General features: G+C 36.0%; 11 protein-coding genes and 3 long non-coding RNA genes across 44 annotated transcripts in view; 3 read left to right on the top strand and 11 right to left on the bottom strand.

The window, feature by feature from the left end:
* The window catches only part of LOC130994526 (uncharacterized), a 963-nt gene extending 40 nt beyond the window's left edge, over window positions 1-923 (bottom strand). The window contains exon 1 of the mRNA XM_057919570.1: window positions 1-923. This exon is cut by the window's left edge and continues 40 nt beyond it. Within this exon, the coding sequence (XP_057775553.1) occupies window positions 1-923 (923 nt within the window).
* A 936-nt stretch (window positions 924-1,859) lies between these two features.
* LOC130995191 (mechanosensitive ion channel protein 10-like) lies at window positions 1,860-6,709 on the bottom strand. Of its 5 annotated transcripts, XR_009092089.1 has the most exons (8): window positions 6,366-6,696; window positions 4,660-6,123; window positions 4,455-4,575; window positions 3,433-3,726; window positions 3,133-3,335; window positions 2,429-2,710; window positions 2,167-2,248; window positions 1,860-2,135 (listed from the first exon to the last, which is right to left on the bottom strand). XR_009092089.1 is itself a non-coding variant. In XM_057920342.1 (7 exons), the coding sequence occupies exons 2-6, from the start codon at window positions 6,096-6,098 to the stop codon at window positions 2,449-2,451; spliced, it is 2,319 nt and encodes a 772-aa protein (XP_057776325.1). In that variant the 5' UTR covers window positions 6,099-6,123; window positions 6,366-6,709; the 3' UTR covers window positions 1,860-2,289; window positions 2,429-2,448. The 5 variants fall into 5 exon arrangements, 4 of the variants coding, with proteins under 4 accessions (XP_057776325.1, XP_057776326.1, XP_057776327.1 ...); XM_057920342.1 differs by having other exon boundaries at window positions 1,860-2,289; window positions 6,366-6,709; XM_057920343.1 differs by having other exon boundaries at window positions 1,860-2,289; window positions 4,660-6,113; window positions 6,366-6,709.
* A 10,948-nt stretch (window positions 6,710-17,657) lies between these two features.
* On the bottom strand, window positions 17,658-18,937 carry LOC130995210 (protein BIG GRAIN 1-like B). The gene has a single exon (XM_057920367.1). The coding sequence runs from the start codon at window positions 18,815-18,817 to the stop codon at window positions 17,813-17,815; it is 1,005 nt and encodes a 334-aa protein (XP_057776350.1). The 5' UTR covers window positions 18,818-18,937; the 3' UTR covers window positions 17,658-17,812.
* A 6,286-nt stretch (window positions 18,938-25,223) lies between these two features.
* LOC130995207 (omega-amidase, chloroplastic-like) lies at window positions 25,224-32,038 on the bottom strand. Its single transcript, XM_057920363.1, has 10 exons — window positions 31,679-32,038; window positions 30,749-30,865; window positions 28,029-28,253; window positions 27,380-27,473; window positions 26,771-26,845; window positions 26,558-26,636; window positions 26,399-26,414; window positions 25,844-25,924; window positions 25,633-25,715; window positions 25,224-25,518 (listed from the first exon to the last, which is right to left on the bottom strand). The coding sequence occupies exons 1-10, from the start codon at window positions 31,937-31,939 to the stop codon at window positions 25,440-25,442; spliced, it is 1,110 nt and encodes a 369-aa protein (XP_057776346.1). The 5' UTR covers window positions 31,940-32,038; the 3' UTR covers window positions 25,224-25,439.
* Window positions 32,039-36,247: 4,209 nt separating this feature from the next.
* On the top strand, window positions 36,248-40,360 carry LOC130995212 (nuclear transcription factor Y subunit A-7-like). Of its 25 annotated transcripts, XM_057920387.1 has the most exons (9): window positions 36,248-36,420; window positions 36,496-36,585; window positions 37,460-37,539; window positions 37,617-37,852; window positions 38,108-38,154; window positions 38,279-38,359; window positions 38,571-38,738; window positions 39,250-39,570; window positions 39,844-40,360. In XM_057920387.1, the coding sequence occupies exons 4-8, from the start codon at window positions 37,621-37,623 to the stop codon at window positions 39,547-39,549; spliced, it is 828 nt and encodes a 275-aa protein (XP_057776370.1). In that variant the 5' UTR covers window positions 36,248-36,420; window positions 36,496-36,585; window positions 37,460-37,539; window positions 37,617-37,620; the 3' UTR covers window positions 39,550-39,570; window positions 39,844-40,360. The 25 variants fall into 25 exon arrangements, with proteins under 25 accessions (XP_057776370.1, XP_057776371.1, XP_057776359.1 ...); XM_057920388.1 differs by having other exon boundaries at window positions 36,248-36,585; window positions 39,927-40,360; XM_057920379.1 differs by having other exon boundaries at window positions 36,326-36,420; window positions 37,460-37,852.
* A 6,607-nt stretch (window positions 40,361-46,967) lies between these two features.
* On the bottom strand, window positions 46,968-48,909 carry LOC130995208 (uncharacterized). Its single transcript, XM_057920365.1, has one exon. The coding sequence runs from the start codon at window positions 48,290-48,292 to the stop codon at window positions 47,222-47,224; it is 1,071 nt and encodes a 356-aa protein (XP_057776348.1). The 5' UTR covers window positions 48,293-48,909; the 3' UTR covers window positions 46,968-47,221.
* A 25,292-nt stretch (window positions 48,910-74,201) lies between these two features.
* On the bottom strand, window positions 74,202-77,355 carry LOC130995217 (ankyrin repeat-containing protein At2g01680-like). Of its 3 annotated transcripts, none has more exons than XM_057920417.1 (2): window positions 77,197-77,355; window positions 74,202-76,951 (listed from the first exon to the last, which is right to left on the bottom strand). In XM_057920417.1, exon 2 carries the CDS (start codon window positions 74,852-74,854, stop codon window positions 74,231-74,233), a length of 624 nt encoding a protein of 207 aa, XP_057776400.1. In that variant the 5' UTR covers window positions 74,855-76,951; window positions 77,197-77,355; the 3' UTR covers window positions 74,202-74,230. The 3 variants fall into 3 exon arrangements, with proteins under 3 accessions (XP_057776400.1, XP_057776398.1, XP_057776399.1); XM_057920415.1 differs by having other exon boundaries at window positions 74,202-76,940; XM_057920416.1 differs by having other exon boundaries at window positions 74,206-74,904; window positions 77,197-77,354.
* A 5,702-nt stretch (window positions 77,356-83,057) lies between these two features.
* Window positions 83,058-87,498, bottom strand: LOC130995196 (ankyrin repeat-containing protein ITN1-like). Its single transcript, XM_057920351.1, has 2 exons — window positions 86,418-87,498; window positions 83,058-84,103 (listed from the first exon to the last, which is right to left on the bottom strand). Exons 1-2 carry the CDS (start codon window positions 86,976-86,978, stop codon window positions 83,435-83,437), a joined length of 1,230 nt encoding a protein of 409 aa, XP_057776334.1. The 5' UTR covers window positions 86,979-87,498; the 3' UTR covers window positions 83,058-83,434.
* Window positions 87,499-88,821: 1,323 nt separating this feature from the next.
* Window positions 88,822-89,900, bottom strand: LOC130995226 (uncharacterized). Its single transcript, XR_009092105.1, has 2 exons — window positions 89,682-89,900; window positions 88,822-89,145 (listed from the first exon to the last, which is right to left on the bottom strand). It is a non-coding gene; the product is annotated as an uncharacterized LOC130995226 (long non-coding RNA).
* A 3,549-nt stretch (window positions 89,901-93,449) lies between these two features.
* Window positions 93,450-98,112, bottom strand: LOC130995202 (ankyrin repeat-containing protein NPR4-like). Its single transcript, XM_057920359.1, has 2 exons — window positions 97,479-98,112; window positions 93,450-94,386 (listed from the first exon to the last, which is right to left on the bottom strand). The coding sequence occupies exons 1-2, from the start codon at window positions 98,049-98,051 to the stop codon at window positions 93,742-93,744; spliced, it is 1,218 nt and encodes a 405-aa protein (XP_057776342.1). The 5' UTR covers window positions 98,052-98,112; the 3' UTR covers window positions 93,450-93,741.
* Window positions 98,113-100,932: 2,820 nt separating this feature from the next.
* Window positions 100,933-101,963, top strand: LOC130995223 (uncharacterized). Its single transcript, XR_009092103.1, has 2 exons — window positions 100,933-101,235; window positions 101,740-101,963. It is a non-coding gene; the product is annotated as an uncharacterized LOC130995223 (long non-coding RNA).
* Window positions 101,964-111,386: 9,423 nt separating this feature from the next.
* On the top strand, window positions 111,387-112,417 carry LOC130995186 (uncharacterized). The gene is made up of 2 exons (XR_009092087.1): window positions 111,387-111,689; window positions 112,194-112,417. It is a non-coding gene; the product is annotated as an uncharacterized LOC130995186 (long non-coding RNA).
* A 3,705-nt stretch (window positions 112,418-116,122) lies between these two features.
* LOC130995185 (ankyrin repeat-containing protein At2g01680-like) lies at window positions 116,123-120,053 on the bottom strand. Its single transcript, XM_057920338.1, has 2 exons — window positions 119,431-120,053; window positions 116,123-117,012 (listed from the first exon to the last, which is right to left on the bottom strand). The coding sequence occupies exons 1-2, from the start codon at window positions 120,004-120,006 to the stop codon at window positions 116,365-116,367; spliced, it is 1,224 nt and encodes a 407-aa protein (XP_057776321.1). The 5' UTR covers window positions 120,007-120,053; the 3' UTR covers window positions 116,123-116,364.
* A 6,832-nt stretch (window positions 120,054-126,885) lies between these two features.
* Window positions 126,886-129,211, bottom strand: LOC130995184 (ankyrin repeat-containing protein ITN1-like). The gene is made up of 2 exons (XM_057920337.1): window positions 128,519-129,211; window positions 126,886-127,664 (listed from the first exon to the last, which is right to left on the bottom strand). The coding sequence occupies exons 1-2, from the start codon at window positions 128,942-128,944 to the stop codon at window positions 126,966-126,968; spliced, it is 1,125 nt and encodes a 374-aa protein (XP_057776320.1). The 5' UTR covers window positions 128,945-129,211; the 3' UTR covers window positions 126,886-126,965.
* Between the last annotated feature and the right edge of the window lie 14,968 nt (window positions 129,212-144,179).

Below are 144,179 nucleotides of genomic sequence, written 5' to 3'. Positions count from 1 at the left end.
CCGGCAAAAGGCTTAAACTTCTTCTCCTCCTCCTTCTCTCTCTTCTTCTCCGCTCCCGCGGCGGCGGCTTCTTTCGCCGGAGCCCCCTCCACCGCGACGGAGCCTCCCCCGCCCCCGTCCAGCCGCCTCGCCACCCCCTCAAACGGCCGAAACTCCCTCACCCCTTCCCTCTCCTCTTTCCCGCCATATTCCTCCACCGCGGCGGCGCCACCGCCGCCCTCCGCCGCCACCACCTCCCCGCCATCGAGCCGCCTTGCCATCCCGGTAAACGGCCGAAACTCCTCTTCTCCCTCCTCCTCGCCCTCGACCTCCTCCATCTCCACCGCCGGCGGCGGCGGCGGCTCCACATAATCCAACGGCGGCGCGAACTCGACCTCGCAATCCGTGTCGATCAGCGACACCACCTCGCCGCCGGGCCCGACGTCGAGAACATCGATCTTAAACTCCTCCCCATTATACCCGATCGCGAGGGTGTCTCCTTTGCTCAAGCACGAGAACCCCCGCAGCGCCGTCTCGAGCACGGCCCTCACGTTCGACACCTCGATGAACGCCGTCGCGTGCGGCCGCAGCAGCATCCACGTCGCCCTCAACGGCCGGGCGTCGCGGAGGAGCACCCTGTCGCCGTCTCCGACGCTCAGGTTGTCCATCATCCACCGCGGCACGTAGACGGAGCCCTCCTCGGCGCAGAACTCGAGCACGCCGCAGTGGGAGGCCTTGTCGGAGCCGAAGCTCTCGATCTTGAAGAACCAAGGGCATCGCATGCCGAGGGCGGCGATGAGAGAGAGAGACGACGGCGGCATCACGATCTTGTTGCCGGTTTCGAGCTCGGGATTCTTGTACCGGTCGAAGGGGAGGCAGACGAACTCTTGTTGGAAGAGAGGAGCTTCGTAGAGATGATCGTCGGAATCCCACCCCGTCGACATGCTTCGATTCAAGAGTATTCCGAGTTGTGAATTAAGTCGAAGAAGATTTGAAGGTTTTTTTTTTTTTTGGAGTTGTGAGTTTTTGTGAGGGTTTTGTGTGTTTTTTATAGGAGGGTAGTTTGAATTTGAGTAGGATAGGCCGATAGGGAATCGGAAATGGATTCGTAATAGGAGAAGGAAATAAAATAGTTGGCATGTAGATTAATTAATGAAGGGAGGGTGTTGGTAAATTTGGAAAATATTTTGTTTCTAAAAAGTTAATATATTCCCAATTTTTTACTAAATATTATCAAGTGCACGACGGTAAGTAGAGTTCTGCTCCAATTGTAACGTTATATTTCCATACGAATTACAATAAATAATTTTATATGTCCATAATTATACCCCAATGTGAGAATCACCCAATTTTTATATTTTCGATATACATCCCACTTCCCAGAGATATTACTTTGATCATACCTTAAATTATTGTAGACGTACTTTGAAATATTATTGTCTTTTAATTTATGAAACAATTGTAAAAATATTAAAAAATTACTCTCTCCCTTCCACTATCAGTATTCTTCTTTCCACTTCGAGCTATTCCATTAAAATAGCTCATTTCATAAATGACAACTATTAATTTAATATATTAGTTTTAATCGTAACGAGTGAGACGGAAAGAATATAAATCACTTTTAATTTATTATAAGACTTTGAAGATTATTGAGAAAGAGAATGAGAAACATAAACTAATATTTTTAATTAATATATTTATTTTCAAAGTTTAAGGGTGAGGAATTGGATATTTATCCTTATGAAGTGACGAAATTGGATATCCTGAACTAAATTGGTAGTGGTTTATTTCAACTTAACTAGAAAAACATAACAAACAACATTGAACTTTAGTCTTCTTCACTTCGATTGCAAATTGGAGTAATACAAAAAAACACAATATTTAACTCAAATAATAAGAAAAACACATGCAACCTAAATCTGCTTGACAATAGAAATAGTTACGGTCTCCAATCAGTAGAATAATTTTTTTCCTAATCATAATGGAATAAGAAATTTCAATTCAGACCCTCAAGTTTTCGATTCCTTCAGGCATAACCCCAAAAACATCTAGAACTATCACCCCAAAAACATCTAGAACTATCATAAGGACTAAAGGGCTTCAAATATATGAACCTTGCAACTTAACCCTTTCAGTGCAAAATTATATCCAAACCTTCTGAGTGGTTTGAATTGATTTGAAAAGTATAGTGTTCGACTCGACTCGTTTACAACCTAGTATATAGATATGGCAAAAATGGTGCTTCTTGCTCTCCCGGGATTCCACGTCGCTGCATGAACTTGAATCTTTCAGCAATCAAATCATCATATTCTGATAAGAGCAGAGTCAATTCTTTCATCTTAGTCCATAAAAATAAGTATCGAGTTTTCGGACAGTGAATGCAGGTGGAAAGTAAGTGAAGGGCAGTGCCATATGAAGTTGTGTCAGTGTGAGGAAAGAGAAATCTTACTTGCAGTGAACTCGAGAAGCTCACTTGCTGGTTTCTGTCGATGATCTTGAGTCGTTGAGATGAACATCTTGAGGAAGGAGATCGTAGCTGATATGCAGCTCTTCGAAAATCCTCTTCATTTCCAGAACCAGCTCGGTTCTGCGTCTGCTCTTTTCCGCAAAGTTTTGGAAGTTCATCGTGTGATTGAAAAAGAGGGCCATCTTAATCTTGTTCACATTTTCAATCTCCTTAACGACGAGATTGTGATTTGCGTGCCAGAGCTGAGGGTTTTTCTCCAAATACCTGAAGTTTAATTGTACAACAAGAACACAATCTTAAGGAGTACTAAATTTGCTATAAATAACCAATCATCTTTAAAATCTTCGGAGATCTCAAACAATTTGCGAGGATAAACATGAGTTGTTAATGATGAAATGATTTATCTAGAACTGAAGCACATAAATTTGGCATACAAGTCTGAATCTTAGAGCAGAAAGCTTTAGTCTAATTAGATGCATAGGCAAAATGCAACACTCATAGACACAAGAAACAAGAAACAAATACGGTTAGTTGATCCCGCAGCTATTTTACACAGAATCTAGAATATGTTCCTCTGCCACTAGTTTATTTCCCAACTCTGTCTCCAAAGATTTCAAAAGTAAGGAACTTCATCAATGACTAAGGATACCTTGATGAAAATTTCATAAACGTAAAATATAACTTACTTCTTGATTTTCTCTCTCAAAGCGCCAATTTTCTCCATTGAAGTCTTGAAATCAATGCTGAACTCGAGCGAATCTCCCATATCTGGGCTTCTGTAGAAATTGCTTATGGGTTTCGTAGACAGAACAGAATTTGGGTAATACACTTTCTCATTATCGGCCTTCAGAAAGACAGTTGTAAAGATATTCATCTCTTCCACGATCATCTGCAGTTTTCCCCCAGATGGAAGGAGGAGAGAAAGAAGCATGATTAATGAAAAGAAATCAATACTAGCGAAGCACAAACAACTTCAGAAAAGTCACCTGAACACCATCAATAACACAGCGATCACCAACATCAAAGGGATGCATTACAAATACAAAGATGATAGCTTCAAATATAGTCTTGCAAGTGTTTCCAAACATAAAAACAGCCACAACAAGCTGAGATGACATAACAACAAGCACTTTGGTGGTTGCTATTCCCGTCAAGAGAAGCCAAATAACTACAATGATAATCATCAAAATCCCTGTAATAAGCTTGTTAAGTTGCTTTACAGCAGTTTTTGTGTCTGTAAGAGCATGGGCAAGCGCTCTCCGATCTTTGTAAACCTTCACCTGCAAAATCATGTAAAATGGATAAGCAGAGATGCTTAAGAAGAATTTCGACATTTTATACAAGCAAGAAGTGTAACATAACTCTAGAAACATTTCAAATTAGTTATCAAAAGCTGATTTACTGACAATATATATATATATATATGCATATGAATGCAGAGTGTGTTGTTAAGATCTATATAGAAATAAAAAAGTCATACGGTGCCATCAATATGTTAAATAAACTCCTCTATCCTCATCGGTATCTTGCAATCACAATTACGCTTTTTCACAGTTTTGGTTTGCAATGAATCTTTAATTCTCGTTCAATTTTGTTTTAGTGGATTACTGATTATACTAATGTAACACTTTCTTAAACTTAATGCGTGCCACATTGCATGATAAGATTGAATATGCAACTAAAAGAAAAGGTAAATATGAAGTTACAACTTAGCTGTTGGCTACTTTCAATTTTATCCATTTGTAGATGACCTTCTAATTTGCAAAGAGACTATAAACATAAGCAAATTAGGTGCTATATTTCCTGGATATCTAATGATGAATATTTTTGTCATTTGATAAAAATATATAACTTTATTATAATATCGTTACTATTTTAACTTTGCATTCTTAATGTTGGTCCACCCTTTGCTTTAATCTTGGTTCCACCCCTGAACATAGTATTCCACTTAAGGAATGTAGCACTTATTCCAATTTAATCAAAGCCAGAATGAGAAAATGGGACATACCACCCATTCAGTCAAAGCTTTTCTGTCAATCTTCCCGGTCTCGCCCACATCAATCATTGGAAATACAATGTCAACCTCTTCCTTAAGCATGAATCTCCTCATATCATATTCGTCAATGTACCTGTACAAATAAAATTATAATGAGAAAGTGAAGATAGATAAGCACTGACGATGCAGACACAACTCTAAAACATGATTTTCTCACGTGCAACCAGGCTGAGCAACATTTCTGAAAATGTGATATGCAGCAGCAATTGCCTCCTCCTCGTTTGTTATTTCCTTGTCGGTTTGTTCATTACCCCCATTATAGACACTTTCATCAAGAGCATTAGAAATTGTGGTGAGCCCTGAATTAGATATAACGTCAACTAACATCTTCATGGTCCAGGCAGAGACCTTTTCTTGCTTCATCTGATGCAGCTTATTGATATCAATCACCTCTTTCTCCTTCTTTTCCTTGCCTTCTTTATCCTTCTTTGTGACACGGAAACTAAATTGACTTACATTACTGCTTGCTCTCCCCAACAATTGTTCCGCCTCCATGACTGGCTTGCCAGAAAGTGAAAATAGTATGTACTGATGAAAGATTGATTCCTGAATCCTATCGAAGAATGTGTTCACATGGAATGAAGATGCCAAAATCTTCAGCAACAAATTCTTTAATAGCCACAAGCACGCACCAATAAGCAATGAAGCAATAGTCCAAGTTATAAGATCCAAAATTTTGGTGGTAGCACGTGACGACCTGTCCACCCCTTCCCGGAACAGCAAAGCCCAAGTGATAAGCACCAAAGCCAACCAAATGCAAACTTGAACAATCTTCTTCAGGCCAAAAACGAAATACAATACCTTCTTTTTCAGCAAATAGTTTAGCTCAATCAACAAAACAACAAAATTCATCAGCCACTCAGTAACCAGCAAGCCACTGAAGGTTACCAAAACAAGCGCAAACCACTTCCAAAGATGCAATCCCCAGAGCTTCAAATGGTGCAACCTATGAACAGTGAAACTCGTAATCAAACAGCCAAGAATACAAAGAAATATCAACCACTCAACCAAAACCTTGGCTCTCACTTTTCTATACTTTAGCTTCTTCCTGCTGCTAACCTTCTTATATATCTCTTCATCTTCATCCAATCCCCTAAAAGAATTCATAAGAGGGGTTTTTGGAGTTATTGGCACAGTCCTATCCTTTATGCTAGCACTACCAGTATCCGCCTTTACATGATTAGGCGAAGCACCCCGACTAGGTACCACATTCACTTCAGGCCCATCTTCATCAAACATCTTACCATCAATGTGCACAGACTGCTCACCAAATCGAGCTTTCGGTTTAGAATAAACCGACCTGGATAAAGTTTTTCGCCTAGTGAGACCCTCACCTGTGGGGATCTTGGGAGGCTTACTAGCAATAGGAGCAATCCTCACAGTTTCAGGTGAGGCGTAGCTCATCGGTGGCGACTTTTGTGCATTAAGTGCCGAATCATTCGATTCTCTAAGAGGTGATGCTGCTGAAAAGCCAGATTTTGAATCTTTTGCATCTTCAGAAACATTAATTATCATATCACCCCTTCTATTCTGATTCCCAATCATGCTAATCTCTCCGGTACTTTTTCGAGCTTTATCATTTCCATTTCCATCCATAGTTTAATTTAAAACCTGCCAAAATCTAACATAATAACTACTAAAAAATCATACACATCTTCAACATTAAATCTGGAAAAATGTAGGGGAAAACATACAACAGAGCAGACACAGCAAAGGAGCAAATAAACACTTTCTATCTGCTTTACAAGTAAATTCTACCTGCGTTAATCGACGAGAGCTGCTAAACCCTACTTGATTAAAACAATCTCATTTTGTTTTATTTTTAGTTTTGCTTTCAACATAAAGAGTAGCAGGAAGCCTTACCACGGCAGTAAATCTGCGAACGAGATCGGATGGTATCTCCACCACTGCTTCAGTTCGTATTATGTAGTAAATTGAATAAACAACAGCGCGCCATCGAAATTCGTAATCTTTGATATGGCAGCTTTTGTTAAACACAAATTTCTCCTTGTCTCACATGCGGGCGAGTATCTGTTTGCGAGAGAGGGAGAGGGCGTTCAGCAATAGAAGCAGACAAAGAGTGAGTCCGAGTGTGTCAGTGTGTGTGTGTGAAAGAGAAGAAAAAGCGCAGGTGGTGACTGGTGCGAGAGGGAAAAGCATGAAGGAGAAGAAGAAATATTTGAATATCGAAATTTGTGCAATAAATACTTTCAACTTTATTTTAGTATGCTCTTTATTTTATGTACTCCCTCCGTCCATCAATTAAAGGCCTATATAAAAAAATACGGGTTTTAAGAAAAAAATATATTTTTATTAGTTGAGTGGAGAAAGGGTCCCACTTTTTAAGAAAAAGTGTATTTTTATTAATTAAGTGGAGAAAGGGTCCCACTTTTTTGTAAAGAATCTTTGACTTTTTTGATTAAATAATGAATAAAAACTTATCAAAAATAGGTAGGCCTTGTTTTTATGGACGGACCAAAAAGGCAAGTAGGGCTTGAATTGGTGGACGGAGAGAGTATTTATTACAAATATCTAATCTTATAAAAATAGATCGACATCCCTAATAGTAATAAATAAATAAATAAATAAATAAGACAAAACAAGTCGACATTCGTCGTTTTTTTTCTTTTTTTTTCCTTCTCTTCTTTTTTTTATTATGACGGAGATCTCTAATGTTTGTAAGTAGTGATGATTTGTTAAGAAGAATAGCGGAATGTTACATGCTATGTACGTAAGTAGTATTTTTATCATCATTTTGAAGAATTTTAGATATACAATAATTTTATATTGTATAAAAAATATAGTAATATTTATATAAACATAATTATTGAGGAACGATATGCTAGTTATTTTTCACGAACATCATTCACGTTTACGTTTAGTTCATATTATTGTTATTATTTTTATGTTATTATACATTTATTTTTATTAAATACCTCAAAAATTTATATTAACATCAAATAACAAGTTATGTAAAATCAAAGCTCGGACTATTCCTTTTTCATTGAACTTCAGATAAATGAATAAAATGAACAAATCAAGCTTTAATTATTATATAATTTATAGGGTAAATTGTTTGTAAATCCATAACGTTTACACTAAATTGGTTTTTGTTCTTATTTTAAAAAATCTGCCTCTAAATACATAACCTTTCATTTTTGTCTCGTTTTTGTCCGGTGCCAATTTTTTCTTACGCCGGCGCCGGAAATGACACGGTGGCTATCAAAATTGATGCGGTGGCAGTCGAAAATTGACACCTAGACATATTATTGACATGTGAAAAAAAAAATAATAATAATAAAACAAAAAACCAATCCACCTCACAATCTTCCTCAATCTCCCACACTCCCAAACCCTAATCTCCCCTCCCCTCACCCGCCGCCGCCACCCTCTGCCGCCGACGACGGCGCCCGCCACCCCCCTCTCCCACCCCACCTCGGCGCCGGCGGCGACAAGCCACGCCCCCTTCTCCTCGATCAGTTGTTCATCTCTCTCTCTCTCACCCTTTGAATTTCTTAACCTTAATTTAGGCTGCACCTTCTTAAATAAACTGAGCCCTAATTTCCCCTCAATCAATTCGCCGTCGTCGCTGCCGCTAGAGGGCCGGCGAGGCGGACGCCATTTCCACCCTTCTTCTTCTCTCCAGTCAAAAGCATTAACACAAGATCCCTAAGATTTTTTCTCTCCAGTCAAATTTACAATTTTACTATACATGATCCACTATAAATCTCTTATTTTTTATTTTCACTATAGTATTATAATAAAAGTTGATATATTTCTTCATTTATAACACACTCATTTAATATTTATTAAAATTTATATCATTAAAATTGATGCACTTAAGCTTAAGTAGGGTTGTAAACAAACCAAGCCGCTCGCGAACTATTCGGAGCTCGGCTCGAAAAAAGCTCGTTCAAGTTCGTTTAGAGAAGCTCGGAAAATAAACAAACCAAACTTGAGCTTAGTAGTATTCGGCTCGTTAGCTCGTAAACATGTTCGTCAAGTGATTCAGCTTGAAAAATATAAATTATTAGTAGACATAACTTATATTTATCCACTAAAATTAATAATAATTGTATTAAATCTCTAATTAATTTTGATTGTTATAAGAAAATAATTAATATATTTATTATTTAAAATAAAATAATTTATTTTTAAAATAAAATAATCAATATTTTGAATATAAATATAAATTTAGAAAGTTCGTATAGGCTCGATTAGGCTCGTGAGCCTCAAAGTATTCGGTAAGTAAAGTTCGGGATTCGATTCGATACTTAACAAACCAAACTTGAGCACACCACTATTCGGTTCGGCTCGATTCGATTACACCCTTAAGCTTAAGGGACAAGAGAAAGTAAATAGTACTATTGTAAATTTGCTTACATTGGGGGGTCACACTAACTTTATTGGGATCACCTTAACTTTTCCTTAAGGAATTAATCAATGCAATTAAACACAAAAGTATAAAAAGTTACTTTGACTATTCAAGACAATAGATGAAGAAGTTAATCACTTTTTCTTTAAATACAATACACGTATAAAAGAACTTTCTACTTTTTTTTCTTCTAAAACATTCACATTTTTTTTATATTTATTTTAGGTTATATCCTACTACCTATAACATTGTATTACCCTCATTTTTCACCTTTATAACTAATTTTAACAAATTTGATAAAAAAAATTCCATTTTTAATACATTCAATAATTTTTTCTTAAAATACGTGTCATTTTCTAAGAAGTTCTTTCATTGACAGAAAAAATATATTTTAATGAATTAATCGAGATAATCAATAACAATCAAGCTAGTATAAAATAAATCTAATAAATAAAAATTGTAATGCATTAATGAGACTTAAACCAATTATCTTTTGAAGGGAAAAACTTTGGTATTCAGTTTTACGATTTGTGCTAAGCCTTGTTTACGAATAAGTTAATCATTATTGGTCATTAATAAAAGGAGTTAATCTATACTATCTTTGGTAGAGGTTGACGCTGCACATATTGAATAGTAATATTCACACTATGTAGTATTGCAATTGGCATTTTATTTTAAATTAAAATAGCTTAGCATATTTATTAAATCAGCTTAAATTCTAACAATAAAAGCAGTGAGAGCTAGATTCAAATGAAAATTATTCATGACCATTTAATTATTGGTGATAAAGCTGTCAGTGTTATCCCGAATCGTTGTTTGTTTTGGATTTATTAATGTATTATTATCAAGTGGATATATAAACGGATAAACATGTATTTATTTTGTTTTAATTTTGTTAATGTATTATTACCAAGTGGATATGCAAACGGATAAACATTTATTTATTTTCATTTACTCGTGATGGTAACTTTGATGACAATTAATTTCCTGCAATTTTAAACATCATAATATATAAATAGTGTAAAATAGAGTAAGTTCTTCTTTTTTTTTTTTTTTTTTTTTAGAGAGTGGAATATATAAGTATTTTTAACCTCACACTTTTTAAGTTCGAATTCCATTAATACCTTACACTAATAGAGAGAAATTGTAATATTTTAATTTTTTAAGTGTAATTGTAATAAATTACTCCCTCCGTCCACGAAAGAACTTCTCATCTTTCCTTTTTGGGACGTCCATAAAAGAACTTCCTACCTATTTTTGGACTATACTCCACCACTTATAATCCTCTTACTTTTCACTTTTCACAACTCTCAATATTAATTATAACACATTTTCATCACTCCCAATACACTCAACTACATTTTATCCACTCTCAATACACTCGAATATCAGTTGTAACAAAATTTATATTATAACATAAAGTCATACATTAATTATTTACAATGCTTTATCCCATATATAGGCTTATGCTAGTTGTAACAAAATTTACCAACATAAATTATTTACAGTGCTTCAACCAATAGGCCATTGTTGTATAAATGTTGAAGCATAGCTTTTGTTGGCATGTTTGACCATTTAATACCATTCCATTTATGCATTGTACCTGATGTGACACATAATTTTGTGCAGCCCTAAAATTCATGTAAAACACGTTCGTGATATTAATTTATATGATAAATAAATAGGCCATGTACGTATTACAATATGATTAAGTGAGCAAATATTAGGGGGTGTATTTGTTCAAAGATTTTAATAGATTTTTAAAATTTAGAAATTTTAAAATAATTTGTATTTTCGGTATGAATATACTAAAAAATAGGAGTGGGCGAGAAATTTTTTATTATGAGGGCTATATTTTCTTAAGTTTGAGATTGAGATTTCGAAAAGATAATTCACATAAAATACTGATAATTTAACTATTTTAAAAAGAATAATGATAAAAGAAATTGTTCGACAAAAAGTAAAAAATGCATGCTAGCTCAATGATAGGATGATTAATATCTAAAATCAAAGATACGTTATGTTTTAAAATATAGGAAAAAGTATCAAATAAGCTCCTGTCGTGGTAGCCCTTTCACGTCTGGCCCCCTATAGTCGAAGGGGTATCAACTAAACCCCTGAACTAATTAAAATCGAATAATTTCCCCCCTCTGACCTAACGCCGTTAAGTGTCCGTTAACGTTTGGGTTTAATTGCACCCTCTACTTCAGGGGTGGATCTGCACCTTTTTTTTTTTTTTTTATAATTTCAGCAACCCACCTCCGACATCAACTTAACCGCCCCCCGTACTCATCGGCTCAAACTTACACTTTGTCAGCTCGCACGCGCTCAATCTCTTAATCGTCGATTGCTTACCGCCGACATGCAGCAGCATCACCAACTCCAGATGTGGACCTGGATCGAATCCTGCTTGGTCCAAATCCATATCCGTATTTTTTTACTTAGGACAGGATCCGGTCCAAATCCATTAGGTCCAAAAAAATGAGATTCATGTCCAGATCCATTAGATTCACAGGTTCTCGAGTCCTGACCCGGATCCATTCTTTTTTCTATTTTTCGAGTCAAGACTCGAGAACCTGTGAATCTAAGGGATCTGGACATGAATCTCATTTTTTTGGACCTAATGGATTTGGACCGGATCCTGACCTAAGTAAAAAAATACGGATATAGATTTGGACCAAGCAGGATTCGATTCAGGTCCACATCTGGAGTTGGTGATGCTGCTGCATGTCGGTGGTAAGCACTCGACGATTAAGAGATTGAGCGCGTGCGAGTTGACAAAGTGTAAGTTGGAGTCGATGAGTACGGGGGCGGTTAAGTTGATGCCGGGGGTGGGTTGCTGAAATTATAAAAAAAATAAAAAAATAAAATAAGGTACAGATCCACCCCTGAAGTAGAGGGTGCAATTAAACCCAAACGTTAACGGACACTTAACGGCGTTAGGTCAGAGGGGGAAATTATTCGATTTTAATTAGTTTAGGGGTTTAGTTGATACCCCTTCGACTATAGGGGGCCAGACGTGAAAAGGGCCACCACGACGGGGGCTTATTTGATACTTTTCCCTAAAATATATGACGAAATAGTTGTTGGTTGTATTTTGATTTTTTTGTGTGTTTTGACATTTCAAGCAACACGATTTTAATATGAAACGCATTATAAGACTATAACGGCCCTTGATTTTGACATCATAACCTTTTTTTGATATAGTGGTGTGTGTGTGTGTGTTCGATGTTTACATAATTTTAATTTTAATTTATTTATCTATTTTTATAACAAGATGTCTAGGGAAATTGGATTAGGTAGCTCTAACTTGTTATGCATAATATTTTTTGGCAACTATTAGTATAGATGTGACTTTAGTCTGAAATTGACGGATCAATCGGAATAGATCAAGAAAAATGGAAGATTAGAATTGAATTTTTTTTAATAAAAAATAAAATAAAATAAATTGAATGACTCAAATTGAAAATAGTTCTAGGCCAATAAAACTAGCCGAAATAAAATATTTTCTTGATTGTCGGTGTTGAAATTTTATTGAGCCTCAAATCCTTACTCATAAATTTTTTCATTAGTTATTATGTAAATTGGTGTTGAAATAACACTTATTTTTTATATTTAATAGTACAATATGTGTGTGTGTGTGCGCTATATTCTTTTTCGTAAGCTTTCAAATTCGATGGGCTAGCTAGCTTGAAAATCGAAAGTTTCAAGTTAGAGTTAATTAAATTTTATAATTTAAATTGGAAAAACCGAAAAAGCTTGAACATTCTAAATTAAAAATTATTTAAAATTGAATGAACTCATTCGAAATTAAGTGGACTGGCCCGATAGACATTCGACCTATTACATAAACTTTAAGTGTCACTATTAATTAAATAAAAATTAACGGCCTGCGGTTTTGGAATTCGACATGTGATGATGTATGGCTAAAAAACTTATTTATTTTTCTTTTATTATCCAAAATGACTAATAAAAACATATAGTTTTTTTTCCATACATTGAGGCCACCATGTAGTCTACTTCACAACATTCAACTTTATTAATTTTTAATGATCAAATATGTATTTTTACTGACCACCAATAATTTAAAAGCTAAAGTACAAAATTGTTATGAAGAAAAAGAGACGATGATAAAAGAAAAACGCCAATTTCTCATAAAGAAAGGCATTTCCATAATAAAGTGGGATATTCTAGATCATCTACTTTTTCCAAAAAAAGCGAAAAAATAATATTCAAAAGTTGCTATGATTTGAAAGTGACTACATTTCAATGAAAATAGTGTTTTTTTTAAGGAAATAAAAATACTGATTTTGTTTTTGCTATTTCTGAACAAATGCATCACCCTTCCAAATCTATACATAGTAATGACATTTGTTCCTTTCTTTTCTCTTCATTTTGTAATTTATTTGGGTTTGCTTCATTGGGCTCATTAAGCCTTTTACTAAAAGCCCAATATTAATTCTTTCTTGGCAAAAACATAGGATAAGAGGCTTAGCATTGGGCCTACAATACTATCTATTGGGCTTTAATTTAGAGTGTTGGAGATATTTTTTTATACTAGATTAAGCATTATGATATTTCTAAGAAAAATGATGATATTCCCTCAAAAAAGAAAAAGAAAATTGATGACATTAGTAAGTTGTAGAAAATTTTCCATGAATCATTATATACTTGTCCAGCTAAAAAATAAGAAAGATAATTGATATATTTGCATAGGTTTATTAAACCTAAACTCATATAGGTTTATTATTATTGGAGATGTCTTCCTCTTCACTCAATATTCAATAATAAGGAAGCTCAATGGAGAGTGATCATAATTAATGATCTTCCAACTAATTAATAATTATTTTATTAATTAAACCAGTTTGAAGGCAGGCAGAACCTTCACATAATTAATTTTAAATTCATCAAACTGTATTAATTAATCTCTTTGGCCATCCACGTACATGGACACAGGATCAGTTACAAATCCACCACTAACAATCAATAAATAATTACATTTTATTGATTATTTATTTTGCTAATCATTTGATCATGTCTGGTTTTTTGACTAAAAAGATTCCTTTTTCCAGTTAATATTAATATAGCTCGTTGTAACTTGCATGTTCTCGTGTACTTTAATCAATGTATTAATTATTATTATTTTATTCTTATTAATAATCTTAATCATATATTCCTCTATATATTATGATTTTTTACTAAACCACTTCTGCAGTTTTACCCTTCACTTTGGAGTAATTATAGATAATATAATGTTTTATCTTTTCTACTTTAGGCATAGTGGCAGCTCATGCATGCTTCATTCGGCTCGAGGGAATATATAGCTTATTGACAGAGTTCCAATTTTATACTTGCAGATAAATATTTAATTGTTCAAATGAATGATGATGTTTTGTACTTGAATTAATTGAGTATCTAGTTACCCCTATGTGCTTATCGAGAAAAGTTTGCAAAAACAACTTCAAATAATACTTCCTTCTATTCATAATAACTCATTACTATTTGATACAATTATTAATAAAAAAAATGATTAAAAGATAAAAGTGATAAAAAGTGGTGGAACCCATAATTTTTGTGAGAGATTTGTTTTTTTTTTTTTTAAATAAGTCATTATCAATGGAACAGACGAAAAAAGAAAATAAACAGTATTATTAATGAAACGGACGGAGTGGATTATTGGAGAATAAATACCTAAATTTTGGATCAATTTTCATTTGCAATACAAATTTTAAAAAGTGTTACAAAAAAATACACCAACTTACTAATTATAGTCATTTTAATACAAATTCGATCTTTATTCAAAATGAATTGATGTTTCTTCAAAAAAAAAAATGAATTGATGTGGCACGTTAGAATGCCGATTGTAGACAAAATAGATGTTTAGAAAAAATGACATTGTGAATACATCATCTCAATATCGTTGTTTCTTTAAAAACAAAAAAAATCTCTTTTCAAATTGGACATATAACAAATTGAAATATCGATATTGAAGTCAATTTCGTTCTATTTGATGCTAAGGTCATTCGAAATATTAAAATTTTAGACTTATGTTTGGTTATATTCATATCATTAGTTTCGAAGTTAATTTCATAGTTAATTCATTCAAATTTCAGAGTTTATTCATCCAAGCCAGCTTTAATTTGGCTAGAAATAGAATTCATTTTAAAATTACTCAGATGAATAAGTTAATACTACATTTTTTTGAGTTTTTTAAGGATCATGTTAAAAATCAAAATTGGTCCAAAATTGATGTGCGTAAATATACAGATACTTATAGCCCTTATTCATATACTATATTTCTACTAGATATTAATTAAACACATAATTTCAGCCATAAATTCGTCACACACACACACACACATATATGAAAATTATTAATTCACGAAACACTACATTATTACATTGTGTTCAAGAACGAATATATTTATCTTCACATATGGATTTTATTAGTTTAGTGACGACCTCGTGACTAAGGATCGAGATTACACATTTCGAATCATTCCAACACTTTTTTAGATGTATAATGTTTTACGTGTAATTGTAATTGAGGTTATTAATTTCAAGATATTTAATTTATTTTATAACTTGATATATATATATATATATATATATATATATATTCACAATCTATTTTTTTAATATGAAACTATTTTAATTTTTGTAAAATATGGTCCTATTTCTCACTACAACATCTATGTTTTTTTTTTTTTTAGGGAAAAAAGAAATTTATATTAAATCACGTTGAACAATATCTATAAGCCTTGGCGGAAAATCGGACTTCCAGATCATAACATCAACAAAGGAAATAACAACATTTGTCAAAAAATAGGCCGTTTTATTAGCTTCCCGACGTGCACGACGAACATCTATGTTTGAACTCACACATTTATTCAATTAGGTCTACAAATTATATCCACTGTAATTGGTTGTACTTTTATAAAGATTTTCTTCATTCCCACTCTCAATCCTTTTCAAGTTTTTGAGTTCTGACGATTCTCATTCAATGAAATTGTGTTATGCATTTATTTAATGGATATCCTTTTTTTTAGTTGATCGATGTATCTAATATTTTAAATACTAGTCCAGATTTCAAAAAATAAAAAGAGTTTTTGATAGTCCGTGTAATAATTGAGACAATACAAGTGATAGACGATAATTCGTACCTTGATTTGAACTTTTTTGCAATCTATGAATATATTATTTCACTCTAATTTAAACATTTGAATTTTTGAAGTCCACTAGTTAAAGAAAAGGAATAACGGACTCGTTATGTTCTAATCTAATTAAACATTATACTTATAGGAAGCATATAAATATTTTTATTTTGAAAGAAACGCATGTAATATAAGAAAAGAAGATTTTCGAATAACAAAATGTATTTTATGAAGTATTGCGTAAAACTGTATTTTCCACTTCTATATAATGTTATAGTGCACGAATTGTTTGACATGGGAAAAAGTCATTGATGATGTGCTATGATATTTTTAAAATTTCAATAGAACCTAACAAATTTGCATACATGCATGATTATTTATGTAATGAAACTACATTTCGAAAAAGAAAATAATCGCACCCAAACGAGACTACTACATCACACAAAGATTGGCACACAGACAGAACCATTACCCACACAAAGACGGGAAAATAGCCGCACGCAGACAGGATTTGCCAAAGACCTCTTACAAAAAAAACTTTGAATGTCTCCACTTTATTTGTTGAGCTAGGCCTTATTGGCAATCTCGTGCCTCTTGTAGTCTTCAAATATAAGAGCAACAAGAGTAATTAAAATAATTTTTGTGACTGATAATATTTTAAAAGCTGCATTAATATCAATTCATTATTAATTATAAAAAAAAATTCATTCTCAATATAAATAATTAGACAATAATTCTCACGACTTCTCATCTGATTCAGAAGCGTGTTTTCACAATCAACATGACATAAAAATCTATTTCCAAATATGAGTTTAATTATATTCTTTGTCTTTACGCGTTCAGAATAAACAAGCTCAAGGAAAATATCTTTTTTATGTTATTTTATATTAGTATTAAGAGGGTGTTTGGCTAAGCTTATTTTAAGATGTTTCAAGAGCTTATAAGATGTAATTTCTAAGAGCTTATAAGTTTTTAAAGTATTTGGATAATTGAGCTTATAAGTTAGAGAGAGAAAATCGAAGAAAAATGAACTTAAATCATGATATATGATGAAAATAATAAATTATAGTTAAAAAATATTTGTAAAATGATTGCATATGAGATTATAAAAAAATAAGTTGGGGTAGATAAATTTATTTTTTGGGGAGCTTATAAGCTCTTGGAGCTTATTTTTGGAGCTTATAAATTGTTTAAGAACTTATTTTGCCAAACACTTTGAATGAGCTTATAAGCTCCTAAACAGCTTATAAGCTATTTTGAGGAGCTTATAAGTACGAATGTGAAAATAAGTTGAAACCTTTTAATTATTTGGGGGCCTCGTTTGCTATGCATGATAAATATATATAACACCCTAATATGTTATTTGCTTTCAAAATTCAAAGCCTTTTTATAAATTAATGGCTCATTTTGGAAGCACTGAATCCTTCACCTTTTTCCATAAATTGTGTTAAAGCTTCTATTTTGTGCATAAGTATAATTTAATATTAGGTATAGTACATATAGTAAAATGGATGCGATTATATTTAAAAATTCACAAATTCGAATCATCAATTTCCACATGTGGTGCTTACCTTTTTCTTTTCCTAACTAAATCCACACTTAGTTCAATCATCAATTTCCACAAACTGGAAAAGCTACAAAAAGTAGCACAATATTAGTGATCAAAAAGCACTCCAAATAGGAAAAACTACATTTCACAATTTTTATATACTATATACATATCTACACATTTATATATCAAACGCAAAATTAGCGTTGATTAGACACAAATTACTCTGCCATTAACGAAATAAACGGCGATTCTTATCAAAATAAGTCGTTTCATACACCGGTAGCTCTTCACAAAACCTATCCTTAATCCCGAAGTCGAGCTCGAACAAATCCGAGCTCGACTCACTAATCGCGTCCCCTTCCTCCCCGTCGCTCTCGTAACAACAACGGAGTTTATTTAGATCGCACTTTTTAAAATTTCGAAACACATTTGGCGGCAACGGGAGTCTCTCATCGTCCTCGTCGCTCTCGTAACAACGGAGTTTATTCGAATCGCATTTTTTAAAATTCCGAAACACATTGGGCGGCAACGGGGGCCGCCCGTCGCCACCCAGACTCTCCTGCCCGCGTGGCATTGTGCCCCGATCTGCGACCGCACGTGCGAGGTCGGACCGCGCATTTCTAATTTCGATCCCATCGCGACGCGTGTTGTCCGACGATTTCGTCGAGCACCTGGCGAGCATCTTCGCCGGGGACTCCGCCGCCGCATTATTCCGATTCGACTTCTTCCGATTGAGGCCGGCGAAGATGGAGCTGAAGAAGGTGGTGAGGCGGGCTCCGGGGGAGACGGGCTGCTTCATCTTCTTCAAATTCGCGTAGATTCTCATCGCCCGCGATTTCGACTTGATGAGGTCGTCTCTTCCCCCCGCCGCCGCCGCCGCCGCCGCAATTTTCCGCTCGTGCTCCTCGTACTCGTCGAAGAGATAGCAGTCCTTGTCCCGGGCGGTTCGGACCGGTTTGGGGCGGTTGGCGGAGGAGGCTGAGGTGGAGAGGAAGGGGGGGTCGTTGTCGGGGAAGACGGCGTTGTCGAATCTCGGGCGGCGGCGGGATACGGTTTTGTCGCTTTCCATCCATTTCTCGACCCTCGAAAACGGCGCCGTTTGGGGCTCTGGCTTCTCGTCGATGGAGCGGCAGATTTCGTCGAGGAGGGAGGAGGAGAATGAGGGGGTGTTGCGGTGGGATTTCTTGGGTTTCGGATTTTCTTGTCTCCATTGTTTCTCTCTCGATGAAGACATTCTGTGAGTTTTTAGAGAGGGAGAGAGAAATACTAATATGGAGTTGAATGGGGAGAGAGAGAGAGAGAGGGAAGGATATAAAAGGAATGAAAAAGGGGCTGGATTTAAGGCGACACTAAAATGTGCAATTTAGTAATTGAAAATGTTGGAAATTTAAAGCAATATTATCAGCATGCCCACTCTCCAATAAAATGTTGGTGTAGATATAATGCGTCATTCATTATTTCGTTATTCTTCGAAAAAAAAAATAGTGGTATTTGGATATAATATGTTTAAATATGAAACGATTAAATACATACAAAAATAAATTTGTTTAAAATTTTCGATTCAAAATAAAAGAAGATTTAATAAATTTTTATTGTTTTATCCACATTATAGCTATTTTTGTAATTTTCTGTACCTTTTAAAAAAATGATTTTTTTTTGGGTAATGTTTGTACATAAAAAAATACTAATAAAATTTAAAAAATATATAAAAATAACACATTGTGGACAAAACAATATAACTAACTAAATTCTTTTATTTTGAATAAAATCTTTTAAGCAAATAAACATTTTTTTATGTATTTGATCATTTTATGTTTGGATATATGGGGTGGCTAGAATAAAAACACTCTTAAGTGTATAAAATATAAATGATTTTCAGCCCTTAAATCATCAAGATCTACGGTTGATTCGTAACCCTGTTGGATGAATTCGAGGTCCTGAGTTCGAATCTCAAAGGTAACAAAAATTTATTTTTCGCAATTCGTAATTCTGTTGGATAAATTCATACGTGTTATACATAAAATTCGTACATTAAGAAACGTTTATATTTTATACACTTAAGAGTGTTTTTATTCTAGCCCACCCCTGGATATATTATGTTCAAATAGTATTATTAAAAAAAATACATGGTGTGGACGTCTACATAGAAGATCTCCTCATGAAATAGGTCGAACTTTAATTTCATGGTGATTTTTAATTCGATCCTGTAAATTATTACAAATATAACCCATAGTTATCTCTGATGTTAGTGTATAGATCGAATCAAGAATTTTGGCAAACTAAGGCTAATTATTCGAACGAGCTTTGTACACCTAGACATCTAACTATTTGAGTTATGATCATTCAATTAAATTTTGGTCATGTGAGAATTGTACACTTTTACATTTGATTCCATATCTGATATTTTTTTTTAACTTGAGCTATAATTTGAACAATCAAAATAATGTAATAAGTAAATACCTTATCTGTATCAAAATTATAAATTCGAACTAAAAATTCATAATAAGGTCAAAGTTTGAGCTATTTTTTTAAGAATAACCTTGTTGTTTCAATTTTTTTGATGGTTCAATTCAATTGAAATTTTGAAAATTTGATGAAATTGACAATATAGATGGACAATTAGATTTCAAAAGTTTTTAATCATTTGAATTTCAACATCGAATAAATGTCTAAATCCCAATTCCAAACTCGCGAAATAAAATTGGAGGGTCAATTATGTAACGAATCGAAAATTTGGAACTTTATTCGAATACTTTTGAGGATGGATCTCATTTGCAAAATATCCAAAATTTGTGTTTTAAATTACAAATATCTCTTTATTTATTTTATGTTTTGATACGTACAACACGTATGTAGTAGCAATATATCGAGCATTTGTAATTTGATGGATTCATGAATATAATGTTAGGTATGTTGAACTGAATAAATTTTATCGTATAGGGCAAAATAGCGCCAAAATTCATCAACTTTGGGTGAATTCTCATTTTCTTATGACTTTCAAATGTTAGTGTAAAATACATAAACTTTCAATTGGGTATGATTTTTCCCATAAATTGTACATCTATCCTAGACAACAAGCAAGATTCACCATCAATAAATAAAGATTTTTTACAAAATTCCAACAGCTCCACAAGAAAGGGATGAGACAGTGACTTCTCAGTATCTGCGCGTGAGTGAGAGTAAATTAAATAAGAAACAAATCTAAAAATTAGGATAGTTAATTAAATTGATGTTGTTTTATCTATTTTATCAAACGTTTTCAAGTTAGCATTAGCAAGCCACGTTACTTAAAAGTAAGCACCGGAAGACTTCATCGTGAGAAAAATCAGACTCAATTAAAAATTCTTGTATTTTATACTAACATTTAAAAATCATGGGAAAAATAAGAATTCGCTTAAAATTGGTGGATTTTGACGCTATTTACCTTTATCATATATATGTGAATTTAGACGTATAAAGAAGATTAGAGTTTGACCAATTTTTACAATAAAATCACATTATTTGAGTTAAAGTCATCTATAAAAGAAAATTGAAAATTTGCCAAAAGCAAAAGGTTAATTTTATCAATGTTAATTCGTTTCAAAATCTTTTAAAAAAAGGAACAAGTTCAGTCTTTTTGCTGATAAACTCATTAAATATTCTGCCAACTTTCAATATTTTATCAATGTTAAGGCTTTTCAAATATATATACCTGTACTATACAACATGGACGTTACACAAAATTTAGATAGCAAAATCGTACGGGCCATCATAACGCATAAGCATAAAAGTTTGAACCAATATATCGGATTTAATACATTAATATTTATTGTAAATATTAGGGGTATCGAGTTGTAAATAATCGAACTTTTTCTATTTTTCTAGTTTAGCACCTAATTTTAAAATCTGCTTACAAATACTTAAACTTTGTATTCTTTTCAATTTTTCACGCGATGAATTTTTATCCATAAATCGTTGTTAACATGATAATCGAATTGAGAGGGAAGTTTGAAATGCATAATGAAGCAGATAAGTTTGTTGTCAATGTAAGATCTAGAATATGTAATGTAGAGTTTGACATGTCAATTCGACTGCCATGTCAACAATGATTTAGGAATAAAAATTCACCAAATACAAAATAAATAAATAAAATACAAAATTCAAATATTTAAAAGCAGATTTTAAAGTTGAATTGCAAAAATCAGAAAATAGAAAAAAATCGATTATTTACATACCTACCCCTAAATATTATACTCATAAAATACTCTAAACTATTGGCGTGTTTCTAATAATAACTAATAAAAAATAATTCAAATTTATGTATATATTTCTCTGGTTGTAGAATAGCTCATGCTCAAAGTTAAAAGTCTTGATTTTGAATTCATCGTAACAAAACATTTAAATTTAATTATTTATTGATTTAAAAAAAAAACTCAATCTTTTAATATTATATCCTAGTTTGATATTCGTTATCATCAAAATAAATAGCAACCGTACAAAATACATTTATAATCTTTATTTAGTGAAACTCATACACACTTGAAAATTATTAATATAAAGAGTCAAGCATTAATTAAGAAACTTACTTCTTTATTAGCCTTCAAACTACTATAGATTATGGTTTTGGAAGTGGCAATTTAGTGGGAGGCAATTACCTAATCATTAGCTATTGCGTATTAATAATTGTTTTAAGCTAGTTTTAAAAAATCCCTTTTGAAACTAATATTGACTATATATAGGAACCCCAGAAATGTGAAATTATCTTCTTTAAAATTCCAAAAAGTAAAATAGTGTTAATAACTCGAACTTGTAGGTTGTAAGCTTTGCAAATAATTGCAAAACTCTCTCTCTCTCTCTCTCTCTCTCTCTCTCTCTCTCTCTCTCTCTCAATTATTCAAATTGGATAGCTTAATATTTAAATGATTATGTTTTGGAAGTTTGAAACAATCAATATTGTTGGCATGTGAAACGAATGTACGTGTTGTCGGTTCTTTTCAGAATTTAATATTTCAATGTTCGGTAAATCAAATAAACAAAGTTTTATCTAACAATTAATGTATTATTTGAACTCTTCAAATTTGGGTAATCTTTTATATTGAACGTTGAATTGCTCACCACCGAAGTACTAATTTTAATTTTTAAGAGCTGAGCACATGCACGTACCAACTTATGCACTATTTTTTTCTTGCAATGTTAATTTATTTTAGTTGCACTTTCATATTTATATCAAACTACCACATCAAACTGAAAACAGGCTGCAATTTTTTCAATTTTTTTTAAGAGTAAAAAAATAGTTTAATTATCATTTAATTATATACGAGGTTGGATAAGTCGGTTTGACATCAAGAGAATTGGTTGATTTAGACTTTTAGGATTAGGTTAAGATAAGTATAATTAATAGGAATATATATATATATATATATATATATATATATATATATATATATTTAGGTGAGTGTATTTCCAATTTTGTATATATATAATTAGGTTCGTGCACTTCTGTATGAAAAGTAAGAATTTCTATACTTTAATCTCTTTAGAAGTAGGCACCTCTATTATCTCCTTTTCTTTTTATTTAATATGGATTCCGAGCTTTAGTAGTTTGCGTGCTTTCGTTCATGTAAAAATTATGTCTTTACTTCTATGAACTAATTAAAATGATCTAACTTTAAAATAAATTAAAAGTATAAAAAGCTAATTGTAACAAACTAAACAAAGATACAAATGGGCGACGAGAGTATGTGTGTGTTGGTCTAGCTTAGAAAGTTATGCCCAAGACCTAAAGTTTTGGGTTCGAGTACTCCGTCGCGCGGTCTTTAAAAATTCTTTATTTACTTACGTAATTTATAAAAAAAAAGGGCGACGAGATTCACCGTTCCGTAATTTTGTATTCACCACTATATATATTCAATTATTATATTTATTATTTTAATAATAATTTAATAAAAATAAAATCTATTATAATATTATAAATTATAGTACTTAATTTTTATTTCAAAAAAATAAAATTAAAAAATTATATACCATAACTTTGAATTTATCAACTTATTATTAGCTAATAAAAAGAAAATTAAATAATAAAAAATAATTATATACTCTAATTAGATTGAATAAACTCAAATTAATAATCATAAAATTAAACTAAAATATACAAAATTGAAATCGGAGGAAAAAATTGTATAAGAAAATAAGCAAAATTAGAAGTGAGATACAAAGTGAGACATCTAATGTAGTACTCCCTCCGTCCCACTCCAAATGTCCCATTTTCTATTTTGGGTTGTCCCCCACTTCAAATATCTCATTTTTTTTGGCAGTACACACTCTCTCAATACTTAATATTTAAACAATTTTCACCAACCTACTTTATCTACTTTATACACATTTTTAATCTCTGTGCCCAAAAGAAATGAGACATTTGGAGCGGGACGGATGAAGTATATTGGATCTCAATCCACACAAAGTGGGGCCGACCAGAAGGGGGTCGAGGATAGGCGATGACCTAGGATCCAAAAATACATATTTATATATTGAGACAATGAGCTACTCTAGTCCATTTCATATAGTAAAAAGATTTTTTATTTCATAAAGTTAAAGAATTAGAAATATTAGCATTTTTTGGTCTAAAATATACCAATATATCCTTAATGTTTTTTTAAAACAATCATTCAAGAAAAAAAAATCATGATTGTTTCACACTTTTGCAAAAATAGTGTAACAATGTAAAAATACGCTGTTACACAATTTTCACAAAATCGTGTAATAGTCTAAAAAATTGTATAATACTAATGTATTTTACATTGTTATATATTCTTTTTCTAAAAGTATGTAATCGTGTAAAAAAGTGTAAAAAGCGTGTAATTGTAAAAAATGTGTAACATTTTTCGCTACTATATACAATTTTGTAAAATCGTGTAAAATGTATACCCTAACTTTTACATAAACTCAAGGTATAAAGGAACTAATTTAACATAGATCAAGGTATAAATGCAAATATGACACAAGAACCTAATTGTAACACAAATTAAATTTACAATCGTACTAGTCAAAATATTTATTTTCTGTTAGGTCCTTTACTACATCTCCAATGCAGGCGAGCCAATTACCTCTCTCTCTCTCTCTCTCTCTCTCTCTCTCTCTCTCTCTCTACTTGTTATTAATTTTCATCTTATAATTTGTTCTCTTTATTGTTTTCAATATTTCCTTTGCCTAATTCAGAGTAATTATTGTTGTAATGAAAAGTAATAAATTGTTATTTCGCGCCCTGCACTTCACGACTGCGCCCTGGGCCGCCGTCGCGGCTTCACCAAAGCCACCCTCGCACCCTCGCTAGCGTTGTCAGGCATGGCCGCGTCATGGGCCGCCATCGCACCCTCTCCTAGTGAGAACCGATCTCATCCATGAAATCGGTTCCAAAAATAGTAAAATACTTAAATAAATGAGAGTAATTAGTGAAGTCCATAAATAGTTCATTCCAAAAAATTAGATTGGAGATGAAATTTGATTCGAGGAATTAGTTAATGTCGCAGTGATATATGACATATATTTCTTGATACTTAAAAGTCAAAATCTTCTTCCAACCCCTCACTATCACTTGCAACACCAACTTCAGAGAGAGAGAGAGAGAGAGAGAGAGAGAGAGGTATTCCGACAACATTGGCCCATCAAAACAAGAAACAGCCAACATAAACATTTATCACAGAGAAGAAAATGCTACAGCATTTCAACGCCTCACTGTCACTGATTCATCTCCTTTTTCTCATAATAACGAAACGAATCGCTTTCTAAATGATCCTTCTCCAAGAACACGACAACCTTCGTCATTCATTTCAAACTTCCTCTCAAACTTTAGCAACACAAAGACAAAAACAACACACTCTTCATTCAGAACTCAACCTCTCAACATCCACCAGCTGGTAGAGGTCGCCTCGTCGTTGCTGCTCCAGCGGGAGGTTCGTTCTGGACATAGTTAAAAAAAAAGAGAGCTCATTTGGTCGTGTAATAATTTAAATACTTAATCCTATGTATTGTCAATCTAATCTATCACCGAAGATAAAGAAATGCTCGTTTCACCTCCGAAGCTCAATCTGGGAATAGTCGACTTCTGAGATGATTATCGCCTCATCATGTTCCGTTGTGGCCAGTACTTCCCCAAACTGTCGAAACCACACAAACAAACAAATCTAAATCAGTTGTCACCTTGGAAAAAAAAAAGAAACATGTTTCTCCTAAGTTGTAATCAAATATTTTCTTATTATTGCTGTCTCTCCATGCATTAACTTACCGGGCCGATAAGTGTAGAGTGACCCCACGCGACGTATCCAGCAGCAGCATCTCGAGCAGGTGAGCATGTTGCTACGTATAACTGTCAAGTATTGTTCAAAATCTTGGCTATGAATTAGCTATAGAGATTTGCTTAACCACAGAAAAGGAAAGAAATTTTTGTCATATTTAGCTGCCCTTCTATTATTGCCAACCAACCAATAATAGATGATAACTAACTCATTCTTATTCAGAGCATTTAAGGGCGACTCGATTGATTAGAGTAATGATCCATAGGGTCAACAGCCATAATGTGTCTGTGTACGAGACATTAAGAAACACTGACACTCGCCTTGTCTTGATGTGTAACGACCAAAAAATATTCATGATGTGAAGTGGTTATGGAGGTGTTCCTAGAGTGTCTGACAGTACTAGGATTAATCAAACGCCTTTTCAGTTAATGTTCGATTCATTTATAAAACGATGGTACCATCTCATAGCATTCAATCCTCATACACGCACACGAACGAGAATTAAAGGAAAATGAAAGGGAAGTGATTGGGATGGTTGGGAGTACCTGGTTGTCGACAGCCCTGCATCAGAGTAACATTGATAGTGAGTGGTAACATCAAGAATTAATTCCAACTAATATGTGGTTGGCATTGTTATTTCATTGTATGTCAAATATAGAGAGCTCGGAGGGAATAAGATATCTCGTGATGTTCGTCAATCTCACCTTGCCCGTTGCAGTAACTCCCAATGCAGAGGTCCAGTAGTCATATTGAATGCTCCCGGGTAGCAAATCAATTGAGCGCCTACATGTTATTTGACGCATCATAAGCAATAACCAAGAACGAATAACACTTATATGTAGTCAGAATAATAGAGAGATATTCGATAGATGAATTTTGACAGATTTGTGAGAGATTTAATAGCAGATGTACAAAACCTCTTGCGCAATAGAGCATCGCCAGTTCTTGAAATCTAATGTCGTAGCAGATACCGATTCCGATTCGACCAACCTCTGCACATCCACAAATACCATAACATGTTAGAAAAGGAGTGGCACAGAAAATAATGGAGAACGTAATGAGCAATAAACGACCACTTCAAGAGCCCCTCAACCAACAATACTCACATTTATATGACTTAAAGTTCTGGTGTTTGAAACATAGGACAATCGAATGCTCGTTAACTACTACATGTGCACAACTGAACTCGGTCTTTCTTTATCAGAAACCAGATTAATCTTTGGTCTCAAAATCTTTCTACTTAAATACATCATCAGGCAAACTGAAAGAACTCGATGATGAAAAATGCCACATGATGATAGTTAACAAAAATGATGATTTTACCCACTGTTTGTATTTTTGATGAGTCCAATAGCTTTGCTTCATTCATTAGAGATGGAATAAAAACCATTTTTTTGTGACTCTGAAACACAATAACATGTATCCAATATTCATGTACTTGACTCCTAATCAAGTTGATCGAGAAGGGAAAAAAGATGCACAAAAGCAGTATTTTACGAGTATCAAGTCAATCAGTAATGTATTACCTGTGTCCACTACGGTCGGAGTCTCCCCAGCAGTAAGAGTTTGAGACTCTTTGAAGGTAATCTTCCCCGGAATATCAATATCGAAAAGGTGTATCTGGTCAAATGTAGATATACATTGGAGCACTAGTTTTTTTTTAAAAAAACAAGAAAACAAAATAGACTGTCGTCGTCGTATTTCAATTAAATCCACAGAGCTGTATAATAGGAAAATAATGTACAATTTTTTAAATTCACAGAGCTGTATAATAGGAAATAATAGTACAAATTATTTTCACATCAGTTGAGAATGGCAGCAAACGTATGATCATCGGGTGTTAGTTATCTCCTCATTTTCAGATGATTTTCAAATCAATGGTAAAGCATGATAAATATCGCAAAACAACATGACATCCTGAAACCATTCACAAGCTATAACAGATTGCAAAATATGCTCATATTATCCAATGATCTTTCGGAATACGAAGCACGGGAACATGCTTTGAGATGATTTTCCAGTTAATCTCTGGATCGAAGGTTATAAATTCTACAAAAAGAACAACAAACAAAGCATTTATCCGACCAATTTGAAACACTACACTCAACGAAATATAAACCACTGTTCAAAAGATGACTCATGTAACTGATAGAAACAAGAACATCCGAGAATCACCTTACGGTGCTTAGCTTTCAGCTTCCCATCAGGGCCATAAACACAACAGGTGTTGTACAGCTTATCTCCACTACGTTCAGGTATTGAACCTCCAATTAGTGTGATGTTAAGACGGCGAGCAGTTTCAGCTAACATTGCTGTTGATGGAGACGCATCAAAACCGGCATCAATATCCTCAGCATACACTGGAAAGCTATCGTTTGAATATGGACTGTTCCATATTTCCTGATGAAAGAATGCACATTAAACCTTACACTGTAGTTTAGGAAATAAAACACTCAACATGAACAAATGGCATTCACTATGGTGTCACTTCATGATTATACGTTAAAAAGATTGAACATTTCTACGGTGCAACACATTAGTATCAACTTCTTTTATGAAGATCAGACACCATTTCCATATTATTACGTTGTTTGATTCTGATAGCGTTAGATCAGCTGCAGTCTGCAGATTTAGGATTATCTTTATTATATTAGTTTTTGTTAGTTTCATAGTTATCTTTTATTTTTCGCAGTAGTTCAATTATTTAGGGTTAAGTTATTTAGGTCAGACTCATGGGCTCCAAGTTATTTAATTGGGCCTCAAGTCATTAGGTCTATATATAGTTCTTTACGACTTAGGGTTAATTATCTTGGGATCATTGTTTAGGGACAGCAATAGCTGTAGGGCAGAGATATTTTTCTCTGAGGGCCTCGCAGGAGGAGTTTTATATATCGTATTTTTATTTTCTTTCTTATTTCTTCATCTTCATACGCCTTTACTCTATCAAATTGGTCCGACCTGCCGGATTGTAGCAACTACCAGGAGTACCGAACAGCGACTGGACGGATTAGAGAAGGCGGTTGAAGAACTGATTACCGCTGTGGATGGGTTTCGTGCGTATCAAGTTTCAACAGACTCGAAACTTGACGCGCTGTTGAAGAAGTTTAATATTTCACCTACTGGCACCGGCGATGAATCAGAGGGAAGCCGTGACTCCGAATCAGAGACCGAAACACCCACTCCTTTTCAGGTTTTTCAAAAGATGGATCTTCCCAATTTTGACGGGACAGATGCACTTGCATGGCTCGCACGTGCTGACCAATATTTTCTCGTGCATGAGACACCAAGGGACAAGAGATTGAAGACAGCCCTAATCGCTATGTCAGGCCCGGCCATGGCGTGGGTGCAACTGTTGCTGCGACGCTGTCCGACGCTAACCTGGACTCGATTCAGCCGTGAACTTCTGAATCGGTTTGGACATAATGCTGCAATTAATGGGTACGAGGCGCTGGGGGCGACAAAACAGGAAGGGTCTTTGGAGGATTACATCGCTGCATTCGAAGGGCGTGCGGCGCAACTTCCTGATTTCACGGATGAGCAGTACCTTGGTTTCTTCTTGAGTGGGCTCAAACCACACATTCGCAAACAAATCCAAGACCCTACGGTCACGGATTACTCGGCAGCAGTTTTGATGGCTCGAAAGGTTGAGCAGGAACCACCGCCAGTTACCACAGCAAATTACTCTACCAGGCCAGTGTTCATTCGACATTCTTCCCCGGTCAGACCTCACAGCGCCCCACCAGCGACGAACACATCGTCGGTTGTCTCCCACACGTCGTCCGCTTCCCCGGCTGCCTCCCTCACTTCGTCTGCCCCTCCCCGCAATTTTCGCAACATCTCCAATGAGGAGTACATGAAACACCGTGCAGCTGGCACTTGTTTTCGCTGCGGCCTGAAATATGGGCCATTGCATCGCTGCCCACCTAAAACACTACAGGTTTTAATCGGTGACATGGAAGATGACCCGGGCAGGGACCTAGAGAATTATGAGGATACCGGGCTGAAGGAGGAAGTCCCATGGGACCATGTGAATCAGCAACCGCCTTGAGGACAAGGCTGTTTCGACAGGCGGGCAATTGATAGCGTTAGATCAGCTGCAGTCTGCAGATTTAGGATTATCTTTATTATATTAGTTTTTGTTAGTTTCATAGTTATCTTTTATTTTTCGCAGTAGTTCAATTATTTAGGGTTAAGTTATTTAGGTCAGACTCATGGGCTCCAAGTTATTTAATTGGGCCTCAAGTCATTAGGTCTATATATAGTTCTTTACGACTTAGGGTTAATTATCTTGGGATCATTGTTTAGGGACAACAATAGCTGTAGGGCAGAGATATTTTTCTCTGAGGGCCTCGCAGGAGGAGTTCTATATATCGTATTTTTATTTTCTTTCTTATTTCTTCATCTTCATACGCCTTTACTCTATCAGATTCCCCTTAAACCACAGCAAAACCTTGGAATCATAAAGTGAAGATAGCTCTAGCGGATAGCATGATTTCACAAAGTCGAAATTACATGTCATCTCTATTATCATACTCATCATTGCACACTCGTTTCCCACAAGCTATCTACTAAAAACTCAGTACCAGACAGGTTTCCTTCATATGTATATTGCAAACATTGCACCAAATCTTTAGATTATTGTGGATATCCTTTTCAACTACCGCAATCGCTACTCGGGGTAGCTCATGAGTGCGTTTTAGATAGCTTAATCTAGAAGGGTTGGCAAAAAGACAAAACACATAACCTTTTCAATCACGAACCTCCCACTCCACCAACTAAGCTACTGTAAAGGACCATCATGGACATAATATGCAATGGCTACTTTAATGTAACAAATCAGTGAAATCGACATTACCAAAACAGATTAACCCGAGTAACGAATGAAATGAGCTTACAGGCAACAGAACAAGCTTTGCTCCTTTCTCAGCAGCCTCCTCTACCGCAGTCCGCGCATGCAGAATGTTTCTCTCTTTATCAGCAGTCACTTTCAACTGGCATATACCAATCTTAAACTGCACACACAACAATTCACAATAATCACACACAAAGTTATCAACTTTAAGGGGGCATTTACTTTTTATGATTGATAAGATACATAGGAGCGTTTACTTTTGAGGGTTAGCCTTGATAGATAAAATATTAAAGTTAATCCCTTATTTACTAAGATGTATTAGAACTTTGGAATATCCCAAGGCCCTTGACAATTTCTATCATTTGAGCTAATTTTGCTTGATTCATATCTCATTCAAAGAATAGGATTAAAAATATCCTAGTAATGGTGATAAAAATACTCAATTATGCATCTATCAATCATGAAAAGTAAACTGATCAATGGCTTTGGGATATTCCAAAATCCAATTCATCAATTAAATAATGGATTAGTCTATACTATTTTTATCTATCCAAATGATGTTTACTTTGCATGAGACTAGGATTTATCCAATACCATCCTTTTAATGGGATATGAAATAAAACAAAACTAGCTCAAATGATAGAAATAATAAGAGTTTTGAGATACCTCAAAGTTCCAATCAATCTAAATAAACAAGGGATTATCCTTAAAAGTAAACTTCTCCATAAGCTAATCCTCAAAAGTAACAACAAAATCCCACTTTCCCAGCCAAATTAGAAAAAAGATTTAATTTTTACCACCAATTAAGCTCTCTACCATGAAATCCTCACATAAATTACAAGGAGAAGAAAAACCCACCTCCCAAAAAGCCAAAACAAGACAACAATCCAGCTCTAAATTCAGCAAGAATATGCAAATACTCACTCTCTCTCTCTCTCTCTCTCTCTCTCTCTCATGAAGGAGGGAGTAGTACCTTGGTGATGGGAGGAGCGGGCGCCGGCAGGGCTGGGGGCACTCGGGCCTTCTCCGGGGAGAAAGAGGCGGCCATGGATGAGAGTGAGGCGGACGCTGCAAGTGTTGTACGGGTTGACTTAGTGTGGAGACTTGTGCTTTGAGTGGGAGTACGCTGGAATAGACGGTGGAGGATGTGGGAGGTGGCAGGGCCCACGGTGGAGCGAGCTGCAGAGGATTGAAGAGTGAGAGTTGAAGATAACGCCACTACTAATCCCCTCATTTCTCTCTCTTTCCCTTTCGACCTCACTACTCACATTACTACTAATTTTTGTCACTTTTTTTTTTTTTTTTCATTGAGATAAATATATTAATTATTTCTTACTAGATTTTAAAAATTAATCAGCAGTCGGAAATTCACTTGATTTCAGTTCGCAGCAGCTCTGGATAATTTCCGAAACATAAAATATTTAAATTTGTGTGATATCGTTTCATCATAAAGTTTGAATTGGGATTGATTCATGTGAGATATTCACATTCAAAACTCCTCATTTTCAAAATTATGATAATAAAAAGGGATAAATTAAAAGCATGTAAATTGTCGATCTTTGATCAAATTTTAATTTTGCACGCTAATTTAAAAATCTACCAAAACATTATTGAATTTTAATTTTAATTTATTTTTTTGCTAACTAGATTGAATTCCGACTTAACTTACTTACTAAAATATTGTCGTTTTTATTGAAATTGCACATAATTAATTGAAAAAGGATTTGAATATAAGTGCCAACTTCCAGAAGACTATGTGAACATAATTACATAATCCAACTCGTTAAATTGGATTGAAATTCAACTAGACACCAAAATCAAATGAATTTAAAAGTACAATAATTATTTAGCAAAATTTGTAAGTTAATGTGCAAAATTAGGATTTTATCAAAATTCTGCAAGTATACTTGATATATAAAATTTCAGATGAATAGCCTCAAATTGGAAATTATTTCAAATACTCAACTGTATATATAAATAAATATTAATATCCCCTTAAATTTAAGTAGTGGGAACTACAAGTAGGGATGTCAAAAAAGCCCGAAACCGACGGGTCGACCCGAATAGACCGATAAAAAAAGTGGGTTAGGGCTGAAAATTTTTAGCCCGAAAAAAATTTAGCCCGAATGGCCCGAACCGAAAATAGCCCGAGCCCGATAGGGTTGGCCCGAAAACCGAGTGGGTTGGCCCGATTAACCGAACACTTTCTTAATAATTGATTTCTAAACTTTAATACTTTACTTTTTAATTTGATAATAACATTTTGATGCTTGTATAATATGTTTTGATTTTTTCTAACGATTAATAATAAATATTTATGATATAAAAGTCAAAGAAAGATAGTAATTTATGTTATAGCTATATACAATTTTTATCGGAAACAAAGTTAAAATTAGATATTATGTAAATTTACATTAAAATAACACTAATTTTTGTATCTAAAATAAGGCGAAATATTTTGATTTAAAAAGCACGACATATTTTAATTACAATAATATGATTATCCATATAAAAAATTATACATATAAAAAAATCGTAAATTTGTGGGCCCGAACGGGCTAGCCCGAAACTGAGTGGGTTAGGGTTAGGGTCGAAAAATTTTAGCCCGAAAAATAAAAAAACCGACTAGCCCGAACCGAAAATAACCCGAAACCGAATGAGTTAGCCCGAAACCGAGTGGGTTGGCCCGATTGACATCCCTAACTACAAGGAGAAAAAAACATATAGTAGGTATTTGTAAAAATAGGAAGATTATGGAACGGAAAAAAATGATACTATTATTGGATAATTTCAAGAATAAATATATTTAAAAAAAAATTATTCCCGAAATATGTGAACTCTGGATTAAAATTTTAAAATATAGACACATTCAAATTTTAGAAATTATATCGAGTGTTTACCTACAATCATGCACCAACTCTTTATTAAAGCTTGGTACAAGGCTGATGTCTAAAAAATTAATTGTTAAATCACATGCTTTAGTCCTAATTCAATTCCTAAATATTCATAACCACAAAATAGTCAGCGTTTATTAATTCAAGCACACACTTAACATATTCATTTAAATATAAAACTCCTATTTAATTTGCACCCATATCATTCTTGGTATACATATGTTCAATTATGTGTCACTACACATAATTGAATGATTAATACATATAATTTCGATATAGTATCTACAAAATCATTACGTATAACGTCATTGGTATCTGCTACATAGTATTAAGCTCAAACAACATTAAATAAATAGGTTTAAGTCATCATATAGTGATAGCACTAAAAAACATGTATAGAGATGAGCTGGAGTATTGCATGCTTATTTTAATACATCTAATTAAACTAAAAGTGTGACATTTTAAACCATACTTTGTCTTTAATCGCACGTCAGGCAGCAATAATTAGAGCATCTTGTAATTAAAAAATGCCTCCACAGTTAACAATTAAGCCCACTAATTAATTAATGAACTAATCAAACTTACTTTATCTCTTAGCAAGTTCACCTAGAGAATTGAAATGGTCCTTCAACATCTAGAGTAGTAATGCAATATATTTTTGAATGCAACATATAATAACAATAAATTTATGCAGCCATATTAATGTGACCACCCACAAACTAGTTTAATAAGATTTTTTTTATTTATTTAATTATTATTTTTTAATAGAAAATACTACTCCCTCCGTCCGCCAAAAGTAGACTACTTTGGTTGGGCACGGGATTTAATAAAATTGGTGATGATTTTGATGTAGTGGAGAAAGGGTCCCACCACTTTATGGGATGTGTGGTTGAGATTGAATTTGGGGTGGGTTTTATTGTAAATAAAGAGTGTTTGTAAGGATAAAAGATTAAAGTGGGTGGTGGGACCATTTCCATAAAAGGAAAGTGGTATACTCTTTGCGGACGCCCAATATAGTAAAAGTGGTATACTTTTGGCGGACAGAGGGAGTAGAATTTAATTATTTTATTGTAGTGTCTATATTGTACTTATTTTTTTTAATTTTTTTTTGTAAAAATAAAAATAAAAAAGTTACAAAGAATTACAAAAAAGTAACTATAATGTAGATAATACAATAAAATAACTAAATTTTATTTTTATTTTAAAAAATAAGTTAATAAATTAATTATTTAATTAATTTGTGGGTTGGCACAATGTAGTTGTTTAGCATCACTCGTCATGCCGTTTGTTCCACAACCTTTTCTACAACTCCCTGGTGCGCTATGGTTTGGGGCAATTGGATCTCTTCGCTTTCTCATTGGTTTTGCTCTCGCCATTTGGTTCTTTTACAAAGTTATGGTGCGTTAGATTCTGGACTATTGGCTCTTTCTTTGCTTGTCGTTTATTTCGGTTTCAGGGGGCGCATGTTCGGTTGTGGGTGATGGTCAGTTCGAAGCTCGGAGCTAGGCCTACCCCTTTTAAGTTATTGGTGCTTTTTTTCGCTTCCTGTCTAGACGAGTATTTTTTTTTTCCTCTTTCAGGATTTTCCCTCTCGGATTTGCCTGAAAGAGGTTTTAACAAGGCTCGGTCATTTGCTGCGTGTCTGTGCTTGCAAGGGTTTCTTTAAGTTTTATATATATAATAATAAAGCTGGGATGCATTTGCTATCCAAACAAAATTTTATATTGGCTCGATTTGGTAAAATAGTGATTTTTTTTTCTTAAACAGTAGACCCCATGATATATTTTAACGTCTATTTTTTTTTTGTTATAAAGATAAAAAGGTTGTATCAAAAGTAAATAAAAAGATTGAAAGAGCAATGAATAATTCTTACGTACTAAGAAAATATTATGGTTGGGCAATCTTTTAAAAGGTTGGTAAAGTGTGATTATTAGAAAGAGATTGTTCATTCACTCACTAAAGGAGTCTCTTTTGATCATTACCTAGTCTTGTTTTATGTTGTGTCATCACATAATAATTACATAAGTAAAAAAAGAAAATAGTGAAGCAATGAACAATCTAGAAGCATACTTAATGGAATATATTCACAATTAGACTAGACTATATTGTTATGTTTAATTACGTCATATATGATGCAAATGTCACTGTGGATCATGTTATTTTTACTTCCCCAAAGAGAGCAGACAAAATGGTCTTATTCAATACTACATCTATTTTGCATTTTTTAGTCTTTCAATGTAGTAAAGTTGAAATAGGCATTTGAGTCAATAATTCCAAAAGGGAAAATTTATTTCGCACGAAGACTTTTAAGTGTTAAATCCGTACACGTAAAATTTTCTTAAAAATTCATCAATTTTTTTTTTCTTAAAAATTAAAATATGTAAGATGAAACATTTTTGCTAAAAGTATTGGCTGATAAAAATTCGAACAAAATTTATTCCAAATTAACCATATTCTCCATTAATCCTCTAGACAATCCCACTTAGAAATTAAAAGAGGCTGAATAAAATAAAAACATAATTTTCAGATAAGATACGAAATAGGGAAATCCATGTGTTACAAAGTGTTCATGTCACTTTTAGTCCTATGATCTGTCCCAAAAGGAATAGTTTTAAATTCATCACAATAATAGCAGTTTGGAATGGCATCAATAAAAAAATATTAAACTTCTGTGAAGTCTTTTCCCCTAAATATAAAGATTGCCCCTTTCAAGAATCTTAGAGTGAAAAAAGAATGTGGTGGTGGTGGTGAGGTGTTGCATATGAAGATTAAACAAAGTTAAAAATTGAATCTTGGCTGGTGGTTGATTTTTATTTTGTGGGTTAGTACTATTTAAAAATAATCAGTGGGTTTGGTTTTTTCTTTTAATTTTTTTTGGTGGAATACTATTTTTCAGTTTGTTAGCATCGGAACTAAATATGGGCATTTGTCAAAGACAAACGAGGATGTCTGTATTCTTCTTAGCGACTATAACCTCTCTCTGCAGGTCTCTCTCTCTCTCCTCTCTCATCTCTCTCTGTGAGACGTGTGTACAAAGGGGCAGTTTTTTTGATTTTGTCTTTACCTCTGTGTGTGTGTGTTTTTTTCTTTTATTTTCTCTGTTTCTCTCCTTGTAATGGATCAATTGTCTAGTTTTGGGCAATATGATTTCGTAGAGTTGAGGTTTCCATGTTTGGTTTTAGTATGTTTGAGTAAAGTTCTAATTTTTTCTTCTGAATTTCTATTTGGTGTTTGCAGTTGAAATTTTGTTGAGAAGCAATGCGGTTTTTTCTTTTATTTGATGAATTTTCTTGCATTTTGAGCTGCTGTAAACTCAAGATTTTGGGGATTTCTCTTGTTGATGAAGTGGTGAAAGAGTAAACACTAATAAAATAAATTGAAATTAGGCTAGATTTTATCAAGATTTGAGTGCTTTGCTTTTGGAACTAGAAATTCTTGAAGTTCACTAGTTAATTATTCACTAAATCACACTTGAAAACCTAAGGGCTGTCTCCCTCAATTAGGATTCTTGAATTGCTGTATTTTTAGTGTGTTTTTGAGGCAGTCTGCATTCATGTTTTTTGATAGAATCAATGGCTTTCTTCTCTTTAAACCAGGTAAAGATTTAACTTATCATTTATCACTTAGGCTAGATTTTGTCAAGATTTGAGTGCTTTGCTTTTGGAGCTAGAAATTCTTGAAGTTCACTAGTTAATTATTCACTAAATCACACTTGAAAACCTGTTTGCTGCAGTGTGTTAGCTGAAGGGCTTTCTCCCTCAATTGGGACTCATGAATTGCTATATTTTAGTGTGTTTTTTGAGGCAATCTGCATTCATCTTTTTCTGATGGAATCAATGGCTTTCTTCTCTTTAAACCAGGTAAAGATTTAACCAGTTTGTGTAGCTGTTGATCAAATCTTTCGTCTTATCACTTAGCAGCAAGAAAAGAGCAGAAAAAGGTTTGTGGGATGCGAAGCTTATCCATGAAAGATTCTGACCGAACCTCTGCTGACTCGTTTCCAACGTTGTTTGGCAGCCGTATGCCTATGTGGTTCTCTGCCAAGCAGCCCGAGATACCCGTCTCCAAGAGCGTGGCCACGGAGCTGGAAGCCACAAAAGAGCACGATTTTTACCATCTCAAGCTGTCCGACTCTCACTACCAAGAACAAGATTCTTCCTCAACTCTGTCCACGGATCAGTCTCATTCTCATCATGAAGGATCCACCTCAGCTGGAAGCGACGTTCAGATGAAGAACGTGTCGTTCCAGCCCGGTAATAACTGGTCCATAGCTTGAATGCTTGATATCATATGCCTTTGTGTTCTTGATAATTGAAGCAATGTGTTAAAATGTGGTGCATCAAACAGCATTTCAGTTCCTTTTTCATACCTTGCAGAACTCTACATGTATCTATGAGATCGAGCATGGAATTATGATTACTTGCATCATGAGAGATAGAGCATTTTAATGTAGAAATTTACGTTACACGACCTCATTGAGCTTACCCGTTGTTCTGTTAAATATGCAGAGTATCCGAGCCATCATCAAGTTCAGATGGAACACAATCAATCATCGGTTGGTTTCAAGTCTTTTTCTTGCAGTTCATGTTCGTATAACATCCCTCCCAAATCCACCAATACAAAAAACGTTATATGGTCGCCTTGAAGCATCATAACTGCAGTTGTTGCTGTCTTTGCAGGATTGGGCGTCTTACTCCATGGCTGCGGCTGCACCTTATTTTGGAGGCAGGATGACAGCTGCATATGATCCAAATGCTGCTGTAAGTAACCATACCATCTCGTTGCTTCTCTTGACACGGGAGCAAAACTAGTATAATCTGTGTCGATATCAGTGAAGAGCTAACCAGTAGACGCGTTGTATGAGTAAACTTTACTTCACATTGCATTTCTGCTCCAAGATTGTGTTTCAAGTAGTTGTTCTTGTTTTGTAGTTCATACTGAAAACATGTCTCTCTCTCTCTCTCTCTCTAGATTTATCCTCAAATGGCGGGGGTCGGACAGGCAAGGGCCGTGCTACCTCTGGATCACAATCAAGGCATCCCCATGTTCGTCAACGCAAAGCAATACCATGCCATTCTCAGGCGTCGTCAAACCAGAGCTAAGCTCGAGGCTCAGAATAAGGTGGCAAGAACAAGAAAGGTACTTAAACACATCCCAATAATACCTTCAAAGGGGGTTTACTTCAGAGACTTAACCTAGATAGATTAGAATAGTATAGAATAATCTATTGTTTAATAAGATGAATTGAAACTCAGAGATATCCCAAGACCCTTGATAATTTTTATCGTTCATATCCCATTAAAATTGTAAGATTGGAAAAATCCTAGTAACGAGAATAAAAATATTCAATCATGTAAGGTCAACGCCCCCTCAGAGGGCAGTTACTTCGGAGAATTAACCTAGATAGGTAAAAATAATACGGACTAACAATCCATTGTTTACTAAGATGAATCGAAACTTTGAGATATCCTAAAGCCCTTGATAATTTTCTATCGTTTGAGGTAATTTTGCGTAATTCATATATCTCATTGAAATGATAAGACTGAAACAATCCTAGTAACGAGAATAAAATTTCTCAATCATGAAAAATAAATGTCCTCTTAGTTTTCCCAAATCCCCTTTTAATCACCGCATATATTCAAACATACAGCCATATCTCCACGAGTCTCGCCACCACCACGCTCTGAGGAGAGCTCGGGGTTCGGGAGGGCGTTTCTTGAACACGAAGAAGTCGGACCCCACGGCTCAAGAATCCGAGGTCCAGCACTCCGAGGGCAGCAGCAGCTGGGACACGTCCACCACATCTGGATCTGATGTCTCCTACATATTCAACAACGGCGACTTCTTCCAACAACCGCGCATGGGGACACAATCGCATATGGCGGCACGCAACGACATGCTCCTGTTATCCATGGACAGATGCGGGGCGCAAATCCGCTCTACGACGTGATTGCGCCGCTCCCTTTGTAAGGTTAACCGGCAGTTCATCCTTGGCTATCTTTCACTACTTTTTGCAGTGCCTCATTCTGGTCAGATATCAATCTTAGTTTTTGTTTATTTAGCTGTGGAGATTGCAGATGAACTCATCTTTGTGTAAGATATTGAAAATATGCTTTTGCTTGTTTTTTAGTTCCATATGTTAAACTACATTTGAGATTTGTCTAATTTGTGAAACTCTACAATTCATGTCTTCACACATTAATTTTGAGGTGTCTTATATATGCTACACTTTAAATTATTGCAGGTATTGAACCACACAAGTCGTATTGAATTGCTGCAATTGCTTATATTTACGTGGATAATTATCGGAAATTAATATTTTGGCAGTGATAAACCTGCCTAAAATCACAATGTAACCCAAGACTCCCGACCCTTTTGAAAAATGATATTAAGGAGAAGCTGAGAAGGGAAACTCGATCCAATGCAGTATTAAGAGCATCCACAGTGGGTCACGTTGAGTAGGCCTGCTTATTTGGATATCGAATATCGGTTATTTCCGAACCGAACCGAAATCCGCCGGTTATCAGGTAATCGATATCCGATATTTGGTTAAATGATACGGTTATGGGTATGACTTTTGAGATTTTTTGGTTATTGGGCATACTCGATAACCGATAGGGTATACCCGATTAACCGATTTATTTAGTTTTAGAATTATAAAATATAATTTTATATTTAATTTGATATCTCTATTATATAATTGTAGAAACATTACCCGAAAGGAAAGCTATCACCTATCAACTTATTTTTTATTGTTATCACCTATCAACTTAAAAGTTAATAATTAAATTACTTGTAATTAATCATATCAATGTGCTATATGCCAGCTGCTGGATTCAGTATTATTTATTTATTTGTCGCATGGATTTTAGTTGAAGGCTAAATGGCAGCCAGCTTGGTTGCTTTCTTGCATAGTTCATTTTCCTTTATTGCTTTGTTGAAGATAACATTTTGATGCGTTTTCACTAATACTGAAAATGAAATGTTGTACTAGTGTGTTTGATTTAGCAACGGCTACCCTCTCTGACATTGTTATAATTTTTTTTAATGGTATTTTGGTTACCCGTATAATCGATCCGTAATAACCATCTCATTTAATCGGTAACCGAATACCGTTCGGGTTCGGGTACAGGTCATATAAACGCTTTATTTTAGGTACGGGTATCCGAATTTTGAGTATGATTATCCGGTACCCTACCCGTTCATCACCCCTAACGTTGAGCGGGCACGCGCCCGGCTTGCCGAGCCCTTTGCCGATGTCGCGCCTTCAAGGCTCGCTTCGGGCTTTCGGCCATGCTCCAGATTCACGACGGATGCACAGCCCAATAGGAAAATTGCAAGCATAAAAAAAATGATAATTCTAGAACGGTCGAATTTGATTACATAGCCGTTGCAACGGGCCAACGGCTCTTTTTTTTATTATTTTTATTTTTTATTTTTTTAAGGGAAAATTGCACATAAATACACAAACTTTGCCGAAAATTCATTTTTGACGCGAAGTTAGGATTTTACATTTTAATACACCAATTTAAGAACTTGTTCAATTTTGACACAATTTTGAATTCCGACGACCGGGATATTGACGTGGCAGCTGGAATCGCCACGTCACACACTCCACCCTCTCTCTCTCACACCCCACTCTCTCTCTCTCTCTACACGTCAGCTTCCCCACCCCCCCCACCCTCCCGATCGGACCCTCCCCCTCCCCAGAACTGCGTCGATTCCAGCTGCCACGTCAATATCCCGGTCACCGGAATTCAAAATTGTGTCAAAATTGAACAACTTCTTAAATTGGTGTATTAAAATGTAAAATCCTAACTTCGCGTCAAAAATGGATTTTCGGCAAAGTTTGTGTATTTAGGTACAATTTTCCCTTTTTTTAACTACTCTTTCACCAATCACTTCATTCTTCTCTTCTCCATTATTCCATACTCTACAAAAATGTATTCTTCTCGTAATTCTTCCTCCAATTCTTCTTGGAAATTTTTTCACGAACAAGTTCCGAATCAGGATTATCTTCTACTTCCTAATCTGAATATTAATCCTGGATTTTTTTAATACATCTCATCAACAATTTCATGCAAGTGGCAAGTACTATGAGTATTTAATTTAGCATTATAAAAGTAGTATAGACTAATACTCCCTCCGTCCCATAAATAATGGCACGTTTCTTTTCGGCACGGAGATTAAGGAGTGTTGAATTAGGATGAAAAAGTTGTTGGCCCACCTACTTAAGCATTGAATTAGTAAAAGTAATGGCAAGCATTAAAAAGAGGGGACCACTTTTATTTTTATTATAAATTCAATATTCTTTTAATTTTATTTTAATTTCAATATCCCTTTTACATTTAATATATTCTGCCAACAGTAAGTTCAATTTTTTTTTAACTTTTCGGTTCCAACACCTAAACAAATCTGCCGCCAATATTAAAAAGTGAAATAATCAATGCTTTTTCCCAATTCAGCCGCCAAAACATTAAAACAATACTTAAACAATTTTGCAACACAAATTTTCATTGAAATTTTCAATAAATTCGAAATTCCCTCTCAATACAACCAAAAGCATCTATAAATACTACACCATGGCAGAATTCATTTTCACCATTCACTACTTCTAAATTTACAACAAAATAGAAAGTGAAAAATGAGGAGAAACGATCTAACTACTGGTGAAAGGAACACTATTGTTCAATTCCTTCTCCAAGAGAGCAAAAACGGCAAGCCGAAAAGAGGGAAGATCCAAGAAGCCATCGTGAAGTTCGGGAGCTCTAGAAGGACCGTGAGTCGACTTTGGGTTGCGGCAAAAAAACAACAAGAAAGAGGTGAGCATATTCATTCGGCAAGCATGAAAATACATCGGCCACATCGAAAAAGAGTGCAAATTGACCTAGAGCTAATTTCCAGCCTGGAATTGAGCAAAAGATCAACTATCCGAAGGCTTGCAAGTGGCATAAATTGCAGTAAAAGTACAATGGGTCGATGGATAAACAAAGGATTGATCAAAGCTCACACAAGTGCAATTAGACCCGACCTAACTGCTCCTAACAAACTTCTACGTCTGCGATTCAACCTTGAAGCCATAGAATACGACCGTATTATGAAGGTACTTCAGTTCAAAGATATGCACAACACTGTGCATATCGACGAGAAATGGTTTTACATCACAAAGGTAAATCACAGGTTCTACTTAACCCCTGGTGAGGCAGAACCGCACAGAACATGCAAGTCAAAGAGTTTCATCAAGAAAGTGATGTTCATCTGTGTAGTGTGTAGGCCATTATTTGCACAAGATGGCAGTGTGTTATTCGATGGAAAAATAGGAATTTTTCCGTTTACAGAAATGATGCCTGCTAAAAGGAACAGCAAGAACAGGGAAGCTGGAACTATGGAACAAAAACCAATTGACAGCATAACAAGATAAGTCATGAAGGATTGCTTTATCACTAAGGTATGGAGTAGTGATGATTATTGTGCCAAATGTAACAATACAACAGTAGGGGTTGAATGCATTTCTATTTTAGATTAATTTTTGTATTTCTAGTTAGTTTCTGATGAATGAAGTGGTTTATGCACAGATGATACCAGCCATAAAGCACAAATGGCCACCCTTTGCAAGCAAATTGATTTTTATCCAACAAGACAATGCAAGGCCTCACATCAAGGATGATGATCCAGATTTTAGGCAGGCTGCAAGTTCTGATGGTTTTGACATCAGGCTTGTGCAACAACCCCCCAACAGTCCAGACACAAACATCAATGATTTGGGGTGGTTTAGAGCAATCCAAAGCTTGCAAACAGAAAATGTGTGTAACAATGTGGACTCACTAGTGGCTGCAGTTGAGAAATCATATGAAGAGTTATCACTAGGGCTGTCGATCGGTTCGGGTTCGGTTACCCGTACCCGAATTTTCGGTTACCCGAACCCGAAATTGCCAAATTTCAATAACCGTTCCCGAACCGTTTTAGAAGTTCGGTTACCCAATACCCGCTTCGGTTAACCAATTGGGTTATTTGGGTATCCGAAATATCCATTTAAAAAATAAAATTCAAATAATTTTTGCTCTATCTACTCTAAAAGAAATTACAAATATATAATATATATTTACAATTATAATATATATATATATATATATATTAAATAATTTACAAATATATAATATATATGTAAATTTACAAATATATAATATATATTTACAAATATATAATATATTTGTAAATATATTATAATATATATGTAAATTATTTGTAAATTTACCAATATATATTATAAATTTACAAATTTATAATATATTTGTAAATATATAATATATATGTAAATTTACAAATATATAATATATATGTAAATTTACAAATATATTATATAATATATATATATATATATATATATATAATAATATATTATATTGATAATATATATATTAAATAATTAATAAAATAATTTTCGGTTATTCGGTTAACCCGAACCCGATCGGTTTTTCGGGTTAACCGATAACCGAAAATTTTAAAAAAACAATAACCGAAACCGATCCATTACCCGAAATTTTCGGTTATTGGATACCCAAACCCGGGAATTTCGGTTCGGTTACTTGGATACCCAAAACCCGATAACCATTTAGACAGCCCTACTTATCACCTACTACTCTAAATAATGTATTTTTGAGTCTTCAAGGATGCATGATGGAAATGATGAAGGTAAAAGGACACAATGCGTACAAAATACCACACATGAAAAAAAGGTGCACTCATTAGGCAAAATCAACTTCCAATTAATTTGCAAGTGTCTAGTGAGTTGGTGAAGGAATGTCTACAATATCTTGTAGATAATGGCTGTGAAGAGGGCATGGACCATCTAATGAATGATCTAGGCATAGGATCAATTTCATTAGATGGAATTGAATACCTAATGACAAACTTAGGTATTCAAGAACCATGACTTAGTGAAGGAAAGATGAATGATTACTTTTTGAAAGCCAAACTGATTTTTGTAAAAAAAATGCAGATGTTTTTGTATGCATTTTTCAGTTGTAAAGAATGCCTTTTGTATATGAATTCAATATGTAAAGAATGCCTTTTGTATGCAATTTTTATGCAATGAAAATATGTTGTTTGGTTCAATAGATGGCTAAGGCAAAGACCAATAGAGCCACAGGCATCAAGAGCAACAGCCACACAGGGCAACAGCACACAAAGCCACACAGGGCTAAAGCACATAAAGCCACAGGCAGCCAAACAAGGCAGAGCAACACAGAGCCACACAGGGCAACAGCAACACAGAGCCACACAGGGCTAAAGCACACAGAGCCACAGGCAGCAAGAGCAACAGTCACACAGGGCAACAGCACACAAAGCCACACAGGGCTAACGCACATAAAGCCACAGGCAGCAAGAGCAACAGCCACACAGGGCAAAAGCACACAAGCCACAGGCAGCCAAGCAGCAACAACCGCACATAGGCAGTAAACTAGGAGCAATTCAACACCTCATTCAAATATACTTGAATCATTGATGTTTTAGGCAAAAAAAATAGTGAGCAACATTTTTTATCATTTCAATACCCAATTATATCCATCACCCAGTGTACAAGAACATGCAATTATCGACAAACACACCAGCAGCACAATAATTAGGTAAAAAGGTAGATCTCACCCAAAATAGAACCGGCAGATAGATCTTAAGCATGGAAAGGGCCGCCGGTGTGTAATCGAGCATCCATTCAGTGTCCAGAACGTCGGACCATGATTCCTCACAAAGTAATGAACATGGTTCATTGTTAGAGGAAACGCACATCGATTGAGGGAGAGTAACCCTAACATTTTCGGCCAATTTCTTATGCATTTTTGAAGGCCGGCGATAGATCGTTCGCCTGGGCACAGGAGAAACTGTGGCCAAGGGTGAGTCCGGAGCAAATCCGTCTCCACTCGTCCATTCCGTAGAAGGCAGCGCGACAGAGGCTTCTCCAGACACCGGTGAAGGACACGAAGATCGGAAATCTGACGGCGGCAACTAGCAGGGGAATTCAATCTCCGGCGGCGAGCCCCAATCGCACGGATCTTCATTGTCAGGGACGAAATCACCGCTCAGGTAACCCTCCCACTGGGATTTCGTCATCGCGGCGCAACCACAAACGGAGAATCGGTGGAAAGGTCCGGCGGACGGTGGAGATAGGTGGAAAGGGCCGGCGGACGGTGGAGATCGGTGCTAAGCTCAGCGGCGCCCCTTGAAGGAGGCGGAACTAGGGTTTCAAGTGAGAGTCTCCCCAATTTCAGAAGAGAGAGGAATAGAAACAGATGCCCGTTTTTTTTCTTTTCTTAGGCTTAATTAAAACTTAATTAAGTGAGCTAATTAAGCAGCCTTGAAGCCCTAATTATTTCTATAAAAGGACAACCCAAAGAGGAAAACAGACCATTATTTATGGGACGGAGGGAGTAACTAAAATGGATTGAAATTTTGGAATATGTCAATTTCCAAGACTCTTGTATTTTCTAGTATCAGGCGATCCTAACATTTCGAAGGCTCTAGGTGAAAACGAAAAAATAAACCCCTTAAAAAATGGATTTTTGATTTTTTTTTTTGTTGTCAGTTAGAGATAACACATACTCTTCCACACTTGTGCAGCTACATAACTTTAATCTATAAAGTGCAATAAACCAAAAGCAATGATCAATAGTTATTGAAATAGTAATTTAGATTTTTTAGCATTTTGAGAAGATAAATCATCAATAACATCAAGTATTTTAAATGTATAAAATTATTATGTTGAAGCTACAATAATCGATATAGGTACCAATATCTTATACTCCGTAATAAAAACGTTAGAAAAACAAAATGAAGTTTTAACAAACTCTATTCTAAAGATACCATATTTACAGAACTTGCAATTCAGAAAATAAAATTTTCAGGATTAATGTCAAATATAAATTTAAGATTAATAATTATAAAATTATAATTAATAGATTTGGGGCCCTATGTCTTCGCCCCTCCACTTATGAAAAAAGATCGACCTGTTTATCATTTAAGTTAATTTTATTTGATGCACATTTCATTAAAAAAGATAAGATTAAAGAAATACTAATACTAATATGAAAAAAAATATCCAATCACATGCGCCCCCTCAAAGAGGAGGTTGTTTGCATAATGGGTCCAATGCAATAAAACGACGAAGTGTGGTCCTAATCCTGGGAATCAGAAAACTGGCATTAAATGGATAATGTCTTAATCCCTTTAGCTCCTAGTTTTCATCAAATCCTCCTTTTCCCACTACATCCAGCTATGTCACAATTTTACAACAAAACAAGATTTCATAACTGCCACCATCAACTTGGAAAAGTGAGTTCAATCAAGATTTTTAGATATGAAGAAGAAAAGATATCAAGAAAGCCATTGACAATCATCTCATTTTGACATCCCAAAACACAAATCTCATCATGATTGGCAGCTGATTCTCTGCTCAAGATAATGTAAGAACTTAGACAGCAACATGATCTGAGAGGGGAAAAGTTAAACTTGCAATTTCTACATATTTACAAGATTTACAATGGTATCATAATAGGCCAGATAATATAAACTTAAAAAAACACTTCTTTCACCCCTTGGATTCTTCATCTCCTAAACTCCAACTCAAGTCACAAAGCAAAGCTCTCTTGATTCTTAGTAGAGAGCCGCTTGAGAAACTCATAGGTAGTGATCATGGTCGTCGCAGACATCGACATTGAAGCCCATCTCGGCCCCAACCCGCGATAGCAAGCACCCAACCCGCCCTCCTTCACCAAGTTCCTCACGGTCTGCATAACCGTGGGCGTTCTACCACTACCACGCCCGCCCCCTTCACCTCCCCCTCCATCCAAAACCTGCAGCCTCGTCTTAATAGTGTCGAGAGGCATTGTCACCAGCGCAGACGCCCCACTAGCCATCGCAGCACTCAATGCCTGAACCGCCATCACAGACTTCCCATCCGGCCTATAACCATTCCCACCATTCCCACCATTGCTATTCTCACTCTTCTTGCAGAAGTAGCACCCGATGCAGCCCCAAATCCCCCTATGCGCCATCGAGTAAGAAGCCCACCACACAGCATTCGAAGGGGCGTAAGTCAGTATAGATATCCCAAACCCTCTGTACAAACCCCTCACCCCATCAGCGCGCACAATCTTCCTAAACGCGTCTATCCCACCATTATACCTCTTCAATCCAACCGTGCAAGAACCCCCATCACCAACCCCTCCCTGCACCATCAGCCTCTGGCTCACTACATCAATTGGAGTCCAAACCAACTGAGCAGCCATGGCAGCGCTCAGCCCAGCAGCTGCATTCGCTATGGCCGAGGCAGAGGCCTCGGATAACCCTAGCTGGCCACTAGCAACATTGCCTACATTGCTCTTGGTAACCTCAAGAGCACCCATGTACAGGGCACGGGCCGGTATGGTCCCCATCAGGGAAGTCCCAAAACCGCGGTAGAAACCCCTCCACCCCTCGTTCCTAAAGATCGAGGCCGCCATTTTGAAGCACGGGCAGTCATTCAGCATCACCTGCTGCCGCGTTTTCAGCACCACAATCGGGTAGAGAGTGCCCGAAACGCCTGAAAACAGAGCAGCACCGAGGAAGAAGAACTTGGATTTATCAAGCATCTCCCAATCTATATCTGCAGGCAGATGGATTTCAGTCGCTGAATCATCCTCTGCGGTGCTCAAACTCATCTTCGCCACTTTCGGATTTCTATAAACACAACAAACAAACTTTTTCTATCCAACAAAATCCCCAAATAAGATAAACCCTATTTTCAGCTCTAAGTGTAACAGAATCCCCAAATTCAGCTGGCCGTATACTTAAAAACGGAAAAAGGATTAAAAAACGGATTGCGCAAATGGTCCAGCTCAAATCGAAACCCTAACAGTTCCAGTATCAAAAAACGGGTAATTTCTTTTTCCGCTTGCGCAAACAGATTAAAGAACGGAAATGACTGAGCACGAAAAGATCCAGCATCTCCTCACTACAAGCTCCGAGCCGATCATTTGGAAATACTTCCCATTTTCGGATTAGAGGATTTGCAACTGTTATAAATAGGATTGAGGCGAAGGAATTCAACGACGCTAAAATGGATTAGTAAATAAGTAAAGAAAAGTTGCGACAGTGTGTGTGTGTGTGTGTGAGGGTTAATGGATTTGGGATTTGGGAGGTGAGGGTTTTGGAGTATGGGAGAAGCGGACACGTGTCGGTTACTGTTTCGAGAAGATGGTGTTCTTCACGTCTCGGGATTCAGTGTGGCGCAGGCCTACAGAATGTGGTGGGCTGCGGGCTGATTGATTTGCTGCAAAACTGTGGGTTTTTTTTGATAGGGTGTGGGCGCTATTAATATATGTGCGCGAGCGCGTGTGTTTTTTCAGATTTAAGCAGATTAAATTCATTCAAATTAACATTTTCAATCTAAAAATCTAACATCTTATTCAAATTCAAATTCCAAAATTATATTAATTAAAATAAATATAATAATAAAAAATTACAATAATAAAAAATTCAAAATTTTAACCAAAAATAGTCAATTTTCAATTTTTTCAATATTATTTTTACACGCACCATATATCAACACTTTCAAGATGAGCACAAAGAGGGAGAAGGGGGGCATATCGAGCCGGGTGCGAACAACGGGGCTCGAGTAGGGTGCAAGAGTCTCGTTGTGGATGCTCTTAGAGCTTGTCGGCTTAATAATGTGCACCTCTCAATTGGTTCTAATTAATAGTAAGAATTATGGTTTAATTAGGATTTATTAATTTATAATTTGAGTTTATAAAGTAAAAGTTTAAATTTATCAATTATTCATAATCATTACTTGAACTAAATTAAATAATTCATGATTATTTAAATTACTAAATTAAATTTCATTAAAGATTACTTAACATAAGCAAATTAAAGAAATGCATTATTGTAAAACGAACCACGTGAGAGTTCGGATTTTGGGCTTTTTGGTTGGGCTTCGTGTCTCAAGCGAAAATAAATATAGGAACAAAAATTATATTTTGTATAGATTGGAATATGGGCCGTGGTGTTAGCACGAACAAAGTGTTAAGTGTATATTTTTGCCTCACAAAAAAAAGAAAAAAAAAAGAGAAGAAAGCGAGAAAAAAGTGTGTATAGTTTTAGGCGATTACTATGATAAAATTTTCTAATAATGATAGGGGGGTGTATTAGTTCAAGACTTTAATAGATTTATGCAGACTTTTAAAGTATGGGTGTATTAGTTCAAGACTTTTAAAAGTCTATAAAAATCTGGGTGTATTCGTTCAAGACTTTTAAAAGTCTATGTAAATTTGGGTGTATTCGTTAATCTATGGACTTTAAAGTTGGAATGACTTTCATTGATTTCGTTGAAAAAATAGGCATGAACAAATCCGAACACAGACCACGAGAATTCACAAATCTTGCGCTCGCTGGGTGCCAGCGTTCGTGGCCAAGAAGCCGGCTGCTGTTGGACCCTAGCGATCATTGCCAACGATTCCAGCAACATGACATGAAAGATATAGCACCCACACTTGGTTCTAAATGCAGTTTTTCTTAATAAAGTTGGGTGTTGGCATGCCCCACAGATTTCATTGCCGATGTTTTGGAGCTCTCCAGTAGTTTTTTTTTATCATTTATTATCATTTGTTGCTGGCAGGCATAGCCTGAGCACTTTATTGTGTTTCCATTCAGTTTCACTCAAATATTCTACTGGTGCAAGCATTTCTTTATTTTTGTATTCACCCTTCACTCTATCAGATGGCAGTCATATGAAAACATTTTCACAAAGGTGCCCGAATACCACTTATGTTGTGCATCATGTTGAGAAGATGAAATAAGAAATAAGAAAATTAGGGCTGGGCTGCTGTATATATATATATACAACAAAGTCAGCGGCCACTGGACCCTAGCGGTCGCTGGGTCTCCAGCGGTCGCTGGGTATCCAGCGCTCGTAGGCTCCTAGCGGCCTTTGGAAGTGGGTCTAGCGCTCGTTCATTTCCCGCGCTCGCTGGGTTTGTGGATTTTAAGTCCGAAAATATCACGCCAAATTCTTGCTAATTCATTAAAAATCCGACTAAGAATTCATTCAAAATCATGAAGAATCCGTGAGAATTCTATAGACTTTTAAAATCCACGGACTTTTAAAATCTACATAAATCTTGAACTAATACACCCTGACATTAAGAAATGTATCATACAAATTTATTATATTTTTAGGTATAATAAAGTTTAAATATATTCATATATCAGTTGTTATTACATGCGGTCGGCCGCATAGTAGGCGGCCAGGTCCGCCCGACCCAAATAGACACCCAGGCCGTTAACCCTGACCCGAAGTATAAAGTACTAAAATTTACTGTTCACAAACCCTGCAACAGGTTGCCTCCCAAACTCTCATCTCCCAAACTCCGCACCCTTTCTCCTCAACCACGATTCCACCGGATTTTGCATCCGTTGAAGCACGATTCCACCGGATTCTGCAATATCGGCGGCGAGTTTCCACCGAATTCTGTTGAAGAATTTGCTTCGATCTTGTCGAGTTTGTTGACTTTTTTTCAATTTTGTCGACTGATTTTGTCAACTTTACTTCTATTTTGTTGATTTTCTTGAAGAACGCAAGTAGATCTTCTCTTGTCGCCGTGAAATCTATCTTTGTCTCAGGCGACAAGATCCTCAGTGGCCAAAGCGACCGCAAAATCTGTGTCTGGAAGATCCACGTTTTCTTCAATTATCCTCAATGTAAACATTATTTTTCTTTACAATAAATTATACTTTCTTTTAATGTATTATATGATTTCTTCATTAAAGTTTTATTATTATTTTATAATAAATGTTTATTCTTTTGTGAAAGAAGTATAAGTTACACCAAATATAAAATCATAATCGAAGTTAAAAATGTATAAAAATCGCATCGATACATATAATAACCATTCTTTTAAGCCGACGAGACCTAGCTAGCTCAAGTGGTAAAGCTGAGGCACCCAAAGACTCTCCTTTGTAAGAGGTCTTGGGTCCAATCCTGCCTGCATGCGGGTAGTTTTTCCACTTTTGTGTGGGTAGTATTCCCACCTTTGTGTGAGTAGTGTTCCGCAAAGGTAGTTGTTGATTTGATTATATATTCACAAAGGTAGTGTTCCGCTTGCGTGCGACTATTTTTCCACATTTGTGTAGTGTAGAGATTTCGTCTGCGTTGATTTGATTATATATTAGATGCCTCTTGTAATCCTAAAAAATAACCTTTTTTTTTATGTTTATGAAAATCGGCAGCCACCTCACACAGTATGCATTAATTAGATAAACTCATGTCATATGCAGTTACTCGAAAACCACACAAGAGAAACAAACTAGTGAAACCACACTTAAACATGTACAACGGTTAAATAAATTAATTTTGTTTAAGTATATACTTACAATAATATATTTTACCGATCGAGAGATTATATTTTTGTGGAATTTAGGTGCAGTTATTATTAAACACACCAAATATCATGAAGTATATTTATTTATTTTACTCACCTTGGGTAATTCTAGTATCTTTGGGTAGTTGTAAATATAACAAGATGTCATCGATTAAGTCAGTGTGTGAGCCTTTTCAGTTATTTTGGAGTCCTTATAACTATGTATAAGAGGGGTACTGTTGCGTGATCAGACCATCTTAGTCAAGTCATTGTTTATCACTAAATAATTTTTATAATTTATATCTATTCTAATAGAAAAAGAGCCTAAGAGCACATCCACAATGCCCTACTCGATCTTGCCCTTACTCGATCTCCCCTACTCGAGTAAGGGCAAGATCGAGTAGGGCGATGCAGTCCCCCCCCCTAATCGAGTGCTACCCGATATAATATATTTTACCGATCAAGAGATTATATTTTTGCGGAATTTGGGTGCAGTTATTATTAAACACACCAAATATCATGAAGTATATTTATTTATTTTACTCGCCTTGGGTAATTCTAGTATCTTTGGGTAGTTGTAAATATAACAAGATGTTATTGATTAAGTCAGTGTGAGCCTTTTCAGTTATTTTGGAGTCCTTATAATTAGGGATGGCAGTGGATCTTGGACCCGGTCCAGATCCGATTTTACGGATCGGATCTGGATCTCAATTTTTTGGATCCGCGGATCTGGATCTCATTTTCTAAAACGGATTTGGATCTGGATATTGAGATTTGAGATCCGGATCCGACCCAGATCCAACCCGTGGATCCGATTTTATTTAAAATATATTATTTATTTTTTATATTTATTTTATTAATAGTATTAGATATATTAAAAATTAAAAATAATAGAAAAAATAGATAACTTTGAAAATTGAAACTCTAGTTTTCTAATTCTCCTCTAACCTCTCCTCTCTCGGTTCCTCTCCAAATCTCCCTCACTCACCCGCCGCCTCAGTCACTCTTCCTCACTCCCTCGCCCGGCCGCCGCCCGCCGCCTTACCAGTTCGCTGCCCGCCGCCCCACCAATTCGCCCGCCCGCCGCCGGCGAAGGCGGGGACAACAGCAGCTGCAGCACACGCCCTTCTTCCTCTAGTTCGCCCGCTGCCTCTCTTTCCCTTCTTGGACCATTCAGCTCCATGGATCTACTCTTCAAGATATGCTGCCAAGACAAAGCTCGCGTTCCCCTTCGCCGCCGCCAAATGAAGCGCCGACGAGCCGTTCGAGTCCAGCGACTTCGACAGCTCGGGGTTCGCGCTGAGCAGCTTCCTCACGAATTCGAGGTGGCCTAGGAGCGCCACCGCGTGGAGAGGGTTAATTTTCGACGCGGAAGAGATCTCCGGCGATCGGAGGATTTGGGGATTTTCCTTTAGAATTTGCGATAGGAGCTGCACCGATCCGTTTATTGTACTTCTCCAATTCTTTCATGCACACTGAAGGAATGTCTTCGGCTTCAAGATGATCATCTGTGTATACGATATTCAACACATCCCTCCAACAAGCAGGGTCGTTTTGCTGTGCAGGAAGATTGCTGTTCCATGGATCCATGGATCTTGACCCGCGGATCCGCGGATCTTGATCTGGATCTAAAATTTTTAGATCCGAGGATTTGGATCTGATAGATGAAAATGGATCTGGATCTGGTATTGATGAGATCCGGTTTAGATCCGGCCCGTTGCCATCCCTACTTATAACTATGTATAAAAGGAGTACTGTTGCGTGATCAGACCATCTTAGTCAAGTCATCGTTTATCACTAAATAATTTTTATAATCTATATCTATACTAATAGAAAAAGAGCCTAAGAGCATCCACAACGCCTTACTCGATCTCCCATACTCGAATAAGGGCGAGATCGAGTAGGGCGATGCAGCCCCTCCTCCCCCCTTACTCGAGTGCTACCCGATAGAATGGGTAAGAACGACACCCTTTAAATCAGGCGCGTGTTTTACACGCGCCACAATTAAAAAAAATTTGAAATTAAAAAAATGACAAAATTGGCAGATTTCAATTTTTTTTATTTGCGGTCCATTTGACCATTTGTGTTCATTTCCCTTTTTTTTTTTCTTTTTTTTCTTTCTCTTCTTTAAATACTCTTTCTTCTCCTTCTACCACCTTCCATCTTCTTCTACCATCTTCCATCTCCTTCCTCTCTCTATCAACCTCCATGGATCCAACCCAAACATATATGATCCAAATTGGTGCCCCGATCTCTCCGCCGATTATCATCCCGATTTAGCGGGATGCAACTTGGGGAATGACCCTCCAACCGGCTAGGAGGAGTCACCGGCGGCCCATAGTTCCTCCAAACCGAAGAAAGGAGGCCGGAGGAAGGAAATCGCCTACAAGATCAAGCATGACAAGAAGGCGCCGGAGGAAGGAAGAACTATCCGTCATACCTACACCCTCGAGGAGACGGACCTAATCATCCAAATTTGGATGGAGGAGACCAACGACGCCATCCGTGGTGTCGATCAAAAGGAGGAGGCGTATCGGGGACGGATTCTCGCCCGTGTCAACCCCCTCATCGGCGCCAACCTCAAACACCGCCAAATTTAAGGGCACTGGGCCCGAGTGAGCGCGGATGTGCGGCTCTGGGAAAGTATTTGGACAGAGACGTGCACCCGATGGCCTTCCGACCATTCGGACGACATGCTCCAGGACAAAGCCCAAATCCTCTTCAAATGTAGGAGCCCAACTAAGAGCGCGTTCAACTATTGGAACGCGTGAAAAATTCTCCGAAACAATCACAAGTTCAAGTCGATGTACCTCGAGGGAGACGTGCATTCCTCGAAAAGGATGAAGACTACGGAGACGGGCGAATTCAGCACCTTGGCGTCGGGCGAGGAGATCTTGTCTTCTCGGCCAATTGGAAACAAGGCGGCGAAGGCGGCGGCGAGAGCGGCGAAGGGGAAGGCGGCGCAGAGCTCGGAGCCTCCACTCGAATTCGTAGAGAGGTTGGATAGGTCCGACCAGAACTTGAAAGCAATCACAGCCGAGTACGCCAAGAAGAACGAGCTCAAGAGGGAGGAACTCGATATGAAGCTCCTCAGCACGGATACTATGCACATGACGGATGCACAAAGGACATTGCACAACTACATGGTCCAAGAAGTGCTCAAGCGTCGTGGACTTATCTAGACTATGATTTTAATTTATGTAGTTTTAAATTATGTCTTTAGTTTTTTTTTTTTGTAATTTTTAGGATTTTAAAATTAATGCAATTTAAATTTAAATTAAATTGTGTTATTTAAATTTAAGAAATTAAATTTAAATGAAAAACATAAAAATCAAAACTAAAAAAATCAAGTAAGCTATCAAATAACTCCACTGTGGCTTCTTTACTCAATGTGGTCCCCTCTTATCAAGTAAGCTATCAAGTAGGCAATCAAGTAAGCCTACTGTGGATGCTCTAAGGCATCCTAAGGCACAACTTGTGAATTGCCTATTTTATCCCTATTACATATTTTATTTTAAGGTTATTTTACATATTATATATTAATAAGGATATATTAATTCATTAGATATTACACTTAATCTATATGATATATATCTATAGCTATTGATAAGGATTATAGATAAATATATCCATTCAATAAATAATTTTATCAAAGTAATGAATTAATAAATTTTTTAAAATAATAGATTATCAAATAAAATAACATTAATTACACGTACACGTACACGTACACGTACATTCTTTCTGCTAGTCATGCCAAAAATCAAGTAAGCATAGCAATAAGCAAATGCATGTTGATAAATGGCCTTTATACTGTTGCAGCATATCATATAGTTTCTTTTATACTGCTTAATTCTCCAACCATTTTTTTCCAACTCTATCAGTGGCTTTTGTCTAATAAATATTCTTTTACATATAAGCACGTGATGTATTATTCCTTTATTTATACTCCCAAGAAAGGGTATATACCAATATTGGGATGGCCAATTCCTTTCTTCCAAGAAAGGACAAGAATTGAAGCTTTACTTTATTAAACAATAAATCTATGCAGCCACATTGTGGCCACCCACACACTAGTATAATAAGAAAAATTTTGGTTTATTTAATTTATTTTTCAAAATAAAAATAGGATTTAATTATTTTACTATATTCTCTACATTGTACTTATATTTTTTTTTACATCCTTTATTTTTAATTTATTTTTTAATAAAAATAAAAAAGTTACCAAAAAATTACAAAAAAATAATTACAATGTAGAGAATATGATAAAATAACTAAATCTTATTTTTATTTTAAAAAATAAGTTAAATAAATTAAATTATTTTTTATTTAGATAAATTATGAGTGACCACAATGTGGCTGTTTAGCATTACTCTTTATTAAAACTGAATAAATCAAAGCATTTTCACGCGGCCAGGAAACCTGTGTGTGCCACGAGGTGTCTAAAAAAATGATTAGCTATTATCCACATTAATATTAGTGAATTTAGTTTAAAAGTAATTAGAGACGGTACGTGTCAACTACTCCGTTCGGCCACAAAATGAGTACCCATTTATGAATGACACAAATTTTGAGAAATATATTGAATGTGGTGTTAGTGGAATAATAGTCCCACTTTTTAGTTGTATTAATTAAAGAGTTGTGTAACGTATACTTGCTAAAAAAGTAATTAATGGATGCTCATTTCATGAACGAATTAATTAAAAATGAAATATGGATACTTATTTCGTGAAAGAAGGGAGTACAAAAAAAGGAAACCAATCATTCTCTCCAACTATAATAAGAAATGGCGTCAGTTCCAATCATTTACAAAATAGGATTATATAATGCAGCATTATATAGTTTCTTTTATGCTGCAGCTTCTTCTCCAATCATTCTTTCCAACTATATTAATGCCTCTTTCTAATTTTCTTAGTATATACAGACAAGCTTGTGATTGCACACATAGTAACATTTACAAATACATTGAGACAAAGTTAACAGTGTGATACGTTATCACATAAGAGGGCAGCTTGGAGTGTGCCTTACTCCAATGAGAGAGAATAATCAAATGAAGAAGAAGATAATTTGTTTATAAACAAATAAATTAGATATCTTTTTCTTTGGCCCATCGTGTGAGCATTTTTTTAAAATGTATCAACCTAAGGCTATACATAAGTCCATTATATGAGAAAAAATCATTAATGGGCCAAGCAAATTCAAATACTCCCTTCTACAAATTCTATCCAAGTATGGGAAAAACAAAATTATTTTAAATAATAAAGAACGATACCTTTTTTAATAAAGAAACTATCATTAAAAATAGGATAAAAGATCTCTCAAGTGCTAATCCGGGCCTCTTGGGATTCTTTGTCCCACAAGTTTCTCCGAGAGACACAAACACCTAAGCATAGAGTAAAAGGGCGTTTACTTTGCATGATTGAGTATTTTTATTCTTATGATTTCTCTAGTCCTATTTTTTTAACGGGATATGAATCAAACAAAACATGCTTGATCACTAATTTATTAGCAACAAAAACTGCAACTAACACAGTGAAATTGTGGCATATAAAATAGCAACCGAGTTTCGTATCCACAGATACTGATAATCGAAATGACTCCAAGTAATCTTAATAAAACGCTTCAGGCAAACTAAAATAAGAGGTGAAGAAACAAAAATAATAGAGCATCCGCAACCATGAGCCCCTTAAGCGGCTGTTATTTTCTCTCCGTCACTTCTTGGCACTTCAGAGCCGCTCCTCGCACCACCCGGGCTCACCGGCGTCAGGTGGCTTGCGCCTGCTCCGCGACTAGCCCTGCCGCGGGTGCGCATAGAGATCCATGAAAATTGTTGTCTTATTTCAATTTTTCTCACGGTCTCTATAGAAGCGTAGAGGGTTACAAATAAGTAGACGATGAGGACCAGAGAGGCTACTATGGCAGCAGTGTGGCCCATTGATAGTGTTTCCATGGGATTAGTCATCATCAACGAAGCTGCGTAGCTCAGTGAAATCGACATCAGTGACACCACCATTGCAATCGAAGCGATATTAAGGAAGAAGTAGTACTCCGTTGGCCCTACGGTGGCGATGAGGAGGATCGTGAAGAGAGATGAAATGAAAGCTATGGTGTTAGCACGAATGAAGTGTTTGTATAATTTGGGATGAGCAGATGCCATCACTGCTTTGCCGGCGCTGTGTGATGACGTGTCGTCCTGCCACACGCCGCCGGGAGGGCTGACTGCCGCCTGGAACGACATCGTTGCTATCAGTACCGCCACCACCTATGTTCACGAAAACTATGACACTTTTGTCGTTTTGGGCGTCCACAAAAATTATGACACTTTTCCTTATAAATACCATTTATTTATCAAAAAAAAGAAAGATCATCCATAATTCAATTTCAGCGACTCATTTCAAATTTTAGTGGGGCCATTTCTCCACTACATAAAAATCACCATCCATTTTATTAAGATTTTTGCCCACCAAAAGTGTTACATGCTCTTTCATTTTTCTTTTGGCAAGATACAACTAAATGTCCAATATATAGATATCTTTAGTTGTAATTTATCACAAGAAAATAAGGGATACGAAAAGAAAAAAAAATTATTTTATCAAATTTTAGTAGTTTCCCATATTAGTACGCCCTCCCATGCGATGCACGACCACGATATTTATTATTTTTATTAAAAGTTAATATTTCAATAGCTCAAAATTAATTAAAAAATTAAAAAAAAATACGAATAATATAAAAAGGAAAATATAACAACAAATATATTTATATAAATAAATAATTTGTACACACAATTAAATAAATCTATATAATATTTTAAATTCTATTTATATATATATGGCAGTGTTTAATTTGTACACACAATTAAATAAATCTATATAATATTTTAAATTCTATTTATATAATATCTGTCACAGCCCGCCCTAACTATGGATAGTTAGGCCGAGTGATCCACGACTAGGGATGGGGTTAAAGAAGAAGGGGAAGAAAAAGGGCGTCATTTATAGCCGTAAAACTTACTCATCTTAATAAAACTCGTCATTTTTATTCATTAATACTCAATTGAAAACAGTCTATGAAAGACAGCATAAAACTTAATTAATATCATTAATCAAGTTATACATCGTATGAAACCATTCTCTTAAGACTCAAAGTATGACATAACATACTATAACATCAACAACATCTTGCAGCGGAAAGTAGCTAGACATATGTATGAAGACATATTCTAGACAGGTTAACTATTTATTAACAACCCTGGAGACTCCGCTCATTGCAGCACCATCATCACATCAGCTCAACCTGCACATTTAGAAAACATATGCAGGGCTGAGTACAAAAGCACTCAGTGGGCACGTATGCCTAGGTATAAAAATACATGCTTCAAAACTGTAAATTGTCATGCCATCATAAACAGTACAGCAAGGGAGTTTTTCGCTAAAAAGGCCCAAGCTTACTAAGTTCATTTGTGATTCTTAAAGTTCGTCTGATCAGACTAAGTTCTTTTGTAATCTATCATATCTGAAACTGTGTGCCGGAGAGGTGGCCACCTCTCACGGTCACTTGACCGGCCAACCCGCTAGATGACTCACGGTCACTGGTGTACACTAGCCCTGGCAGGATAGCTATCAACTGCTCAGGACCCGAATTCGATTGCATCATTGGCAAAGCCAAAGCAGATAGATATCATACTAAAATTTAAACATTTTATGGCAAGACAATACTTGAAATAACTTTAACTCAAATATTTTGTAACGAAATAACTTGCTCAAATGTAACATTAAACTCATTTGATAGATATATATAAAACTGAAATTAACAGTTAAATCATCTCATGCATTCATTCGTATAAGAGGCCTACGACACGCAGGGGATCTCTATATACGTATAGTAAAAGTAATGCCCACCTCGTTGTGTCTCTGTATCAATGAGTAACGTCACTCTCTCCCTCAAGTCGTTACTTCCCAAAAGGACCTTCATCGTTATGAAGAATTGGTGAGAAGTTATAAAAGAAACCTCGATTAATAATCTAATTTCTTTTATGAAGCATTAGTATCTCTAATGTTCATCTCTCTTGATTGTTAATCAATATAACAATTATTATCTCTCGTCATTACTCATTAATTATAACATCCTTATGTTATAATTAGCAGCGCTTCAATTAAAAGAAATATTTAACACATCGAAAAGTCCACTTTCTTAGCAGATCTATTCGCTCTCATCTCGTCTAATTAACCAATTAGAAAGTTAAACTTTCCATTAGGCATGTATTTGAGTCACGGGTCAACAAGAATCGACTATGCTCAAATTCTAATTTCACTAAAAATTTCGACATGACCTATTCATATATAATGTCAGCCACGAGATTTCAACGCGTGAATCTCACTACGTGAACTCGTCTCTCGACTCAAAACTTAACATCTTGACATCTTTTCAACGCAAACCAAACAATTCAAAATCATCAAAACTCTTTATCAGTAAACTATCATTTATACTCGACACCAATTGTTCGAGTGTCAGATACCAACATTTATGTGCGTTAATCATAACTCTCACAACTCACACCATTTAGTCATATCGTATCATCCATCAAAACAAATATAATCAAGTTATTTTCTAGAAAGTTTTGCTGTTTTTGTGTCATCTTTAAAAATTCATAACAACCAACTCAATCATCATAAACTCTCATACCAATTGATCTCAAAAACTCCATGAAGTGTAGTTCACTCTAAAAATGGTAGTTAACCAAAAAGGTTAAAGGTTTTTGGAGATATTGCTCTTTTAGTGCAGGCTGTCAAAGATTGACAGTTTCTGCCAATTTTGTTTAGGCCATTAGAAACCAAGGCAAACCTTAATAAAATTCCATCAAATTTAATCAGCCAAAACTAAAGGTATCCTTGAAGATTTGGTTAAAATTTCACAAGAGAAAACGTTCATATGATCTGCCAAATAAACAATGAAACTCATACACTTTTACTGTTGGACAAATATGACAGCAGAACAGGGCATTTTTGAAATAATAAACTGCTCTGTTTCAGAGGTCATAAAAATCGAAATCTTATGTTTTTAGAAAAGTATTGAAGTCTAGTTTCATTTAAAAAAAACGGTGATGCAAAATCCTTCATGGATTAATAGATATAAACGTTTTTGTGAAGTCTACCAATAGTTGACAGATTCTGTCAAGGATTTTTCAAAATATCTTTAAAATAGCAAACATCATCCAAAAGACATGAAATTTTGCAGCAACGAAATACACATATCATAGATAAACATACTAAAATTTCAGAGCCATCAAGCAATGAAAACTCATCGAAACATAAGCTTGAAACTGCTGTAAAATTTTGACAGAATTCCAGTTTTAATTTCGTTCAACAATTATCATCCATAAATTGTAAATCAATTAGCATGCTCATGTGATATCGTAGAACACATATACGCAATAATATTCATTATGCAACGTCTCAAACTTCACGAATTTAAATAATCATACTCTAAAAATTTATACAATTTTCGTGCTTGGAAAAATACGAATTTAATATATATCGATTCTAGCATACCCCTAAGCACAAATATCAAGTCAAAACGATCAAACAAAAATCGAAAGACAAGCTAATATGTGAAAAACGGGGCTGCCCTCATGGGTTTCATAACTACGGTTCGTTCCGTTCTTACTCCCTTCATTAAACATGCTCAACATCTACCCAAGAACAACATACTAAAATTTCACGACGATCCGACGTCGTTTCAAAATAAAGTCGAGAATCGACGTTTTTCGACGTCAACGAAAATCGAAAAGAAAACCATCAAAACGTAGGTAGAGATCTTACCTACTTAGATACGTGATCGAAAAGATGATCGGCGCTCGTCTCGGTGCTCAAATCGGAGGTCAAAAGCTTAAGCTTCTCAACAATGGAGATATGCGTGAGTTGTGTGTGTGTTTAGTGTGTGTGAGATAATTAAAAATTAAAAGTGAGGGGTGTTGGCTGCTAACAGCCGTAAGTAAGTGAGGGGAAAGGGGTTTGGGCGGTTGGGGGGTGGTTAGGGGTAGGGTAGGTTAGATATTTAGTCGTTAAATATCTCGTTTCGTCTCGTCTCGTCTCGTCTTAACGACTAACTACCCATACTCTTCGTTACTCGCCCTCTCAACTCCTACTCACTTTCATTACACTCGTAATTCTATATAAATATAGAAAACGCATGCCCGTTCTCGAAATTCTGATAAACGAGCTCGGTTCGTTTATCGAGAAATCCCAATTTACTATTCACTCGTCGTCCAAAAATAAAAACTTTCATTATTGGACTCGTATCGAAAAACTAAGAATATTTCTCGACGACGTGCACGTAAGATTTTGAAAGTCGACAAACAGACGAAATAGCAGTATTTTTACTATTCATCGTCAAAAAGTCAAAAATTTCAAAAACGTCTTAACGGACTCAGATTTCACTTCCGAGTTCACCGTTCTCATTCAAATAATTATCTCGAATTATTCAAATACTCAAACTCAATTACGGATATAAAATCCCACATCATCCAAACATCATCAAAAGAACATCTCAACATCTTTTAAAAAAAAACAAGAAAACTTCATATAACTCCTCATCTCTGTACAAGTAATCAAACAAAGGATACCCTAATTACTCAAACTCAAGCAACTAAACACGTCATCAAAAGCCCGGGTATTACATACCCTCCCCCTTAAAATAAATTTCATCCCGAAATTTGTACCTCCTGTAAATGTTTCGAGTAGTTATCTCACATCTTATCCTCAAGCTCTCTTTCCACTTCTTTCTAACTGTCATATCTCCATTGGACCTTATCCAATGCAATCGACTTATTACTCAATTGCCGAATTTTATGATTTAGCATCATCTGAGGTCTCTCTTCATAACTCAAGTCTGGTTCTAAGATCATTTCTTCTTAGTAAACCACATGGTTTGGGTCGAAAATATATATCCTCTCAATTGTGACACGTGAAACGCGTTATGCACATTTCCAAAGCTAGGTGGCAAAGCCAACCTATACGCTATTGGACCTATCTTTTGCAATGTCTCGTAAGGACTTATAACTCTGGGTCTAAGCTGTCTTTTAACTCCAAATCTATTCATCCCCTTTGAGGGTGAAACCTTCAAGAAAACTTTGTCTCCTATCTCGAAACTTTGTCTCACATCTTATAGGCAAACTCAATTAGTGGCAACACATTCTCCCGATTTACTCCTCTATCAAGGATAGTAGTTCTTATCATATCTTCTATCGCCTGCTATGCTAAAATTCATCCTTGTACCCAACTCTTTCTGTAACTCATCCAAAAATGTGATGAAATTTATTTATTTTCTCTTTCTGAGGTGATCTACACCGGTACTCAATGCAATCTTATAATCTCACGAACGTACAATTGTGATAACTTATCTGGTCCATACGCGATTAGGAAAGGTATGAAATGTGCCGATTTTGTTAGTCGATCTACAATCACCCAAATTGCTGTATTTCCTCTTTGACTTTTGGGTAAAGCTGTCACAAAATCCATCGCTATGTGATCCCATTTCCACTCGGGAATCTCCAACGGTTTTAACTTCCCATAGGGTCGTTGGTGTAATGCTTTCACTTGCTGACAAGCTAAGCATCGCTCTACAAACGAAGCTATGTCTCATTTCATTCCGTCCCACAAAAATCTATTTTTTTACAACCTGATACATCTTTGTGCCTCCTGGGTGGGCGGTGTAAGGCGTGTTATGAGTCTCACTCATGATCGTATTCTTAAGTTCATCATCGCGGGGAATGCATCTTCTCCCCTCAAATAAGATAGCATTGTCTGATTTTTTTTTTTTTTTTGTAACTCTTGAGATCTCCTACTCTTATCCTTCCTCGTAACTTGTTCATTGTCTCATCTTTCCTTGTGCTTCAATCACCATTTTCCTCAAACTAGGCATCGTCGCAACAATACTTGCTATCGTCCCTGGTGGTTTTATCATCTCTATCCTCATCTTGTCAAAGTCCTTTATAAGCTCATCCTCTCTCGTGAGAATACATCCTAACTTTGACGAGACCTTTCGGCTCAATGCATCGGCTACTACATTGGCCTTGCTAGGGTGATAATTAATGTCGCAGGTAACATCCTTTACTAATTCGAGCCATCTCATTTGCCTCATGTTAATATCCTTATGCTTGAAAAAGTATTTCAAAGTTTTGTGGTCCGTGAAAATCTCACATCTAACTCCGTAGAGATGATGTCTCCAAATTTTTTTTTTTTTTTTTTTTTTGGGCATGCACAACGGCTGCAAGCTTTAAATCATGCATTGGATAATTTATCTCGTGGGATCTAAGTTGTCGTGATGCATAGACTATAACTCTTCCTTCTTGCATCAAAACACATCCTAGCCCATTCTTTGACGCATCTGTGTAGATGGTATACTCTTTATCCATTTCCGGGACTAGCAGCACTGGTGCTGTAGTCAATTTCCTTTAAGCTCTTAAAAACTCTCTTTACACTCCTCTTTCCAATTGTACTTAACTTCTTTTCTCGGTCTTGCTATCATGGAAAATCCTTTAATAAACCTCTGATAGTATCCTGCTAAACCTAAAAAGTTGCGAATCTCGTTAGGCGTAGTTGGTGATCTCCACTCATGTACAACTTGTACCTTGACGGGGTCAACTTTAATTCTTTCGGATGATACAATATGTCCTAGAAAAGTTACTTCGTTCAACCAAAACTCGCACTTGGTGAATTTGGCAAAAGGCTTCTCAACTCTTAGCGTTTCCAACATCGTTCTCAAATGTTTTGGCGCTCCTGCTCATTCTTCGAATAGATGAGAATATCATCTATGAAAACTAGGATAAATTTATCCAGTTATTGATGGAACACTCGATTCATGTGATCCATGAAAACTACTGGTGCCTTCGTCAAACCGAATGGCATAACTATGAACTCATAGTGCTCATACCTCATTTGAAAAGCTGTCTTAGGTGTATCCTCCTGTCAAAATTTGAACTAGTGGTATTATGATCTCAAGTCAACTTTCAAGAAAAACTCGCTCTTCGTAATTGATCAAACAAGTCATCTATCCTCGGCAAAGGATATTTGTTCTTGAGTGTCAATTTATTCAGCTCTCGATAATCTATGCACATTCTCAACGTGTCATCCTTCTTTTTTGACAAAAAGATTGGTGCTCCCCACGGGGATACACTACGTCTAATAAAACCTAACTCGAGCAATTCTTGTAGCTGAATCTTCAGCTCTTGTAGCTCCTTAGGCGCCATTCTATAGGGTGCCTTCGACACTAGTGCTGATCCAGGTTCTAGGTCGATAGTGAACTCCAACTATCTTGTTGGTGGCAATCCTGGTAAGACCTCGGGAAATACATCTCTATATTCCCTTACCACTACTACATCCTCAAAGTATTTACTTGATTCTCCTTCATCATTCAAGTAAACTAGGTAAGCTTGTGCTCCTTTCTTCTTTACCAATTTCGACGCCTGAAGTGCCGAAATGATTGGAATTCTCTTCTTTCTATCAATGTCGTGAAAACATGTCTGTTCCTTCCCAGGTGGTTGGAAAGTTATCTGTCTCTTCTAACAATCAATCGGGGCAAAGTTCTCTGCTAACCAGTCCATCCTTAGAATAATGTCTACGTTCCACATAGGCATTAAGTGCAAGGTTCTTGTTTTCATCTTTAGTGATCCTAACTCAAACTCTAATTTAGAAATCATGTGAGAAACTGTAGTAGCTCTTCCTACAGGAGTGATTACTCTCAACTTGGGACTAGCTCGTTTTGGTTCGAGTTTGAAGGTAACATGCTTCAAACACTTAAAGAATGCGAGGCTCCTGTATTAAACAGGATTCTAACTGATGCATCCAATAACTTGCCCAATACTACCTTAAAGTCCTGCCTTAAACCGGCACATAAAACTCAGACATCTCATCATCAGTATCCATCTTCTGATGAGCAAATCGTGATAGCTCACAGAATTCTCGGTTATACTCTACAACCGATTTCTTTCCTTGCATCAAACTTCGATAATCAGCCTCTCGCTGCTTACTGTACTCCTCTGTACATACTTCTCAAGAGTAGTCTTCAATTGTTCTCAAGTGTAGTTTGCCAGTTGCTCAGGTGTTAAAGTCCTCTGACGTGCCTCTCACTAGTCTTATACATCAAAAGAATCTACTAGGATAACTCAAAAGTTGTAAGGGTTCAACACTAGAACGACATCAAAACAAATTGTTCAAGAGACTCAAATGAATGACCAGAGGGTAGAATGAAGTAACTACCAGGTCGAACAAAAATGACCTAGAGTAAGAACCCATCTGGCTTTTCAACAGAAAGTTGAAACACGTGGGTTTATAAACCCAAAACACGTCTACTGAGATTTGGATCATGCGGACTGGCCAGGTCCAACATAATCACTCCCCAGTCACACGGGATATACTATCCCGAACTTGGAAATTCTGTGTCTTCTAAACCCTCAACATACTATACATAACAAAACTTAAGTTCACACCAGCAAGCTAAAAGCTTAAACTCAGGGTCCTATGTTCTAGACTCTTGTTTCGAAAGTTCAATATTTTTTTACTCTCCTCTCATGTTGCGGTGGTGGTGGCGGAGTATTATCCCGCCTATCCTTCACATCACACTCTTGATGACATCTTTGAGGCATTTTTGAAATCACAAAAGGAAAACTCAACTCGACCAACGCTCTAAGCATCCTCAAAACTCAAGTTCAATTTACTAACTCAACTTTAAGGAAACCCTCACGGTCACCTTAACATTCATCTGTAAGGCAATAAGCACTCACGAAATGCTAACAAAAAGACCACTCGAGTCCACAAAATATATCCATCAGTAGAATGCCTCTTTTTAGAGGGCTTACATAAAGGGGTTATTTAAACCCTACAAAAACCATAGTATCTATCGTAATGTCCCTTCTAAATCGACACCATTAATAGTACTATGTCTCGGTCTGGACCTCCTACGGTAATTGCTACCAGTTAACTCATCTAGTTGCTACTTTAGCACACTAGGAACATCCATCTATTTAACATCAGTAGGGTACTAAATTCGCATGCTTATCTATCATCATGTCAAAATCTCAAGTACCAGTATCTCCTAAGTAAGTTATATACATCGCAATGTAATTGCAACTAATCAAAAACGAGGGTGTACCGCGCATACTCTCAAGATCATCCTTAGCTCTAGCCTACATCGACTTCTCTTCTCATCCTCATCAACTCTAGCCCTCCTCGGCTACTTCTCATCCTCATTATCGTTTATCATTTTATCATCTTTGGTAACTGATACTCAAGGATCGACTCGATATCTACTACACTCTTCTAGAGTCCCTGGTAGAAAACAAGCATCCGGTCAGTAGATCCGCATAGAAAATCTGGGTATCTGTAACAAATCTCATCTCCTGTGGGTCCAATGCTCAAGACAACATGTCCCATCATATTGAGTGGCTTTCTTCCTTGCTCAATCCTACCACTCGATTGGTAGCACGGGGACTAGGTGCACGATGCCATCCAGTCTAGTAACAACCATAAGGCTTTCATCCTTTCATAGTCTATGAACATGTGTTTGAAAATCTGCTAGGGTATCTCTGTACCACATACTGTACGCCTCGTCCTCGTATCCGATCTTTCCTGAGTTCGATCTCACAACAGTCCACTTTCGTGCAGTGCCAACAGTCCTGGCCAACCTATAAGGAGAACTTAAAGGTGACTCTAGGAACTAACTCTACTTGGCTCCAGCAACAGAAATAAACAAAACATAACTTAGCAAAACTCCTATTAAGTAGTACTGTTATCTTAAAACTTAAGCTCAAAACATCTAAATTCTCATCTCGTCCCATCTTTACATAGTAGGTAACCTCTCTAAACAATGATATTAGATCCCTTAATCTAAATCATCGTGACTCAGTAAGACAACTCAACAATTCTCTCTCAAAGCCATCTCCAAAGACTATGGCTCATGATACCTCCTCAAGTACCATTAAGGTTGCGTGAGCAAAACTCGCGTCACCAAACAACTCAACATATCGTACAATATCTCATTGCAGCATGCTAATAACTCATCATTAATCATGCTATTATACTCAAGCTCATAACTCAAACTCATAACTCAAACCAACAAGTACTTAAAGCAATTGCTAATTCTCTCAAGCTTTAGCTCTGAGTTCTCATTTCATCCTTCTACTTAGTAAAAAAAATCTCTCTTAACAATGACATTAGATTCCTTCATCTAAATCATCGTGACTTATCACAACTGCTCAAACAATTCCCATCACAAAACATCTCAAATACATCACATCATAACTCATAATTATGCATCCTCAATCATATAACATCATATGATATAAACGCTCTCATGATTCATCATGTAACATCAACATATGCTCTTACAACATAATAACTCATTATTAATCATGTTGTCATCCTCAAACTCAAACTATGCACCTTTAAAGTGTAACATCATAACTCATCATATAACCTCAACATCATGCTCTTCAAAATTTAACGTCAAATAAACTTTGAAATTTTACATACCTCGTTGAGCCTGGTGTGATGGTGCGCTGAGCTCACGGTTGTTAATAACTATTAGTCTAGTGACTCATTCTAGACTAAACTCAAGACTTCTAATTCAGAGCTTTCCTTCGCTCTGATACCACTCTGTCACAGCCCGCCCTAACTATGGATAGTTAGGCCGAGTGATCCACGACTAGGGATGGGGTTAAAGAAGAAGGGGAAGAAAAAGGGCGTCATTTATAGCCGTAAAACTTACTCATCTTAATAAAACTCGTCATTTTTATTCATTAATACTCAATTGAAAACAGTCTATGAAAGACAGCATAAAACTTAATTAATATCATTAATCAAGTTATACATCGTATGAAACCATTCTCTTAAGACTCAAAGTATGACATAACATACTATAACATCAACAACATCTTGCAGCGGAAAGTAGCTAGACATATGTATGAAGACATATTCTAGACAGGTTAACTATTTATTAACAACCCTGGAGACTCCGCTCATTGCAGCACCATCATCACATCAGCTCAACCTGCACATTTAGAAAACATATGCAGGGCTGAGTACAAAAGCACTCAGTGGGCACGTATGCCTAGGTATAAAAATACATGCTTCAAAACTGTAAATTGTCATGCCATCATAAACAGTACAGCAAGGGAGTTTTTCGCTAAAAAGGCCCAAGCTTACTAAGTTCATTTGTGATTCTTAAAGTTCGTCTGATCAGACTAAGTTCTTTTGTAATCTATCATATCTGAAACTGTGTGCCGGAGAGGTGGCCACCTCTCACGGTCACTTGACCGGCCAACCCGCTAGATGACTCACGGTCACTGGTGTACACTAGCCCTGGCAGGATAGCTATCAACTGCTCAGGACCCGAATTCGATTGCATCATTGGCAAAGCCAAAGCAGATAGATATCATACTAAAATTTAAACATTTTATGGCAAGACAATACTTGAAATAACTTTAACTCAAATATTTTGTAACGAAATAACTTGCTCAAATGTAACATTAAACTCATTTGATAGATATATATAAAACTGAAATTAACAGTTAAATCATCTCATGCATTCATTCGTATAAGAGGCCTACGACACGCAGGGGATCTCTATATACGTATAGTAAAAGTAATGCCCACCTCGTTGTGTCTCTGTATCAATGAGTAACGTCACTCTCTCCCTCAAGTCGTTACTTCCCAAAAGGACCTTCATCGTTATGAAGAATTGGTGAGAAGTTATAAAAGAAACCTCGATTAATAATCTAATTTCTTTTATGAAGCATTAGTATCTCTAATGTTCATCTCTCTTGATTGTTAATCAATATAACAATTATTATCTCTCGTCATTACTCATTAATTATAACATCCTTATGTTATAATTAGCAGCGCTTCAATTAAAAGAAATATTTAACACATCGAAAAGTCCACTTTCTTAGCAGATCTATTCGCTCTCATCTCGTCTAATTAACCAATTAGAAAGTTAAACTTTCCATTAGGCATGTATTTGAGTCACGGGTCAACAAGAATCGACTATGCTCAAATTCTAATTTCACTAAAAATTTCGACATGACCTATTCATATATAATGTCAGCCACGAGATTTCAACGCGTGAATCTCACTACGTGAACTCGTCTCTCGACTCAAAACTTAACATCTTGACATCTTTTCAACGCAAACCAAACAATTCAAAATCATCAAAACTCTTTATCAGTAAACTATCATTTATACTCGACACCAATTGTTCGAGTGTCAGATACCAACATTTATGTGCGTTAATCATAACTCTCACAACTCACACCATTTAGTCATATCGTATCATCCATCAAAACAAATATAATCAAGTTATTTTCTAGAAAGTTTTGCTGTTTTTGTGTCATCTTTAAAAATTCATAACAACCAACTCAATCATCATAAACTCTCATACCAATTGATCTCAAAAACTCCATGAAGTGTAGTTCACTCTAAAAATGGTAGTTAACCAAAAAGGTTAAAGGTTTTTGGAGATATTGCTCTTTTAGTGCAGGCTGTCAAAGATTGACAGTTTCTGCCAATTTTGTTTAGGCCATTAGAAACCAAGGCAAACCTTAATAAAATTCCATCAAATTTAATCAGCCAAAACTAAAGGTATCCTTGAAGATTTGGTTAAAATTTCACAAGAGAAAACGTTCATATGATCTGCCAAATAAACAATGAAACTCATACACTTTTACTGTTGGACAAATATGACAGCAGAACAGGGCATTTTTGAAATAATAAACTGCTCTGTTTCAGAGGTCATAAAAATCGAAATCTTATGTTTTTAGAAAAGTATTGAAGTCTAGTTTCATTTAAAAAAAAACGGTGATGCAAAATCCTTCATGGATTAATAGATATAAACGTTTTTGTGAAGTCTACCAATAGTTGACAGATTCTGTCAAGGATTTTTCAAAATATCTTTAAAATAGCAAACATCATCCAAAAGACATGAAATTTTGCAGCAACGAAATACACATATCATAGATAAACATACTAAAATTTCAGAGCCATCAAGCAATGAAAACTCATCGAAACATAAGCTTGAAACTGCTGTAAAATTTTGACAGAATTCCAGTTTTAATTTCGTTCAACAATTATCATCCATAAATTGTAAATCAATTAGCATGCTCATGTGATATCGTAGAACACATATACGCAATAATATTCATTATGCAACGTCTCAAACTTCACGAATTTAAATAATCATACTCTAAAAATTTATACAATTTTCGTGCTTGGAAAAATACGAATTTAATATATATCGATTCTAGCATACCCCTAAGCACAAATATCAAGTCAAAACGATCAAACAAAAATCGAAAGACAAGCTAATATGTGAAAAACGGGGCTGCCCTCATGGGTTTCATAACTACGGTTCGTTCCGTTCTTACTCCCTTCATTAAACATGCTCAACATCTACCCAAGAACAACATACTAAAATTTCACGACGATCCGACGTCGTTTCAAAATAAAGTCGAGAATCGACGTTTTTCGACGTCAACGAAAATCGAAAAGAAAACCATCAAAACGTAGGTAGAGATCTTACCTACTTAGATACGTGATCGAAAAGATGATCGGCGCTCGTCTCGGTGCTCAAATCGGAGGTCAAAAGCTTAAGCTTCTCAACAATGGAGATATGCGTGAGTTGTGTGTGTGTTTAGTGTGTGTGAGATAATTAAAAATTAAAAGTGAGGGGTGTTGGCTGCTAACAGCCGTAAGTAAGTGAGGGGAAAGGGGTTTGGGCGGTTGGGGGGTGGTTAGGGGTAGGGTAGGTTAGATATTTAGTCGTTAAATATCTCGTTTCGTCTCGTCTCGTCTCGTCTTAACGACTAACTACCCATACTCTTCGTTACTCGCCCTCTCAACTCCTACTCACTTTCATTACACTCGTAATTCTATATAAATATAGAAAACGCATGCCCGTTCTCGAAATTCTGATAAACGAGCTCGGTTCGTTTATCGAGAAATCCCAATTTACTATTCACTCGTCGTCCAAAAATAAAAACTTTCATTATTGGACTCGTATCGAAAAACTAAGAATATTTCTCGACGACGTGCACGTAAGATTTTGAAAGTCGACAAACAGACGAAATAGCAGTATTTTTACTATTCATCGTCAAAAAGTCAAAAATTTCAAAAACGTCTTAACGGACTCAGATTTCACTTCCGAGTTCACCGTTCTCATTCAAATAATTATCTCGAATTATTCAAATACTCAAACTCAATTACGGATATAAAATCCCACATCATCCAAACATCATCAAAAGAACATCTCAACATCTTTTAAAAAAAAACAAGAAAACTTCATATAACTCCTCATCTCTGTACAAGTAATCAAACAAAGGATACCCTAATTACTCAAACTCAAGCAACTAAACACGTCATCAAAAGCCCGGGTATTACAAGTACGCCCTCCCATGCGATGCACGACCACGATATTTATTATTTTTATTAAAAGTTAATATTTCAATAGCTCAAAATTAATTAAGAAATTAAAAAAAAATACGAATAATATAAAAAGGAAAATATAACAACAAATATATTTATATAAATAAATAATTTGTACACACAATTAAATAAATCTATATAATATTTTAAATTCTATTTATATATATATATATATATATATATATATATATATATACATAGCTAACTTTTTATTTACAAATTTATATTAAGATTAATACAAAGTTTATTCTCCTTAATTGCATTAAAAACTACTTTAACTTTAAAATATTTAAATTTAAAATAATTATAATTAAACAATCATGTAAATTTTTTTTAAATGAAAAAAGTGCATCTACTTATTTTTTCACCAACAAACGAAAACAAAATTAAAAAAAGAGTATGATGTTCAACATTAGAGATAAATGAGAGAGAGAACAAAAAAAAATGATACTTTAAATGATTACAACTTATCTGTTTCAAAATTATTTTTTATAATTTTTACATTTAATTAAAGATCTTTTCATAATCTTTAATTAACTTAACATCTATATTGAATATTTTGAATGAATAGAAGTTAACGACTTTTTGGAAAAGAATTAAAATAGGGAAAAAAGAGAGAGAGAAAATTTGGTGAAAAAAATTAAGAGAGAGAGAAAATTTGGATGGAGAAAACTCCTCTTTTATATTATATATAGATATAGATTATGTAAGGTGGATTTTTATTTATTATCACACCTTAATTCTTTCGTGATAATGTCATTATTCAAAATTGAAGTGATAAAGAAGGAAAAGAGCTACCTTAGGAAAAAATTCATCCCGATCGAAAAAAATTACTCCTTCCGTTTATGTAATTTTTTTCCCCCAAAACATCATACTAGTTTAAAAATATATACTCCCCCCATCCAAATATTTTTATCTCGAAACTTTTGAATACGAAAATTAAGAAGAGAGTGTAAATTGATTAAAAGGGGTGAACTCACACCTTTTGAAGGATTAATTATTACTCTCTTTTATGAAAATAAGATAATAAATGAGACAATCCAAAATGATAAGTAAAACGATAATAGTTGAACGAAGAGAGTATATATCGACGAGTGCACTTCTTACTAATTCAAAGACACGTAAAGGTGAACTTTATAATTTCTCTATCAAAAAACAATACCGTTTCATACATATTTCAAAAAGATGGCCCAGACTCGTTAAGCTAGTAATATACTACTTATTTTTTCTAGGGTTAATTCACTATAAATATATGAGTATATTCAAATTTTGATTTTAATCAATATTATTATTTTGGATAAATTGCATATAAATTATTGAACTTTCAACAAATTCTCATATGAATTAACTTTAAAATCTTTATTAAAATTACTCAACTATTAATATTTTCTCATTTTGCATATTTGCTTATTTTTCGGCCAAATTTTGGGACTAAAATGGTGTCGTTTCCTTCTAACCTTACTATACAAGGTCAATTATATTTTTCTACACGCTCATTTTTAATTTATGTCACATAAGTATATTAATGTCAAACGAGTGTATTTATGCTATGTCACCAAGATGAAAAATGGAGAAATATACAAAATGAGAAAAAAATAAATAATAGTTGAGTAATTTAAATAAAAATTTTAAAGTTCATATGCAAAATGAGAATTTGTTAAAAGTTCAGTAATTTATATGCAATTAACCCTATTTTTTTATTATTTAATAAATTTTGAAGTTTTTGAAATTCGACCTGAATAAAAATTCCGATCATATTGAACATTTTCTTCTATCCCACAAATTTCATCGAATTCAAAACGACAAACACAAAAAAATAGTTGGTGCTTACCTCTTCGCGATTGGACCTAGCAGCCAAATGCAATAGTGTCTCCCCATCATCATCCTTTGCATCTAGAAATTCATCAAAATTTTCCACCAAAAGCTTCAATGTGCTAAGCTGACGATGTTTCACACACAAGTGCAGTACAGTCTGCCCACGATGCACCCTCTCCATCGCAGGAAACAAATCCAGTTTAAGCATCTCCTTCAACACCTCTTCATGCCCATTGATGGCTGCGATATGAATCGGGTTCATATCATGACAGTCTCGCCACCAGCACGCCTCCGGGGCTACTGATAACAACTTTCTCGCTATCACAACGTTCCCTTGTGTTGCTGCAATGTGAAGAGGCGATGATTGTTGGGAGTCCAAATCTCGAGCTAGCTGCGGGTTGATGTTCAACACCTCTTCAACAATGGCTACTCGCCCCCGCAGTGTAGCTATGTGTACAACATTTCTTGAACATGCAAATGAGACACTTTCAACAAGATATCGATCTTGTTGCAGCACTTCTTGAAATGTTGTTACATCCCCATTCAATATGGCATAATAAAGTCTTTCACCATTATTCATTCTTTCAAACTTTATATTAATGGCCCTTTCCTGTTTCTCTTGTCAGAGGCCTGCATAATTTTACACAGATTGCGTATGTGCATATTAACACACATGTACGTACACAATAGACAGGCCAAGCCTTGTTAAGATAACCACTATCAAAATAATATACAAGTATATATTAAAGTATGTCTTGACAAAAGAATACAAACAAAAAGATTCTTCAAAGTAAATTATTTGTAGACAATACGGATTTTAAGAAAAATGGTGGATAGTAGTGAGTATTATTGCGAGTGGAGTTTGGGTTCCATTATTATTGTGAGTGGAGTTTGTGGATCCTATTATTATAAATGGACGTGGAAATGATATTGTAGAGAAACTAAAATAACAAATGTGGAAACAATATCGTGGACGAAGGGAGTATATTTTTAATTGCCAAAATGGGTTTGCCGAGAAGAATTATATGGTTATCAGTTTGGAGTCGAGCTTATATAAAAAAAGTGGCCTCAGGTCGATTGTGATTAGGGATGTCAATTCAGCCCGATATTTTTGAGCTGGTCCAATTAGATTGATAATTTGAGACGGTAGAAAAATTTCAACTCGATAAAATTACGACCCGAAAGTAACCCGAATCCTATAGGACTGATTCGAAAATAATGTTGGTTTGATTATAAGAAAATTTTCTCGTTATTTAATTTTCAACTTTATTACTTTGCTTCTAAAAATTAGTATAATAAAATTATTTTTCCAAAAGTTTGTGAAATGTAATTTGAAATCTATGTGTTTCTAATCCAATACTTAACATAAAATGCTTAGATTTAAAAAAATCCTAAACGTTTTGGTTAATTTTTTTAATAATTTTTCGAGGTTAGTTTGGAACCCAAACGTTTAGGATTAAGGTTGAAAATTTTCTAACTCGGACATATTTCAACCTGATTAGCACGCACTCGAATAATCCGACAACCTGATAGAGCTGACCCAAAATCCGGTGAGTTGATCCGATCGACATCCTAATCCAATTTGAGAGTAATCTCATCTTCGTCACAAAATCAATTAAAAGTATAGTAATGTATAGATAGAATATTTTTGTTTACATAAGTGCAACAATTAGAATTGGAATTTGATCAATGTTCAATAATTTATATAATATCATATTAAGTAGAAATTAATACAACATGTATATGTAGCACAAGATTAAAGAAATCATAGTATCATGTAATTGGAGGTCAATTATATGCATAAATGCGTATAAATATTACTAACCTTTCAATATGTTGTGCACATGTAGATGATCGATGGATTAAATAAAAGTAGTACTTAAAATAAGGATTAAGTACCAAATTTCCCTTATTGTTGGTGTCTCTATCGAGTTTAAAATTATTTAAGGCCATTGTCTTATGGCTATTTGCAAAAATAGGCCAATTATTTTAGTTTTTGGCATTTTTAGGCCACATTTGAGCTCAATTCAGCATTTATAGGCCATTTTTTGGGGTTAAAATGTGACCCAAAATAGCCTGATTGAGTACACATGGGGCCTAAAAATACCAAAAACTAAAATAATTGACCTATTTTTGCAAGTCCGAAAAATAGTGGCCTATTTTTGCAAATAGCCCTAAGATAAGTGGCATTAAATAAATTTAAACTCGTCTCTATCACATACAACACCCTATAGTCAGAGTTAGAGTCAACCTCAACGTGGCAAAATCGCACTAAATCCCCCCCGCTACTTAACGGAGCTTAACACCATTAGAATAAATATTTTTTTTATTTTTAATTAAGATGGCCCCAACTCTCTCTCTCTCCTTGAGTTGCCTCAGTTCCGAGGGTTCCGTCCTTTGCCACACCCAGCGGTCACCTCCTTCGGCAAACCTGCCGGCGGAGCTGAGGTTGCAGAACTGGCGTCAGTGGCGGTGGCGGTGGTTTGCTCCGCCATTGAAGATGATACGGAGAGAGGGAGGCGGCGGGTTCACTGCGGTCGTGGCTTCATTACGGTGTCAGCAAATTTAGGGCGGTAGGCAGCGACGGTCACCGGAGAGCAGAGGAAAGAGGGAAGAGGGGCGGTGAGGCACCAGATCTGAGCAAGCAAACTCAAGGAGCGAGAGAGCTGGGGCCCACCTTAATAAAAAAAAGTTAGCGTCCGCTAAGTAGTGGAGGGAATTTAGTGCGATTTTGTCACATTGAGGTAGTAAACAGTTCTAACCCTTATTATATGGTGTTGTACGCGATAGAGACGCCAACGATAGGAGAGAAATTTGTACTTAACCCTTAATATAAATAAATACTATTACAAGAATTGTAGCAAATAAAACTAATTTAATGAATGAAGACGTCGGTATCTTTATTGAAACAACTTTACTTACCTTTATTAAAATGGTGGCTTAATTAGAAGGAGAGAGCTGCTTGATCTCAAATGATGAACTATAATAGCATATAAGGTCTTCTGCTCTGCATGCAGTTTATATAATGTTTTATTTTTGCATCAAGTAAAGCTAGTGGTTCACACATGATTAGCATAATTAAATTAAATATACTTTGCTTGATCTCAAATGATGAACTATAATAGCATATAAGGTCTTCTGCTCTGCATGCAATTTATATAATGTTTTATTTTTGCATCAAGTAAAGCTAGTGGTTCACACATGATTAGCATAATTAAATTAAATATACTTTTCTTTCGCTTCAAACAGATTTTTCTTTCTTTATCGGTCTCTTATATGCTTTTATTTTCTTTTAACAATTTCAACATAAGCTTCTTTTGTGAAAGGTGTATACGTTACACCAAATATGAAAATGATCATATTCAAAGTTAAAAATGTATAAAAATCGCATCGATACATATAATAACCATTTTTTATGATAAAAGGAAACACAAAATCTCAGGTACACCCGGATACACGGTACACCCAGGTCGTACTCGATCTGGATTCTGACCCGGATTTGACTCAATTGGACTATCCTACTTGAATGTCAAGTGTTATTGCCATTTTGATATAGTGTTATTGTCATTTCAATATAGTGTTAGTGCTATTTTCGAAATAGTGTCATTTGTAAAACAAAATAGTGTTAGTGTTATTTTCGAAATAGTATCATTTGTAAAACAAAATAATGTTAGTGTCATTCCAAGATCGTGTTAGTGTTAGTGTCATTTTGTGTTAGTGTTAGTATCATTTTAAGAAAAAATGAGTCAGAATAGTCCTATTGAATCAGAATCTGGGTCGGGTACAACTCGGGTGTACGGTACACCCGGGTGTACAAGAGACCATCTCTTAAGGAAATCAGTAGCCACCTCACAAAGTATGCATTAACTCGAAAACCACACAAGAGAAACAAATCACACTTAAACAACGAGTCAGATGATTTTTTAGGACAATAACTTATGTTGATTTGAAAATTTGGACAAAAACTTTCGGACTTGTAAAAATAGGACACTAATTTTTTTTAGAATAAAATATGATACTAATTAATAAGCGTCGTAAAAATAGGACATTTCTCGGCCGATAATTGGCCGAGAAATGTCCTGCTGGTGCAACACTTATTAATTAGTGTCTTATTTTACTCTAAAAAAAATTAGTGTCCTATTTTTACAAGTCCGAAAGTTTTTATCCTAATTTTCAAATCAACCTAAGTTACTGTCCTAAAAAACCCTCGAACTCCTTAAACAACAATTAAATAAATTATTTTTTCTTAAGTACGTATGTACTTTATAATTTTATATTTCACCAATCGAGATCCTTTTCTGAAGGAGAAATTATATTTTTGTGGAATTTGGGTGCAATTATTATTAAACAAGCCAAATATCTTGAAGTATATTTATTTATTTTGCCTTATGAAATACTCCCTCCGTCCCAGCTTTTTGTATCCACTTTTAGTTGTAAATACTACTAAAAGTGGATACAAAAAGCTGGGACGGAGGGAGTAGTATCTTTGCGTAGTTGTAAATATAACAAGATGTCATCAATTGAAGTCAATGTGAGGCTTTTCAGTTATTTTGGAGTCCTTATGACTATAGATAAGTGGGGTACTCTTGTGTGAGACCATCTTAGTCAAGTGATAGTCGTCGTTTATCACTAAATAATTTCTGTAATCATGCAAAAAATCAAGTGAGTGTAGCAATAATTAAGCAAATATTGATAAATCTCCCCTAGTTGCAGCATCATATCGTTTCTTTTCTGCCGGCCGCTCCTTCTCCAACCATTTTTTTCCATCAATGGATTTTTTTCTAATTAATTTTCTTTTACATACAAGCACATAATGTATTAGTCCTTTATTTATAATTAACTTGAAGAATTAGGTGTCCCCAAAGGGACATGATTGGGCATATTTATACGCGTTTATTTGGGGAATTTTGGTATGATTTGTGTGCTTAATTTGTGTTAAATATCATATTTTGGATATGAATTATGGTCTTATATGAATTTTGATGATATTTGATAAATGTTGGAGAAAAGACATGATTTTGAGAAGCGTTTTGAAGTCTTGAGTATGAAGAAAGAAAATGTGTGCAAGCTGAGCTTCTTTCCTGGCCTTTCAAAAGAAATTGCCCATACTAGCTGAAGTTCTGTGAAATCCGAACTGAATTGAGCAAACAATTGTTAAAGTGCCGAGAACGAAGGAGAATGTGGGCTGAAGTTTCAATTATTCTTTTATTGGGCCCATGCGCCACTTATCAATTCCATTAGAATACTTTAGGCCTTTATTACTTAGGGCTATACGCCACTTTAGTTTTTAGATTAGGTTAGTTAATTTTTTTTATATATTTCTTAGTTATATATATATTAGACGCATACATATAGAAGATCTGAAATTCACGCCAACTTCTAGGCAGCAGACTCAAACGAAACTTGGAGCTCTAATTCCAGTTTTATTCCTTCATCTTTTCTTCGCAATTAATTATTTAATTTATTTGTTTTATTTTATGAGTTTTAGCTAATTTCTTTTATTCCGGCAACGATTAGGGAAGCACTAGCAAGATTATTATGTGAGATCTAATTTGTTCTTATACTTTATTTTATGCTTGCATCTGCAATTCTCCATGTTTAATGATATTAATTGTTTTAATCCATTAGATAGTTGCAAATATTTATTGGGTTAGAATTAATTATATAGCCAATTGAACCGGCCATCCGTAATTGTGGTTTAGGTTTGATTAGTGGTAAATTGACACATCAGGGTCAAGGGAAAAGCAGTCTTAATTCAATAATCCTGCGTCAGAGTTTATTGGTTTTGAATCGGGTTTCTCTAGATATTAATGCTGTCGGCTCATTAAACCTATAGAGCGTCTCTTACGGTTGTCAGTCGATTAGGGTAGTAATTAGTGAAGCGTCTTCCTGGTTACCGAATAATTAAGGAGAAATAAGATCACGTCAGAAGCGTCTTCGGTGGTTATAACTGGTTTGTTTGCATGATTTAAAGTTATATTTGCATCAATGATCAGAATAATTAAGCTAGGGTGGACTTAATTGATTGCTGGAATTCTTTATTAATTGTTGGAGTTTTCTATTTATTTATTTAGGATTAGAACCTTTGCAATTCTTTTGGATTTTATTTATTTATTTCTATTTTAGTATTTTCAATATTTTCCCATAAATTTCGTTTGTTGAGTTACTTTGCAGGTTGAATTTTAGGAGAATTCTCGCCGATCTCTTGGGAGACGATTTTGCTTACTGCTGTCTGCGCAGTGTGGACATACCGGCTGACTGTCGGATATTTTTGGTGTAAAACGACGCACCAGGACACCAAGCGATACGAACTTCTGTATGTGAACAGTGAGGTCTAGGGTTCAAACACCCACCGCTCCCCCTCCCCAAGTCAACAACAACAAAAAAAACTTGAAGAATCAAGTCAGGAATGTGTGTATACCAATATTGAGATGGCCAATTCTTTAATTTTTTCCAAGCAAGGAAAAGAATTGAAGCTCTACTTTATTAAAAGTGTCAATTCCTTAATTTCTTCCAAGCAAGGAAAAGAATTGAAGCTCTACTTTATTAAAAGTGAATAAATTAAAGCATTTTCACGAGGCCAAGAAACCTGTGTGTGCCACGAGTTGTCTAAAAAAATGATTTGCTATAATCCACATTAATATTAGTTAATTTAGTTTAAAAGTAATTAGAGAAGAAATACAAAAAAAAAAGAGATGCATGGTTTCACATTGTTAGATTATGTGTACTACTTTTCCAAACACTAAAAACCTATACCAGAATGCCAGCAGCAACCCATATTATATTGTACCTTCGTAGGTCCTTTATTAACTGTCATATTATGATTTAACTAGTACACCCACCCGTGCGTTGCACGATAATTATCGAAATTAAATGACATCTTTTAAGCAAACAAGTATAAATATCAGACATAATTTGTAAATAAATAAAAATTACATGCATCAATTATGGAATAATGAATTATTAACCAATTAAAAAGACTTAAAAGATAAAAAAAAAACAGGCGGGTCCCTCTTTTGGAAAGGCAAACACAACTTTGAAAAATAACAAAAAATAAATACGCGTATGCATTGGTGTAGCGATAAGAGGTTAATGACCCTGATCCATTGTTCCAATCCATCACTCATGGACGGCTCGGATCCATTATTCCAATCCATCTTTGTTTCTAATGTTGATATTTAATGATTCCCTTTTTCCATTCACAACATACTCAACTAATATTTTTAAAATTTGTGCCTCTCCCTCCCGATACACTTAATATATAACTTTGTATTAAAATTCGTGCCCCTCCATCTTAAGAAATTATTTGGGGAAGGAGGGAGTATATGTATAAACTTTTGTAGGACGTAGGCGGTATTTATTACTCCCTCCGTCCCAATAATGAAGACACACTTCATTTGGGCACGGAGGTTAAGGTGGGGTAGATTAGGGAATAAAGTAGAGTGCCCAACTTTATTAGTGTATTTGATTAGTAATTGGTTACTGATTTCTTTTAATTTTATTTAAATGTCTACTGCCGCCGGCCACCACTACACCGTCGACCACCACCACTGCCGACCACCTCCGACAACACCACCAAAACAGCAAGAGCAAAATCAAAATATGCCATTCACATTTCTCACATTCCTATTCCCAAATTTGAACCATAAAAACCGAATCGAATCCAGAAATGCAGAAAATTAAAACCATGAAAATTAAATCCAGAAATCAAAACAACACAAAAAATCGAATTATGAAAATCGAAACAACACAACCAGAAATCAAATCTAGAAATCGAAGCAAAATCAAAATCTGCCAATTTTGTTCTCTCTGATTCCCAAATTTGAACCATGAGAATGGCGGCAGAGATGAAGGGTTTCAGAAGGACGGTGGTGGCCTCACCGCTGCGGCGGCCGGAGAACGAGAAGAGAGGGAGATGTGCGGCAGTTTCAGACCCGACGTATCTCGAGCGATGCCTCCGCCTCTCCAGAACCAGATCCACCACTATCTTCCTCTCTCAAATCTAACCTATAAATTGAGGGTGGTGGTTTGGCGGATCTGGGTTTTTGGGAGAATGAGAGGAAGGGCGGTGGTGGCGGATCTGGCAGAGGAAGGGCGTGGGAAGGGGCGCCGTTTGAGGGAGAAGCGGAGAGAAAGAGGGAGGGGCTAGGGCTCGATGAGATCTGGGGATGAAGATGGCGGCAGAGGGACGAGGAGAGGAAGGCGGCGACGATTCAGAGGAAGAACGCGGCAGAGGGACGATGAGATCTGGAGATGAAGATGGCGACAGAGGGACAAGGAGGTCTGGAGATGAATAGGGTGGCAGAGGGACGAGGAGATGAGGACGGCGGTGACTCTAGATAGAGGGGTGAGGGGGTGTTCGGCGGTGGTCGTGGCTCGCCGGCGGCGACTCCGCCGAGAAGGGGGAGAAGATGAGCGGCGGGTTAAGGAGTGAAGAGAAATGAGGGAGGCGGGTGAACTGAAATGAGTAAATTAGGATTTTGTATTAATTTGTACCATAATTAAGGTTCAATTAATTAGTTATAATTGAGCCCTAATTATTTCCATATATAGAAATGTGTCTTCATTATTGGGACAGCCCGAAAAGGAAAGTGTGTCTTCATTATTGGGACGGAGAGAGTAATAAAAAAGGGCTGTATAAAAATTATATAGGTAACTAATTAAAAAAGACTTATAAAAGATAATTAAAAATCGGGGTCCCTCTTTTGGAAAAGGCAAACACAAGTTTTAAATATTCCCTTCGTCCCATTATTAATGGCACATATTCCATTTTGGGGTGTCCCAAGTTAAATGACCTATTTCTATATTTGGTAATAATTTTATACTACAAATCACATGAGTCCACATATCTTTACACACTTTACACTACAAATTACATGGGCTGACATACATTTGCACATTTTTACACTACAAATCACATGAGCCTACATATATTTACACACTTTTATACTACAATTTTACTTTCCTTAATCTCCGTGCTGAAATGTATGTGTGATAAATAATGGGCGACGGATGGAGTATAACAAAAACTAAACACGCTTAAAGAAATAAAAAAGCCTAACACTCTTCTCACTCATGGACGGCTCTGATCCACTTATTCCAATCCCATGTTTGTTTCTAATGCTGACACCACCGTCATCGTTGTTTCCTTCCTTGAACCCTAAAATTCCCTCCCTCTGTCTCTCGTCAATGAAAATGGTAAAGTCTTTTTGCTCATGGTCTCTATAAAAGCGTAGAGGAATGCTGATAGGTAGACGGTGAGGAACACAGAGACTACTATGGCAACAACATGGTCAATTGACAGTGTTTCCATGAAATTAGTCATCATCAAGGAAGCTCCATAGCTCACTCCAATGGCTGCCAAAGACACCCACATTGCACACCCGGCGATACTCACGAAGAATAAGTTAATCGATGGCAATGCGCTGTTCATGGTGATGAGGAAGATTGTGAAGAGGGATGAAATGAAAGCTGTGGCGTTAGCACGAATGAAGTGTTTGTATATCTTGGGATGAGCAGATGCCATCACTGCTTTGCCGGCACTGTGTGATGGCGTGTCTTCCTGCCACACGCCGCCGGGAGGGCTGACCGCCGCCTGGAACGCCATCGTTGCTATCAGCACCGCCACCACCATTGCCACGTCGTTCCACTTGGCCACTTTTTCGATCATTGTCTTACCGGTAGACAAAATTTGTAAGAGTTTTATATTTTCTAATGATCTTCTGTCTCCAGATCTCAGCTTAGAGGACATACTCAGAGATCTTTTGCTCAACCGATCCATTGTTATAAACTCCCTTATTTTATCGCTTTCCACCAGGTATTCTGTAATCTGTGATTTTGATATAACAATTTCATTACTTTAGTTGGAGCTTCGACGTAATTCTAATTCAAACATTCACTTTCAAATTGCTGATATTAATTAGTTATATAGATGTTTTTGGTTGCAATTTATCATGAAAGAATAAGGGATAAAAAAAGACAAATAGATGATGTCAATTACACCAATGCCGGTGTTTACTTTGCATGATTGATAAAATAGACGATTGAGTATTTTTATCACCAAGAATAGGATTGTTCCAATTCCACCCTTTTGATGGGATAAGAATCAAGCAAATTAAATAGCTAGCTTAAATAATAAAAATAATCAAGGACCTTGAGATATCGTAAAGTTTCAATCCAACAAAGTAAACAAGGGATTAGCCTTACTATTTTTATCCATCGAGACTAATCTTTCAAAGTAAATGCCCCCTTATGATAATATTATTCAAAATTGGAGTGATAAAGAGGAAAAGGAGCTACATTAGAATTTTTTTTTCACTCCTATATAAAAAAATTATTCATTTCGTCCATATAACATCTTTCTAATTTTTTTATTCTTGTCCATCCCTGAAACATCTTACTAGTTTAAAAATATATATTCTCCGTCCAATTATTGTTGTCCTAAAACTTTTGAACAGAAAAATTAAGAAGAAAGAGTAAATTGAAAAGTGATACAACCCACACCTTTTGAAGGGTTAATTAATTATTACCCTTTTTTATGAAAATAAGATAATAATAATAATGGGACAATCCAAAATGATAAGTGGAACAATAATAATGGAACAAAGAGAGTATATATCAACGGATGCACTTTTTACTAATTCAAAGACACATAAAGGTGAACTTTATAATTTTTCTATCCAAAAATAATACAGATTCATACATATTTCATACTTATTTTTTTCTAGGGATAATTCACTGTAAATATATGAGAATATTCAAATTTTGATTTTTAATTAATATTTTTTTATTATATTTAATAAATTTTGATGTTTTTGAAATTCGACTTGAATAAAAGTTCTAATAATATACTCCCTCCGTCCACGGTCAATGTTCTCTTTTTGCCATTTTAGTACGTCCACAAAAAATGTTTCATTTCCATTTTTAAACACTACCCCACAATACAATTAACTAATGTGGGACCCAAAATCTTCTCTCCCACCACACATTTTTAAACACTACCCCACAATACAATTAACTAATGTGGGACCCAAAATCTTCTCTCCCACCACACATTTTTAAACACTAGCCCACAATAACACCTTTAAGGTGGGACCCAAACTCCATTCCTCCACCACACATTTTTAAACACTACTCATAATAACACCTTTAATGTGCCCCAAACTCCACTCACAACACACTTACCTAACATTTCTTAAAACTCACACCTAAAAAATTGGGAACATTGATGATGAACGGAGGGAGTAGTATATTTAATCTTAGAGTAATGCTAAAAATAGTCACATTGTGACCACCCACAATTCACTTAAATAGAAAAAAAATTAATTTATTTAACTTATTTTTTAAAACAAAAATAAGATTTAGTTATTTTATTGTATTCTCTACATTGTAGTTATTTTTTTATAATTTTTTTGTAACTTTTTATTTTTATTAAAAAATAAATTAAAAATAAAAGTTGTAAAAAAAATTACAAAAAAATAATTATAGTGTAGAGAATACAATAAAATAATTAAATCCTATTTTTATTTTAAAAAATAAATTAAACAAATTAAAAATTTCTCTATTAAACTAAATTGTGGGTGGCCACAATGTGGCTGCATAGATTTATTGTTAATCTTATGTAGACACAAGAACATTTTCTTCTATGTTATACGAGTTTAAAATTATTTAAGGCCACTATCTTAAAGTTGTTTGCAAAAATGGGCCAATATTTTTTGAACTTGCAACAATAGGCCAATTATTTTTAATTTTGGGATTCGTGAGCCACATATAAACCCAATCAAGTTATTTTGGGCCACATTTTGACAAAAAATGTGGCCTATAGATGCTTAATTGGGCACAAATATGGTCCAAGAATACCAAAAATTAAAATAATTGGCATATTTTTGCAAACAACCCTAAGATAGTGGATTTAAATAATTTTAATACTCAACTCATATAAAAAATAGGAGTCCACATAGAATTAAATCTGAACAAAATTTTAATTTGGATCGAATTCCAAAATTCAAAATTTACGCAATAATTGATAAAAAATTAGTGTTGACTAAAATCAAAATTTAAGAATATTTCGTGTATTTACACACAATTAACCAAATTTCATCGAATTCAGAACAACAAACACAAAAAACATAGTTGGTGCTTACCTCTTGGTGATTGGACCTAGCAGCCAAATGCAATATTGTCTCCCCATCATCATCCTTTGCACCCAGAAATTCATCAAACTTGTCCACCAAAACCTTCAATGTGTTAAGCTGACGATGTTTCACGCACAAGTGCAACACAGTCTGGCCGCGATGCAGTCTCTCCATCGCAGCAAGCAAATTCAGTTGAAGCAGCTCCTTCAACACCTCTTCATGTCCATTCATGGCTGCGATATGAATGGGGTTCATATCATGACAGTCTCGCCACCAGCACGCCTCTGGGGTTACTGACAACAACTTTTTCACCATCTCAAGGCTCCCTTCCGCAGCTGCGATGTGAAGAGGTGATGATTGTTGGGAGTCCAAATCTCGAGCTAGCTGCGGGTTGATGTTCAACACCTCTTCAACCATGGCTACTTGCCCCCGCAGTGTTGCTATGTGTAGAGCATTTCTTGAACATGCAAATGAAGCACTTTCAATAAGATATGGATCTTGTTGAACCACTTCTCGAAATCTTGTTACATCCCCTTTCAATATAGCATCATAAAGTTTTTCACCACTCATTCTTTCAAACTTTATAGTAATGGCCCTTTCCTGTTTCTCCTTTCAGAGGCCTGCATAATTTTACACAGATTGCGTATGTGCATATTAACACACACATACACAATAGACAGGACAGCTTTGTTAAGATAACCACTATCAAAATAATATATAAGTATTAAAGTATGTCTTGACAAAAGAATACAAACAAAAAGATTCTTCATAGTAAATTACTCCCTCCATCCACAATATCGTTTTCACTTTGTAGACGAGACGGATTTTAAGAAAAATGATGGATAGTAGTGAGTATTATTGCGAGTGGAGGTTGGGTCCCACTATTATTGTGAGTGGAGTTTGTGGGTCCTATTGTTATAAATGAAAGTGGAAAAGATATCATAGACAAACTAAAATAACAAAAGTGGAAACGATATTGTGAACGAAGAGTTGAGCTTATATAAAAAAAATGGCCTCAAGTCAATTGTGATTACGGATGTCAATTCAGCCCGATATTTGTGGGTTGGTCCAATTAGATTGACAATTTGAGAAGGTTAGGATTGAAAATTTTCAACTCGAAAAAATTACGACCCGAAAGTAATCTGAATCCTATAGGGCTGATCCAAAAACAATGTTTGCCTGATTATATGAAAATTTTCTCGTTATTCAATTTTTAACTTTATTACTTTGCTTCTAAGAATTAGTATAATAAAATTATTTTTTCAAAAGTTTGTGAAATGTAATTTGACATCTACGTTTCTAATCCAATACTTAACACAAAACGGTTAGATTTAAAAAAAAATTAGAAAATGATTATCATTTAGCAAACAGGTGTGCATTTTATATCTCTAAGAGGTGCATATTAGTTATTATGTAAGTCGATTAAAATCTCACTTATTTATGTGTGTAATTGTTTGTTACAAATATAATATTGTCAAGAGAAATATTTTAGTTAATTTTTTATATAAATTTTCGCGTTCGACTAACCCGATGGGGACGTTTAGGATTAAGGTTTGAAATTTCTAACCCGAAAATATTTCAACCTGATTAGCACGCACTCGAATAATCCGACAACCTGATAGGGCTGGTCCAAAATCCGGTTAGTTGGTCCGATCAACATCCTAATCCAATTTGAGAGTAATCTCATCTTCGGCACAACATCAATTAAAAGTATTGTAATGTATAGATATAATATTTTTGTGTACATAAGTGCAACAATTTGAAATTTGATCAAAGTTCAATAATTTATAAATTATTATCCATATATCATACAAGTAGAAATATACAACATGTATATGTAGCACAAGATTAAAGAAATCATCGTATAATGTAATTTACATATGCATAATAAATGCATATAAATATTACTTACTAACCTTTAAATGTGGTACATATGTAGATGATCGATGGATTAAATAAAAGTAGTATATTTAAAATATAAAAATACTAGTACAAGAATTGTAGCAAATAAAAATAATTTAATGAATGACGTACGTTGATATCTTTATTGAAACAGCTGCATACATACCTTTATTAAAATGGTGGCTTAGAACTTAGAAGGAGAGCTGCTTGATCTCAAATGATGAACTATAATAGCATACAATACAAGGTCTTCTGTTCTACAGTTTATATAATGTTTTATTTTTGCAGAAAGTAAAGCTAGTGGTTTACACATGTTGGGCATAACTGAATATACTTTTCTTCCGCTTCAAATAATATAGTAACTACTTTTCTTTGTTTATTGGTCTCTTATACGCTTGACGTCAGGGGCGGAGCCGGACTTTGAGTTCAGGGGAGTGCAATATTTTTTTAATAAAATTAATAATTAAATAAATAATAAAAGAATAATTTAAAAATAAATAATAATCATTAACATAATTATAATGTCATTTAAATTACATAACGAGTCAAAAAGACAAAATAAACAATTTCTTTTACAAATCACAACATTTCTCTCCTATTCTTCATGTTCTAAAACCTTTGCATAATAGCTTCATTAGTAACATTTACAAACACATCCTTTTCGATGTAAGATACTAAACAATCGTTCAAAAGATTGTCTCCCATACGATTGCAAAGAACACTTTTGATGATCTTCATTGCTGAAAAGGCTCTTTCAACTATAGCAATAGCTAGCCAATAAGACCCGCCACACTTGTAGTAACTATGTGATTATCGTTTCATTTTCAGTTACATACTGTGAATGAAAAATATAGACATTTCAGTCGATATATAAAGGCATTAATACCAACAAATATATAAGGCAAATCACCAATCAAATGAAGGGGATTGGACTCTGTAATTACAAGAATGCTCAATAATTCATTTTGGGGGTGTTTAACTTATTCATTTGGAAGCAAACAAACACGCAGCCCCAATTACAATTTACAAATATTTTGTTAACTTATCCATTGTATATCATAAAAGCTTTATTTGTCAACATTCTGGTTTCTTAAGCCTACAAACTTAGATTTTTAAAACCAACATGAAATTAAAGCAAAACATTTATATGCAATTGCAATGTCTACCCACTGACTCACTGACATTAGCCGACAACCGACTCACACCTTCAAAATCAAAGCAAACTTTAAAACTCAATCAAAATATCCAATCTTATTCACAACAAACCATCGCTGACCATATTTGCTCAAAGTAAATACCAAACATTTAAGCATCCACACCACAAACCACAATGATTAAAGCCTAAACAATTAATTTATATGCACAATTTACCTTGTAGACAGTTGCAGGAAAACCAGTCACGTCGCATCGGAGAGAGATTGTCGGCCACGACGCGGTAGCCGGTAGATAAGCTGGAAAGCGGCGCGACACCTGGGAATGGCGATTGAGAGAGGAAACAAAATGGGTTTAGTTCTTTCTTCGAAGCAGCTGCGCTATTGAGAATGCGAAAGTTTCAGAGGTTAGGTTGTGAGGGCTGCGAAAATTAACCCTAAAATTGTTTTTTTGTATTTTTTTATTTTATTAATATATGTGAAATTACTAAAATACCGCTGCGAAAATTACCAAATTCTAGGGGGGTCCAGAGATCCCACTGCCCCCCACCCTGGCTCCGCCCCTGTTTGAGGTGGTCTTGGGTATAACCGGGTGTACCGTATATAACAGGGTTACACTCACACTTAGACCCTGACTCACACCATGACTCGAACCCATATCCTGACCCGAACCGTATAAATAACACTATTGTGGGTGCAGGTAGGGATGGCAATCGGGTACGACGGGTACGGATAGTGACTATCCATACCCATACCCACGAACTAAATGGATAGTGGTTTTTAACCACGAAACTATCCATGGATATCAAATGGTATCCAAACCCGCTACCCGTCGGGTATCCGCGAACCCGTTATCCGACGGGTATTCGTCATCTGCTATCCGCCGGATACCCGCCACCTACTATCCGCCGCATACCCATGAAACAGAATTTAAATATAAATTTACAACAAATTTAATAGAAAAAAAATTCAACACAAATAACATAGTTCAAATCCACATGTTGAAATCCACAAAGAACAATGTTTAAATTCAAATTCATCAACTAAAATATAAAATCCAACAAAATTCTATAATTGCTCAACAAAATTCAATTTTAAATTAGACTATTAGAGTTTGGGCCTTAGTTCAGTTTCTGTTTGGGCCTATTTTAAGATATAATATGCTAGCTTATAATATCAAAATATATATTCAAAGCCCATATTTTATGAAATTTTTTGTGGATATTTGACGGGTAATTGGCGGGTAATTGGCGGGTATTTTTCACGGGTAAACGGGTTTCGCGGGTATGGATAGTAAGTATCCAAACCCATACCCACGAACTAAATGGATAGTGAATTGCAACCACGAAACTATCCGTGGATATCAAATGGTATCCAAACCCACCCTAATAGGTTCGGGTTTTCGCGGATATCCGTTACCCGCGGGTAGATTGACATCCCTAGGTGCAGGTCAATCCGATTGTACGCTACACCCGATTGGACCCAAGTTTTTGTATATATGCTTTTATTTTCTTTTATCGATTTCAACATAAGCTTCTTTTGCGAAAGAAGTATACGTTACACCAAGGGGTGCGTTTATTTTGATGGATAAATTTATCCATGGAAAATGATGGATAACAAAATTTATGCCTTTAAATGGCTCATTTTTTTCCTGAGGTGGTCTCCTGTACATCCGGGTGTACTACACCTAGGTGTAGATGACACTAACACTAACACTAACACTAAATGATACTTACACTAATACTATCTTAAAATGACACTAACACTTTTTTATATTAAAAATAATACTATCATGTTATATAAATAACACTATATTAAAATGACACTAACACTATATTAAAATGACACTAACACCAAATGGCATTATCATGTTATAGAAATGATACTGTATACCCGGGTGTACCTTCACCATTTTTTCTTCCTTATTTTCACTTTAAAGATGGATAATATTATCCATCATTGACGTGAAAACAAGGAAGGAAAAATGCAAAATATTGCATGCGGTTGACCGCATGGGATGCAGTGGGTTTAACCCGCACCCGGACCCGGACCCGGACCCGGACCCGGAACCCTAACCCGCGCCCCAAATTATTACATTTGTTCATAATAATTATTACTTTTAATAAGCATAAGATATACATTTGTTCGCACAAATGTATACTTATGTTAATATAAGTAATTAACATCAATATTGTGAAGAAATGTAATGTTTCAAAAACATTACCTTTCTTTATAATAATAATTACTTTTTATTATAACAATAATTACTTTTTATTACAACAATAATTACAATAAATATACATTTATCCATATATATCAATTATTACTTTTTATTCTTAACTATTTGGTGAAGTAATTAATTATTGACATAATAAAAAGTAATTATTGCTACAATGAATTGTAATGTTTCTAAATTATTACATTTGTTCACGATAATTGTTACTTTTATTCATGAGAATTTGTACTTTTAGCTATTTGATCAAATAATTATTATCGTAAGAAAAAGTAATTATTGGTAAGAAAATGTAATTATTGATCATGATATGTATAATGCTTTATACTCCCTCCGTCCCATGAAGCGTGACCCATTTCTTTTCGGCACGGGAATTAAGAAATTGATATTTTGTGTGTTAAGTGTGGTAGGTGAAAAAGTGAAAAGGTGAATAAAGGGTAAATTTTTTGCTATTTTTGGAAACAGGTCAAGCTTTGTGGGACAACCCAAAAAGAAAAATGGGTCACGCTTCGTGGGACGGAGGGAGTATTGAATGAAGGTAAATACTTATATTAACATAAATATACATTTGTGCGAACAAATGTATATCTTATACTTATTAAAAGTAAATATTTCTATTAGAGTTTAGTATTCAAGATATATGATTTAATTTACATGGTTTAAGGTTTAGAAAATATAACATATGTCATCAATTCAGTCAATGTGAGGCTTTTCATCAGTTATTTTGGAGTCCTTATAACTATAGATAAGTGGGGTACTCTTGCGTGAGACCATCTTAGTCAAGTGGTTGTCGTCGTTTATCACTAAATAATATTTATAATCATGCCAAAAATCAAATAAGTATATAGCAATAAGCAAATGTGGATACATCATATAGTTTCTTTTATGCTGCCTCTCCAACCATTTTTTTCCAACTCTGTCAATGGCATTTGTCTAATAAATTTTCTTTGACATATAAGCACGTGATGTCTTAGTCCTTTATTTATAATTAACTTGAAGAATCAGGTCAGGAATGTGTATATACCAATATTGAGATGGCCAATTCCTTTCTTCCAAGCAAGGAAAAGAATTGAAGCTCTACTTTATTAAAAGTGAATAAATTAAAGCATTTTCACAAGGCCAAGAAACCTGTACATGTGTATGTGCCACGAGGTGTCTAAAAATGGTTAGCTATAATCCACATTAACATTACTGAACTTAGTTTAAAAGTAATTAGAGAAGAAATCATTAAAAATGGTATCAGTATATGTCACCTACAAAAAAAAAAAAAAAAAAAAAGGAGATGGTTTCACATTGTTAGATTATGTAACTACTTTTCCAAACATTGAAAACCTATACCAGAATGCCAGCAGCAACCCATATTATGTTTTCATAGGTCCTTTCTTAATTAACTGTCATATTATTTATTTTGGTTTAACTAGTTTGCGCTCCTGTGCGATGCACGGGTACAATTTATTTTATTATTTTTAAAATTTTAAATTATATAAAAATATAAAAATATTATTATTTATGAGTTAGATTAATTAATAATAAACATTATGTTAATTTAAATATTAGATTAAATTCATTCAGATTAACATTTTCAATTTTAAAATCTAGCATCTTATTAAAATTAAAATTAAAATTTATATTAATTAAAATAAAATTTATTAATAATTAAAAAAATCACAATAATAAAAAACAATTTTCAATCGAAAAATTTGCAAACAAATTTAAAATTGGTGTATTTGGAAGTCAAATTAGAGGGTCGTGATATAAACCATAAAATAAAAAAACCTTGTATATATATTTTTCGGCTATTACCCCGTATAAAAATTACATACATCAATTATGGAATAATGAATTATTAACTAATTAAAAAGACTTAAAAGACTTTTGGAAAGGCAAACACAAGTTTGAAAAATAACAAAACCTAAACACGCCTAAAGAAGCACTCTTTACCCATGGATGGCTCTGATCCATTATTCCATTCCATCTTCGTTTCTAATGCATGCTGACACCATCGTCATCGTTGTTTCCTTCAAGAACCCTTAAAATTCCCTCCCTCTCATCCATGAAAATGGTATAGTTTTTTTGTTAATTTTCTCATGGTCTCTATAAAAGTGTAGAGGCATGCTGATAAGTAGACGACGAGGAACACTGAGACTACAACGGCAACAATATGGGAAATTGACAGTGCCTCCATGGAATTAGTCATCATCAAGGAAGCTCCATAGCTCACTCCAATGGCTGCCAGAGACACCCACATCGCGTACTCGGCGATAATGTCGAAGACGAAGTTTATCGATGGCACGCCGTAGGTGCTGGTGATGAGGAAGATCGTGAAGAGAGACGAAACGAAAGCCGTGGTGTTTGCACGAATGAAGTGTTTGTACATCTTGGGATGAACAGATTCCATCACAGCTTTCCCGGCGGTGTGTGATGACGTGTCGTCCTGCCACACGCCGCCGGGAGGGCTGACGGCAGCCTGGAACGCCATCGTGGCGATCAGCGACGCCACCACCATCGTCACGTCTCTCAACTTGGGCACGTTATCGAGCATTGTCAAAGCAGTAGACAAAATTTGTAAGAGTTTTATTTTTTTTAATGATCTCTTGTCTCGACGAGATCTCAGCTTAGTGGACATAATCAGCGATATTTTGCTCAACCAATCCTTTGTTATTTTATCGCTTCCCATAAGGTATGCTGTGATCTGTGATTTTGATATAACAATTAGTTTAATTCCACCCAACTAATTCAAACGTACAATTTCAACTTTCAAATTGCTGATATTAGTGACATGTTCTTTTATTTTTCTTTCTGCAAGATACAAACTTCACTAGCATTTGCATGCCGTGCAATGCATCGGGAAAACATTTTTAATTTTTATGTTTATATAAAGTTAATACTAATTCAATTATTATATTTATAAATATAATAAAAAATTAAAAAGAATTAACAATTATAAAATTTGATATTATGAAAAACAAAAACAAAAAAAAAGTTCAAAAAATTAAAATAAAATACTAATTAAAAACAATTTAATTAAAATATATTTATTCAAAAAAGATGAGAGTGGAGAGAGAAATTTATAAAACTTTAATATTTAAACAAATTTAATTTTTACATTTTAAATCAAATATTTTCATAAAATATATCATATTAAAGCTCTAATCGTGATCTTTAATTTGATATGCATATTAAATATTTTATAATTAATCGAATTTCACAATTTTGGAAAGAAATGTAACAACAAATAAAAAGTTATAGAAAATGAAAATGAAAAGAAAAATATATAGTTTAAACATAAATCTTCAATTTTATTATAACTACAAAATTGTCACTCAATTTTGAAATTGATTTCAAATTGAAAACTTACTTTTTAATATAGTATAGATATGAAATATATAGATATCTGTGGTTGCAATTTATCACCAGAAATTAAGTGATAAGATTTTTTTTTTCTTTTTTTTTCTTTTTTTCAAATTTTGGTAGTCTTCATCTCTTTATCCCAAATTTTGTAAGGTAGACGCCCATCCTTTCTTTCGTGATAATATCATCACACAGATTAGATTAAAAATAAAATATGCTCGTTGTTGTTGAATTATAATGAAAATGTCATTTTTTTCATTAAATTATTGTGTTTATGCTCAAACTGACTAAATCCCTATAATGTCTCAATTAATGCACTTACAAAGACAAAAATAGCTTGTTATCGGAAAAGTAGTTGTACTTGTGTCGGAAAAGTGTAAAACTTTACACAAAAAATAATGTAAATTCATCAACATCCAAAGGCAATTTCAACCATTCACTTTATTTTGAGCATGTTATCAAGTTTTTCATAAAAGCGGACATTTTTAATTAGAAGATATGCATATGAGCATTTTTACCCATTAACACATAAAATTATTCAAAATTGGAGTGATAAAGAGGAAAAAGAGCTACCTAAGGAAAAATTTTCATCCCGATCGAAAAAAAATTACTCCCACCATCCACTTAACATTTTCCTAATTTTTTTTTATTTTTGTTTGTCCAAAAAAAATCTTATTAGTTTATGTTTAGAAACAACCCCACTAATTATCACGCTTACAATTTTCACATATACATTGCCACTGCTGGTCCACCACATTGGGCCATCGGTCACTTGTATCGCTTTTTTTTCTAATTTTCATCAAATACACAAGTAACATTTTTTTAAAACTAATGTCAACTCCCATTAGAAAGATGTTTCATAAAGAAAGAGAATATTTATTTTACAAAACATGTGAAAACAATGGAATTTTTTCTATTCATTTAAAAATGGGTGATGTTGAACAGCCACATTATGGCCGCCCACAAATTACTTAAATTGAAAAAAAAATTAATTTTTGTAACTCATTTTTTAAAATAAAAATAAGATTTAGTTATTTCATTGTATTCTTTACATTGTAGTTATTTTTTTGTAAATTTTTGGTAACTTTTTTTATTTTTATTAAAAAATAAAATAAAAATAAAAATGCTATTTAAAAAAAAAATGAGTACAATGTAAAGAATATAATAAAATAACTAAATCCTATTTTTATTTTAAAAAAATAAATTAAATAAATCAAAATATTTTAATTTAAGTAATTTGTGGGTGACCATAATGTGGCTGCATAGATTTATTGTTTAAAAATATATACTCCATCCGTCCCATTATTGTTGTCCCAAAACTTTTGGGCACAAGGATTAAGAAAAATTGTACTCCCTACTTCCACGAAATGTATTAAAAAAGGGAGGCACAGATTTTAAGAATTGTATTGTTTATTTATTGAGTGAAGAAAATGACCAATAAATGAAGAAAAATGAAAAAAGTCAATTAAGTTAGTGAGTGGAGAATATATATGACCCTCATGTTAGTGAGTATAGAAAGAGACCCATAAAATAGTACTCCATCCGTCCACGATTAATGTTCCCTTTTTACCATTTTAGTATGCCCAAAATAAATGTTCCCTTTCTATTTTTAAAAACAATACAATTTATTAATTTGGGACCTAAATTCCACTTCTCCACCACATATTTTTAAAAACTACCCACATTAACATCTCTAATGTGGGACACAAACTCCACTCACGACATATTTTATTAATGTGGGACTCAAACTTCACTCCACCACACATTTTTGAGTTCGAGGGTTTTTTAGGACAGTAACTTAGATTGATTTGGAAATTAGGACAATAACTTTTGGACTTGTAAAAATAGGACACTAATTTTTTTTAAGAGTAAAATAGGACACTAATTAATAAATATTGCATCCGCGGGACATTTTTCGGCCAATTATCGACTGAGAAATGTCCTATTTTTACGATGCTTATTAATTAGTGTCCTATTTTACTCTAAAAAAAATTAGTGTCCTATTTTTACAAGTCTGAAAGTTATTTTCCTAATTTCAAAATTAATCTAAGTTACTGTCCTAAAAAATCCCCTGACTCCACATTTTTAGACACTACTCACATTTATTGTGGGACCCAAACTCCAGTATTCACAATACGCTTATCTAAATTTTTTTAGAATCCGCAACGAGAAAAGTGGGGTACATTGATCAGGACAGAGGGATTACTAAAAATTAATAGATTAGGACATTTTTTTGTTGATGGAACAAAATGACAAATTAGGACAATATTTTAATAAATATTGAGGTTTTTGAAATTTGATCCGAATAAAAATCCCCCAATATTTAATTTTATGTGGACCCCATAACATTTTCTCATTTTCTTCTTCGTTAAAATTTAGGAGTCCACATAGAATTAAATCTGATAAAAAAATAAATAAATAATTGGTGCTTACCTTTTGGTGATTGGACCTAGCAGCCAAATGCAATATTGTCTCCCCATCATCATCCTTTGCATCCAGAAATTCATCAAACTTGTCCACCAAAACCTGCAACGTGCTAAGCTGACCATGTTTCACACACAGATGCAACACGGTCTGCCCACGATGCACCCTCTCCATTGCAGGAAACAGATCCAGCTGAAGCAGCTCCTTCAACACCTCTGCATGCCCATTCATGGCTGCGACATGAATCGGGTTCATATCATGACAGTCTCGCCACCAGCACGCCTCCCGGGCTACTGATAACAACTTCTTCACTATCTCGAGGCTCCCCTCCGCAGCTGCGATGTGAAGAGGCGACGAATTTCTCGAGTCCAAACTCGTAGCAAGCCGTGGATTGATCTTCAGCACCTCTTCAACGATGGCTGCTTGTCGCCACATTGTTGCTACATGCAGAAGATTTCCTGCACTTTCAAATGAAACTTCATCGAGAAGGAATGGATCTTGTTGGAGAATTTGTTGAAATTTTGCTAATTCCCCCTTTCTTGCAGCATCATATAGATTCTTTTTGGCTGCTTCTTCAACCATTTTTTTTTTCTTTCTAATTAATTTTCTTCTACATGCAAGCAATCACGAGTCCTTTATTTATAATCAACTTGAAGAGAATCAGGTCAGGATGTGTATATAACAATATTGAGATGGCCAATTCCTTTCTTCCAATCCAGGAAAAGAACTGAATAAATTAAAGCGAGAAACCAGTGTGTGCCACGAGGTGTCTGAAAAAATGATTAGTTATAATCCACATGATTAATATTAGTGAACTTAGTTTAAAGTAATTAGAGAAGAAGGCATTGAAAATGGCATCACATGTCAAATACAAGAAAAGGAGATGGTTTCACATTGTTAGATTATGTAGTGACCCGCTCTTTTATAAATATTAAATCCAGTAATGAGTGTTTATTTATGTTCATCAGTGAATGAAAACGGTTATTATTCTGATATGAATTCAGCTTATGATCCTGAATTTATATTGTTTAAGCAGTCAATGATATTATTTCAGAGTTATAACTGACTTAGCAAAGTCACGTTATTTATTTAAGCGAGATGGAATTAGAATTTATTTTTACTCAAGTCGTGGATTATTTCCGACTCGTGAGTTAATTAAATCTGCGGATTTAATTTATATATCAAGACAACGAACAAATTAAATCTACGGATTTAATTTAGATTCATTTTACAACTTATCGATTTTAGCGAGTTATCACATGTCGAAATCGAGATTTATGTAAATATACAATATTCCAATCACATTGATACATTGATGTCCACAACTCATAATAACATACAAAGTCATCAGTATCATTACACAAACTTTCTTTTTGCTCCACCATGCTTTTCTCCCCATTCATACAACACCACCACTCAACACTCAAGTGCACTCCATCGCCCCTTTGCCTTCCTAGCCTACAAGTTCAGCCAAAACACTCCCTTAATCACTAGCAAACCAAGGGAAGTAATTAGTCTAAGATGCTGCCAGAAACTCCAAGGTGAGATTTGGCTTTCATTCATCCGGTGCTCTGCCACTTCAAGGTAAGCTTGGCTTTACTCCTTTCATCTCCTTCCATTAACCAACTGCAATTACTAAAACAACAACATTCGATCTATTCAGTTCAGTCATTCCAGCTCATTTAACTCAGCAACAACAGCCAACCAACATTTATACATCAAGGTATTTACACTATCTCAGTCACCCTCTCAACATACGCATCTAGCATCCTCAAGCATGATTAGTTAAGCCTAGAACATCAATATGCTTCACACACAAATGGAAAAGAGAAAAACCTCAGCTCATAAATCGAATATAGACTTGCTAGCATGCTCACACACATAGAGTGCTAAGTACTAGATTCTTACTCGAGTAAATCTATACTCATATCGAAACTCAATCACGCAACGAAAAGAAAAGAGACGGAGAATTGAAACTTAGCTTTAATGTGAGGAGTGGGCGACTGCCTGCTCTGAATCGGAAGCGACGCACCTCCGCTCGGTCGGAACGGCGACGAGGCAGAACTTTGCTGCTTGTCGGAACTCGAAGGACCGAAAAGGAAGGGCCGGAGAGGCAGCGGCGCCTCAAGACAGTCCAGCGACGCGGCGAATCTCGCCGATTTCAGAGTAACAGCAGCGGCGGCATACCCATCGCCCGAATCCAGCAGCAACGGCTCGGTGCACGACGGCGGTGGCGATTTCAGGCGGAGCAACGCCGGTTTGAGGCGACAACCTCGCCGAAGATTTCAGGAGCAGCGGCGGCGATTTCTGATTTGAGAGAATTAGGGCTCCTCACTTGGGGATTCCCCATTAAATCGAGGAAGGAGAGAGGACGAGCGAAGGCTCGGCCTCCACCGCGACTCCAGCCAGACGGACGACGGAGAAGGCGAACAGACGGCGGCCGTGCGCACCCTATGGCGGAGAGGGCAGACGCCTGTTCCAGACGAAGGGATGGAGAGGAAGCTACCCCACGCCCTTTTTCGAGCGGAGGCCGAAGGCGGAAGACCAGATAGACGGCGGCCGAGCTCCTTTACGGCGAGGCGGCGGCTGCGGATTTCGGAGCGGCGACGGCAGCGCCTCGGCTGGAACGAGAGGAAGAAAAAGAGAGAGAGAGCTCGACTGTTATGTTGAGAGAGAGAGAACCGAGATGTTTGGGGGAAGAAGGATTTGGGCTTCTTTCCTTATTTATGAAAATTGGGCTTAGTTTAAATGGGCTCCTATTTTAATTGAGTTGGGCCAAATTTTTGGGCTTTAATTATTTATTCATTGGGCCTTGTTGTATTTATTTTCATGTGGGCCTTTATTATTTCTCTTTGGGCCGAATTTACTAATGAAAGCCCAACTGCATTCTATTTTAATTGGGCTTTCTTGATTTTATTGTAATTGGGCCTCTGAAATTATTTATATGGGCCGATTTTAATTACTGATTGGGCCTCTGATATGGACCGATTTTAATTTCTGATTGGGCCTCTGAATTTATTTATATGGGCCTTTGATTATTCACTTATTTGGACTGCTGTATCATTTCAGTTGGGCCTTGGTTATTTTATTTCATTGGGCCGAATTTATTTAAATTGAAGCCCATTTATTTTATTTTAATTGGGCTGTTATATTATCTTTGTTGGGCCTCGTTTGAATTATTTAATTGAGCCCAGCTAATCAAATTATTTATTTATTGAGACAAGATTTATTTAATTACTTGAGCCGATGAATTATTTCAATTGGGCCTCTCATGTTAATTATTCAAGCCAATTCTATTTAATTAATTATTAGGCTGCCTTATGTTGAGCCTTTTAATTATTTAATTTTATAACATTACTTGTTCCTATTTTTTTTAAGCCCGATTAATTATGAGGTTTTAAAGCGAATAAGTTGAAGTATTTATTTATTTTCTATTGACTACGAGGAATGGGGTTTATTTAATTGACGGATTAGAACACCCCGAAGAGAACGGATTAATTTTAGTTAATTATCCGGCTTCATGAGACGAGACGTAGCTTTTGTTTAAATCCGATAGCCTGGATTAACAATAGAAATTCCCTGATTATTATCTTAGAATAATAGTTCATGCATACGAGGTTCATGCATAGTTAAATTATGCATTCTCATTTAATTGAGAATTTTCCCTCGATTTAAAGTCTTACGTTATTTTCTCGGATTAAAGGTCGAGCGCAAGAATAAGAGCTCGTCAAGGAGTTACTAATCTGTAGCAAAGCTTTGCTATCAGGTGGGCATTACTTTCATATATATCAAATGAGTTTAAATGTTACGTTCAAGCAAGTTATTTCATGACTAAATTAATTGAAGTTATTTCAAATATTGTCTTGCCATAAAATATTTAAATTTCAGTATGATATCTATCTGATGTGACTTTAATCATGTAATCGAATTCGGGTCTTGAGCAGTTGATAGCTATCCTGCCTTGACTAGTGTACACCAGTGACCGTGAGTCATCTAGCGGGTTGGCCGGTCAAGTGACCGTGAGAGGTGGCCACCTCTCCGGCACAAAGTTCCAGATATGATATATTACAAGAGAACTTAGACTGCAGTCGAACTTTAAGAATCACAAATGAATTTAGTAAGCTTGGGCCTTTTAGCGAAAAACTCCCTTGCTATACTGTTTACTATGGCATGACAATTTACAGTTTTGAAGCATGTATTTTATACTTAGGCATACGTGCCCACTGAGTACTTTTGTACTCAAGCCCTGCATATATTTCTAAATGTGCAGGTTGAGCAGCTGCCGATGGTGATGAAGTGACGAGCGGGATTCTTTTATCTTATTATATAGTAATGAACTCTAGGGTTACATGTCTTCATACATGTAATCAGAATCATATTCCGCTGCGTACTCAGAAGTTTTATGTTTATTTGGCTAAGTCAGAGATATCTGAACTTACTAGTTATTTGAGTCTATACGACTAAACTTCTGTTATATTATAAATATCCCTTTGTTTAATGATGAAATGCGATCCTTCCTGGTTTGATTATCCCCTTTCTACCCCGCTTCTAATTTCCCTCCATTAGTCACGATTTCCCGGCTTAATTATCCTTAATTAGGACCGGACGTTGACAGAGTGGTATCAGAGCAGTTCATTTGCTCTGAACCCTAGAGTTAATAAATTTTTCTAGTATGATCACTAGTATGAAAGAGTCAGTCGGCAAAAGCTCAGCACTTCATCACATCGCTATGCTCAACAGAAAGGAATGTAACAAAAAGTTTTGAATGTTGAAGTTTATATTTCGCCTTGATGCAAATGTTGATTTTACTTATGCCTTTTTATGGAGATGTTACTCAATGAACTTAGATGCGCTAAGGATGCATGATCACTGTTATGAACACAACAATAGAAGGAATTTAGCAAGAACATTTTTGCTTTTCTCTGTAAATTGAGGCGATGAGTAAGTTACAAAGTTAGTGAACCAGACGAGAAATCAACAAACAAAATACAATGGGGAGTAAAGAAAAGTGTCACACACGAGATAGTGACACGGGCATAGATCTTCGTTCGGATTATTCACGCGAGGCGGATACCGAATCAACTATTGCCTTAATCAGAGTATAGTGGGAACACTTTTCATAGTAATAAGAATCCCCTACATAGTTTGGAAACTGCAACATAGCGGAGTTATCTCTTTTCAAAAACCTAATTAGTACTAGTTGCAGCATATTTAAGACTTCACGAGTTATATATTCGAGTCTAGTGTTAGGCTCTTATGATTATAATACCGTGGTTTGAATTTCGAGACCTCAAGTAGAATTATTACCTTACTGTTGTAGATATGTTTGAACCCTACTGTTTTTGCCACCTATTTTGATATTCGTGAGTTTGATTATGCGACCTTCATGTATAGATGGCGAGGATGCGCTTTACCAGACGACGGCCGTTGCGTCGAGATGCTAGTCCGGATACTATCAGGAACTCATATTTTACTTATCGCCGATGCCACGGTGATGACTTAGGCCAATTCTTGGCCGGCTTCCATCGACACTGGGTCGCTGCAAGAGACCATGGGATATCGGACTATGACGGAATGGAGCGGCTAATGGATTTGCTGCCATCAGAATGGCAGGGATGGGCGAGGATGATTTCCGCTCACTACATCACTCGTTCTGGCAGGTCCTATGACTTGCATTATGACTTCTCTGGATTTACTGCTGAGATCCAGGCACAATTCACTCGTTGGGGAAATGCTCCTCGAGGGCCGTATATACGTCCGGGAGACCTTGCTCGAGTCGGAGTACCTTCGCCCGACGAACTATTGGACCCACTTCCGGAGCCGACTCCACCAGCAGCCCCTATCTTAGGGCAAACCAGGAGGCACGACACTGAGGCAGGCCCCTCTAGGCCTCAAGCCTACAGAGATTTTCCACCTGGCACGGGTTCAGTGCCATTAGTCTGTGAGCCACCATTGTCATCGAGGCAGTTGAGCAAGGCAGAGATAGCAGCCGCTATGGTCGACGTTGACAGAGTCTTAGCCACTACCATTGATTTCCTCAATAAGGGAAAAGCCCCGGCCATGGACGACCGCCCAACTCTTCGAGTCACCTTGAAGATGATTCGCTCAGCCATCATTGGCCAGGCAGCAGGTGAAGGAGGGGGTGAGTCGCACCCATCTGGCGGAGAAACAGATGAGGATCCAGAGGAAGATCCGGAAGAGGATCCAGAGGAAGACAGCCATGCCCCGACCCAGGGATCTTGTACCCGATCTTCTTAGACCGGTTTATATATATGTCTAGTATGATGTTATTTAAATATTCCAGAAACATAGATAATTTTAATGCTTTTTGTATGCCATATGCCGGCATAATCTTTTGACTAGTATTAGTACGGATACGCGAAACCTTGGGGCGTTCTGTGATTGAGTACTTTTTGTAATGGCTTCGCTGAATAGCCAGTTCATCATGTGTGGTACTTACATAGATCTTTGAACCTAGATTTTTATGATGATGTAAAGTCCTCATTGAGGCAATTTTCCCTATGTTATATATGGTGATCTTATTGGTTTTTCGCAGCAAGTCGTTCCGCTATGTTTTATTTATATATTCGCTTAAGTTTTAGCAAGAGCAGAACTCGATGAGTTAAAGAGTAACTATAGAAATGATAGTATGGCCTTATTGTTTTTTTTTGCGCTGACAACTTGTGTTTAACCCAATAGAATGCCGCCAAAACGAGGACGACCAAGAGGAGGGGGCAGGATTCCCCGAAATGAAAGAAGAGACCCAGAAACAGTGCCAGAACCAGAACCCGAAATAGTTCAACCACCTGTTCAGCCAGAACGACGGATTGAAGAATTATTCTTGCGACAGAACCCACCTACATTCAACGGGACAGGAGACCCGGCAGAAGCTGAAACTTGGGTTCGCGCTATTGAACGCATTTTCAACTTCCTGCGTTGCACCGACCAAGAACGTCTGACTTGTATGTCCTTTCAGTTGACTGGGTCAGCTGATTTCTGGTGGGAAGCACGAATGAAAACGATGACAGCAGAGCAGTTAGAAAATCTGACCTGGGAACAATTCAAAGCTGGTATATATGACAAGTATATACCCAAGAGCTACCGCAAGAAGAAGGAAGCTGAATTTTACAATCTAAAGCAAGGGAAGATGTCGGTAACTCAATATGACAGGATGTTCTGCGATATGTCTAGATATGCGCCGGAACAAGTGGACACAGATGAGAAGATGGCTGAAAAGTTTTGTGCTGGTCTGAGGCACGAGATTAGGATGGCCTTGGCAAGCCATGGAGGATTGTCTTACACTGAGTCGCTCAGTCGAGCGTTAGACATTGAGGCAGCCATGCCAGGAGAAAGACTTGCAATTGTACCTGCGCCAGCACCTCCACATGATCAAAATCATAATCAGAATTTTAAAGGAAAAAGGAGATGGGACAATAGTAACCCGAACCAAGGTGAGAAGAAGCCATGGCAGGGACGGGTCTTCCAGTCACAGGGCTATGGAGGTCAGAGTGCACCGAAACAGATGGAAAATAACCAACAGAGGGCCCCACATTGCCCCAAATGTAACAAAAATCATGTGGGAATCTGTAAGGCCGGCAGTGATAGTTGCTATATCTGTAACCAGAAGGGGCACTATGCAAACCGGTGCCCGAATAAGCAACATGGAACGAGTTCAAGGCCAAACCCACCTATCCAGGCTCCGCATCTGCGAGCAATTCAAGCTTTGCCCCAATCATACCCAAGGCAGCAACCACAGTATCAGCAGCCACAACAGCACCAACAGCTACAGTACCAACCCCAACCTCAACAACCATATCAGCAACAGGCCCGCCAACAACAGCAGCGACAACAGAAACAACATGAAAAACCTCGTCATGCTAGAGCCTATGCTATGAGGCAGAAGCAGCCCGAGAACAACCAGGGAAACCTGGCAGGTATGGGCATGCTACTCAATACTCCTGTTGTACTTCTATTTGATACGGGCGCATCGCATACTTTCATCTCAAGTACATGTGTTGATACATTAAAACTTAAAATGGAAAGAGCTGACCAGGAGTTGAGTATATCATCACCTATAGGAGGGATGACGACAGTAGATCATGTGTGCTTGAACCTAGAACTGAACATAGGGTCACACAAGATTGTAGTGAACAACTCTTATGTTATACCGATGGGAGATGTGGACATAATCCTAGGAATGGACTGGCTAGCCGAGAACTATACCACCATCCTTTGTAACGAAAGACAGATATTGTTTCGACCCCCAGGAAGGGAGCCGTCACATTTCCACGGAATTAGTATGGGAAGAAGAAAGATGATCATCTCCGCCCTACAAGCAACGAAAATGATGAAGAAGGGATACCCAGCTTACCTCGTATACTTGCACGGAGAACTGGGTACTGAAAAGAGTATAGAAGATGTAGCAATTGTACGGGACTTTTCAGATGTATTTCCAGAGATTCTGCCAGGGCCACCACCGGACAGACCAATTGAGTTTACCATTGATTTGGAGCCCGGGGCAGCTCCCATCTCGAAGGCACCGTACCGGATGGCTCCTAAAGAATTGGAAGAACTCAAAATACAACTGCAAGAACTTTTGGAACTTGGATTCATTAGGCCAAGTGTATCACCTTGGGGTGCACCTGTACTTTTTGTGAAGAAAAAGGATGGCACATTGAGAATGTGCATAGACTATAGGGAACTGAATAAAGTGACACTAAAGAACAAATATCCTCTACCAAGGATAGATGACCTCTTCGACCAGCTCAAGGGAGCAAGCGTGTTCTCGAAGATTGATTTGCGGTCTGGTTATCACCAGCTGAAGATTCGACCAGAAGACGTACCTAAGACGGCATTTCGAACTAGGTATGGCCACTACGAATTTGTAGTTGTGCCATTCGGGCTAACTAATGCGCCAGCCGTGTTCATGGACCTCATGAATCGAGTGTTCCATCCGTATTTAGACAAATTTGTCTTGGTATTCATAGATGACATCCTGATCTACTCGAAGAACGAGAAAGACCATGAGGAACATCTGAGAATTGTCCTAGAAACGTTGAGGACGGAGCGCCTTTACGCCAAATTCAGCAAGTGCGAGTTTTGGCTCAGCGAAGTCACATTTTTAGGACATATTGTGTCATCAGAAGGGATTAAAGTGGACCCTGAAAAAGTGCAAGCGGTGCGCGAATGGAAATCGCCTACTAACCCTAATGAGATAAGAAGTTTCTTAGGATTGGCAGGTTACTATCGGAGGTTTATGGAAGGATTTTCCAAAATTGCAAGGCCAATGACGCAACTACTCAGGAAGGGAATAAAATTTTCTTGGACAGAGGAGTGCGAGAAGAGCTTCCAAGAACTTAAGGAGAAGTTAACTACGGCACCAGTGTTAGCCGTCCCAACAGCTGATAAGGAATATATGATCTACACAGACGCGTCCAAAAATGGACTTGGTTGCGTGCTGATGCAAGAAGGAAGAGTGATAGCATATGCGTCACGACAACTTAGGCCACATGAACTGAATTACCCGACTCATGATCTGGAGTTAGCTGCAGTGGTGCATGCGCTAAAGATTTGGAGGCACCACCTATATGGAGTTAGGTGTGAAATATTCACAGATCATAAAAGCCTGAAATACTTTTTCGAGCAAAAGGACCTCAACATGAGACAAAGGAGATGGCTCGAACTAGTGAAAGACTATGACTGCGGTATTAACTACCACCCAGGCAAGGCCAACGTAGTGGCTGATGCATTGAGTCGTAAGACCCAATCTAAATTGGGAGCTCTCATCACTCGAGAGACGGTGCTCATAAGGGAATTTAGCAAAATGAGCATAGAAGTGGTTAAACCACCAGGGACGATAGCAAGCGTTGTGGCAACAGTACCTAACTTGAGGAAGATGATCGTAGAAGCACAAAGAAAAGACGGGAAGATGGAAAAACTACGGGAAGCAGTAAGGAAAGGAGGCGTCAAGAATTATCAAGAAGCATCAGATAATGTTATCCTCTTTGAAGGAAGAATATGCATCCCCCACGATGATGAGCTTAAGGATAAAATCATGAGTGAGGCTCACGATACCCCTTATACTGCCCACCCAGGCAGTACTAAGATGTATCAGGACCTAAAGAAACACTTTTGGTGGGAAGGAATGAAGAGAGACATAGCGTCATTTGTGGAGAAATGCCTAGCATGCCAACAGGTGAAGGCCTTACATCAAAGGCCATATGGAAAACTACAACCGTTGGAAATCCCAGAATGGAAGTGGGAGCACATAGCAATGGATTTTGTGACCAGTTTGCCCAAAACAAAGAAAGGAAACACTGCCATTTGGGTAATAGTGGATCGACTCACAAAATGTGCTCATTTTATACCAATACCGATCACACATGGGTCAGACAAGCTAGCTCAGTTGTATGTTCGAGAGATTGTACGCTTACACGGAGTACCAGTGTCGATCACTTCAGACCGAGACTCAAAATTTACTTCTAGATTTTGGATGAGCTTACAGAAGGAGTTAGGCACGAGGTTAAATTTCAGCACCGCCTTCCACCCGCAGACAGATGGGCAGTCTGAAAGGACAATTCAGACCCTCGAAGATATGTTGAGAACAGTGGTGTTAGATAGAGGTGGAAGTTGGGAAGTAGTACTGCCGTTGATTGAATTTGCCTATAATAACAGTTACCAGGCGACTATCGATATGGCACCATATGAGGCATTGTATGGAAGAAAATGTAGATCACCACTTTATTGGGATGAAGTGGGTGAGAGAAAAGTTTTAGGACCAGACATGGTAAATGAGATGGTTGAGATAGTCCGCCAAATCAGAGGGCGAATAAAGGAGGCGCAAGATAGACAGAAATCTTACGCTGATGCACGCCGAACCGAATTACAGTTTGAAATAGGAGACAAGGTCTTCCTAAAGGTATCTCCTACTAAGGGGATAACTAGGTTTGGTGTCAAGGGAAAACTTAGGCCCCGATTCGTAGGACCTTATGAGATTTTGGAAAGAATAGGCCCAGTAGCCTATAGGTTGGCATTACCGCCAAGTTTTGGAAACGTTCACAATGTTTTCCACGTATCACAACTCAGAAAATACGTTTTCGATCCAAAGCACATAATCCACCAAGAAGAGATGATCCTTTGCCCAGACTTGAGTTATGAAGAGAGACCAGAGGCCATTCTAGATCGAAAAGTACAACAACTCAGGAATAAGGCAATCACATCAGTGAAAGTCTTATGGAGACACCACGGACAAGAGGAAGCCACATGGGAGCTTGAAGACAAAATGAAGGATAAATACCCCGAACTGTTTTAGAAGAATTATGCAAATTTCGGGACGAAATTTTTGTTAAGAGGGGTAGTATGTAGTGACCCGCTCTTTTATAAATATTAAATCCAGTAATGAGTGTTTATTTATGTTCATCAGTGAATGAAAACGGTTATTATTCTGATATGAATTCAGCTTATGATCCTGAATTTATATTGTTTAAGCAGTCAATGATATTATTTCAGAGTTATAACTGACTTAGCAAAGTCACGTTATTTATTTAAGCGAGATGGAATTAGAATTTATTTTTACTCAAGTCGTGGATTATTTCCGACTCGTGAGTTAATTAAATCTGCGGATTTAATTTATATATCAAGACAACGAACAAATTAAATCTACGGATTTAATTTAGATTCATTTTACAACTTATCGATTTTAGCGAGTTATCACATGTCGAAATCGAGATTTATGTAAATATACAATATTCCAATCACATTGATACATTGATGTCCACAACTCATAATAACATACAAAGTCATCAGTATCATTACACAAACTTTCTTTTTGCTCCACCATGCTTTTCTCCCCATTCATACAACACCACCACTCAACACTCAAGTGCACTCCATCGCCCCTTTGCCTTCCTAGCCTACAAGTTCAGCCAAAACACTCCCTTAATCACTAGCAAACCAAGGGAAGTAATTAGTCTAAGATGCTGCCAGAAACTCCAAGGTGAGATTTGGCTTTCATTCATCCGGTGCTCTGCCACTTCAAGGTAAGCTTGGCTTTACTCCTTTCATCTCCTTCCATTAACCAACTGCAATTACTAAAACAACAACATTCGATCTATTCAGTTCAGTCATTCCAGCTCATTTAACTCAGCAACAACAGCCAACCAACATTTATACATCAAGGTATTTACACTATCTCAGTCACCCTCTCAACATACGCATCTAGCATCCTCAAGCATGATTAGTTAAGCCTAGAACATCAATATGCTTCACACACAAATGGAAAAGAGAAAAACCTCAGCTCATAAATCGAATATAGACTTGCTAGCATGCTCACACACATAGAGTGCTAAGTACTAGATTCTTACTCGAGTAAATCTATACTCATATCGAAACTCAATCACGCAACGAAAAGAAAAGAGACGGAGAATTGAAACTTAGCTTTAATGTGAGGAGTGGGCGACTGCCTGCTCTGAATCGGAAGCGACGCACCTCCGCTCGGTCGGAACGGCGACGAGGCAGAACTTTGCTGCTTGTCGGAACTCGAAGGACCGAAAAGGAAGGGCCGGAGAGGCAGCGGCGCCTCAAGACAGTCCAGCGACGCGGCGAATCTCGCCGATTTCAGAGTAACAGCAGCGGCGGCATACCCATCGCCCGAATCCAGCAGCAACGGCTCGGTGCACGACGGCGGTGGCGATTTCAGGCGGAGCAACGCCGGTTTGAGGCGACAACCTCGCCGAAGATTTCAGGAGCAGCGGCGGCGATTTCTGATTTGAGAGAATTAGGGCTCCTCACTTGGGGATTCCCCATTAAATCGAGGAAGGAGAGAGGACGAGCGAAGGCTCGGCCTCCACCGCGACTCCAGCCAGACGGACGACGGAGAAGGCGAACAGACGGCGGCCGTGCGCACCCTATGGCGGAGAGGGCAGACGCCTGTTCCAGACGAAGGGATGGAGAGGAAGCTACCCCACGCCCTTTTTCGAGCGGAGGCCGAAGGCGGAAGACCAGATAGACGGCGGCCGAGCTCCTTTACGGCGAGGCGGCGGCTGCGGATTTCGGAGCGGCGACGGCAGCGCCTCGGCTGGAACGAGAGGAAGAAAAAGAGAGAGAGAGCTCGACTGTTATGTTGAGAGAGAGAGAACCGAGATGTTTGGGGGAAGAAGGATTTGGGCTTCTTTCCTTATTTATGAAAATTGGGCTTAGTTTAAATGGGCTCCTATTTTAATTGAGTTGGGCCAAATTTTTGGGCTTTAATTATTTATTCATTGGGCCTTGTTGTATTTATTTTCATGTGGGCCTTTATTATTTCTCTTTGGGCCGAATTTACTAATGAAAGCCCAACTGCATTCTATTTTAATTGGGCTTTCTTGATTTTATTGTAATTGGGCCTCTGAAATTATTTATATGGGCCGATTTTAATTACTGATTGGGCCTCTGATATGGACCGATTTTAATTTCTGATTGGGCCTCTGAATTTATTTATATGGGCCTTTGATTATTCACTTATTTGGACTGCTGTATCATTTCAGTTGGGCCTTGGTTATTTTATTTCATTGGGCCGAATTTATTTAAATTGAAGCCCATTTATTTTATTTTAATTGGGCTGTTATATTATCTTTGTTGGGCCTCGTTTGAATTATTTAATTGAGCCCAGCTAATCAAATTATTTATTTATTGAGACAAGATTTATTTAATTACTTGAGCCGATGAATTATTTCAATTGGGCCTCTCATGTTAATTATTCAAGCCAATTCTATTTAATTAATTATTAGGCTGCCTTATGTTGAGCCTTTTAATTATTTAATTTTATAACATTACTTGTTCCTATTTTTTTTAAGCCCGATTAATTATGAGGTTTTAAAGCGAATAAGTTGAAGTATTTATTTATTTTCTATTGACTACGAGGAATGGGGTTTATTTAATTGACGGATTAGAACACCCCGAAGAGAACGGATTAATTTTAGTTAATTATCCGGCTTCATGAGACGAGACGTAGCTTTTGTTTAAATCCGATAGCCTGGATTAACAATAGAAATTCCCTGATTATTATCTTAGAATAATAGTTCATGCATACGAGGTTCATGCATAGTTAAATTATGCATTCTCATTTAATTGAGAATTTTCCCTCGATTTAAAGTCTTACGTTATTTTCTCGGATTAAAGGTCGAGCGCAAGAATAAGAGCTCGTCAAGGAGTTACTAATCTGTAGCAAAGCTTTGCTATCAGGTGGGCATTACTTTCATATATATCAAATGAGTTTAAATGTTACGTTCAAGCAAGTTATTTCATGACTAAATTAATTGAAGTTATTTCAAATATTGTCTTGCCATAAAATATTTAAATTTCAGTATGATATCTATCTGATGTGACTTTAATCATGTAATCGAATTCGGGTCTTGAGCAGTTGATAGCTATCCTGCCTTGACTAGTGTACACCAGTGACCGTGAGTCATCTAGCGGGTTGGCCGGTCAAGTGACCGTGAGAGGTGGCCACCTCTCCGGCACAAAGTTCCAGATATGATATATTACAAGAGAACTTAGACTGCAGTCGAACTTTAAGAATCACAAATGAATTTAGTAAGCTTGGGCCTTTTAGCGAAAAACTCCCTTGCTATACTGTTTACTATGGCATGACAATTTACAGTTTTGAAGCATGTATTTTATACTTAGGCATACGTGCCCACTGAGTACTTTTGTACTCAAGCCCTGCATATATTTCTAAATGTGCAGGTTGAGCAGCTGCCGATGGTGATGAAGTGACGAGCGGGATTCTTTTATCTTATTATATAGTAATGAACTCTAGGGTTACATGTCTTCATACATGTAATCAGAATCATATTCCGCTGCGTACTCAGAAGTTTTATGTTTATTTGGCTAAGTCAGAGATATCTGAACTTACTAGTTATTTGAGTCTATACGACTAAACTTCTGTTATATTATAAATATCCCTTTGTTTAATGATGAAATGCGATCCTTCCTGGTTTGATTATCCCCTTTCTACCCCGCTTCTAATTTCCCTCCATTAGTCACGATTTCCCGGCTTAATTATCCTTAATTAGGACCGGACGTTGACAGATTATGTAACTACTTTAACATGCAAACACTCAAAACATAGAGGTGCGGGTCTTGGGTACAACTGGGTTGACCCGTATCCAGATCCTGACCCGCATCCTGATTCAAACTCGCATCCTAACCCAAATCGTGTAAATGATACTATTCTGTCATAGAATGACATTGTTTGTAATTGACACTATTCTGTTATACAAATGACATTGCGTATAAAAGTCACTATAACATTGTAAATGACACTTGTGTATAATTGACACTTTTCAGAAATATAAATGACACGTCTTGCAATTGACACTATAAAATTGTAAATGACACTGTAATATTTTAAAATGTTACAGCGTCATTTATATAACCAAATAGTGTCATTTACACGATTTGGGTCAGGATGCGAGTTTGAATCCGAATGTGGATCACGGTTTGGGTGAGGGTCAACCCGGTTGTGCAAAACATGCATATATCAGAATGCCAGCAGCAACCCATGTATATTATATTGTATGTATTTCCATAGGTCCTTTCTTAACTGTCATATTATGGTTTAATTAATCAAATTCTCTAGAAAAATATCTCGGTCGATGAAATATAAAGGGACTTATTTAAACAAAATAATAGTTCAAAATCGATTATGAGTTACAGCATAAGAGCATGATTTACATAGTGTGACTGGTACCGGTTGCAGATTTGCCTCGTAAAAAAAGATTCTGGCATCTATCAACATGTATGATTTTACATGTTTTCAATTAGAATATGATTTTTATATCGGGTGTAACGTATACTCCTTCCACAGAAGAAGTTTATGTTGAAATTAAGAAAAAGTAAACAAAAGCATATAAGAAACAAAGAAAGCAAGAAAAGTATAGTTAATTATACCCAACAGGCCAACACGTGTAAACCACAAGCTTTAATTTACTTTCCTGCAAAACCTTAGCTAATGTTACATCCGTGATATGCACGGAAACAATCTTATGTTTTTGAGTAAAAATATTTTATAAGTTAATGGTATATTTAAATCTTATCAAATATTAATGTCATACATATGCTACTATTTTTATGTAGCACAAATTATGAAAATTGAAAAGTTACGTATTATCTTATATAAAATCAATTTATTAATTACATGATATTTATAAAATTTTATTTTAAAAATATAAAATATCAAAATAAAATTAAACAAAACAAAGAACAGAAAACAAATGAGCTTAAAAACTTATTAGTCTTCTAAAATAAATACAACAATGCAATCAAAGCAAAATATAAAATACCCCTTATATGGATATATAAAATATAAGGAAAAAAGATGGGCTCATGTACTAAAGTGAAAGTGCCCCATCTTTTGTGGATGCTAAATATAGTAACTGTATCCCATTTTTTGTGGACGAATGAAGTACATATTTTGCAGTACCTCTTTGTATACAATATTCATAGTTGTAGTTTTCCGACAGTCAGTCATTTTCACATAACACAATTCTCAATTAAACCACTACAATTTGTCACTCGAGAAATTGCTACATAAAATTATCCATGACTAAAAATTGATTTTTTCAAAAATAATTCTACACGAGATAATGATTGACCTTCACTTTTGTTTAATGTCATTGCATATAAAAGACTATGATTAGAAATGGCTCGGATTCACAATATCCATTTTGGATAATGTAATTTTATTTATGTTTCTAATTGGTGAAGTTCAATAAAATATCAATATGAGAATGATGTGGGACCTCTTATTTAGGTTCTGGATTGATGAAGTTTAGTAAAATTTCAATATGGGAATAAAGATTTAAGATAATTAAGAATGAAAAATGAAGAAAATGTCACGTTAGGTTGTGAAATATTGTACGCGGTGCCTGTAATATGTATTGGTATATATAATAAATTCAGTTATTGGCCAAAGTAATATTAGATAAATTTAATTATTTTTTTAATAATAATATAACTATTTACTAAAAGATAATTGACCAAATTAAATTGGTGCTGCAAATATATGTAGGATGAGATATTACACACAAGTATTTATATATAATTTAGTCAATATGGAGTTTGATTAAAAATCAATGTGGGATAAGAGATGTGACTTGTAAAAAAAATAAGAATGAAGGAAAATAGAGAAACTTTAAAATGCTTGAATTCTATAATGCCACATAAAATGTTTTGGTTTTCTTATTATAAAGAAGATTGGTGGAACTAAAGGGTCTAAGCGGGCATTGAATAATAATAATAATAAAAACAAAACAATAATAATAATATAAAAAATTGGGGCATTGAATTTAGGCGGGAAACTGAGAGCATCTACAGCAGAACTCTCAAATGTAATCCTAACTTTAAATTTGAGATAAAATAATAAAAAGTGAGATAAAATGATCATCCAACAGATCGCGTATATTAAGTTGGGCCCACAAAAAAATTTACACCCCCTCAATTTAATCCTAAATTTACACCCTCTTAAATCTAATCCAAAATTATAAAATAGATAATGGGGTTAAAGTACATATTCACCCTTGAAGTCGACACCCCTAGAGCATTGGGCTCCCCAGACTCGGTCGTGGCGCGTTGACCTCCCTGAACTCTCGGAAAAAGGGTGCAAATACACCCCTCCGTTATTTTACGGAGGGGTTTATTTGCACCCTTTTTCCGAGAGTTCAGGGGTGTATTTGCACCCTTTTTCCGAGAGTTCAGGGAGGTCAACGCGCCACGACTGAGTCTGGGGAGCCCAATGCTCTAGGGGTGTCGACTTCAGGGGTGAATATGTACTTTAACCCTAGATAATGAAAAATAGGAGAGTTACTGCATGCAATTGTAAAATAGGGGTTAAAAATAATTTAGGAAAGACTTTAGGAGTATTTTTAAGAGTAAAATTTTGAGAGATCTGCTGTGGATGTTCTAAGATCTCAATTTTAGTATATTAGATAGATAAAGCTAGATATAAACTACAGAATCGAAGACCTTATATTACAATTCGTTAAGTTTCGACCAAAAAGATATTCGGTTAACCATTAGAATAAAAAATTATTAATTTTGTTTCACTATTAATTTCACTATTTTACAATACCATCAAGTATATTGCAACATTTCTTGAAATGTAGATACATCTAGCTCCCTTTGTTGCAGCTAGCACCATATAGTTTCTTTTCTGCTGCAGCTTCTTCTCCAACCATATATTCTTTCCAACTCTATTAATGCCTCATAAAGCTTGTGATTTTGTACATATTATAATATTTATAATTACATTGAGACAAAGACAACAATATTTATAAAATGGTAAATATCACTTTTTGGCCCGTTGTTTGAACGTTTTTTTTAAATGTCCCAACCAAGGCTAAACATAAGTCGATTGTATCAGAAAAAATCAATTGGCCAAGCATATTTAAATACTCCCTTCTACAAATTCTATAAAATTATAGGAAGAACAAAATTATTTTTAAATAAAAACAAGAACTTTATGTATATCATTAAAAATAGGATAAAAAATCTCTCAAGTACTAATCCGGCCACCCCTTGGGATTCTTTGTCCCACAAGTTTCTCCAATTCAAACGACAGACACAAACAAGTAAGCATGGACGGGGACGTTCACTTTGCATGATTGATAAAATGCGCGATTAATTATTTTTATCCTTAAAAGTAGGAGTTTTCTCCAATCTTGCTTTTCTCAATGAGATATGAATCAAGTAAAACTAGCTCAAATTATAAAAATAATCAAGGGCCTTAAAATATCCCGAAATTTCAATCCATCAAAGCAAATGGTTAAATTTACTATTTTTATCTATAAAGGCTAATCATTCAAAGTAAATGCCCCTGAGGCGATGATTCAAAGTAAATGCCCCTGAGGCGATGGTTTCAGAAGTCGTGACGCCTTAGTCCATTTCTGATCCACGACAAGACGAAGCCCTCTATAGGGACGTAGACCCCTATCAATAAGTAGACGATGAGGAAGCCAGAGATTACTACGGCGGCAATATGGCCAATCGATAGTGTTTCCATGGGATTAGTCATCATCAACGAAGCTCCATAGCTCACTCCAATGGACGCCATCGACAGCCCCACCGCGAACGCGGCGATGTTCTGGAAGACGAAGTTCCGCGACGGCCATCCGGTGGCGATGAGGAGGATCGTGACGAGAGACGAAATGAAAGCTGTGGTGTTGGCACGAACGAAGTGTTTGTACATCGTGGGATGAGTATACGCCATCACCGCTCGGCCGGCGCTGTGCGGCGACGTGTCGTCCTGCCACACGCCGCCCGGGGGGCTGACGGCGGCCTGAAACGCCATGGTGGCTATCAGCACCGCCACCACCATCGTCATGTCGGTCAACTTAGGCAAGGTTTCGAGCGTTGACTTGCCAGCAGCAAATATTTCTAAGACTCTCTTATTTTCTGGATACGTCGCACTTGGGTCTCGAGGTCTCACGTTCAAGAATATTTTGTTGATGGAATCCATTGTTATAAACTCCCTTACTTTATCGCTTAGCACCAAGTATCGTGTAATCTGTGATTTTGATATAACAATTTCAGTTACGCGGAGCTACAATATAGAATGGTGGGGCAATTGCCCCCCTCAATTGAGTTATATTATGCCTCCATATATATATTCAATTTTACATAAATATTTAAGTTTGCCCCACCAAAAATTATGAAAAGTAGGGGCAAAAATAAAAGAAAATAAATGATTTTTTGGTGTTGGATGGAAGGGCTCATACGTGTATGTCTAATAAGAAAAGGCTAAAATTGTGTAAATTACATTCAAATAGATAAATTCAAGTAAATTCAATTCAAAAATTGCACCAATAAAGTATTATTCCTAATTTACACAAATTCTAACTATTTTTTATATTATTGACAAAATACAATTCATTGGTCTTTTGAAACTCTTCTTTATTTTAAATATTTATTTCGTCTTACTTCTTCAATTCCCCAATGTATATTCAATAATCTAATTAATTTACTGAAGGATCATTATTAACTCTGAATTTTAAAAGTTAATTTTTTCTAAATTCGTTGTAATTCACAGTTTTTTTTATTACTTTTCTAGCTTTCCGTTTGGCATAATTATTTGTTTATTGTTATCAGAATTTTAATAGTAGTATGTGGGTCTTCTTTTTACACCCATGAATATTCTTCGAGTTTTATTGTAAAAAATATATATATATATATATATATATATATATATATATATATATTATCCATATTCTAAATTCACATAATTATTGAATTATTGTGAGAGGACACAGGGAATACAGAGTTTATACATACATATGACACTGTAAAAATAACTTTCTTTTTTTGTCACAAAGATTATAAAAAAGTCAGCTTCTAAATAGAATGAGAGATCGTCTTTATCTTGTTACTTAACTATATAAAAAATAATATATTACTTTACAATGAGTTCATATTACTCCATTTTAGTAATCATAGAGAATTTTTGTGATTTGTAAAAATATTTTATTATATTATATCTATATAAGTTATTTTAGATATTTTAAATATTTTGCCCCCCCAACGCCTCGGGGCCTGGCTCCGCCACTGAGTTACAGTGAATAGATAGATACATAAATATTATCTCTTATTTATCTTCGCACATTAATAAATTACTCACCGTCCGTCAAAAGTATGTCACAATTATTATATTGGAAGATTATGTCACTTTCCTTTTTAGGCAATGGTCCCACCATCCACTTTCATATTTTATCTTTACAAACACTCTTTATTTACAAAAAGACACCCCAAATTCAATCTCAACCACATATCTCATAAAGTGGTGGGACCGTTTCTTCACTACATCAAAATCATCACAAATTTTATTAAATCCCGTGCCCAGCCAAAGTGCCATACTTTTGGCGGACGGAGGGAGTATTAATTTATCAATATATTAATAAATTATTCATTTTTCGATGAAATTCTTATATCCCAAAGTTATTAATTTATAATTTTCAAGCATATGCATTTCAAGGTATGATAACATTTATACACAATTTAGTGAGTACCCTAAATATTGTAGAATATTTATCTTTTTCAAGATTTTATCAAATGAGATCCTCTGTCCCAAATGTAGTGTGTACCATTGTGTACCACTTTTAATTTCTTTATAATTTTTAATTATTTGTTATTCAATTTTAATTTATTATGCTTTAATATAATGTAAAAATAATTAACAAGGGTTCACATCCAATTAGGATTTATAATTATTTTTTTATATTTATTTGAATTGATAATAGATTATTTGGGTTCATTAATTTAAAGTTAAAATTTTTTTAAATTTCAATTTTTAGTGATAAATATTAATTAGACTTCATAATATAATAATAATTTTTATTTTTATTAAAAATAATTATAAAATAAAAAAATTAATAGTGGTGCACCGTGGTACACACTACACTGTGGAATAGAGGATCCATCTGAGATTTTATAGGATATTTATCCTTTTGAAGATTTAAAAAAAATTCCAGATATATATCAAATAGATTTTGGATAATGTAATGTATAATTGATTAATGTATTTTTATAGTATTTTATTATCTAATAAATTAATTTAATTTTCTAATTATATAATATAGTATAATTTACACAATTATTCTTCAAATTAAATAGGTAATAGGAAGATAATAGATAATCTATATTTTGTGGCCGAGACACTTTTAATTTAGGCGTCCACATAGAATTAAATGTGATCGAATTTTTAATTTGAACCGAATTCCAAAAATTCAAAATCTTATGTATTAGTGTTGATTAAATCCAAAATTTGAGTAAACTTCCTACATATTTACAGACAATTAACCATGTCCTTTTATGAAAGCAAAAAATCCTCACTCATATAAACTTAACCTATCTATCCGCTCCTTCATTTTTCTATCCCACAAATTTCATCGAATTCAAACGACAAACACAAACAAAAAAAGTTGGTGATTACCTCTTCGTGATTGGACCTTGCAGCCAAATGCAACAGAGTCTCCCCATCATCATCCTTCGCACCCACAAATTCATCAAACTTGTGCACCAAAACCTTCAATGTGCTAAGCTGACGATGTTTCACGCACAAGTGCAGAACAGTCTGCCCGCGATGAAGTCTCTCCATTGCAGGTAACAAATCCAGCTGAAGCATCTCCTCCAAGATCTCAACTCGCCCTCTCACAGCCGCAACGTGAACCGCGTTCATCCCTTGATCGTCACGCCACCAGCACGTCTCTGGGGCTACTGATAGCAATCTCTTGACCATTTCGAGCTTCCCTTCTTCTACAGCAATGTGAAGAGGCGACGATTTTTGGGAGTCTGAAATCCGAGCTAGCCGCGGGTTGATCTTCAACACCTCTTCCACGATGCTCACTTGTCCATAAATTACTGCTATGGGTAATACATTTCTCGAAAATGGAAATGAAACGGCATCAAGAAGGTGTGGATCTTCTTGCAGCAGTTGTTGGAATGTTGATAAATCTCCCTTTCTTGCAGCATCATATAGTTTCTTTTCTATTGCTGCTTCTCCAACCATTCTTTCAATGGCTTTTTTCTAATTAATATTGTTTTACATACAAGCAAGCGATGTATTAGCCCTTTATTTATAATAACTTGAATAATCAGGCCAGGAATATATGTATACCAATATTGAGATGGCCAATTCCTTTCTTCCAAGCAAGGAAAAGAATTGAAGCTCTACTTTATTAAAAGTGAATAAATTAAAGCATTGTCACAAGGCCAAGAAGCCTGTGTGCCCACGTGGTATCTAAAAAAAAGGATTAGCTATAATCCACATTAATATTAGTGAACTTAGTGAAAAGAAATCATTAAAAATGGTCTCGATCACATGTCAAAAACGAAAATAGGAGATGGTTTCATATATTATTTTGATTTATATATATGTGAAAATTGAAAATAGAAGGCCGGCGGATGCTCGCGGCAGTGATATAGGTGCCTACCAACAACGGTAATGCAAGCCTGCGCGAGCTTCTGACTGCGATGAAAATGATCTATACAGTAGATTATATTTTTAGAGAATAAAGAGTCTCACTATATAAAAATATGGTCGTGGTTGAATTAAATGTGCGATCATGTAAAAATGAGTGATTGCGATTAAAAGAGAAAATATGATCACGTCCAAAAAATTATATACTATTGCTAAGTCGTATAATTGTTGTATACTCTTGAACAAAGGATACAAAACGTCACCTTACAAAAGAGAGTACCTGTGCTATTTATATAACATAGGCTACATAGCACAAGATACAAAACAACTCAAACCAATGAGAAAAAGACAGATGGCAAAGAAAAGGAAACAAACTAACAGCATAAAACGCAGTAAAGAAGCATGCAGTAGCTAAACGACGCCACTTCTTTATAATAGAATGATTCTAGAGTGCCATGTAGGATAGAGAATTGTTGTGGACTCTTTGAGATGTATCCTATTATATAGTAATAGATTAGATCCTAAAGATAGATTTGTGTTTGATTAGAAAAGAATAGGAAGAAAAAAAACGTACTAATTAGTACTACTAATAAATAGGAGGGATTGTTTGAAACCCTAGAACAAATCTTGAAATTTGGAGGTGAAGCCATGGAGAAGAATCCCCAAACAATTGCGGCCGTCGCCGAATTCGAACTTCCTGAACAAGTCATACAGCAAATTCAATCTTTGATGTCCGATCAAAGGGAAGCTGCTCGAACGACTCTCGTTTCCAAGTCATGGCACGGCGCGTGGGCCACGAGCCCCAATCTCAGTTTCGATGAATACGAGTTGCGAAACAGGTTGCCGCAGTTGTCGAAGAAGGCGTTGCAGAGGTATGAACATCACAATCTAAAGATCCAAAGTTTCAGTCTACACATGTACGGAAAGCATTCTCTGGCTAGAGAATTGATTTCAAAAGCTATGGAATTGGGGGCTACCGATCTCACAATTCGTGTCGAGGACGACGATACTGTGTCGTTTGTTTTACCAGACGAGGTGCTTGAATCCCAAACCCTAACTCGATTATCTGCTTCTTGCTGCACAATTGATCTCGGGAGGAGGAAGAAAGAGGTAGCACCTTGTTTCACTCTTAAATCCTTCAATCTATCCGGTGTCACTGTAAATGATGATTTCTTTAACGATTTGAGTTGGAGATTCCCACTGATTGAGGAATTAACATTGAAACAACCGGCGAGCTTGCTTGCGCTTGATGCTGTTGGTGCGATGGTGAAACTGCAGAAGCTCAAGTCTCTGCGAGTCGAGTCTTTGCAATTGGATTGGTTTGATATTAGAGATAGCTTCTCTAAGCATGAGTTGTGGCCTCAATTTCCTTGCCTCAAAGAACTGGTTCTAATTCAGGATTTCGCGTATAGTTTTTGCAACGGCATAAGAATTTTTAGCCCATCGCTTGAACGTATAGTCCTAATCTTATGCCGTGCGCATGGAAATGTGAATGCAGAGTTTGATGTTCCAAATATTCGATACCTTAAGCTGGGATGCGTTGGTTTCCCGCGCCTCAAGTTTGAAACAACGATGATGAAGAGTAGGGAATGGGTGTTGGATTTAGAGATAAGTCATTGGGATAGGGAAGCAACAAGTTTGAAGCAATTTGTGCAAGCGCTGAGCTGCGTATCTCGTGTTTCTCTGCATATAGACATGGAGTTGGGATACATTAATTGGAGAGAAGGATATGTGGGAGATGATGGTTCGGGTGTAGCTGCGGTGGAGAACTTGACGCTGCAGAATGTTAGAGTCACCTCAGCTTTTCTGGATGACTTATCGCGGAGTTGTCGCCCCAACTTCATATACATTGAAAGAAATAAGTTGTGGGATGTGGAAGGGAAAGCGTTACGACAGCTGCGCCGTCTGCCATGGAAGGCCAACGCATCGTCATCAGTAAATCCTCGCCGCTTCCAACCCAAATTTTTTAATGATTTGGAGGACTTGTTTGCCGTTCGAGAGGGGAGGACGTTATCAGATGCAGAATTTGTTCGCTTTGAACTCAGGCAATTGAAGAAGAAGCAGAAGAAGAAGAAGAAGAAGAAGAAGAAGAAGAAGATGAAGAAGAAGAAGAAGGAGAAGAAGAGAAGAAGATATTGGTAGACGATTCTAGCTAGGCTTCACTTCCAACGGAAATAGGTATAAACACTTCATGTTTAATTAAGTTAGACTTGATGTCCATCATTCAATAATGAGTTGTTGTTTTTTTCTCCAGTTAATATATATACATTCATTAGTATATAGACAATTTTCTCAACTCGATCGGTCTGTTATTTTGAACTTGATGTGCAATTAATTAAAACATTGAATGATATGGAACAAAGGATTGATTGAATTAAAGTGAGTATTTGGTTGGATTATTTGCTATAGGATTTGACCAAATTAGCAAGATAGAAGAATTAAAGCCGGCCTCTTAGGCATGTTTGATAGTCCTAGATAAAGCAAATAGTCCTAGATAAAGCAAAATAGATAAATAATCATGTTTTATCTAAGCGTTTGATAGCAATATTGATTAACAAAAAAGCCCGCATTAAGGGAGAAGCCCGCTCTTATATCACTATTCCACTGAGAAATTTAATATCTCCTCCCCCTTGGTATTATTTATCTAGGTATTATTTATCTAAGTTTTATTTATCACCCTTTATCTCAATTTTATATCAAAGTAAATGCATTAAACATAGATTCTAAGATGGGAACCACCAATTAAGACCTCTTTTTGGAATTACACTCAGTTTTACGAGAGATTTTGCCTTGAAACAAATTAAACATCACGATTTTGAATCATTGTAAATAGATAGGATATCAATTTTGCCTTAACATGATGACCTACAACAAATTGGATCATAATTGATACCACAAATTTGTGGAGAAATTATGATAACATCATGTCTTACACGGTGTGAAATTTCTAGTAAATACATACGCATATACGTACGGTTTCAAGACTAGACCAACACAAAAAAACATTAAAAGCACACACGGGCTGCGTTTACTTTGATGAATAAAAAAAATTTATGCCTTTAAATGTCTCTTTTCTTTTCCAACATTTGACACAAAAACATTTTCCCTTTCTTATTTTCACTTCAAGGATGGATAATACTATCCCTCCATTTTTGGAGGGATAATATTATCCATCATTGAAGTGAAAATAAGGAAGAAAAAATGGTGAACTTCTCTTTTGTGTAAAACTAGTACGCCCTCCCGTGCGATGTACGGCGATCATTGAAATTAAACGATATGTTTAAAAATAAATAAATATAAATATTAATTTAAATTAAAATATAAGAAAATGTAAATATATTTTAAAAATAAAATAAAATAATCCACATCAATTACTCAATAAAAATCTGAATTTTAAAATATAAATTATCAACTTTATATAAAGTGTAATTATAACTATGGTACATTAAACAATTGAAAATTATTTAATAATAAAAAATACCATTAAAATTAATTAATTAAATATTATATTTTTTATTAGATTAAAGAGTTCTGAAATGAACCAATATAATTTCCTACACCTTATTTTAATTTAAAGATATTTATAATTAAAAATTATGTAAAAGTCAATTGTATAACATTTAATTTTAGATTTTCAAATACAGCTAATATGAAATAAATTGTTAAGCAATTCAAACATATGGAAACAATTAAATGCACTATAATTGGTATCTATCTACAATAAACACAATTTATAAATAACACAAAAAGAAACTATAAATACCTGATAAAAAAAATTAAAGCATGAAAATAGTGAAAAAAAATAAAACAGAAACTCATAATAAGAAAATAGTGCAAATAACTCCAAGCTTGCATAATTCTTAAAAAAAAAAGCCAAGCTTGCATAATGAACTCTGCATATTTATGCTTCCATGATTTCACAAAACACTCCCAGTGAATAACAAAAAGAAAATAAAATTGAAAATTTAACTTATTTAAGAAAACTAATTTGTAGTATAAAATAAGAGTGAAGAAAGAGAAAAAAAAATGCTTACTTTAAATTTGCATAATCTGTTTAATTTAAATCCATTTTTATATATTGTATATCAAATTAGTCACGATCTTTAATTTGATACACATATGAATTCTTTTACTATTAATCAAATTGTACAATTTTTACAAATAAAAATTCTAAAAGTGAAAAAGAAGCTAAAAAGAGAGAGAGAATTAATTAAAGTGGGAAATCGCACGGAAGAGAAAAAAATAATTAAAAAAATAAAGAGAGAAATTTGGTCAAATTCAACCGAAAAAAATGAAAATATTAGTATTTTGCTGATGTAAAATAGATGCACGTTCTTTTGAAATAAAACTAAGTTTAGGAACTCTATTTTCTCACATATATATATACTAGAAATTTCACACCGCGTAGCACGCGGTGTTTCTATAATTGCTCTGTGAATTATGGGATCAGTAACGATGCTAATCAAATCATTTCCAAGTGTAGCCATATTATACTATGACTTGTAGGAGAATTTCCACAAGTCATAAACTCATAAACATTGTAGCAATCTACAGAGTACAATATAAATACAAACTACTTAAATATTAAGATATTAATATGCATCATACATACACAGTGCCTTCATCCGGAACCTACATCGAGGCATATACGATTGTACATACAAAAGACAACCTCAAAACGTTAATGAAATGTCACTGACATGGTGTAGTACTACCAAAAGTCATAGATAGAATTGTACAAAGTACATACAATTGTTGGTGCTTAGTTAATGACAAGCCAATAATGTATTTGCATACAATCCTGTATTGTTGATGACTTCATTCAACTATTAACATCGTTGTTTCATGTGGAATATTCACCCTATTATAGTCACCTTTATTTTGCTCGGAATAACCACTGCAATGAACATGTGGGAGTAAATTCGACCACATAAAGAAAAGCAGCAACCACCCCCAAACAACGAGTCTTTTACGATTTCATTTTTCAAGTACTCATTGTTTACTCTAAAAACTGTTGCATACTAATCAACTCTATTATGACTATTTTCAAGTACTCATTTTTTACTCTTGAAAACTCTTGCATATTAATCAACTCTATTATGACTCTCTTCATCAGGAAATGATTCACTTCGAATCTCCACTCACTTTGAATTACAAGTCATTGTGAGGAAACGTGGGCATTGTTGGGCTCATATTAGAGCAGAAAAAATTAGGAAGAGTGGTGGAAAGAAAAAGATAAAAGTTGAATTTAGCGAAAAAATAGGATATTGATGTTTGGAAAAAAAGAACAAATTTTTGTTAAAATTGGCGGCATAAAATAGCCGTTAGAACTGTGTTTTTATATTATATATAGATGTGGGAAAAAAAAAGGAGACATTTAAAGACATAATTTTTTGCTATCCATCTTTTTCCATAGAGAAACAGCCTACAATGTTATTGTTAAAAGGATAATTTGTATTCAAAAGTAATGTTCAAACTACCATCTCTAGAACATTTAGGAACTTGGATGCTTAAGAGTCTCATTAAGATACATGAATCAGAGTTATTGTTAGATACATGAATTGTAATCAAGAGTCTCTTATGTAATCCTATAAATAGTTTGTTGGGTATCTTCGCCTAGCCGGAGGTTCACCGCTTGGTTCCCGACCGTCCTGCCGCCTTCACTCGACACTCTAGTGCCAATGTTCCACGTCTAATTCTTCCTATTCACCTTCTTCTTCTTCTCTTCCTGCGTGTACCTGCAAAATACCAGAAAATCAGCAAGTTAACAGTTCAAAGAAAGAAATGAAAGAAAGCAGAAAAGTAAGAAAGTCCAGAGAAGATCGAAGTGGGAAAATGTGTCCTCGGGACACTTTGGCTCAGATTTTCCCACAGTAGGCAAGGCTTCTTCCGGCAGCTCAATGATCACAGCTCAAAGGAGTAGGAATAACAGTTCGGCACTCAGATCTCAGATGGACAGCCACCAGCAGCAGGAATCCGATGGGCAGGATTCCGATGGCTTCGCAAACAACCAGAGTATCACCAATCAGGAATCCGATGGACAAGAATCCGGTGATAACTCTCACAGCAACAGGGAAGGCTTCGTTCACTCACAGCAGAGGAATCACACAGAAGGAGTAGCAGAGCCTTCTAAAGAGTTTTGCTAGAAAACCTTCCCATTGCTGTGAAGAATTAGGGCCAGATTAAAAGGGGGTTAAACGGCATCGGGAAAGGGGTAGAGAATTGAAGGTGGAAGGAGAACCGAGGAGTCGGGCGGCGGAGGGGAAATGGAAAGGCGCAGGTGAGAGAGAGAGATAACAGAGCGGCGCATGGAATTAGGGGATTTAGGGTTGGCTGAGGGGAGGTTGGGTATAAAAGGGGATGGGCTTGGGTTTGGGCTAAGGGAATTAATGAGAATTGGGCCAACACTCCACATAGTTGTTATGATCTACCATTTGAGATAGAAGAGTGAACAAGATTCATCTATTCAAGAGAGTTCATAATATTTCCTCCAAATTATATTTGATCTTGTTTCACTTATTAATTAATCACAAACCCAACAGTTATTTCTACGTGCGTCTGGGCCCAATTACAAACGAAGGCATGCCGATATCAAAGTTCCCCTGCCGCAGCTGCCGCCATGCCCAGCACCGCTTTATCGGAAAACCGAGAACTACCATAATCACGACGAAGCTGATGGACAGAACGACGACTAGGTTGATGACTTTGGCAAGTGATTGTGTTTCCGTATTCGGCATAGTGACCAACACCGAACCTCCGTAGCTGACTGCAATAGCTGCGAGCGATACCCACACTGTGTAGGTAGAGAAATTCAACAGAAAACCCTTCTCGAGTTCGCGCTGGAAGACAAAGACGACTATTAATGTGATGAGAGATGAAACGAAGGCCGTGGTGTTAGCGCGCACCAAGTGCTTGTACATCTTGGGATGAGTGGATGCCATGATGGCTTCGCCAGCTCTGTGCGGCGGCGTGTTGTCCTGCCACACGCCGCCTGGGGGGCTGATGGCGGCCTGGAACGCCATGGTGGCGATGAGGACCATCACCACCATTGTCTGGTCTCTCTTCTTGGAGATGAGTTGAAGCAATGCTGCTGATTGGCTGTAGTATGATGGTGAGAGGATATACTTGGTGTATTTTGGATAACTTCTGTGATGAGGGTTCTCTTCGAAAATGACTAGTGCTGTTTTGCCCATCGAATTCTCTAATGCTTTATCTATTTTCGTCTCCTTCGCCAAGTACTTTATCACCTGAGATTTTGGTTGGAGTAATGGAATTATTGTCAGTTTTGTTGCAATTCCAATGCAAACCATTTAGGGGTGTTTGGGTGAGCTTTAGTTTCGATACATGAACTATAAATTCTACTTTCTAAATACATAAACTTTCAAGTGTTCTGATTTTTCATATGATTATCATTTTTTTGCGAATTAATGCCATTGCGACTAGCTGAATTGGCAAATTAATGAGAGTTTAAAATTATTTAAGGCCATTATCTTAGGGCTATTTGCAAAAATAGGCCATTATTTTTCGGACTTGCAAAAATAGACCAATTATTTTAGTTTTTGGCATTTTTAGGCCACATTTGAGCTCAATTCAGCATTTATAGGCCATTTTTTGGGGTCAAAATGTGGCCCAAAATAACCTGATTGGCCTAAAAATACCAAAAACTAAAATAATTGGCCTATTTTTGCAAGTCCGAAAAATAGTGGTCTATTTTTGCAAATAGCCCTAAGCTAATGGCCTTAAATAAATTTAAACGCAATTAATGACATACCCCAGCACTTATAATTACTTACTTTTCACTTTTTCACAACTCCAATATTAATTATATATAACATCTTTTCACCACTCTCAATACACTCAACAACTTTTTCTCGACTCTCAATACATTCAACAATATATCTTTTTCTTAAAATTCGTACCACTCCTTCCTAAGAAGTTCTTTCGTGGACGGAGGGAGCGTCGACATTCAACTACGATATTAGTATATCTCGTTAATTTAAGCCATGTAGACATTTGACATACACGTCTAGTAAAAAAGTGTTGATGAAGAAGTAAAAAAGAGAGTAATAAAATCCAAGTGACAGAATCAGTAGTTAATTACCTCATGTTGGTCGCTCCTGGCAGCCCAATGCAAGAGTGTCTCCCCATCATCATCCTTTGCACACACAAGATCGCACAACTTCTCCACTAAAACCTTCAATGCCCTAAGCTGACGATGTTTCACACACAGATGCAACACGGTCTGCCCACGATGCACCCTCTCCATAGCAGGAAACAGATCCAGTCGAAGCAGCTCCTCCAAGATCTCAACATGCCCGTTCATGGCTGCAATGTGAACCGGGTTCAGGCCTTGTCCGTTGCGACACCAGCGCATCTCTGGGGCCACTGATACCAATTTCTTGGCGATCTCAACATTCCCTTGTGCTGCTGCTATGTGAAGAGGCGACGATTTTTGGGAGTCCGCCAAATTTCGAGCTAGCAATGGGTTGATGTTCAACAACTCTTCAACCATGGCTTTCTTGAACATGAAAATGAAACACTTTCGACAAGATATGGATCTTGTTGAAGTTTTGTTACATCCCCTTTTGATACAACATCATAAAGCTTTTCGCCACTCATTCTTTCAAACTATTTATATTAATGGCCCTTTTCTGTTTTTGCTTTCCAGGGGCCTGCATTTTAAGACAACCATTATACTCCCTCCATCCCACTGTAAGTGAGACCTTTTTTTTGGGCACGAGAATTAAGAAATGTATATTTTGTGTAGGTGAAAAAGGGAAAAGTTGTTTAAAGGAAAAAACTTTTACCCAAAAAGGAAAGAGTCACACTTACAGTGGAACGCCCAAAATAAAAAGAGTCTCAGATACAGTGGGACGGAGGGAGTAAAAATAATGTGTTTTTCACAAGAGAATACATGCAAAAAGATTTCTTCCAATAAATTAATTATTAGTATATTTTTTATTTCTGAAATTGGATTAGACTGAGAATTAGATTGTAATTGAACCTATATTTATAAAAAATTAAATTAAACTGTGATGATGATCTTAGTCTAATTTGAAAATAAAGGTATAGTAATGTGTAATCAGAATATTTTCGTGTACCGGTGTGTAAAATCATAATTTGACCAAAGTTAAATAATTTATAAACTGTTGTCCATATATTGTTTAAGTAGAAATACAATATATGTAGCACGCGATTAAAGAAATCATATATAGTGTCCTGTAATCGGAGGTCAATCATATGAACAAATGCATATAAAAATTACTAACATTTCAATGTGGTACATAATGATCGATGGATTAGATAACAGAAGTTGTAGTATTTGTTGAAATTACAACTTTGCTGATGCATATATACATACCTTTATTAAAATGGTAACTTAGAAGGAGAGCTGTTTGATCTCAAAAGATGAATTATAATAACATACATATATAAGGTTTTCCGCTCTGCAGTTTATATATATGAATATTTTTGTAGGAAAGTAAAGCTTGTGGTTTACACACATGTTGGGCATATGATTAAATAAATATACTTTTCTTTCTTTATGCGTTTCTTATATGCTTTTATTTTATTTTAACAATTTCAACCCGAAAGGAGTATACATTACACCAAATATAAAAATGTATAAAAATCACGCCAATAGATATAATCATTTTTTTTAGGGTGAATTGCATGAAAATACCCGACCTTATACCAAAATCTGGTTTTTTGACAAACTTTTTAATTGTAGCAAAAAAATATAACGATCTTGCAATCAGTTGCAATATCGGTCCGGAGACATTTTCCCCCAAATCGATGCTGATCTCAAGGATCGGGCCGGCTAATGAAACGGTATTATTTCCATTTGCATAAAACGACGCCGTTTTAGCAAGAAATAAATCGGTTGCAAATATGTAAGGATTAGGGATTCGATCGAGCTTATCCCACCATCTCTTCTTCCCATCGTTCTCCCCTCTCCTTGGACAGAATTCTTACAGAAATTCATCCAATTTCTAGAACCGGCGTCGTTTTACTCCCAATTGAAAACGGCGTTGTTCAGTGGCACACACACCAGGCCACGAATATAACTAATTTTTGCCACATAAGATAAAGCCCACACGTAAGCAGTAATCCCTGATTGAATTTAGTCGGAAACGGTCTCCGGACTGACATTGCAATCTCAATCGTTATATTTTTTGCTACAATAAAAAGTTTGTCAAAAAAATCAAATTTTGGTATAAGGTCAGGTATTTTAATGCAATTTACCCCTTTTTTATGATAAAGGAAATACGCAGCCGCTACACGGTGTGCATTAGATAAACTTTTGTCACGTGCAGTAACTCGATCGAAAATCACACAAGAGAAACAAATCTTACTTAAACAAAAATTAAATAAATTATTTTGTTTAAGTAAATACTTATAATTTTATATTTCATCAATCAAGATCCTTTTCTATAGCAGAAATTATATTTTTTTTGGAATTTTGGTGCAATTATTATTGAACACACCAAATATCATGAAGTAGTTGTAAACATAACAATATGTCATGAACTAGCTAGTCATTGTGAAGCTTTTGATGTCATCAACTAGCTAGTCATTGTGAAGCTAGCTTTTGAGTGATTCTGGAGTCCTTATAACTAAGTGGGGGACTGCTGTTGCTTGAGACCATTTTACCCGAGATTCGTAAAATGAGACAAGGGCTCTAAGTTAAGTATAACTGGTACGTCTATTGGTGACATGCACGACCAACATCGAAATTAAATTAATATTTTAAATAAATATATATATATATATATATATATATATATATATTAAATATAAGTAAATGCAAGCATGAATCTAAAAAAAATTGAAATTATCCACGACATAATCTCAATATAGATACATGAATTTGAAAAGATTTGAATTTTCAAAATTTTGAAATACCAATTAATTAATTTTAATTGATAATGTGTATAAATATATAAATCATAAAATATCAAAAACAAGTATAAATGATAACGAGTATCATTATGCATCATATAATATTCTAAGATGTACGAAACTATAATTGCATATAGTTTAATATATTTTTAAGGGTAAATATCATGAAAACTCCTTAAGTATACCCGCTTTATCAAAAATACCCTGAAACTTTCAAAATGTTCTCTAAACCCTCAAACTATCAGATTTTTATCAAATATATACCGTATCTATTTTCCGGTCACCAAATACGTGATGTGGCTCGCCGGATGCCACAATGTAATTTATATATTTTTTTAAAAAAATGCAATGGCAAAAACGGCGTCGTTTCGTACAATATCATTTAAAAAATGTGATGCCCCGCTCTTTTAAATACATATTAGATTAAATATGTGCATTAGTTATAAAATTCTTTTAATTATTTATGGTGATTATTTTGTTCAGATAATATTATTTCAGCAAAAGTCTGTATAAGAGATACAGAGCTGCGATTTAATATTCAGTCATGAATGAAACCAATAATTAAATTTATTGGTTTAACTATACGTTTGAGACTTTGTTTTACCAGTTTATTGATTTAATCAATATTATTAGAAAATTTAGATTTATAACCGATTTTATAAATCGTGTTATTTAAATCAAATTGCTAGAATTATAACTTGAGATCATATGCATAATAATTTTATTATTTCGCATTATATGAGTTAAGGTATTAAGTCGCGAATTAATTCCGACTTTCACGTATTAAATCTCAAGATTGAGGATTTAATTTATATAAATACGACGAGTATTTATTAAACGAGAATTGGAAAATTATTACAGGAACTAGGAGAAACTAGATCACGGCACTACACGTATGTCTCGATTTTTCATCCAACACATCAATTCCTACACTATTTCCTACACTATTCCCTATACTATTCACCTTCCCCTCCAATACACCATTACTGCAGAAGGAGATTGTAAAGATTGCAGATTTCTTCCTGTAGTATATCTGAACTCCATCACACCCCAAAGTCTCCTGTAGGAGAAGAAAATCACGCCAATATCCACAATTTTCAAAAGCTTCAGCACGCCGAGAAAGAAATTTCACGGTAAGATCACAATTGTCAAAGGATGTAAATTTCAACGATCAAATCTTCAAAAGTTGCAACTCCAGGTACCAAAATTTCCACCATTTTGATTCTGTTGTCTGCAGAAACTCCTCTATAAATTGAGGAGAGTTCTGCAGAAGGAAGAAGTGCAGCGAGCAAGAGTGAGTTTAGGAGATTTGTTTTTTTTACTTGCAAGAGCTCAAGTGAGCTCCCTTCGCCGGGCCATTTCTTCGTCGACCGGCCACTAGGCTCTGAACCGAGAACGTGTACTCGTTCCTCCATCTTTAGGCTACCAAACCCAACAATCGAAAGGCCGAAACCTTCTCTATATTTTCCCGACCAAAGGCCACAATATCCTTCGGAGGCCAACGTCGAATTCCCGACTTAGCCACCGGCCAACTTACGGCCTTCGTTTCTCACTATCCTTACGACGAAAAAGGATCGAGAAACCACCGTTGTGTAGCCTGATCTATCTCGCACGAGGAAAACTAAGTCGTAGACCTTCGCGGCTAAACCCCATCGCGGAACGACGACCAGAAAAAAACCCCGGCGAACAACTTCCATTAGTGCTCACTTGGACAAGGGTAAGTTGACGCCCTTATTTCGATGCATTCCCGTTTCTATTATATTATGAGAAATTTCTGGGGTATAGATGGGAGTGTGGTAAATATTCGTACAAAGTTTCATATCATTTGAACTTCGTTTACTACCCTTTTAAAATTCGAGAAGTCTACTGCCCGTATCTGCTAAAACTGTCGTGAGGCAGATGATTAAGTTAATTATTTCAGTAACCATATGTTGATATTTAGCTCTCAAATTTTTATTCTATGAAGATATATGTGTTAGCTATCTACATATAAAATTTGAACTCATTCAGGTAACGTTTGCTATTTTTCAAAAATCTGGACTTTCAGTTGGCAGAAACTGCCAAATCTGGTAGGCGATGGGAAAATCGCTATATCTCTTAAACTACTTGGAGTTTTTCAACATACTTTTTTTTCAATTAAACTAGACTCAAAGAGGTTTCTATTGATATAAAATTCGACTCCATACGAGTTCGGAGTAAAAGCAGTTTATTAGTTGAAGTTGAATCTATACAGTTTTGTTGAGATTGAAATGTTTCTAAATAATTCTTATTAAGGATTTTAAAGTTTTATTGTTGATAAAATATCACTTTTAGTTTATAAATGAGCTATTGAGATATATAAATATTCTGAGAAAGATTTCATGAGAACTTGTTGGTAAAATTATATTAGATGGAATAGTTGATAAATGAAATATTAAAGATTTATTAATTAAATGGTTAAAATATTAAAATTATTAGATCTTCTCGAAAATTTCTTTTATAGTTAACTCCTTTTATTATTTTAAAATATTTTTACAAATGTTCCTAAAATCTCACAATGAAATTTTCATCAGGAATTAATATTTAGAATTTATTAATGACTTATTAGTTCTTTTAATAGTAGCAATATATATATATTGATTGGCATTATTAAATGGGGAAAAGGAAATTTTTTTTATAAATTATTCTTTATTTATAATGGATAAATAAAGGAATAATATAAAATGGGCTTTCCTACATCCTCAAAGGTACATGAAGTATTTCGATAAAAGAAGAACGATTGTATATGAGTTAGATACAGTCGTTTAAGGAAATATGGGTAGTTAGAGAAATGAGTGAATAGTGATTCACTGCATTTGTTGTTATCTTTTCTATTATTCACTCGAACACATGTTTCGTGTTATCAAAGGTTCAAATAAACAAAAGCGCCTGAGTAACCTATCGCGCTAAGGAAAGAGAATCATTGTCTTAAGTAGCAAAACACTGCAATCAGGTAGGCATTACTTTCGTATATATCAAATGAGCTTAAAATGTTACATTCAAGCAAGTTATTTCATGACAAAATCTTTGAGTTGAAGTTATTTCAAGTATTGTCTTGCCATAAAATGTTTTAATTTCAGTATGATATCTATCTGATATGGCTTTGCCAGTTATCATGTAATCGAATTCGGGTCTTGAGCAGTTGATAGCTATCCTGCCTTGGCTAGTGTACACCAGTGACCGTGAGTCATCTAGCGGGTTGGCCGGTCAAGTGACCGTGAGAGGTGGCCACCTCTCCGGCATACAGATTCAGATATGATAGATTACAAAAGAACTTAGTCTGATCAGACGAACTTTAGAATCACAAATGAATTTAGTATGCTTAGGGCCTTTTTAAGTAAAAACCCTTGGTTATACTATTGAAATGGCATGACAATTTACATTTATTATGTATGTATATGATTTTCGGCATATGTCTACTGAGTACTTTGTACTCAGCCCTGCATGTATTTCTAAATGTGCAGGTTGAGCAGTGATGAGTGATGATGGGGTGTCGTGCGGAGCTTTGTCATATTTACTAAATAAACTCTTGGCGATACATGTCTTCATACATGTATCACGTTCTATTTCCGCTGCGAACACTCAGTTATGATGCATATTATCCTATTATGTTGGATTGTCAAATCAAGTTATTGTATAAACACTTAAATCGGATACTCTTGACCGATTACTCGCTCTTATCTATTTATGTGTGTTTTTTTCTTCATATGATGTCTCAATCTTAGTTCAATTCCTTTATTATTATTTATCACCCCTTTTCTGTCCCCTCTCCTAATTTCCCTTCCCTAGTCACGGTTTCCCGGCTTACCTATCCTTAGTTAAGACCGGTCGTGACAGAATGGTATCAGAGCAGTTCGTTTGCTCTGAACCCAAGAGTTATCCCAAAATTTATTCTTTACTGAATACTAGTGTTAGAAAGGTCAGTTGACAAAAGCTCAGCACCTCATCACAACATCCTGCTCAACAGAGAAACAGAGGTAAATATTTATTAAATGTTGAGAAAGTTGTATTTTCAAATGTTTGTACAAGTGCTTAAATCTCATGCTATATGATTGAGTAGATTCCTTGATGAACTTAGATGCGTTAGAAATGTTTGATCACTCTTACAAAGAACATAGAAGCTAGCAAAACATATACATGAGTTTAGTTATCATTCATTACAGTTGAAATGAAAAACACAATAGAATAAAGAAAATCAGGCGTCACTCGAGGATGTATAAAGATAGAGACATGACGGAGCGTGTCACTCATGATGATACGGGCATAGTTCGAATTGTTCAAACATATCAACTATTGCCTTACCCAATAAAATTATTTATTATATAGCTCGTAGTGACAAAAGTGCATTGAATGATTTACTATTTGTGCAATGAGTTGAATCTCTTTCAACCCTTAAAATTTCAATACATATGTAAGTATTGGGATTATGACTGCACGATCTAGGACTTGAGAATTATTAATTATGCATAAGTCAGAGATTAAGACCAATATTACTTATGATATGATCACGACTTGTGTTGTTAATACATGAGAGTAATTAGAAACCTACTGCTATAATAACTTATTATGAGTTTAATTATAGAACGTCATTCTTTCAAAGATGGCAAGAACACGACGCACCGCTAGAAAGCAAATGACGAGGCGACCAAGTCCTGAAAGTATCCTCAGGGAATACCGAACCTACACACGTTGTTGGAGAGATGACCTAGGAGAGTTCCTCGCCCATTATTATCGACTGTGGAAAGCTGCACATCCCCATGGAGCCACTGGTTATGACGGGATCATGCGCTTGATCTTATTACTTCCACCAGACTGGCAGGGATGGGCTACAGAGCTCGCAGGTGACTACGTACACACTGCAGAAGAGTCGTTTGATCCAGAAGGCGATTTTCCACGGTTCATCGCAGCAATTCACTACACCTATGATGCCTTTGGCAGAGCATTCAGGGGACCATATATGAGGCCAGGAGACCTTGCTCCTGTTGGAGTTCGTCCGGAAGAAAGGACCCCACTTATGCCTACTCAGGCTCCTATAACAGCAGATCCACCCATCCCAGTGCAGAGTGTTTCCCCACAACTGTCTGTTCTCGGTCGTCGATGCCGAAACGACTTCGAGGCCGGGACATCACGTCCAAAAACCCAAAGGAAAGAGACGCCACCACCCCAATCACCAGTCGGTACACCCCCGATACAGCCACCTCCACCAGGGGAAAAGGACCCCATTTACAGTGCGGCCATGAAACAATTAGAAGAAGTCTTGCGTCAAGCACGCGAACTTATTGATAAGGGCAAAGCCCTGGCAGGCACTGACAACGATGAAGGTGAGATCTTGCGCCAGGCACTCAAGACTGCTGAAAAAGGGAAAACTCCAGCCCATGATGACACTGGGGGAAGTAGGAAGAAAACTCCAGGCAAGACGAGTTGGAAGCCACTACCTGCTCAGCCTCTTTCCCTTAAGAAGGGTACTACGACCTCCGATGCAGGAACGCCCTGCAAGGATGTGGTGAAAATCCGACTTCTCGGTGGTCGTGTTCAGCTCGGGGCAGAGGGTGAGGAAACAGAGGACTACTACCTGGATATCGACTCCGAAGAGGATCCGGAGGAAGACCCAGAAGAGGATCCGGAGGAAGACCCAGAAGAGGATCCGGAGAAGAGCAAGTCTGCTAGCTCCCATGGATCGATAGTCTAGGGCAGTTGTATTTGCTTGTATGATGTATCTCGAACTCGTGGGTTGTAATATTCATCTATCTAGGAAGTTGTTACTACAGGAACGGTAACTACCTATGGACCGTTCTATAACTCCATATTATTCGAAGAGGCCTCTAGGAGGCAGAATCTTTAAGTACTTATATATAAATTCACGCCTTCAGTAAATTCGTGTGTTAAGTACTTATTATATTTCGTTGATTTAAAAGTTTTGCATACGATATAGCTAGTACAAGGAATTGAAGAAGCAATGAACGAGTGTTAGAATACATCTACCATGTACTAATAAACATATTATATTGACTTATCAGAATGCCACCAAAGAGAGGACGTCCAAGAGGTGGGAGAAGAATCCCACAAAATGATGAAAGAGGTCCAGAACCAGGGCCAGAACCAGAAATAGCTCCACAACCAATACGGCCAGAACGTAGAATAGAGGAATTGTTTTTACGTCAAAACCCACCTGTATTCAGCGGTACAGGAGATCCAGCTGAGGCTGAAACTTGGGTGCGTGCAATCGAACGCATCTTCAACTTTCGGCGCTGCACCGACCAGGAACGTTTAACCTGTGTATCTTTCCAACTGACGGGATCGGCTGACTTCTGGTGGGAAGCCAGAATGAAGACAATGACAGCTGATCAACTAGAAAACCTCACCTGGGAGCAGTTCAAGATTGGGATATATGATAAATATATACCCAAAAGTTACCGAAAGAAGAAAGAGATGGAATTCTATAACCTGAAACAGGGGAGGATGACGGTTACACAGTATGATAGGATGTTTTGCGACATGTCCAGATATGCCCCAGAACTAGTTGATACAGACGAGAAAATGGCTGAAAAATTTTGTGCCGGTCTGAGGCATGAAATCAGGATGGCTTTGGCTAGTCATGGAGGGTTGTCGTATACTGAATCCCTCAGTAGAGCTCTAGACATTGAGGCAGCAATGCCATGGGAAAGACCAGTGGCAACACCTATGCCACCACCCCCACAAGCCCAATCCCAGAACTACAAAGGGAAACGAAAATGGGAAGGCAATTACAATGGCCAAACTGAGAAGAAACCATGGCAGGGACAACCACCCCAGCAACAGGGCTTTGGAAGGCAAGTTGCTCCTAATCAGGCGGGGAACAACCAACAGAAAACTTCACCCTGCCCAAAGTGCAACAAAAACCATGGTGGAATCTGCAAGGCTGGCAGTGATAGTTGTTACATCTGTAACCAGAAGGGGCATTATGCAAATCGTTGCCCAAATAAGCAACACGGGATGAGCTTAAGGCCAAACCCACCATTCCAAGCCCCACATCTGAGAGCTATCCAAGCGCTACCCCAGCCACGTCATCTGCAATTGCCGCAGCCTCAACAATCACATCAACCACAGCTGCCACAACCACAGCCACGTCAGCAGCAACAAAAGATGCAACCGTATCACGCAAGAGCCTATGCTATCAAACAGAACCAGCCCGAGAAAAACCAGGGAAACCTGGCAGGTATGGGCATGCTACTCAACACACCTGTTGTACTTCTGTTTGATACGGGTGCTTCACATTCTTTCATTGCAAGTGCATGTGTGGACACCCTAGGACTCAAAATAGAAAGATCTAATCAGGACATGAGTATCTCTTCACCAATAGGAGGAACAATGACAGTAACGCATGTTTGCTCGAACTTAGAATTGAACATAGGATCACTAGAGGTCATAGCAAACAACGTATATGTTATACCGATGTCGGACGTTGATATAATCCTAGGAATGGATTGGCTAGCTGAAAACTACGCTACAATCTTATGCAAGGAGCGGAAAATCTCTTTCAAATTTCCAGAAAAAAATGCTTGGGAATTTCACGGGACAAGAATGAGTAGGAGAATATCAATTATATCCACCCTACAAGCAAGAAAGATGATGAATAAGAAGGACTCTCAGGCATTCCTCGTGTACCTAAACGGGAAAGCTGAGACAAAAAGAGCAATTGAAGATGTGGATATCGTACGAGAATTCCGTGATGTGTTTCCAGAAGACTTGCCAGGATTGCCACCTAATAGGCAAGTGGAATTTACCATAGACTTAGAACCGGGAGCGGCGCCAGTATCAAAGGCACCGTATAGGATGGCTCCAAAAGAATTGGAGGAACTAAAAATTCAATTGCAGGAACTACTGGACCTAGGTTTCATCAGACCTAGTGTATCCCCATGGGGAGCACCAGTTTTGTTTGTCAAAAAGAAAGATGGCACCTTGAGAATGTGCATTGACTATAGAGAGCTGAACAAGCTAACACTCAAGAACAAATATCCTTTGCCAAGGATAGAGGATTTGTTTGACCAACTTAGGGGTGCGAGTGTATTTTCAAAAATCAACTTGAGATCTGGCTATCATCAACTGAAGGTCAGACAAGAAGATATACCCAAAACAGCTTTTCGAACAAGGTATGGCCACTACGAGTTCGTAGTTATGCCATTCGGGCTAACAAATGTACCAGCTGTATTCATGGATCTCATGAATAGGGTTTTTCACCCCTACTTGGACAAGTTCGTCTTAGTGTTCATAGATGACGTCCTCATCTACTCCAAAAATGAAGAAGAACATAAAGAGCATTTGAGGACCACTCTACAAACGCTAAGGAATGAACGACTCTACGCCAAATTCAGCAAATGCGAGTTTTGGCTGAGAGAAGTCACATTTCTAGGACACATCGTATCATCAGAAGGAATCAAGGTAGATCCTGCTAAAGTGGAAGCAGTACAAGAATGGAAGTCGCCAACAAATCCAAACGAGATCAGGAGTTTCTTAGGATTGGCTGGCTATTATCGAAGGTTTATTGAAGGATTTTCGAAAATAGCAAGGCCAATGACGCAACTGCTCAAGAAGGGGATCAAGTATACTTGGACGGACGAGTGTGAGGAGAGTTTCCAAAAACTCAAGAAGATGCTAACTACTGCGCCGGTTTTAGCAGTCCCCGAACCAGACAAAGAATATGTAATCTACACGGATGCGTCCAAAAATGGACTAGGTTGCGTGTTGATGCAAGATGGCAAGGTAATAGCATATGCATCACGACAACTTAGACCTCATGAGTTGAATTATCCGACTCATGATCTGGAACTAGCTGCAGTAGTACATGCATTAAAAATCTGGAGACATCACCTATATGGAGTTAGGTGTGAGATTTTTACTGATCACAAAAGTCTGAAGTACTTTTTCGAGCAAAAAGATCTAAACATGAGACAAAGGAGATGGCTCGAATTAGTAAAGGACTATGACTGTGGTATTAACTACCACCCAGGCAAGGCTAATGTAGTAGCCGACGCATTAAGCCGAAAAGTCTCGTCAAAATTAGGACATCTTCTCACGAGAGAAGTTGAGCTTATAAAAGAATTTGACAAGATGAAGATAGAAGTGATTAAACCACCTGGAACTATAGCAGGCGTTGTTGAGACAATACCTAGTTTAAGAAAAATGGTGCTAGAAGCACAAAGAAAGGATGAGAAGATGGAAAAATTACGGGAAAAGATAAGATTAGGAGATCTCAAAGATTTCCAAGAAGCACCAGACAATGCCATACTCTTTGAAGGAAGGATATGCATTCCTCAAGATGAAGAACTTAAGAATAAAATCTTGAGCGAAGCCCATGATACCCCTTATACTGCCCACCCGGGAAGTACTAAGATGTATCAAGATCTAAAAGAGAATTTCTGGTGGGAAGGAATGAAACGAGATGTAGCCTCGTTTGTTGAACGATGTCTTGCTTGCCAGCAAGTGAAAGCCTTACACCAAAGGCCTTACGGGGAACTACAACCCTTGGAGATACCAGAATGGAAATGGGATGATATAGCAATGGACTTCGTCACAGGATTGCCAAGATCCAAGCGAGGTAACACGGCTATATGGGTCATTGTGGACAGACTTACGAAGTGTGCGCACTTTATACCAATCCCAATCACCCATGGATCCGACAAGTTAGCTCAACTTTATGTTAGAGAAATTGTGCGTTTGCACGGAGTGCCAAAGTCAATTACATCGGACAGAGATTCCAAGTTCACATCCAGATTCTGGATCAGTTTACAAAAAGAACTGGGCACAAGATTGAATTTTAGTACAGCTTTTCACCCACAGACAGATGGTCAGTCTGAAAGAACGATTCAAACATTGGAGGATATGCTGAGGACAGTAGTGCTAGACCAGGGTGAAAACTGGGAGCACATTTTGCCACTCATCGAGTTTGCATATAATAATAGTCACCAAGCGACTATCGCTATGGCACCCTACGAAGCACTGTATGGGAGAAAGTGTAGATCGCCACTTTATTGGGATGAAGTGGGCGAGAGAAAAATCCTAGGGCCAGACACAATAGGTGAAATGATTGAAATCGTTCGCCAAATCCGACAGAGGATTAAGGAGGCCCAGGATAGACAAAAGTCATATGCTGATAAACGCCGAACTGACTTACAATTTGAGAATGGAGAAAAAGTCTTTCTGAAAGTTTCTCCATCAAAAGGGATCATTAGGTTCGGAGTTAAAGGGAAACTTAGACCCCGATTTATAGGACCCTATGAGATCCTAGAAAGAATAGGCCCAGTGGCTTACAGGCTGGCATTACCGCCAAGTCTAGGAAATGTCCATAATGTTTTCCACGTATCACAACTTAGGAAGTACGTTTTCGATCCAAAGCACGTGATACACCAAAATGAGATGATCCTTAATCCAGACCTGAGCTATGAAGAAAGACCCGAAGCGATTTTAGATAAAAAGGTGCAACAACTCCGAAATAAATCAATCACCTCAGTGAAAGTTCTTTGGAGGCACCATGGACAAGAAGAAGCTACGTGGGAGCTCGAAGACAAGATGAAAGAAAAATATCCAGAGTTGTTTAACGAAGGTATGCAAATTTCGGGACGAAATTTATTTTAAGGGGGGTAGTATGTGATGCCCCGCTCTTTTAAATACATATTAGATTAAATATGTGCATTAGTTATAAAATTCTTTTAATTATTTATGGTGATTATTTTGTTCAGATAATATTATTTCAGCAAAAGTCTGTATAAGAGATACAGAGCTGCGATTTAATATTCAGTCATGAATGAAACCAATAATTAAATTTATTGGTTTAACTATACGTTTCAGACTTTGTTTTACCAGTTTATTGATTTAATCAATATTATTAGAAAATTTAGATTTATAACCGATTTTATAAATCGTGTTATTTAAATCAAATTGCTAGAATTATAACTTGAGATCATATGCATAATAATTTTATTATTTCGCATTATATGAGTTAAGGTATTAAGTCGCGAATTAATTCCGACTTTCACGTATTAAATCTCAAGATTGAGGATTTAATTTATATAAATACGACGAGTATTTATTAAACGAGAATTGGAAAATTATTACAGGAACTAGGAGAAACTAGATCACGGCACTACACGTATGTCTCGATTTTTCATCCAACACATCAATTCCTACACTATTTCCTACACTATTCCCTATACTATTCACCTTCCCCTCCAATACACCATTACTGCAGAAGGAGATTGTAAAGATTGCAGATTTCTTCCTGTAGTATATCTGAACTCCATCACACCCCAAAGTCTCCTGTAGGAGAAGAAAATCACGCCAATATCCACAATTTTCAAAAGCTTCAGCACGCCGAGAAAGAAATTTCACGGTAAGATCACAATTGTCAAAGGATGTAAATTTCAACGATCAAATCTTCAAAAGTTGCAACTCCAGGTACCAAAATTTCCACCATTTTGATTCTGTTGTCTGCAGAAACTCCTCTATAAATTGAGGAGAGTTCTGCAGAAGGAAGAAGTGCAGCGAGCAAGAGTGAGTTTAGGAGATTTGTTTTTTTTACTTGCAAGAGCTCAAGTGAGCTCCCTTCGCCGGGCCATTTCTTCGTCGACCGGCCACTAGGCTCTGAACCGAGAACGTGTACTCGTTCCTCCATCTTTAGGCTACCAAACCCAACAATCGAAAGGCCGAAACCTTCTCTATATTTTCCCGACCAAAGGCCACAATATCCTTCGGAGGCCAACGTCGAATTCCCGACTTAGCCACCGGCCAACTTACGGCCTTCGTTTCTCACTATCCTTACGACGAAAAAGGATCGAGAAACCACCGTTGTGTAGCCTGATCTATCTCGCACGAGGAAAACTAAGTCGTAGACCTTCGCGGCTAAACCCCATCGCGGAACGACGACCAGAAAAAAACCCCGGCGAACAACTTCCATTAGTGCTCACTTGGACAAGGGTAAGTTGACGCCCTTATTTCGATGCATTCCCGTTTCTATTATATTATGAGAAATTTCTGGGGTATAGATGGGAGTGTGGTAAATATTCGTACAAAGTTTCATATCATTTGAACTTCGTTTACTACCCTTTTAAAATTCGAGAAGTCTACTGCCCGTATCTGCTAAAACTGTCGTGAGGCAGATGATTAAGTTAATTATTTCAGTAACCATATGTTGATATTTAGCTCTCAAATTTTTATTCTATGAAGATATATGTGTTAGCTATCTACATATAAAATTTGAACTCATTCAGGTAACGTTTGCTATTTTTCAAAAATCTGGACTTTCAGTTGGCAGAAACTGCCGAATCTGGTAGGCGATGGGAAAATCGCTATATCTCTTAAACTACTTGGAGTTTTTCAACATACTTTTTTTTCAATTAAACTAGACTCAAAGAGGTTTCTATTGATATAAAATTAGACTCCATACGAGTTCGGAGTAAAAGCAGTTTATTAGTTGAAGTTGAATCTATACAGTTTTGTTGAGATTGAAATGTTTCTAAATAATTCTTATTAAGGATTTTAAAGTTTTATTGTTGATAAAATATCACTTTTAGTTTATAAATGAGCTATTGAGATATATAAATATTCTGAGAAAGATTTCATGAGAACTTGTTGGTAAAATTATATTAGATGGAATAGTTGATAAATGAAATATTAAAGATTTATTAATTAAATGGTTAAAATATTAAAATTATTAGATCTTCTCGAAAATTTCTTTTATAGTTAACTCCTTTTATTATTTTAAAATATTTTTACAAATGTTCCTAAAATCTCACAATGAAATTTTCATCAGGAATTAATATTTAGAATTTATTAATGACTTATTAGTTCTTTTAATAGTAGCAATATAT

The sequence above is a fragment of the Salvia miltiorrhiza genome, chromosome 7 (assembly GCF_028751815.1).
Source record: "Salvia miltiorrhiza cultivar Shanhuang (shh) chromosome 7, IMPLAD_Smil_shh, whole genome shotgun sequence".
In the NCBI taxonomy this organism is placed as follows: Eukaryota; Viridiplantae; Streptophyta; class Magnoliopsida; order Lamiales; family Lamiaceae; genus Salvia; species Salvia miltiorrhiza.
This window is presented reverse-complemented; position numbering and strand designations above follow the sequence as displayed.

What these genes read in the sequence shown, in the direction of transcription:
- LOC130995191 (XM_057920342.1), bottom strand. Translation starts at nt 6,098, where the DNA reads ATGGATGGAAATGGAAATGATAAAGCTCGAAAAAGTACCGGAGAGATT. An exon ending in AAGCTTTGACTGAATGGGTG is followed by an intron (nt 3,727 to 4,454) that starts GTATGTCCCATT and finishes ATGATTTTGCAG; the next exon opens with GTGAAGGTTTACAAAGATCG. An exon ending in GTGTTATTGATGGTGTTCAG is followed by an intron (nt 3,336 to 3,432) that starts GTGACTTTTCTG and finishes GGAAAACTGCAG; the next exon opens with ATGATCGTGGAAGAGATGAA.
- LOC130995210 (XM_057920367.1), bottom strand. Translation starts at nt 18,817, where the DNA reads ATGTCTTCATCGAGAGAGAAACAATGGAGACAAGAAAATCCGAAACCC.
- LOC130995207 (XM_057920363.1), bottom strand. Translation starts at nt 31,939, where the DNA reads ATGAGGGGATTAGTAGTGGCGTTATCTTCAACTCTCACTCTTCAATCC. An exon ending in TGAAAGCTAAGCACCGTAAG is followed by an intron (nt 27,474 to 28,028) that starts GTGATTCTCGGA and finishes ACATTTGACCAG; the next exon opens with ATACACCTTTTCGATATTGA. An exon ending in TCCGACCGTAGTGGACACAG is followed by an intron (nt 26,846 to 27,379) that starts GTAATACATTAC and finishes GTGGATGTGCAG; the next exon opens with AGGTTGGTCGAATCGGAATC.
- LOC130995212 (XM_057920379.1), top strand. Translation starts at nt 37,549, where the DNA reads ATGCGAAGCTTATCCATGAAAGATTCTGACCGAACCTCTGCTGACTCG. An exon ending in GAACGTGTCGTTCCAGCCCG is followed by an intron (nt 37,853 to 38,107) that starts GTAATAACTGGT and finishes TTAAATATGCAG; the next exon opens with AGTATCCGAGCCATCATCAA. An exon ending in CATATGATCCAAATGCTGCT is followed by an intron (nt 38,360 to 38,570) that starts GTAAGTAACCAT and finishes CTCTCTCTCTAG; the next exon opens with ATTTATCCTCAAATGGCGGG.
- LOC130995208 (XM_057920365.1), bottom strand. Translation starts at nt 48,292, where the DNA reads ATGAGTTTGAGCACCGCAGAGGATGATTCAGCGACTGAAATCCATCTG.
- LOC130995217 (XM_057920417.1), bottom strand. Translation starts at nt 74,854, where the DNA reads ATGAATAATGGTGAAAGACTTTATTATGCCATATTGAATGGGGATGTA.
- LOC130995196 (XM_057920351.1), bottom strand. Translation starts at nt 86,978, where the DNA reads ATGAGTGGTGAAAAACTTTATGATGCTATATTGAAAGGGGATGTAACA. An exon ending in CTAGGTCCAATCACCAAGAG is followed by an intron (nt 84,104 to 86,417) that starts GTAAGCACCAAC and finishes TCAAAATCACAG; the next exon opens with ATTACAGAATACCTGGTGGA.
- LOC130995202 (XM_057920359.1), bottom strand. Translation starts at nt 98,051, where the DNA reads ATGGTTGAAGAAGCAGCCAAAAAGAATCTATATGATGCTGCAAGAAAG. An exon ending in CTAGGTCCAATCACCAAAAG is followed by an intron (nt 94,387 to 97,478) that starts GTAAGCACCAAT and finishes TCAAAATCACAG; the next exon opens with ATCACAGCATACCTTATGGG.
- LOC130995185 (XM_057920338.1), bottom strand. Translation starts at nt 120,006, where the DNA reads ATGGTTGGAGAAGCAGCAATAGAAAAGAAACTATATGATGCTGCAAGA. An exon ending in CAAGGTCCAATCACGAAGAG is followed by an intron (nt 117,013 to 119,430) that starts GTAATCACCAAC and finishes TCAAAATCACAG; the next exon opens with ATTACACGATACTTGGTGCT.
- LOC130995184 (XM_057920337.1), bottom strand. Translation starts at nt 128,944, where the DNA reads ATGTTCAAGAAAGCCATGGTTGAAGAGTTGTTGAACATCAACCCATTG. An exon ending in CCAGGAGCGACCAACATGAG is followed by an intron (nt 127,665 to 128,518) that starts GTAATTAACTAC and finishes CCAAAATCTCAG; the next exon opens with GTGATAAAGTACTTGGCGAA.